This window comes from Perca flavescens, chromosome 14 (genome assembly GCF_004354835.1).
Source record: "Perca flavescens isolate YP-PL-M2 chromosome 14, PFLA_1.0, whole genome shotgun sequence".
Classification (NCBI taxonomy): domain Eukaryota; kingdom Metazoa; phylum Chordata; class Actinopteri; order Perciformes; family Percidae; genus Perca; species Perca flavescens.
The window spans coordinates 12,183,566-12,296,442 of NC_041344.1; the positions used below are offsets into that span (position 1 = coordinate 12,183,566).

Sequence of the window (112,877 nt, forward strand, 5' to 3'; positions counted from 1 at the left end):
AGCTTTAACTGTAAATGTTTTGGACAACAAAAATGAGCAACACAGGCGCAATATTTTCTTACACTGTTAATATTTTTCTCACTTAGCATTGAAATAATCATGCAACTAGATCTGTGTGCTTTTGGCTGTTATCCAAAACCATCAGGCAGGTACTGATCTGAATTGTACTACTGAGTCAGTGACGTACTTCTGTTATCATTTTTTTTAGTGCTTTTTTTCTTTTGTACAATATGTTTGTCTATGTAGTTTATTTTTGAAAACATGTTATGAGATGTTAAGAATTTATATGTGAGAGACTATTTTGATGATACTTTTATATTTACATGATGTAGCATATTAAAGATATTGTTTCTATACATCTAGTGTTTTGTGTCTTTCCATGCCCATATAAGATTTGAGAAGTGGAAAAATGCTGGGAGGGCAGAAAAGGTTAACACTTTATAATAAGGGTACATGAATTATCATGAATTCATGCATAACTTCATGCATAAAAAAGCATGAATTCACGTATGTAGTACTTCATGAACTATCAGTAATGTACAAGGATTAAAAGTCTCTCATGCATGACTTAGAGTGATGGTTCTGAGTAATTTCACCCTAGGCTGCACCTTGACCTCGAGCCAAAAAACCCCCCATAAGCTTTTTTTCCCTTGTTATAATGTTGGTCGAGTTAACGTTATCAGCTGGTTAGCTTAGTGCAGACGATAATGGATCCACGTTTGTATCTCGTAAATTACCCCACTAATAATGCCCGGAATGATACCAAACGTCTACAGTAGTACAAACTGTTTCTGTTCTATAAAACGAGGCATTAGAAAGGTTGTAACTACACCAGAAGTATATTTAAATAACACTTGCCTGATGGATACTCCTCTTGGCTGCTTCCGCGCTATCGTGCGAGATCCTGCACAGAGCACAACATCTATTGCTTTTAAACCGTAGCCGGGATATATACAACTGTGTGGCATCTTGTCCTATCACCTCAAGCTGCAGTAGCTGCTTCTGCTGTTCATTCGCTTCTTGGATCTTCTTCTCCAGTAGTCTTTTCCAGCAATAGATGTTGTGCTCTGTGAGTGATCTCGTACGATAGCGCGGAAGCAGCCAAGAGGGGTATCCATCAGGCAAGTGTTATTTAAATATACTTCTGGTGTAGTTACAAACTTTCTAATGCCTCGTTCAAGTACAGAAACTATTTGTACTACTGTAGACGTTTGTTATCATTCCGGGCATTATTAGTGGGGTAATTTACAAGATACAAATGTGGATCCATTAGCGCCTGCACTAAGCTAACATGCTGACAACGCTAACTCGACCAACGTTATAAGAAGGGAAAAAAGCTTATGGGGGGTTGTTTGGCTCGAGGTCAAGGTGCAAAGCAACCTAGGGTGAAATTACTCCGAACCATCACTTTAATGCAAGAACGTTAATTAATGCCTCAATTAAGGTATTTCAATCATGATTTCTGATTTATTAATAATGTTCATGTCTTCTCATTGGTAAACCTGTATCTAAAGTGACAGGCCAAAAAAAATAAATAAAAAAAAACATTACTTCTTCATTACTTCATTATGTGTGTGGCCCTTCAAATAAAGTGCTGACCCGGTCCTTCTTTAACATTGATAAATAGGATATGATATTGGTGGCATAAAATAAATGTATTAAGAATTGAAGGAGTGGGTTGGCAAAATGATAGTGAGGTCACTCAATTTACAGTATGCTGCAGATGCATTTTTATAGTTGCTTTATTCAAAACAATATAATAAGACATGAACATCATAAATAAATCAGAAATCATGATGATTGAAATACCTTAATTTATGCATTAACGTATTGTTCCTGCATTAAGTCATGCATGAGATACTATTAATCCTTGTACATTAATGATAGTTCATGAAGTAGTACTACATGAATGAATTCATTCTTTTCTTAATGCATTAAGTCATTCACGAACTTTCATGTACGCTTATTATGAAGTGTTACCCAGAAAGTTTTTAAAAAAAGTTCTAAGAATAAATTATTCTAAATTATTTCTGCGGCCCTTCGCTGCATGCCATTTCCCCCTCTTTCTCCCCTTTCATGTCTTCAGCTGTCCTATAAAAATAAAGGCCTAAAATGCCCCAAAAAATCCAAAAAGAAAATCATGTACTTTGTTAAGGTTAGGAGACCTTCGTTGTCATGGTTAAACACAATAAACAATTGTGGTTAAAGTTAAAAGGACAAGTTGCGAAAGATTTGTCTCTTCTTCATCGTCTTTTTATCCTTAAATCTGGTCATTTGATATGGAACCATTACTTTGTCATATCAAAGTAGCCAGAAATGCTGATGCATGATTACTGGGCTTGTGTATTGTGTATGTAGGCTGAAACACAATACATACATACACCCTTTTAACATCCTACCCCTCTCTTGCTGGTAATACATTCTAGGAAGTCCCACTCTGCATTCCCCTGATTGGTTTACTTCTCCGGCTCTAGTCTTTCCTAGAAAATACAGGAAATGAAACAAATCAGTCACCAATGAAACTCTGAAGAAAACACTGTTAGATCATGATTTTTATGTTACAAAATCTCTGAGTGTGACAACAGATAGTCCTGTTTTATAACAGCAGGTGTTAAGTTGTATCACCTGTTTCAATTCTTTAACACTTGTGTGTTTCAGTTTCAGGTTTGAGTTTTATTATAGAACATTCATTGGAAGAACTGCTCTGAGGTCAGAAATCTTATTTGATCAAAGTTACTGATTATTGCCTCTAGAACACCTTTTTCTCAGACATGTTGTTTGTAGATTTAAAACCTGAATCTTTTTTTTCAGCTTTTCTCAAAACTAAAACAGTGTGATGTATTTACGGGCACAGCAGGCATACCAAAACGAACATGAAACCTCAAAATAGGATTCAAACTTAATCATTGTCGTCCCATGGCAGTGAGACACACTTTCAATCTACAAAATAAGTAGCAAAGTTACTGTAAACATGGTTTGCTCTTTACAGTAATTCTCTCACAGTCTCCCTCTTTCTCTGTGTCTTAACCACTTTCTTTTTCTTTTTGCTGAGCGACTCCTCATTCTATTGTATTTCCTCTAGTGATCTCTGCTGCGGGGGAGAATCCCACAGCAAAGATCACAAACACCTACACACCACTGACCAGAATAAAGGCACCTCAGACCTTTAAAATGTGCAAAGGTGACAGGAAATCCTTTTCTTCTGGCAAGCTGCCAGCTGCACTACACGTTTACCCTATTTCGCAATAATGCAAAAGGAAAATACCTGTGTGCTGTTCTGATAAAGAGAAAAGGCAAACATGACATTGTAACTTTCAATAAAATGAATGTCCTTATCCCAGATAGATAACTAGTTGAGTCCCACTCAAACTGCACAACAGCCTGTTTATAGACGACATTCTTCGAAACATAAAGGGCCAAAGGTCTTTCACACTCACGTGATATTCAAACTCAGCCCTAAACCACAGAGCTCAGGCTGAGGTTGCGTCAGCTATTTGTTAATCTATCACAAGTGTGTGTAAAGTCTTTCCTATGTTCTTATTACTAGCTAGTTTTCAACTAACAACAAACATCTGTAACTCTGTCCAATCCAAAGATCAACTAGGTAAACAGGACTTGTAGCATCACAAGCTGAAACATAACTTCAAAAAAATTATTTTAGGAGGCCAAACAATATATTAAATTTAAAGCTATAGCGCATAGTTTCTATCGCCCCCATGAGGAATCCTAAGTAATGGCAACAAAACTGTCCCAAGTCTTCCGTGATCACGAGGAAAGTTCCTCCACACAGTTGTCAGTAGCCAAGGAGGACACGATTAAAAAAACATGATAGGTCATTATCTTCATTTTCTGCGTGGGAAAGTCACCGGGCAACACAATCTTCTGAACATAGCCAGACTGAGAAATACATTTGTGCAGCTGATGGTCTTAATTAGCTTTGTAACTCATTTGGCAATGGCTTGAATGTAACGGACGTTCATTAATATCAAAAAGTTACGCACTAAAGCTTTAACTGCTTACATTATACTTTGTAAACGAAGGTATGACTTATTTATACAGTATATAATATTTGCTGATCATATTCATGCAGATTAGAATGAGTGGGACATTTCTGGTTATGCTAAACCAACTGCCCTTATTCGGTCATTCAGCCTCATGTAATTTGAGGTACATTCTGTTATCTTTGTGAAATGTAATCTAAATCTCCTCAGTTACATCATTATTAAACATAATTTTAAACGTACAATATGTAACTTTCTGCCGCTAGGGGTCTCTCAACCAAAACAATGGATGGTAAAACTGGACTTTTGATGACGTTGGGAAGTTGCGTGGAATTATGGGAGTTTTTAGTGTTCGCTGCCGGTTAGAATGCATCAGTTCACGGACGAGTTTACCCATTCAAGTTTATTCACGTTACGTTTAGTAACGTTTATTCATGTTATTGTAATAAAATAGCTGCAGTTTCCCCAACATAATTAAATTTTTCTTGATTAGATTTTTATTTGTAGCTAACCAGTTAGCTAGTGAGCCAGCAAGCTAACAGTAGCCAGCAGCTAAAACACAAAATATTTCACAATATCAATGTCACCTTTTGGATGGTTTCAACACCGGGGCGGACGGGGTTTGTTGTAACGCTAGCTAGCTACTAAACGAGGCTGAGAGACGGGTGTGGGTGGGGATTGTCGGGGAAATCTCCGCGACAGTGAGCCATGACGTTCGATGCCTGTTGTGCAACAGCGGAACATCTCCCAGCTGCCCGGAATTATCTCCCCTTCACTTTTCAGTAATCTTAACTTTTTGTTTTGGTGCTTAACCCACCTTTTGTCGGGTTAATTTAGCTAACCGTAAAGACAGCTAAACGCGAAGGTGGGAGAAATTTGGCAGGGACGAGATTTTCGGCACATACACCGGTAGCGCTACGGACATGTAGCTACCACTATGGATGGCCGCTGTTGTGACTCGGTGCTGGGTCTGATATAGTCTGTTTCCCGACGTTTAACCCTTGTGTGGTCCTTCGGGTCCCAGTGACCCAAAGGACCACACACTGCCGTTAGCGTCGTAAGCACCAGGCACTGGAGATAAGTTCTGGCCGGGGGTTGCTGTAATGAAAGTAGCTGGCTGATAGCTGACTGGGGGCTAACGGTAACTAACTAGCTATATGTCCCAGGGGCTGTTGTCAGCTGTCATCCCAACTGAGTCTCTCTGCGCCGGGGGAGTGAGGCAGACAGACCGGGGTGTGCTAGCTGGCTAAATTAGCATTAGATTAATCGTCTATCTATACAGCTAACGTTATCGTTACTAGTGAAGTTATTCGTGGGTTAGCTCAGTCCTGTTAGCTGTGGTCGAAACAGTCATACTAAAAATAACTTTATTAGCATGTTGAACGATGTTGTAACCTCATAATGTTACCCACAAAGCATTAGCATTAACATTAGCACATTGTAGTAACGTTAAGCTGGTATCGATATTGAACTTTCAAAATAGATAAGGTCTCTGTTGTATTACTGTGATAAAAAGTGGGATGTAATTAATTACAAAATGATGCTGTATGGCAAAAAAAAAAAAAGCAGTATTACGGTTACAAGTATTTTTTTCTGTGACATTGTATGATTTACAATTACTCCTGAACGTATCATCTTGGTGCCAGTGTTCTGACGGAAGTTAGAGTAACTGGAGTACCAATGGTGCCTTTTATTCCTAAATTCTCGTTACACAAACGGCAAATCTCCTTTACCGACATGTTGCTTGCATGCTGAGCTAACAAGCTATGCTTTGCCTGCAGCAGCAGGGGCGGGCTTGTGGTTGTATTTTCATACGCTTCGTGGATCTGATTGGTTGATTTGGCCCGTCTATCACCAACATAGGTGATAAACAGATGGTTCATCCAATCAGCTAACCAGTATTTCCGCCCCTTCCCAAAAGTTCTCCAACGGAAAGTTCCCAGATGGATATGCCGAGCAAATGCAAAGCAATCCATCTGGCGGAGTCAGGTTATTAGCTTGCCATAAGGGTGGGTAAAAAAAACTAAAACACACTGGTGTTAGGTTGCAGCATGCCTCAGTATTGTGAATCATTTTCAAGTGAATGTGAAAACATGTTCTACATTATCTTTCCAAAAGTTCATGATGAGGTCACTGGAGAGAATGTAAATGTTTGCATGCACCAATATTGCCCATCTAGTGTATTCATCACATGAAGTTGTCTTGACTACAAATTACAGGGCACCAATTAATTGATGCTCGATTAAATGATCCTGTCTCAGATTGCATCATGCGCCTAATTATCTTGAGAAATCATCTTGAAATTCAATGGATCTGACTTCCAGTTTCTCTGGGGAAAATGTACACTTGGAGTCATTAGTAGATCCCTTACAGGAATCAGCATCAGCTTTACAGTACAATGCCATATCCAACTGGAGTAATTTACTTATAATATTCTGAGTGCCTTCCAGGCAAAGTACACTTCTACAGAAGCTCACAATGCAGATAAATGCCACTGGAATGCTTTCTTCATTGTGTCGTGCCAATCTGGCCACAACCCAATCTGTCATGCTTTCACATTTACTTCCAAGAAGCCATTACCACACCATGGAGAGTATTGCGCAACTTTAAAACTGAACCCTCAGCCCTGTATTTTGCTGTTAACATAATGGATACAGTGACATTAACGATACTGGTACGTTGCCTAATGTCCAACTTGCTTGAACTTTGCAACCGGAAGAGGAGTGCAGGAGGAGTTTTCAGTATCAGACTGAATTAATCCAAGTGCAATTCATAGAATCCGGACAGATCCGTGTGTCAATGTCTGAACACATTCATGGTCAGCGCCTACCCTGCCCAAAATTATCTGATCCTTTTCTTAGAAATAATGTTATAACTAAAGTGATTCAGTGGATGAGAGGGACAGAGAAGGGAGGACAGAAACTAAGGCAAATAAGGACATAGAGAGTAAAAAAATGAGGAAGCAGAGTTTATAACTCTTTTACTCTCAGGAAATTCTATGAAATATGTTAAACATATAATTTATTTTGTACAGCACTTTTTCTCTGGCAGAAGTTTTACTTCGCAAAGGAGTTGTTCCCATCTGCATTAGTCATTCATCTGCAAAATGACTGTGACAATCTGAGCAAAGAGCATAAAGGTGCAATATTTAATACTGTTTAAAATAGTTACTGCAGTACAAATTCAAAATACTGGAGAGAGTCGTCTCCCCCGCACCCTTCTCCCCAGACTCGAAGTTCATGGAGGTTGCCAGTCTGAGACCACAGCATCTATATTCTCGCTTTGCGAGACCCTCCTCCAAAGCGCACTGCAGGAGCATCCACAACAATGTTGCTAGACCCTTGTCTCACATAGCCAGACATAACTTCACAGCACACTTTTTCGGGTTAGAATTATGGTAGCAACTGCTAAAAACACAACAACCTCGCCGTCCTATCCACCCGATGGACAGACACACTTCCTAGGCTTAGAATTACGGGAGGAACCGCTAAAAATAACACTACCTTGCCGTCCTCTTCACCTGACTGAACACACTTTATTGGCTTAGAATTACGGCAACAATCGCTAAACCCGCTGCAAACTCACTGTCCTCTCTTATCGATTTACAGCCCCCCTCTCTTGGGTTAAAATAACTCACCTACACGTTGTAAACAGCCGTGGCCTGCTTGCCTGGTCCTCCAGTAACGTTAGCAGGGTTAGCATGGCGGCGTTAGCCAGGACCAGTTGGGATCACTTTATTGGCTGTGTCTCAATTTATTTTTGCGAGTAACTAACTTGGGTACTTATAATTCTATAGCTATATAATTCAGAGTACACAAATGTTGAAATGACATAAAATGCCCGTCCCTTGTAGCCGTGATAAATTAGCATGAAGCTAATGCTTACCTGTTCAGGAGGAAATTAGCCAACTCGGCATCCTTTTGGGCTCTAAGCTGTCTCCATCTTTCAAATACATCTCCAATATTTACCCGGGGTTTGTAACGTGTCTGGTCACGCAACTGTTAGAAATATGCCAGGTTTTTTAGGTCGGGTAGAATTTATTGGCGTTGATCCCGTTCATTTGTTTGCTGCTTTCATGGCTGTACTTACGTTACAGCTGTAGCGCACTGGGTTTACGTTTTTATAGGTTTATCTGGCAACCCGGTCTAGCTATCAAACTGGGCAGTTGATAACAACACACAGGCCAAAACACAAACAGAAATTCCATCACGGAACTGAAATTTCAAAAGGAGAAAATACTGGCATTAGCATTGTTGTCAGAAGATAGTATTTGGAAGATAGTATTTCAACTTAGCATGTTTCCTTAATATCTGATGACGCATTGGGGTTATTTTTGGATTTATTACAGTAAATATATTGGACCTTTAATTAACATATTGTACCTTTAAAAAGTAGTTGCATCATGCAGTACACCATACCTTTTTTGAACATAAATCGGATCCTTACAAACTGAGATTTCATCACACAATTATGTCATTTATTACTGTAATGTCTTTGATACGTTTTGAAATAGACAGTAAACATTATGTGTCATCTCTGTCAGCCACTTACAGTATCAGTAACGTCAGTAACTCTGTTCATGTATTTATGGTCTAGTTCTCAATCAATGGAAAAAAAAAAATTGTATCACAGGTTCATTTTGAAAAATACTTTCCAGTCTTACAACTCTGCCAGCCAAAAGTTTCACTCAAGAGATTTCTGCACATTTCCAGTTTTTTTTTTCCTTTTCTTCAATCACGCCCATCTATCCATTTCATATTTATTTGGTATAAGTGTTTTGAGCATGAGGTAGTGTTGAAAGCCCTGCATTGTGCTGTATGTCATAAGTATTTGTATTAAAAATAGATCTGAGCTAACTTTGGTTACTGCACTATATTCAGAAAACCATTTAAAAATGTAAGAAAAGAGTTAAGAATGTATAACATTTAAAAAGAGGAGGGAAGTTTAAACAAAAGTAAAAGGAATTATTTATATTTAAAGATAATTTTGTGGGCATTTAAGGCCTTTATTTTCAACAGACTTGAAATGGGAGGGAGAGGGGGAATGACATGCAGCAAAGGGCCACAGGTCGGAGGACAAACCGCAGCCAAATCTACACGGTTTTAATACACATCCATGATCTACACAAGGACATTCACCACCCTCTGCCCAGTTAAACCACTTAAACTTTCCAGTTTTAGAATAGCCTACTAATATTGCCCATCCTATTATATTATGACCAAAAGGATTGATTTACACACGTTTGATAGCCGCATTCCTCTCAAGGAAATCTGTTTATAATACAGTTATGTATACAGTCAAAAATTGTGTATCACAGATCAATAGATTATATGTAATATATCTGCCTTTTTTACACCATCAGGAGGTATTGTGAGCAAATGAAGTCTCGAGAAATGAACCCTTTTGCGAACCAATTTGCTGGAAAGCCTCAATGCTTCATGAGTCTTCATCTCGCCATCACTACGGTTTAGTTTCAGTTAGATTTATTAAGTTGCAGGTTTGAACAGCTAATTGTTTATTTCTTCATAGTCACCTTCTTTTTGTTCCTTTGTTTGGTCCACTGTGCAGAAATGTTTGGGGAAGGAGCCCATCCAAGAGCATAGTGTATTCTGTGTTTGTTTAATGCATTTGAAGGGGTAATTGAGGTTTTCTTTATTTGTGTAAAATGAGTGCAAACTGTGTCTAGCTTTGTCCAGATTTTGGTGAAGTTAGAAATGTTTCGTAGACTCACCGCTGGAAGAGAGTGGTGCAGTCCAGGGCTGATTGAGAACAAAAAGCACAAAAGCACAAGCATGCTTTGTCTCATTTCGTACAAGTAGATTTTGTTGTTTTGGCTCCAGTTTCTTTTGATATTTTCAATATTGATTGATATTGATTTCCATGAACTTCCACAATGACCTTCGAAGTCACTGGCTCTGGCTATGCTACATGACAAAAGTAAAATTTTATTAAATGGCAAATTTCCAATTAACACAGTATAGTCCCCTAGCAATACATCTAGTAAATAAGCAGGTGACACAGAAGCAGTGTGTTTGCCTGTAGCCAAGACTTCTTCCACAGTTGCCCTTTTACTTGGAAGAGACTCTTGTTGGAAAATCACCAAATATCCTACATAACAGCCCTGAGCACTCTCTATGTCCACACACACACACACACGTGTGTGTGCGTAAATGCGTGTCAAGGTTCACTTTCAGTTTTGTTATTGACAGCCAGTGATTGAGGTTAACAAGACAACAAACATGATTACAGTCTTTTCCTTCAGTGGTGCATGCCTTTATATGTATATCATCAGGGCTCATCCCTTCATCATTATTTCCAGTTTGACCTCAGTGTTTTATTTTCTGTTGCAGTTATTTATTTTTTCAGCAGAAAAGGCCATTTACAGTACATGGGTGTGAGGGGCAGTGAGTAATAGCACAGTGAGTAATAGCACAAGAGTTGTGACGCTGTAGAAATCAGCTAAATGGGTCTAAAGGTTTAAGATATAAAGATAATAAATGTTGGTTTATGTCACCATATTTAGTCAGTTCACTTTTGTAAACAGGCTATTAAACAATATTGATCAGTTCTCTTCTGTAAATGCTTGAGAGTAAAATGTTTTTAAAAATAACCCTAGTGCTGATAAACTAGGAGTTTTATTACAAACATTGTATTTAAAGAATGTGACACCTAGACTATGAGATCACTATTAAAACATATTATGCTTGGCTACTGTTAAAGTAAAACGATAACAGGCAACTTTAGTCTTTAGGTATTTTTTCCATTCAGGAATAGAGTGGATATGAACAAGGTTGTTTTACCAACAAGGCAAAGTGGACAACTTCCCCAAGGCTCAAAAATCCCAGCGTTCACTGTATTTCAATGATTCTTTGCTAAATGGATTCATTGTAATTTTGTTTTGGAATACTGGAACATGCACCACTAATGCTGATACAATAATGACATTAAAAGCAACAGTTTTAAATGTATTTATCCGTTCAGATTAGAAGATTGATACCACTCTTCAGATACCAGTGGTATCAATCTTCTCATCTATTTCTCCACCAGAGTGCAAAAAACTGCATTTCCCAAAATGTTCCACTTTTACTATAGGATGGGTTCTGCTTTATTACCTGATCTTGAGGTCTTCCGTCAAAATCTTTATCTACATAACTGGGCGCTGTGCAAAATAAAATAGGACTTTAGACGTTCCCATTCTGTGTCCCTGGAAGTTGCTGCAGGGGAATCCCAGCACAATGAGTGATATATGATTTCCCTTTAACTACCCTTCCCATAAAAATGAGATAATGTAAGAATGTGACTTCAGTCTCTTATCTCGCGTTACCTCATCATGATCAGCAGTGCAACCAATGTGGGCGGCTACTGTTACAGGGTAGCAATACAAGGCAACTTTAGTGTTTGATTATCAAAATTAAACCATTTAACAGTATGTGTATTTCATGACTTAAAAAAATGGATGAGAATATATTGATCTGGGAGTTAAAGAATTGAGTGTTTTAAGTATAAGGTGGCCTACTGCAAATGTCAGTAATAATTCGCTGAGAGGGAAAAAGCTCAGTTTTTAAATTGTATTATTTAATTGACCATTCATTGATTAATCAGTTCATAGTCATGTCCTTTTCAAACATGTAGCACACACTGGAACTGACTTTAATGACTTTGATTGGATTGAGAAAGCTAGTAGTGCCATCGTCAGGCAGAGTAAGCCACATGCATGCAAACGTGTGCACAGGCTGGACCATATTGCTTTCAGCAGATCTCTGATCAGGTTGCAAACTGCATAGAGACCACAAGATGTCGCCATACATCCACTGTGATTGCACACTTTGGCGGTATAATGAGGAGATATTTCCTAATTGTTGTCTATATAATATCTATTGTGTAAATTGTTTTGTGTAAATGCCCATCAATCAACCATATCTATCTGATTCCTCATTGTTATAGGCCTAATTATTATTATTATTATTATTATTATTAGGTACAAAAGATATACATTTTAAATAATTATCTGTGATCCTGAACTTTTCCAATTTGTGTCATAGCAAGTGCTACTAGTTATTATTGCCTATCATCAGACACACAGATTTATTAATATTATTGATAACATCTTCGAATATATTTTTAAACATGACTTAATACAATTTTGACAGGGGGATACACTGATGATGCCAGGGTCTCTTTTCCCTGGTGTGTTTAGTTCTCCAAGCTTTATCAAGATGGAGACAGACATTCCATATCTGTTCAAGTTCAAGTTCCACTTTATTTATCCTTAGAAAAGGAAATTTAGTGTGCAGCAGGATGTCTAAAACACATACACAGAAAACATTTAATTAAAAAAAAAGCACCACCAGATGCCAACAACATTGTAAACACAACAAAGGACACACATAAACACATCAATGGAGACACTCCTTCCCCCAAAAAACAATTACAGAATCCAATTGGACAGTACACAGGTAAATCTGTCATAATGAACATGGACAATTGATCATTCTGGAAAGTGGAAACTAGGGACATTATTCACATATTAGGCAGACTATCCATAAAAAAAACGTGCGCATAATTGCAAGCAACTTGGAGAAAATGAACTGCTTTCGAATCATTTTAATGGTTGTGTGTAGCAAGACTCACCGGAAAGCAGAATCACTGGGAGGCTGTGGGATGGGTGTTGCTCCTCGGGGGCGTGTCGTCGCCACACCTGAGCTCTGCATACTGCACAGAAAATGAGGCAACAGCAGCAGCTGTCATCTGTCAACAAGTGGTGTCCGTGTAGGTTGTTCCCACTCCGCGACTATTTTCATCAGTTTATGAACCGATCATCAGCGGGAACAAAGTTAGGACTCGTGTAAAGACCTGCCAGTCCCGCTCTGCCTCGCTGACATCGCGCCCAGTGGAGATGGCGAAGAGCTCATCCAAAAGATCTCTGAAAAGTTTGTTCTCAAGGGTCGATGACAAATTGGATGAATCGGTGGAAAAGGATGTGGACAAAAATAAGGGCGAGAAGAAGAGGTTTTCGTTCTTAAAGTTCAAGACAAAGCCGAAGAATGACACTGTCCCCGTGAAGCCGGAGTTGCTCAGGTATGCTTGCAGAATGTCTTGAACTATCAGTAGCCAGTGTTCATGCCTGTGCATGTGTCGTGTAGTAGCCTATATTGTCTTGTCATAGAGGAACAGCCACATGAAGCAGCTTATGGCGCTTTAAAGAGCCACAAAACTAAAGATATCCTAGGCTACAGTGTAATTACATCAGCTGCTCCAAACGTATTGCCCACTTTATATTCAACCTTTTGGCTGGACCTTGGTCAGCAGGGCCTATAGGGCCAGGACTATAACTTCAAAACTCTGTCCCTCTGTGCTCCGTCCCTGAGTGATGAAGTTAAACCATTGGGAATGAGTGTGATGACGTCAGTGTTAGGCAATTTTGCTTATGGAAGGTTCCTATTGGAGTGAAATGACCTGGAAGTAGTTAAGTAGCTGCCATGATAACTGTGCGTTCATGGACATCGGAAAAACCTTTTTCCGAGTGAAAACGTCACCATTCACGTAACGTCCTGTGGGAATCGGAGGTTGGAAACTCAGGCAGGATTTTGATACCCGAGTTCCCCAGTTGGTGACGCGTTGTTGACAACTGACGTTTGATGGAGGCGACTTTGGTTCACTGAACATATTTCAATGACAATAAACTGTTTAATGTGGACAAATGCCTCTGCCAAGAAATATACACATACATAATATGTTTCAAATTATTCATAAATAGGCCTATGTATAAAAAAACAACACATTATCCATGTCTTTTCCCGTTGGTTGTCCTGCGGGTAACACAAACAAACACCTGTCGATGTGCTGTTTGGATGCTTGTATAAGAAAACAGCAGAACATCTTCTGTTATTGTGGCCTCCATGTTTTCACACACCTGATACTCTAGGCTACGGCCAACCGTTGGTGGCAGTCATGCAAAAAGTTGTTATGCCAAATGGCAATATAACAGAAGAAGAAGTACACTCATCCCGACCATGTGAACGCTGCCAGTCGGAAAAACAACATAACCACGGGGCGGTCCCTGTTATTCCGAGGTGGCATGAACGCGCCATAAGAACCGTTAGAATTGTATAAGTAATTAGGAAAGGTGCTTCAATGCTTCCTTTATCTTCTCCTTTAGCATAGGATACACTGGACCATCCTCTACAAAAGGAGGAAAGGAGAAATTGCCATCCCACAAGTCGTTGCGGGAGCAAAATTGAATAAAGAGACGCATCACATTTGGCCATTCATATTCAGAATATTAAGTTACGCATAGTGCTGGCAGTAACCCAGTATGCACCGTGCGTACATTTAATTTTCTGTGAGACATTGCAACACATTTAATAATAATGATAATGTACTTTATGGCACTGTTTGAGTGGTTTAATAAACCGGTTAATGCGAGAACTTAACTCTCATCTCCTACACGTAAAATTACAGTGAGCATGCATACAGAACTGAATGAATGGATCGTTGAATCCAACGTTCCACAGTACACTGGACAATGGTTTAATTTTAGCCCAGAGCAACGTCCGAAACAAGTTCAGCCGTTCGCCCCTCATGACTTATTTCAATATATGTTTTGTTGAAGTCACTACAGATATGACTACATTATTTTGTCCATGTGTGAAAGTAGGAATATTACGTGAGAATGCGCGGCTCTGTTGTCCTCGTGTCAAACTTAAAAACGCATTTTTAAAAAGTTTCCATATCAGAAATTTGGATTCCATACAACCATTACTCTTCACAGGTAATATAAATGATAATTTCACTACTTTTATCGAATTTGGGTGTTTTATGTTATAGCATTTGAAAAACAATGAAAAAAGAACATTGAAAAAAAGTGACAAATGTTTTTTCATAAAGCCTAAAAAACATGGGAAAAAAATCGACAAAAATGTCAGAAAAAGGTGACAAAAAACCTCCGTTAAAAAAAAACAACAAAGGGTTGAAAACAAAGTTTTAATTTAAAATTTTGACCCAGAAAAAAAAAGTTGCATGGTTGATGGGACAACGACCATGGGCGGCTGTGGCTCAGTGGTAGAGCAGTTTCCTGCCAGTTGGCCCTGCAGTCCCATGTTGAAGTGTTCTTGGGCAGGACACTGGACCCCGAGTTGCCTCCGATGCTGCACATCGGGGTGTAAATGTGTGTGAATGATTATCTGATGAGCAGGTGGCACCTTGTACGGCAGCCTCGGCTACAGTGTATGAATGTGTGAATGGTTCCTGTACTATGTCAAAGCGCTTTGAGTAGTCGTTAAGACTAGAAAAGCACTATATAAGAACAGTCCATTTACATTTACAACACAAGGGTTAAATGATCCACCCATACCCACCCAAATAAGTTATTTTCACTCCCCCTCTACAGTCTCTGTAGACTATTGCTTTTTAAATGATGGGTGGGATTTCTTTAAAGATTTACTTGAATGACTAGAGAGGCTGCTTTTAGTAACTGTGTTGAGGGTAGATGCGGTGAGTAGCCTTGAGCAGGTATTAACACTCGGGTTGAGGCAAAGGTGATGTGAAAAATGATGGGTTTTTATTGTAAATGGCCCAATTAAGGCCCACAGGCAAAAAATAAATAAATAGAAAAAATTAACTAAATTAAGGAAAGTAACTACAAAGCACTTTCAAGAAAATAAATTTCACTTACAAGTCATAACGGGCAAACAATTATATAAAAGTGGACCTTAATTCAAGTCTCAGCACTGAGGATATACCACAGACTTATGTCTTACTTCCTCAGTGCGCATTTCAGCTCTCCCCCGAGCAAATACCATGGCCACTCTATATAGCCTGACGCCGGCCCCTCAAATTGGAACATACCAATATACACAACACGGGTGGCTCAGGTGAGCACCCAACAAGGCTTAATACAGCCTAAATACACATAGCTGAAAGTATAGACAGATACAGCATATAATGTATACAATGGCCATTACTATTAAGACAATATATAATACAAGACATCTTATTGGCTGTAAAATATAATACATAATACAGGTCAACTTCCTGTTACCCCGGAAGTCACAGATAATTCAAACAAAAGGACAGCAGCAAACTTTACATAACAAAGAGCACATGGTAAGCACAAACCATTCTACGCTCCATACCCCCACACTCAATAAACAAACATTAGTTAACAAAGACTTAAGTGTTGTGGTGGTTCTTGGAACAGGTGATGTTTGTGACAAACTGTACGGTTGTAAACAATAAATGATGTATAGCTACCGCTACCGTGACGGCAGCCATGTGCCCCGTCACAAACTGTAAATATTTCCAAGCATGCAGTAATGCCACTGCAGCTAATATCGTGAGACATTTAAACAACAAAACTAAAAACTGTAGTTATAAACTTGACAAAGAAAACATAACTTAACTTTTAGCTTCTGAAATAATAAATGGAGTTACGCTGCTGACTACTGTCCTCGTGCGTAAATGCGCACAGCAGTCAGCAGTGAACAGCTCTGCTGTGTTTACAGTTTAAAGAATATTGTCCTCATTAATGTTTTTCTTTCACCCACCTGCAATCATCTATCCCTTATAACATAGAATATGTACAGTAGATCCGTAGGCCTAACACATTCTGCTAATCTTGCATACATTTAACAATTTTCATACGATAATCGGTGTTCATGCGGATAAATAGACCTATGAGTGGGCAGGAGGATGAGCGTGAGCAACCAATAATAATACACCTTTATTTGCAGAACACCTATACAAGAGACAGCCTACAGCTCAGTGCTTTATAATAAGGAAATGACATGCAGCGAGTGCTTCACATGAACAGACATAATTAATGCAGAATAAGATGGGAAATAAAAGGGTGATGAAATAATATTTTCCACCGGGTTGTTTATAGCGAGAGATCCTGCATGAAACAACACGGTGAGAACGCATGGGGCAAAGTATCCAGATGAGCTTTCTGTAGTCTACCTTCGGAACAGTGTAGTTTGATCACGGCAGACCCACGTCAATAACCTCCACCGTCGCATAGTTACGTAGCTGACAGTAAAGGCAGTCGGATTCTCCTCGCACCGCGGTTATCTTTTCCTAATATGTGGAGACACGGACCTACGCCGTAGCTTGACGTGAACCTCTCGAAAAATAGAACTACACATCGCGGCGACACATGTCGCTCGCCTGTGGCTTGGTAGCGTTGCATTTCCCCCGACTCATTTCTTGGTTCTCCTTCTCCATAAACAACATGAAATCAAGGAGAGGGTTCACTTTTCCTGCTACAGATTTCCCACCGTGGTCAGAAAGCACAGGGGAGACACTTTGTTTCTCTCACTATGCCTCTATAGTCAATACTCGCTCCAAAGCTAAACGCCGTCACTCTCTCACTCTCTCTACCACACAATCCCCACACACACATGCCGGCCCTGCTAAGAGATCGACACACCCACCAACACACAAGTATAAACTTCAGGCCACTTACGTAGGCTACAGCGAAAGATCTGCGTGGAGCCTCCGCAGAACCATAAGTCACACTTTAGACCACAGCCTTGGTGTTTCCCCATTGGCCCTTTGCCCTTTCAACCTGTATTGGCTGAAATTACTTCCGCTATGCCCATCGATCAGTTGGCTAACTTCCTGAACACATGGTGGATGTTGTTGCTGCTGCCGCCAACAGTTTTAGTACGGGCAGAGTAGGCTACATGCAGATGAACGGCACACCACTTTGTGTGTGTGTGTGTGTGTGTGTGTGTGTGTGTGTGTGTGTGTGTGTGTGTGTGTGTGTGTGTGTGTGTGTGTGTGTGTGTGTGTGTGTGTGTGTGTGTGTGTGTGTGTGTGTGTGTGTGTGTGTGTGTGTGTGTGTGTGTGAGTCTCTCTGCCTGTTCCTCTCTGTCACGCTCTCTTCAGACACAAATTAATGTGTGAAACAAGGAAAAAAACATTCACAAACAGCAGTGGCACTCGGCTATTTCTGAATAAATATAGTGGATGTTCTTTGAACAGATGAACTACAAAAATAACAAAAAGTAGAAGGTCTACACATTATGAAGAAAAGAGAAGTCCTCTTTAAAATGTAATCATCTGAAGGTACCGCAATGAAATAATGCCAGTGTGACTGGTCACTTTCAGTTTCCAGTAGAAACCAAATGATGATGTTTGTAAAGCAGCAACATACTGAGTGAAGTTTAGAAAGAATGAAGAGTCAAGAGATTTATTTGTCGCAGTCGTTATCTGTCATTTATCCTGTTCTCTGTCCTCCTCCCTTTGCTGAGGTCCGATGAAGTCACTGACGTCACAGTTCGCTTTTAGCGTCATGGGCGGCACTAAGCTCCGCACGGAGCCACTGTAAAATAGTTGTGTCAAAACTCTGATTTGACAGCTAGCTGTCTCAATTTACCCTGCAGAGATCTGAGGAGCAGTCGACCATAGTCCTCATAAATCCACCGGAGTTCAAAATTCCAACACAAAGAAAGCGGAAACGGACATCGTCAAAAATACATGCATCTTGCGGAATTTCCTGCGGCACCGGAGCAATCCTGGAAGTGGAACGTCGAGGTTATAGACTAGTAACATTGTAACTCAAATCTTATCACACAGTAGGCTGTCGAAGAAATGTATCCAGCAATAAAGTATTTCATGAGGTCAATGCAGGGTTTCCCCCAGTGTATTGCAAGCCTGGTGGCCCACTGGGCCTAAGTTGCCCCCCACCAGGACTAAACCACTGGGAATTATTTTTTTTAATGTATTTTTAAGACGTTTTTAAACTACAGTTATAGTGGGGCGGCTTGTTTGTAAACCTAAACTTTTGTCATATTTCAAATCTCCTGTTATTTCAGCTGTGTCTTAATGTAGGGCCCTATGAAATCTGTCTTATAGCTTTTTTAAATAAATGAATTTGGCGATTCCGTCCGTGATTCTGTTAACACAGAAACTATTGGGCTCTACATTAATGCCGCCATCAGTCAGTAACACTTGACACCGGGCTAAACAACTTTTCTGGGGGAAACTCTGTAATGATAGCTGAAAAGTGTTATTTTCTGCATCATGCCAAATCCATTTCCTAAGATTATTGAGTTGATAGTGATTTAGATCAAGGAAATTTCTGTCCAGACATAACTGTTTAAAGGGGACTGTAAAATTCATAACATTCAGTCCATTCTTTCAGTCATTATGTAATTGTGCAAAAAAACAAATGAAATATGGAGACATTAAACTTCCTTAATGTCTCATATCAAAAGTCAAAACATATTGCAGCTATAGCCCTATTAGGCATGTATTTAGTCAAAGACAAGATGCATGATTATCTATTGTTTTTGTTTTATCATTTAAATCTCTATCACTTCGATCATGTTATTTTGAGTTGAACAATTAGTTAGAATTAATTGATAATTTGTCTCTAGCTCTGGCTCTAGCTTCTTCATGTGAATAGTGTGTGTTTTTTAGTCTTTTGTGATACTAAAACTGAATATCTGCCGTTGGGGAAAACAAGCCACTTAAATAGGTCGCTTTGGGCTTTGGGCAATTGTGTTGTGTCTTTTCACTATTTTAAAAAAATTGACTGATTAATTGATAATGAAAGTAATAATTTACAGCGCTAATCTTATAGAAAAGGAACTGTAAACAAAATAGTAAGACACATTCATGCTACCAGTTAGAAAACAGATTCAAGATCCAAGACCGGATCCCTCAAATTTAGTGTGTACTTTTATTCATGACTTTTAGGCATGTATGCAGAAGGCACGCTGTTTTAGCTGAGCAATAAAGCCATCATTGTAAACCGAGCTATAAACAACATCTGGTAGCCCGTGATGTGCTCATTTTTAAACAATACATGCTCCTTGACATGCTAGACAAACATTATGATAGTTTTTCCTAATTACTATCCAATATATTACCTATCTGCCAATATTAGCAGATAGGTAGGTCCACCAGTCAAGCTCAGGCATTAAACACAAGCATTACTATCCTTACATTCTCACAACACCAGACAGTAGGGTGTTGTGCAAAATGTCTGCAAGCAGTAGACCCTGCCTTTTCCCCACTTGTAGTTGGGCTATAGAAAGAACTTGGATGATGTTGGTGTAGTAGTCAAGTGCGACCTTACCCTTGAGAGACAAAGGTAGTTTAACAGTATCATACATGCACATAAAACGTTTTTAAAAGTCAGTTTTGAAGCGTTCAACACTGTCCACTTCACCGCTGTGGCCTGAAATGTTTACAGTGGAGACACAGCACTGAACCTGATACAATGTATAAGCAAAGGGGTGTCAAGACACACAGGTGAGGCAGTGGTTGAGCCACAAGTCGCATGACAGGGCAATGTAATCATGTTGTTCATGGTTGTAGATCAGACTGAAAGACAGCTTGTGTTTGCACAGGGCAAAAAAAGAAAAAGAAATGAAACTACAAGAACCGCCTTTGCACACATGAGCTGAACACAGGGATTACGCAAGGATCACAGTTTAACAGCAACAACAAGCTTTATGTTAATATACATTTGCAGGTCAGGAGTATAACACATTAAAACAGAATGGAAAGCCTCTCAACCACTGAATGATAATCCCAGTTAGAGTTAAATCCAGACATAGACTAAATCTGTTTTTGTTGTTAGTTAAGGATTCAGTTTTAATCCATGTCCTGGGTATTTATTTGGCAAATACTTGAGGATTTCAAGGTCTTAGAAATACATCTTCAAGTTTGTTTTGACTTCATAGCAATTCATACAGTTCAAGGGGATGTCAAAGTCATGTTGGATTTATTTGAAATGTCACCCTCCTTGCTGTAACTGACAGGAAACACTCAAGATGACAAACACACCCAGCATTTTGGTATCTGCTCAGGTTTGTCGTTGCAGCTGTGGTTAAAGAGATACTGTAGAGAAACCTGCCGCTCCACATGTCTACTGCATTGTTATACAACTACTAATCAATTGCCATACACATACACCATCATTGTGCCGAAGGATACATAGGCAAAATCTTAGTCATAGTTGAAATTTTTAATGATTGACTCAGCTGTGTTTTTAAATACCTGACATCCGGAACAATCAAGGTCAAAATGAGTCACTGTATAGGGGAACTTGTTATCTTTCTATAGGAACTGGGGTTAGTGAGTTTGCTGCACATCTCTCAGTAGATATAATTCATCCTTAAACATTTTTATTGAAGCAGAGTGAACTATTATCGTGATCTAGTATCGTCTGTGGATGTGAGTTGAAGTACATGGAAACAGATCTGTTCCTTAAAAGTATGACGTCTACCCTGTTTAAAAAAAAAAAAAAAAAAAAAAAGTATTGTTACATGAGCATGTTGAACGATATAGTGATGTAACAACACTACCGAATTCTGATAAATCAACTGAAGTCAACATCGGTTAGGACTGAAGACTACAACTTTGAAAATTTAAAACAATCTGGGCGTGTGGAGTTAGAAAGAACCAGATGGCTGTAACCCGCTCCTTATCTTTGCTTGTGGCTAGGCCTATAACAATTATTTAATAATTGTCTAATCTCAATCATTTTTATGTAATCGCCTTTTCTTTGTTGAATCGCAATTAATTACAAACATTAGCTAAAGTCCTAAGGTGTATGACGTGAAGGTGTTGATGGTAATTGTCAGTTTTATGTTCATTTAAGAAAAAAATACAATGTTTTATGATAAAAAAAAAGAGAGGGATGTTTACATCATGGGCTGTGTTTGTGTTATTACACCATCTGGGTCACACGACAGATGTAACCAAAAGATGTATCCTGGGATTCATTCATAACTTTAATTTGTTGAAAAAATAAATACATAAATAAATATATTTAAATTTGCCTTTTATCACAATTACTTCTGAAACAATTCATTGTATAGAAAAATGGAATGTAATGGAATTGTTACAGCTCTACTTGTGGCTAGCATCTTGAGGCTACATTAGCAGCAATGCACATAGGACAGTATCTGGTATCCAAGTCCATGTGTTGCAATACTACAGGACTCCTACAGGACTTGATTTATGTTTGTGCTTTAAACAGTTTATTTCTTTTTTTTTTATTAAAGCTGTCCTTAGTTGCCGTTTTGCTTTTCTTCACTATTGCCTGGCTTTTATTGACAGGTCAGGTTAATTAGCAGTAGAGGAATTCATAGAGCTGGATTCAGTGAAGTTAAAGATAGCTTTGTCAGTAAATGATGGGCTTCAAGTAGTACATTGGTGATACTGCTGTGGAGTTATCTATTGTCTATTGTGTTTTGTGAAATAGCGGTATTGACTCCAAATGACTCCATAGCCTAAAAAATGTCTGACTTGCATCATTACGTATCAGTTAGACAAAATATATAGATGATCCCTTTTTTTAAATGGAGGGATCACTTCTCTCTCTGCAAACTTTGTTGTAATTTATTGACATAATATTGAATTAAACTAATTATTTTGCATGGTGGTTCACTACAAATAATGACAGTGAAAGCATAATCTATATGTTTTTGTGTATCTATTTAAAGCAGAATTAGCAAATGACCGAGATCCAACATCAGCTAGTTGATGCTTAACAAGTGATAGCTGTGTGCTCTGAACAATTAAAATAGTTAAACAATAACTTTAATACATCCGGCAAGAATACATCAGGCAATAGCACTTGATGATAGTAGCACATGTAGGAATACAGCAGTAAGGCCCTCGACAGATGACCGCAACATAGATGCTGACATCCTTTAATTTATAATTTTTTATTTAACCTTTATTTATCCAAGTCGATTTAAGAACATATTCTCATTTGCAATGATGACCTGTCACATTCACACAGTCACATATTCATACCTGGAAGCTGCCAAGTACAACCACAGTCTGATCTGCTGGTCACGGAGCAGCTCCACTGGAGCGGTTGGGGTTAAGGGCCTTGCTCAAGGACACCTCAGTGGTGGTAATGAGGGAGGGATAAGCGCTACAATAACTTTAATACATCAGGCAATAATACAGCAGGCAATAGCACTTGATGATAGTAGCACATGTGGGAATACAGCAGTAAGGCTCTCGACAGATGACCGCAACATAGATGCATCCATCCATCCATCCATCCATCCATCTTCGTCCGCTTATCCGGTTACGGGTCGCGGGGGGAGCAGCTCCAGCAGGGGACCCCAAACTTCTCTTTCCCGAGCCACATTAACCAGCTCCGACTGGGCGTTCCCAGGCCAGGTTGGAGATATAATCCCTCCACATAGTCCTGGGTCGTCCCCGAGGCCTCCTCCCAGCTGGACGTGCCTGGAACACCTCCCTAGGGAGGCGCCCAGGGGGCATCCTTACCAGATGCCCGAACCACCTCAACTGGCTCCTTTCGACGCGAAGGAGCAGCGGCTCTACTCCGAGCTCCTCACGGATGACTGAGCTTCTCACCCTATCTCTAAGGGAGACGCCAGCCACCCTCCTGAGGAAACCCATTTCGGCCGCTTGTACCCTGGATCTTGTTCTTTTGGTCATGACCCAGCCTTCATGACCATAGGTGAGGGTAGGAACGAAAACTGACCGGTAGATCGAGAGCTTTGCCTTCTGGCTCAGCTCTCTTTTCGTCACAACGGTGCATTAAATTGAATGTAATACCGCACCCGCTGCTCCGATTCTCCGACCAATCTCCCGCTCCATTGTCCCCTCACTCGCGAACAAAACCCCAAGGTACTTGAACTTGAAGCACTCATTCCCTACCTGGAGTAGACACTCCATCGGTTTCCTGCTGAGAACCATGGCCGCAGATTTAAAGGTGCTGATCCTCATCCTAGCCACTTCACACTCGGCTGCGAACCGATCCAGTGAGTGCTGAAGGTCACAGGCCGATGATGCCATCAGGACCACGTCATCTGCAAAGAGCAGCGATGAGATCCCCATCCCACCGAACTGCAACCCCTCCCCACCCCGACTACGCCTCGATATCCTGTCCATAAATATTACAAAGAGGATTGGTGACAAAGCGCAGCCCTGGTGGAGGCCAACCCTCACCTGAAACGAGTCCAACTTACTGCTGAGAACCCGGACACAGCTCTCACTTTGGTCGTACAGAAATTGGATGACCCTGAGAAGAGACCCCCTTACCCCATACTTCCGCAGCACCTCCCACAGTATCTCCTGGGGGACCCGGTCATACGCCTTTTCCAGATCCACAAAACACATGTAGACCGGTTGGGCATACTCCCAGGCTCCCTCCAGGATCCTTGCGAGAGTGAAGAGCTGGTCCGTTGTTCCACGACCAGAACGGAATCCGCATTGTTCCTCTTCAACCTGAAGTTCGACTATCGGCCGAACCCTCCTTTCCGGCACCTTGGAGTAGACTTTACCAGGGAGGCTGAGAAGTGTGATCCCTGTAATTGGCACACACCCTCTGGTCCCCCTTTTTAAAAGGGGAACCACCACCCCAGTCTGCCACTCCTTTGGCACTGTCCCAGACTTCCACGCAATGTTGAAGAGGCGTGTCAACCAGGACAGCCCCTCCACACCCAGAGCCTTGAGCATTTCTGGACAGATCTCCTCAATCCCAGGGGCTTTGCCACTGTGGAGTTGTTTGACTACATGAGTGACTTCCACCTGGGAAATTGACAACGATCCCCCATCATCCTCCAGCTCTGCCTCTAACATAGAGGGCGTATTAGTCGGATTCAGGAGTTCCTCAAAGTGCTCCTTCCACCGCCCTATTACCTCCTCAGTTGAGGTCAACAGTGTCCCATCCTTACTGTACACAGCTTGGATGGTTCCCCGCTTCCCCCTCCTGAGGTGGCGAACAGTTTTCCAGAAGCACCTTGGTGCCGACCGAAAGTCCTTCTCCAAACTTCTCCCACACCCGCTGCTTTGCCTTTGTCACGGCAGAGGCTGCAGCCCTTCGGGCCCTTTGGTACCCCACAACTGCCTCCGGAGTCCTCTGGGATAACATATCCCGGAAAGACTCCTTCTTCAGTCGGATGGCTTCCCTGACCACCGGTGTCCACCACGGTGTTCGTGGGTTACCGCCCTTTGAGGCACCTCAGACCCTAAGACCACAGCTCCTCGCCGCAGCTTCAGCAATGGAAACTTTGAACATTGTCCACTCGGGTTCAATGCCCCCAGCCTCCACAGGGATGCAGACATCCTTTAATTAAGCTGCATTTAAAGCTTAATTAAAATGTAATTGCGTGGCTAAGCAGTCGTCACACACTTTTCCAAACAGACTGTAACTATAAACCGAGCAGGGTGACCTACACAGTTGTTTGTCATCTCCCTTAAGTCCGCATGCCTGAATGTACCAACATGCATAGCAATTCACACAAAGGTTAGCAAATACATTTTTGCTTTGATATTTCAGGTAGGGGTCATCCAACAGGATTTTAGAGGAAAGAGTCATGTATGTGTTTGCATGGAGTTAAATGTGAAGATGGATACCAGTCTTGTCTATACAGCAAGTACCATATTTTCAAACATGTTCAACTATTCCTGTAAGGTGACTGAGATGGTGCCTAAAACATGTGGCTTGGCTGTGGCAAGTGTCTGCCAGTTTGTAGATTAAGATGCAAATGTGAGTTTCACTGCTGTAGGCCTCACCTCACAATCAATCTTGTTCTTATGCAAACAGACATTCCCACATTTTACTGCACAGCCAGGGAAAGTAAAGAAAGCACTCTCATCTTTCAGTTACATCCTGTTGAACTTTATCCAAATCAAGATTCTTTTTTTCAGAATGGCAGGTGTTGGTGTTGCAAGTTCAGAGAACGAAAGGCGTTGCATGCTTCTTTGTGTTTACATGTAAACACACATCACCTAGGGACAAAGATATGACTTATGCTCTTATTTCTGGACAAAAAAATACAGTTTTTGTCAAGGGAGTCTGGTGTATATTTAACTGCTTCAGTTCCTTGTCAGAGAGGGCTGTCTGAAAGCAAGGTAAAGCGCTGAAAATATTTTAAATATAGTGTGCCGCCTGCAATCTACTGTACAATGACTATAGATAAGTTACAACCTCTTACAACCCCACTTATTCTAGTCAAGTGTGTTTGTCTTTTTTATTTTTTTCATGTATTTGTGTCCATGTGAGGCTCTCAAATTATATAACAGTGTAAACCCCCAACTGTTAAAGCTGCATTAGGCCTTTAAACATGGAAAAGTCAGAGCAGTTGTCACCTACAGTATATGCGTACAGGAAAAGATCACTCCTACCTGCACAACTAGGGCTGCTTGATTATGGGAAAAATCATTATCACAATTATTTTTGGTCAATATTGAAATTCGATTATTTAACAAGATTACTCATTGACTTTTGGAAAGATGTTGCATTTATTGAACCTAAAAAACTGTGAAATTTCCCATAATACTTTTTCCGTTGAACTTTTTGAATTCCCATTCAGAAAACAAGACAAAATAAGAGCTTACCTCAAAAATTTATTTTGCAAAATAATAATGTTTTTTCTCAAAGACATTGTTTTTGTGATCGTTAGGAGCCGAAATTGCAATTAAAAATTCGATCAATGGCGCAGCCCTATGCATAACAGCAAATGGTGTGCATGTTTGCTATGTGCACACTTGTGAGTATGTACGAGTTTTGAAGTCACAGACAGTGGTCTATTAAATTGTGGCGCTGCTGCTATTGTTTGCCTGTCATTTGACTTCCTGTTTCATCCAGTTGTGCAAAGGAAAACAGCTTTTGTGTATAAAGCAACCATTGTATCATTGTTTAAGGTGATGATAGCTCATGATTATTTATGGAGCCTCTCTGTTGACTTTAAAGCCCCTGCATCCTCACACTGACGCCGTATGTCCCAAGACATGAGTCGTAAAACAATTCTGATGACTGAACAAAGCCAAAAGCCTGTTGTTTTGCAACAAAGTGGACAAAAATGTAATTATCCAAATTAAAAGCTCTTATTTAGGCTTGTAGCTACCGATTTATTATTTTAGGTCATGTAGCTTCATAGCAAGTTTGTATGTTTAACGTTGTCCTAATGGCATAATAAGCCTTTGTTCTATGTAAAAGTCACACTTAACATGGAACGTGTTCTAAGAAAAATAAACTCACTCTCTGCTTAGCCGGTTCAATTCAACATTCCCTAAGTGATGATTCACTGCTTTATTTAGCTAAGCAGCATATTTCTTCTCTTTTTAAAATCACTGCTTATACTGCACAGGATGACTTATATGTATAGTTTTCCTCATGCACTACCTCATTGTTATAGTATACTGTACTGTATATTGCATATTAACTCATTCATTTATTATAAAAAGGTTGTCTTTATTAACATAACTTAAACATGTCAGATGTTTGACCAAACAGCCCTTCAAAGCTCACATTATTTACACATTTGTTTCTGCTGCAGGAAACATTCGAAAGTACAAATTAAGCTAATGTATTTTTCAGTTAGTAGAGACTGCACTAATTTCATGTTTTTAACAGTGTACCCCTCAGTGCTGCTGAGCCCAGTAACACTGCCGAGGATGGAGAGGCCTGTGCTGACAACATCGCTCCGGACGACAAGAGGTTTTCTCTCTATGGCACCGCACCAAGGTCAAAGGTCAGTCACGCAGTCAACTCAATATTTTGAGCTTTAGTCTGAATTTGCAAGTAAGCTTCGAGTATGCAAATGTGCTGCTGACATGAAGCAACACATCCCTTTGTGTCTGTGTGTCAAACTGTACTGGATGAATAGTGTGAAAGTAGGGTAAATACCTTGTGTGTCTTATTTACATTAACAAACTAAGTAATGAATGTTATTTTGGGTATTTTAAATTCAAAAACATTGGTTACAGTGTGTGTGTGTTTTAGACAGATATCACTTATAATGTTACACTAAGCTTTATAGGACCCCACCAGCATTGGTTGCAGAGCCTTCCCAACTAAACAAGATACACCCCTAAAAAAACAACAACATACTTTTAGAAAAAAATAAGTTACAAACCTCAGGAGAGGCAGTTTCAAGAGGGATCCGCCTTCCTCTGATGATTGGGAGTGCAGCCATATGTAAGAAAAGGCAATAATGAAGACTGGAAGAAGTTGTATGTTGTACAGTATTCGTGGTATGTAAATTCAGTTTAAGCATCGCATCATTAATAAAATATGGCCTTTAATTACACAGGAGCACTATGACCATAATTATAAGCAATGAAAATGTGTCAACTGTTGAGTCAAGCTTGGCAATCAAAAGCTGATGGCTGATTGCCAGACTGATAACCAGTTTTTAAGCTTACTGCTTTGCCCTTTCCTGAAAGTATTACCAATTTCCTCATTAGTTCTGAATGGGGAATGTCTTTTTTAGCATTACTGTGTATACCAGTAAAATATGTCTTTAGCACAAAATGTTCACATGATTTGACTAATCCAGACAGGGTTTTAAACTCTATACCCTTTCTGAAATGAAAGGGATAATTCGGATCTTTTGAAGTGGGGTTGTATGAGATGCTTTTTCATAGTCAGTGTATTACTGATTATGGATTAAGTACCTCATACAGCCCCACTTCAAAATATCCAAGACAAGATAAACATTTTACTCTGTTTAAAGCTATAGTGCGTAGTTACTGCCTCCCCCTTGAGGAATTCTAAGTAATGACAACAAAACTGTAGGTGCATCCACATGATACAAGCCTTCCGTGATCGCCCACCACCCCCACCCCTCCTCCACGCAGTTGCTAGTAGCCAAGAACACAGAAGAAAAAAACATGATGGTCTCTTCAGAAGAGGTAATTGCATAGCCAGACTGAGAAATACAGAGAGAGTTGTGTGGAGCTGATAGTCTTAATTAGCTTTGTATCAACTCATTTGGCAATGGTTTGAATGTCATGGACGTTCATTAATATAAAAAAAGTTAAGCACTAAAGCTTTAAAGTTTAAAAATAGTATTTTCGCTCTGGTTTCTTAAAAGGTTGAGACATGTGGACTAATGTGTTGAGCTTTAGTCTTATATTATCATCCATAAAATACATATTTTATATTTTAGTCGTGGGTTTATTCATATGTGTGTTTGGCTCTCAGATAGCAGAACAGGCCTATAGGTTTTCTCATGGCATTCTAAAGATTTTAAAACTTGTCTGAACGAGAATGTCCTGGGGGGAAAATTTTTAGTGAAAGTTAAGCATAATTGCCCGTTAGTGACAGGACCCCATTCCACCTTCAATTTGTAGAAGCTCCCTTAGGGTCTTGCTTACACAATCATGACTCCTTTACACATACACAAATAAAGAAAGAAAGAGACTGTACTTGCTTAAAATATTTTTATCTACAAAAGTGGGGCCCTGCAGAAAAAGTTTGGGAATCACTTATTTAACCCATCAATTATCCCAAGCACACACTCACAGATAACTGTAACTGAACTTTGAAAATAAGCACAAACTTTATCATATTACTTTATTCATCATTTGTTATTTAACCACACTTAGACTTAATAACCACTCCTATAATCTCAATTGGGTTACACCCTCAAAACATACACTTGGCTGCAGGTGACCAACAGACAGGACTTCACTCTAGAGGGTACCATACCTCAGAAAATAACACACACTGCACAGTATGTCTGTGCACACATTCTGTTCAAATTTCAAGTAATTTGTGATTATTTTTGTTATTATTATGTTGATTACATTTAATGTCCACAATGTTATGGTTTAATTCTATCTGCATTACTCTGGTCTTATTTCCCAGGTACGCCTGTGGTAAATATGACACAGAGTTAGACTGAGAAACAGGAGAAATACACCAAATACTTTTTATTTCCCTCCAGAAGAGGGCACCATTGCTTTGCTAAGCAGCAGTTGTGGTGAAGATCAATTTGGATCTGATTGCTTTGTAGCTTAGACCTGTAGGACATATGACGTGTGAAGAAAGTAATCCCACTTATCAGTAGAAAAGAGCATCCCATTGGCCTTAGTTGGTCAGATTTAACACTAACGAGGACTGTGTCCTAGTGTGTGTCCCAGGAGGGAGCTGAATATTATTTACATTGTGTATTTGTCACCAGTGATAACATGTCCACTCATCATCTTAACTAATACGTTATCATGTGGCCACCTAACAGCTGTGGTTTCTTTCTTGCCTACTTGACAACCTTAAAGTTAGCCAATACAGTATAACTTTTATCAAATGTCTGTAGCGGAGCGCTTCCCGGACTCAAAAAATTAGCTTGAGGTGCTCTTTGGAAGGGATAATCATAATGTAGAAACCAAAAAGGAAACTCCAAGGCACTCTCTTTTAGAAACATACAAAGCCTTTATTTATGGCTTAGTCATCATAAATCTTAAAGTACTCCGACGCGTTTCGGCATACAAGCCTTCGTCAGGGAGTCAATCCGATTGACTTAACTTAACTTTTGCTGAACAGCAAGCACTCTGACTACAACTGACAATTATGAGAAAATGGTTAATGCTAAAAAGTTGTATGATTTTTTTTTTTTCCCCTCTGTGAAACTGAAAGTGAGTGAGACTTGAAGGACTAATTTATGGACAAAAATGGCTCAAAGATGAGGATTTTTTTTGCTTATGGAATTCAATGCTTCATTCAATGCTTCATATTTCTTATTTCAAAAGTTCTTAACTTAAACTGGGATGAAAACCAGTTTTTAATAGCAGGACCTGTAGGTAGATACAGTAAGAATTATTGGATTCACAGTTATCAATAAAAAAAGAAATTAAATTTTAAACAAAAACAGTTAACATTTTTGTGTGTGGCATTTTTGTTGTTGTAATCTTTGGTTTAGTTTTAGTACTTATTTATGCACAGACACCTTAATGTACTAGACTTTAGATGTGTCTAACACCGCAGAGTTACCCTGTCCACCGCATACAGCCTCAGCTAACACTCCACTGTGATTGTTGTCTTTGCTTTTCATACTTTCCAAATTATCCATCACCGAAGGAAGAATTTGACAGGCACACCCAGTTAGAAAACTGGTGGCATGACAGACAGCCTTCTGTTCCATTCTTCTTTGTCATCGCGGCTCTACAAAACATTTGCACATAGTCACCAGAATAGCATCACTTCTATCTTTGCAATTAGTGTTTCCCTGCAGGAGCACATTTTTGTGTCTTTTTCAAACAGGACCACACCAATAACCAGATATGGTTAAACAATGTATTAATGAAAGATAATTGGTTTAGGAGGTGAAGTTGCTTGTTGATATCTGATTGGTGACTATGTTGTGGGGAAACTATGGTAGGGAATCTGCCGTTGTACCCGGGCACGACAGACCCCCTATGGAGAGGAGAAAGGGGAGCAAGAAATAAACGGGGTGGGAGGGGCGCAGAATGCGAGAGCGAATGAGAGAGAGGGTTACAATGACAAAATCTTGAATCTTGTTAGGTGGATATTTATAGGAATGCTGGAAAAGATGTGTTTGAGGTGTGGCCCTGCTCATGAAATTCCACTTGGTTAGGATGGCTGGGTCATACTAGGTGCTCTTTCAAGATACTTTTATACTTATCTCAATCATTTAAACAACACATTTTGGTAACAATAATGGCTCGGTCATGACTTGTACTTCAAAATCTATGTACCCAAACTAAGCAGCTGAAATTATTTGGTCATAAACTGAATCTCTCTGGCTGCAGATTATATTTGCTGTAAGTCTATTATATAATGTAAATGCAGGCTATATAACAGTATAATGGAGAAGAATACTCTCAAAGGCCCTCTAATTCACAGTATTTGAGCCAGCAACTGCAGTACCAGGTTAAGTAGATTGTGTTCTACTAGTCTTTCATTTTTTTCAGGGTGGAGCAGATTATGCTGCTTGGAATGAAGTTAGGGTGTCAGCTCTTTTCCTTGTTTGTCATAATGTGTTCGGTGGAATGATTTTTCATTGTTGTGACTCAAAGAGGCATAGTTGGGAGGTTAATTAACCCATGGCAAGGGTTTCACAGTGGTTAGGTATGTTTGGTATGTAGGGTATGTATTTTCAGTTTATTTTTTATTTAATAAAAGGTTAGAAAAGTTACACTCAATTATTAATCATAATATACAGTTGTTTAAGGCACTATATTTTACATGCTTTTGGTAACATTTTATGTTTATTTTCTTAAGATTTTTCTCTTGAAATTCAATGTCTTGCATTTCTTCCTCCCTCTCCCCCTGTTTCACTATCCATCTCTCCATCCTTCCCTCTTCCTCTCAGGGCAAAGAATTCAGCTTCTCAGAGTTGGACCTCCGTAAGCCAAAAAGGTTTACTACCTTCTCCTTTGGGCGTACAAAGAAGAAGAAGAATGATAAAGTCTCTAAGAGCGCTTTTGGCCTTCATAGACCTGACATTGAAAAACAAGAGGAGGTAAGCCCGTTCCCTGTGTTTTTCCTCAATTCTGTGACAAATACATTTTCCTCACTTTTTGTTAATTTTGCATCAACTGCCTACATTATATAGCTATATGATCATATTGTTTTGTCTGATTTATCAATATCCGTATCCGTTTTTGTATCATAATTATGTGTGTGTGTAATTTTCTATATTACCATCGCAGAGTTAACCATTTGTTCTTCTGAAAAATACACCTAGGACGCTCTTTTAATGAATAAATGTTCCAGTGACTTACATTCACCAGGTGGCCACAAACACAGCTCCAAATGAATAATAATGTTGCTCCGTAACTACTGGATGTATACATATGCAACTGTTTGCTAACAAGTACCCTAGTTAACTTAAAAGGTGATGATATGTCAATGTTTCCTTCACTAGTTCCCCTGCCCCAAAAAGCAGTTATTGCATGTCAAAGGTTTCTAGAAAGAATATCATTTTTGAATGTTCAGGGATTTATTTTTCTGAATGACATAATGCTTAGCTCTGTGGATTGTAATGATAAAACAAGAGGGATGCAAACTGGGGCTAACTTATCCACATCTACAAATGCAAAGTCTGTAAATGATCTTCTTCTAGACTCCTACGGACCTCAGTCAGATGGAGTTGGATGAGGCTAACACGAAGACAATGTTCAGCATGTCTCAACCAGAGCTCGATACTAGCAATACATTCGACATCTCTTCTCCTCCCCCTGTGGCCACAAACCAGTCAAAATCATCATATTTCACTCTCCCTAACAAATCGCAGTCATCTGTTGACTTAAACACCGAACTAAATGAGATGGAACCTCTGTCAAATGGTTCCAATGTTCTTGATGCATATCAGGAACCGCAGAAAGCACCGATTGCTACCATCCCTGAGCTGCAGCTGGATAATCCAGACTCATCAGAGGAGAAAGAGAACATTCCCGTGCATGATAACACCAATCCACCTGCCTCCACGTCTCGTACAGAAACCACCTCTGATGCCAATAACCAGACTGTGCCTAGCCTTCCAGCTAACCAGCCTCCAAACTTGCTTGACACCTCAGATAAAAAAGCAGCAGTTGTTGACTCTGTCTCCTTTAGCAACGGCCCGTGTGATAATAACATCCTCCAGCAGTCTCGCACGAAAACTGAAATCTCTCTTACTGAATCCACCAGAGTTACATTATCACATCATCAACCCGATGCCCCTGATGTAGATGACAGTACAACTCAAAATGGCAAACTCTCCCTGGCAAGCGTTGACTCCGAAAGTGCCGCCGCAATCGCAGAGTCAACCCCTGTTCCTCAGGCTGACGAACCAGCTCAACTCAACTCAAACTCCGCTTCTGTCCATCAAGAAGTCTCAATTTCTCGCACTGAGAGATCAATTCCCGAAAGTGCCACGAGTGTCAAGACAACCTTGGCTGTTAATGGGAAGAAGGGTGCTCGTTCTGTCAGTTCAGATGCAGTTTATGGAGAGTTGTATGAGTCACTTTTCCCGCAGAGTTTTACCTCAGAGGTATTGTCATCCCTCTCAAACCCGTCGCCTCAAATCCATACCGAGATTAGACATCCTAACACAAGATCAGAACCCGTCATGGTTAAAACCTTTAATGAATGTCACACAGAAACTAATGTTTACTCTCGCCTGTCAGCTTCACATGAGTTTGACTCTACTCCTTGCAGAATGGATGATGCTGTAGGGGATTATACGAACCTAAAAGCCACCTTTAGCGAGAGAAAGGTGATTTCTTCTCACGAGAGCTCCAGATTTACTTCTTACCAAACTGCTGTTGAGCCTCAAAGAGACCCATATATCTACCACAGATATCTACCTTCCTCTCTCAATTCAGGTTTTGAACCAGTTGACAGTGATAAAACTCCTCACTCAGACCTGGGCCGCTCCCTTTCAGAGGTGAAATCAGACAGTTTTAGCCTCATTCAAGACAGGTCAGCCCCTGTGGTTCAAAGCTCCTCCCCTCCTGTTTCAGACTATGCAACATCCCAAGGGGCAGACACTCAGGTTACGGACTCCAAACGGAGAGTAATTGTAGTCAAAGAGTTAGTCATGGACGAAGCGAGTGCCGATCCTGTCTGTCCTTCTCCCATACCTGAAAAAATGAGTGCAGCAAAGCATCTTGAGATAAGATTTGAAAAAAGAGAGACTTTTTCTGCTCCTTCCGGACAAAGGGACGGGTCTGATGGGCCTTTAAGTCCAGAATATCTGAGCTTAGGATCAGATGATGGCAGTGTCATGGAGATCTACTACAGTGCTGAAGAGGACAACACAGAGGAGAACGGGGATGAACCGATGTACACGGTGGATAAAAGGGAAGAACTTTCCATGGTAGACGGGGTGAAAGAGGCCGGGCTGCGTGAGTTTCCACAGCAGGGGGAGGTTGCAGAAAGAGGGATAAGAGATGAGGGAAAATTTCGGGTGGTAATTGTTAAGATGCGGAATGAAGGAGGCAAAATGGCCAATGAAGAAGAGAAAAAGGGTGTCAATAGCCGAATCGAAGTGGAGCAACAAGTAGGAGGTCAGAGGTCAGAGGCTCAAGTGCAGGAGATTGAAACGTCTCAGTTTCTCGTAGGCAATGATGCAAAGAGTCACGAGAAAGAAGTAGAGACCACAGTGTTGCCACAGGTGAAAGAAGAGGGGGAGGAAGAGAGAAAGGAGGAGATACCGGCCACACCGGTTCAGCAGGTGAACACGCTGATGGTATGCAACTTTGCTCAACCCTCCAGTGAGCTGCTTGGGAAGGGGGAGGAGTCAGAAGGGAACTGGACCAAGGATTTGGAAACAGAAGACCCCCTTAATGGAGGGAAGCGACTCCCAAGTCAGGGGATACAATATCTGTCTCACAAAGACATCATGATTTCTGAATACATGCATGCTGCTTCCAGTAACCCAAGAGAGGAAGACATAATCACACCCAGATTTAGAGAGACAGATGAGCAAGTTTCACTGACTGCAGAGGCAGCCAAAATAGGTGAAGTGAACAAATACAGCACAGAAACCTGCAGTAACACTACAGCTAGTGCAGTCACAGATACGTCTGCTGGAGTAGAGGTTGTCACAGGCACTTTGACGCACAGCGCTGAGCTGCAATCAGATACCACAGAGATTGAACACAATAGGGCTCCACAGCGTAGTGAGTGGGTGGATACAATTACTCCGATCACAGACAGAACCAAGACGGTGCAAGAACAGTTGACAGTCGAGCTGTCAGCCCCGAACGCAGACACACACCGTCCTGATCCCGAAGAGACACGATCAGAGAGACACGGGCATCCGGCAGAAGTGCAACCTGACCTGAATCAGGGGTAAGTGGAGAGTCTTATCTTCTTTGAAAAAAAGCTTGAGTCCAGGGCTGCAGGTGTTCTGGATTTAAAGCTCAACATAAACAATGTTTGTGAATGAACAAGTTAATTTAATAGTCCTTAACTTACAAATTGAAAGCTGTCATTTAGGAAATTACAGGTCTGTAGCTTCTGTCCTGGAATGTACAAGATGTAGCCCAAGGGGGACATTAGACACATAAGCAAGCGTTGATTTGTTGTTACTGTAAAGCAGTATACTTCTTTAGCCAAGATGATACACTTTAAATAATTAACCTTAACTTTCTTGCCTTACTGTTTGGCTATCTGATAAGGTCCTGAAATGTGTGCTGGCTGAACATTTCCTCTGGTATAATGGTGCGTTCTTTTTGTCTTGTAATCGCGACTAGTAGCTTGAGTGTGATGTCACATCCGTGTCGAAAAACGAATAACTACGGGTAGGCTACTGCTCTGCTTTCTGCTCAAGACTCGGCCATTGTTTTCATATAGCAACCAAGCGTCTCTAGCCAATTTCAGCTGCACAAGCTACAAAATAACTAATTAGGCGGTATTTAACTCCTAATAAGACTGTAGTGACATGCCTATAGGTAGCAGTGTACAGTGCTATGTGTACGACTTCTTCATTTGTTTACAACAAAGACAAAATTGTAGAAAACCGCAACGTTTACTACGTGTGATGCACAACGTAGCCATCTTTGAAAGTGAACTCGGGGTCCTCTGAGTTCAGACGACTTGACAAGTTGTATACGACCTCGGGGGCGTTCTTTTTGCAACTTCCGGTTCGTAACTCTGGAAAACGGCTCGTAGATCGACTTCGGTGGACAAAAAGAATGCACCATAAGTCAGCAGTGGATGAGCTGCCTTGTTTACCAACAGAGTAGGGGTGGGAATCACCCGAGGCCTCACTATCGACATCATCACGATACTTCTGTCACAATACGATATTATTGTGATTTTAAACATATTGCAATATTCTGCAATATATTGCTTTGTCAACATCTGTTTTATCTAAAAAGATACAATCTCACTTTGATTTTTTAAAAGATCAATACGTAGCGCTTATGTATCGATACAGTATTGCCACGGAAAATATCACAATACCATGCTGTATTTGCAATTGTACATACCTGTATATAAGTGATATAACCCAGGATCCCTGTGACATACCCTTAGCTCTGTAACCTAACTCAGATTAACTCATCCAAGGAGTGTGTGTTGTCCACGTGACTAGTCCAATAGTCGATTCTATTTTTTCAATCCTGAGCTATCAGTCCGTACAGTAAGGGTACAGTATTGATTTGTAGGTCAGTTCACAGTCTGGTACAATACACAATACAGTGTTCATGGTTCAATACACTGCATATTTTTTTATAACAAAACATGAAAGACAATGTGATGGAAAATGATTCTCTTAAAAGCATAAAAAGCAATAAATTAAATCCTTTAAATTAAAACAAAAGTCTGATTTTTACAAGCAGATCATCTCCAAACACTCAACATCTTTAACTTCAACTAAAGATTATTTTAATCATCGTTTACATTAGGGGTCTTCAACGTTTTTTATGGCAAGGACCCCTTAACTAAGAGAGACAGATAAGGGACCCCCTATTACATATATTGTATAAAATGAAGTTGCATATTAAACTGGGCCTACAATAATGTGTGGGTGGCCTAAAGCATTTTTACATACCTTTTTAGTATATAGAATACTAAGCTAATAAAATAATAATTGTTGGCATGATTTTATAAATCATAGTTTAATGTTGAGCATACATGTGGCATAGTGAATCTTTAGGATTACCTGTATCTGTGTATGGCTACTTTAGAGACCACCTTACCTAGAGGCCAGTAAGCCTATAATCAATGTGGTCGTTTCTTTTTGTTTTTTTTGTTTGTTTTTTTTACAAATAGGCCGATTTATGTTTGCTAATTATATGTTGGATTCATGTTAAGACATTCTAATTTTTTGTCAAAATGTTATAAAATTTTTTACTTTGGTCCTAAAGTAACTCTGAAGACCCCCTAGAGGTCCTGGACCCCTGTTGAAGATCTCTGGTTTACAGTAATAGAACAATTTTAGTGATTTCAAGTTATCTGAGGCTAAGGTGATGTCTCCAGGTTGTTTTGTCCGACCAACAATTAAACACTCAAAGATATTCAGTATACAATAATATAAAACGGAGAAAAGCAGCAAATCCTGAGATTTGAGAAGCTGTAACCAGCAAACATTTGCTTAATACATGATACATACATGATTAAATAAAATGTATTGCCAAAAAATGTATCTGCATGTCAACTTAACAATGAAATGATAATGTTTTTTGTTTTTTTTTAGCTCTTATCACAATATGGATAAATGCATCACTTCCATGTTTAACTTGATACACTACTCTATTGTTAGTGACATGAATTTAGGCCACCCACATCTGCTGGTCTTCATGAAGAAACAAACCAAGTTTTACAGCCACATTCCAAGCCTAAAATGGGTCAATGTTTGATACTGACTTTGGTAAGAGTATAACTTAAAAGTCTAATTTCCCATACACATATGGACAGTATGAATTAAGCAGTCCATATGAACAGCAAATGGAACAATTTTGGCAGTTGTTGCTTCCGCATGCTTACCAGCAATATGAACTGCCTCCATCTCCCCAGCCTCCTCCTGTACTAACATATTATGTTATTTATGTTATGTAACATAAATACAGAATGTTGGGGTCACTTGAAGAACTTCCATCTCAGGATCTGTGAAGGGGTTCAAGTTCATGCTTGCTATTTTAATTTTTCTGGGACTATCACAGGAGCAGAGACACACAACTCTCATTGTTCTCATTACTGCAATAAATGTTTACAACTTTATCTAAACATACTCATAAAATCACAATCCATTTTCGCTTCATAACATCTCCTGACACATGTAGCATTAGGTCTCATGCCAGAATGTTATCAACACATTTATATATATTATATAACACAATTATGTTTTGGCATTGTAACAAAGTTTTATTTGAAGATGGCCTTTGATGGAGCATTTTAATTCACAGGAATAAGTAAAAACAGTAAAGAAGTTTGAGGTTGTGACCATACAACATATTTGGGAAAGTTGCAGGACGAGCTGCAGTATTTGGGCGTGTGTTATTGTGCATAGTGATTGCTTCCTTGATGCTACTGGTTTGTTTGGTGTGTGTTGAAAGTGTCAACAGTTGCAGGCACATACCACAGCTTCCTTTATTGTGTCAGATGATGGAGAAGATAGATGTCTGAGAAAGATAAGATGTTCAGAGGAATTTGGGGGACACAATGACAGGTGCAGATCAACTGTTGCTACATTATGTAAACACATTAGGAACTTTTGCATTATTATTCTGCTTCACTCTACTCACAATATAAAGGAACTTGGTGACTTTGCATGCATCACTAGATGTACGTATACTGTATAAATAGCTACTTTCTACAATATTTGTACTGCTGTGTAACTAGTTGCACAGGTAATGGGGCATTTGGTGCTCAAATCACTTAAATATAGCTTGTTGGTGTCCATTTTAAATAGTATAATAAATATGACTGCTTATTTATTCCTATAAATATTATTATCCTATATTATCCTTAAGTATTCCAGTTTATGAGGGCCCATATTCTTTTGTACTTTTTTTACATCACAAGATGGCAGCAAAGACATGTATTTTACTTGCGTGGGAGGCTGAAAGCCAACACATAGAAATAGAAGACGGGGTAGGCTCATCAGATAGGGAAACTAAACATGTAAATCAGAATAGGTGAACCAAATGTAGGTAGTTACCTAAGCCATGTCTTCATATCCTTCTTTTTATTCATGCATTAAAAGGTTTCTTTTATATGCCAAAGAGTGTTCTGTTTTGGTAAAACTCAAAAGAACAAATTTTGTGGAACTATTTACTGGTTGAGTCAAGGTTAAAGACATTGGTTACGCTATAGCAAATATTGTAAGAATGAATTTAAAACAAAGAAGGGGATGTTTTAGTGCTGTAGGTGTGTGCTTCTGTATGATCATTTTCATAGATGTTTTTGTTCAATAACTTGCCAACAAACTCATACACTTGAAAAAAAACATAGTTTGTGGTGAACAGGCATGCTGATGCCAATTGACAGACGAGGCATTTGGCCAGCCCCACCCGTCTTACAGGGTTCTTCTGTAGTAGTGTCATGAGGCATAACACTGGGCATCCATACAAGATAGGCAGTGAAACTGATATTTCCATGTCCTAGCTTTAGAATTAGATCCAGTAATTTGCTTTCCTTGGTGTTTCTTTTCTTTCTTTACCCAAATCTTTTCTGCTAGGATAAGACCTGAAGCCGTTTGAGCCCCTTGTAGGTCTTTGGTCAAAACACTGCCACTGAGCTTTGTCATTTATTTTCCTTTCATGTGTGACAGACTGGCTGTCTAACAGCTTACTAGAAATACGAGTGGAATGACAAACTTGTGGAGGATTTCTATTGTTGCAAATCACCTGACAGAAGTCTACTTCTTCACACATGGCTTTGGCTGTTGCCTTGAGCCTGTCTGAGTCACTTTTGTAGAGGCTCAGCCTATGCATTTTATTTTTTATTTTTTACACCATTCAACACTTGTTTCTAATCAACAGAAATATTTCAATCTTTCATTTTGCATTGTCTCACTCCGGACTCTGTTTCAGTTACAGTTTTTTATTTATCATATGCACAACCATTACAGAGGAGTAGATGTTGGCAATGGAAATCTTAAGTATTAGGCTCCAACAATGCTAATTAAATATGTATAAAAAATAAATAAGTAAATACAAAATGAGAATCTAAACATAAAGTAGTGCAGATTAAATTAAAAGATAAAATATATAAACATTTTTTTAAAGTAATATAAATTAGATTGTAATTGCATATGAAGAAACTGGATATAAACAGGAATGTAGTAAATGTATACAGTATGCATAATGATAGGTATAAATAAACATGTATGTATGTATGTATGTATATGTGTGTGTGTGTGTATGTATGTATATATATATATATATATATATATATATATATATATATATATATATATATATATATATATATATATATATATATATATATATATATATATATATATATATATATATATATATATATATATGTATGTATATATATATATATATATATATATATATATATATATATATATATATATATATATATATATATATATATATATATATATATATATTATATTATATATATTCTTGTCCCGCTTACTTTTAATATATATATATATATATGTATGTATATGTATATATATGTGTTAAAGCTGCTCTAAGCGATGTTGCGAGACTAGCTCGCCCCCCCCCCCCCCCCCCCCCCCCCCACCCCGGTTTGTTATGTTTTTGTGGTCCAGGTTGGCCACTTTGTTTTTGTTGCCGTTTGTAGACCCTGGGCTGTCTACAGAGACAGTGTTTTTTTACAGTGTGTTCAGGGGACTAGCAGCTCGTGGATAGTGAGGAGATGTTTGCTGTATGTGACAAAAAATGTTGTAGCCTAAAAAACGCGTGACATCACTTAGAGTACCTTTTAACACAGTGGTCATTGATTGTGTAAACTACACTTGAACCCTTCTACTTGAGCTCAGTAAATCTCTGTTTGACAGCCAGCCCGATGGTAGAAATCCAAACAGATTCTGATTTTTTTTCAAAAGAGTAAAATATCCTAAGCATCCAGCTGGACCTTTTTGGTATGCACATGTTTGTCATTCTCTGACTGAGAAGGCTTGACAGGGGATATTTAAAACAAAAGGAATGCTTTTTTAACTATTGTTTGGCATGTTATGCTTGGTGTACAGTGTGTATGGTGACTACATTCCAACATATTCTTTCACCTATGGGGGAAATAAACAGAAGAGTATTTTTAGGATGTTAATTAGTATGGAAAGAAGAGTATTTGCTGTTAAGAAGAGTTAAACATTTACTAAGAAATGACATGGAGATGCAGATGTTGTTATCTGATATTCTCAGAGCTACATAACCGGGTGAGTCAGAGAGCTGAATTTATAAATAATCATAAATAACAGCATAAGACGTTTTCCTTTCACTTTTTTTTTTATGTGTAAGGCAACATCAGACTTGACTTAAACATTGCTTTCCTAACTTTGTAAAACAAAATGTAACAAATAAATACATAGATAATATACATTTATTGAATTTATTGTTAAAATAATAAATCGTGTACCAAGGGGAGTGATCCAAGTCCTGTTTTTCTTGTCCCGCTTACTTTTAATATTTCAGGTTTACAACTTGTATATTAAAAAATGTTGTTAGTAAAGCACAGTCTTTATAGTGTATCATAAAGTATGAGGTATTTATAATTAGATATTGTTAGAGGATAAATGCAGAGATTAAAGAGCATATACTGCGATATAAGTGCTATAGGCTGCAAAATTGCATATATTTACTTAATTGTGTCCCCCGCTCTTCTGACAACCAAACCTTTGTGGGTGATCGAAAAAATTGTGAATAAAGTGGTTTACAAGAATAGATAATATCTGCTAGTGTAATTTGTAGATTTTTATTTTAGATGAGAGATCAGCAATCAAGAGTAGCTGCCTTCTGGTGAAAAATATCTAATTAACCTTAGAAAAGGTAACTTCACTCCAGTTTGCAGTTTAGTGCTCATTTGTTATGTAGACCCAGTGTTGCCTTTTATGATACCAGTGAAAATGAACCACTCTGTTAATTTTATCACACCGTCTCTATTGACTCCGAATGATCTCTATGACCTTTAGCCTGGATCTGCAGAACCAACACCGGTACAGAGAGTGACTCATTCTATGTGGGCTGTGTGTGAAGACGAGTCTTTTCAGGGCCACTGATACTCTCATTTTTTCAATGCACAATCTCTTGGAAAAAAACCTTGACATTTTTCATGTAAAACAACCATTTACTTATTTTAATATGTATTAAATACTTTACCTCCAAAAAGCATTTTGATTAGATTTTAAAAAGAGAATAAAGAAAAACCTGTCTAGTTGTGACCTTTTTATAAGTTTTCTTTTTGTAAAGTAGCAGGTGATGCTGTTAAGCAATTATATTCTCATGACCTTTTTGAATAATCCACTCATGTGTGTCACCTGTTTAATGACAGTGAGTGTGATGTGTAATGTGCATTACAGTATTTGTGTAGTCTCACAACCTTTTCCCCTTTTACTGTTAGTCACCCACGCAGTCTGTGAGAACAATACAAAACCTTTTGCCACGAGTTTATAATCGTACCATTACCTGAAACTTTTTCTGTGATGCAGAGAGCAGAGTTCCAATGATGTGTTAAAGGCCAAATGATTCACTGATGGAGGATCAACTCATGATTACTGCTTGGCATATGACAACTTCTTGACATTCAATTCAATGCATTTATGTTCGGTAAACAATGCTGATGGTGATGATTACATTTTTATGATTGTTTTGTACATGCAAATATGCCCAGCGTAGATGGCTTTTCAAGAGTCCACAAATTAGGAGAAACCAGATCCTGATTTCAAGAATAGAGAACACTTCTCATAAACAGAACAATTGTCATAACGTACACACTTGTAAGGCGTTAATGTCTACATTAAAATTAATAGATTCCTTCTTGGCTTTTGTCCAGGCTTTCAAGAAAATGTTTGCATATGTAAAAACATACATATCTGTACAACAGACTGTTTCAAAAACACTAGCTACTACAATGCCCATAATTCAACTCTCATCATCAGTTTTTTCAGAATTTGGAAAGCTTCCTCCAGAACCACAGAAGCCATAATGCAACTGTTTTCACAGGTTTTTCATGGTGTTTACACTGTATATGTTTCATAATTAAGCCTCTATCTCACACACACACACACACACACACACACACACACACACACACACACACACACACACACACACACACACACACACACACACACACACACACAGCCATATTGCAGCTTGGTTTCTGGATGCTCTTATCTGATGTAACTTTGCTGTTAGTGCTTCCATTTTGACTAGCTTTCATTTAATTTCATGTTTATTTAACAGGGACAAGCACAGCATGCATTGATAATTGCACAACAATTACCCAATGTGCTGTATCACAGCATTCAATTATGGCCTATATTTCAATGCCCTTCACTAGAAGGGCCTTTAAAATAACAAAAAAAACTTGCTCGGCAAGTGTGTGTGAGACTTGAGCAGGAGAAGAAAACACAGAGTGCATTGCTAAAGAATTTGCTTAGCACAGTGCTGTAAATGTAGTGTTGACTATGTAACCCTGAATTGTGAGGTGACAGCATTTTGTTTATGTGCACACAATCCTCCCAGCACAAACTTTGTAGGTTTTATGTGTTTGTGCAGAGTAGAGTGAATCCAGCCGCAACTTTTTCTTCATTTATGTTGTATGTTCTTCACTTTGTTGTTTCAAACTCATCCAGTTTCTACAAGAAATTCAAATTCTTTCAACCATTATATGTCAAAATCTCAGATAAAAAATGAGTCAATCAGCTGTTGCAATTATGAGATCTTTGCAAACTGTATTTGATAGTCCAGATATTCAACGTTGCTTTTTATAATTTGCATTGTTGGCATTATATGACTACCACACCCTGAAAGCACTGCAGTACTTCAGACTCTCGCTCTGTTTATTCTGTTTTTGTCATCTTTGTCTGTTTTGTTGTATTCATCCAGGTCCCTGACAGAGTCAAGGACGCCCACAGCAGCTTCAGAAGTCTTTGCTTTAGAAAACCAGCCGCCTAAAGCCGTCAAAGAATCGGTTGACAAAATGAATTCAGGCTACAGCAGCCTGAGCACCAAACTGTCCATAAAGAACTTGTCTCCCCCTAAGGACGATGAATCCAAATATTGTTTCCATAAATTATCTCTGATCACTGAGGCCAATACAACTGAGGACAGCCAGGATACAGTAGACTTCAGCAAATCAAGCACAGTTGTCACTGAATCAAATGGATCAGATATCAGCTCAGATTTCAAATGGAGGAATAGATTTGAGGGCGTTTCTCAGTATAAACCATACAAAACGGAGGGCTCCTACTCCAGTACCTCCTCCTCCTCCTTTTCAGAGGAACACATTACCCTTGGCAACTGGCTGAGTGACAGGACCAAACGTTATCTGAGCTATGAGAACGAGCCAGCGGGAGCACCAAGTGATGAGTGGAGGAGGAGTTTGGTGGAGCAGGAGGAGCCAACTGCACCTGCAGGTGAAAGACAGGGGCAGAGAGAGGGAGAGGGAGAGTCAGAGAGGATAACGTTGAGCAGGGAAACACAGCTCCCGGTGTCCAGCTTCTCTTCGGCTCAACAAACCAGCCACAACGTCATCGACGGTGTCACAGAAGGAGACGACAGCGACTCAGATAGTTTTACTGGGGTGTTCAAGGCCACGCTCGTGGAGCTGGTCTCTGACCCTGCAGCTCCCCCCTGCACTCCCCCTGCCTCCCCCGACGCAGACTCCCCCAGCCAGTTCGACATGGATAACCTGGTGGATACCCTGAAGAGCATGGGACCTTCCCTAAGGCCAAGGAACATGGGCCTACGTGGGCCTCCTCCGGTCCTTGTTTCCTCCCTTCCACCTATTGTCGAGGATGCTCCCAGCACTGTCAGCCCTGTCAGCCATGACATCCCTGACAACCCTGCCTCCCTCACCAGTACCACAAAAATGATGAAAGCAACAGGCAACCCTCCCGAGTCCCAGACAGGATTGTATACTCTGCCTGCTGACCTGGGACTGAAGAGAAATTCCCAAAGAGACACTCGTTCACCGCTGGAAATGATGAAGCTTAACCAGCAGGTAGAGTACATTCAGATACAAGTCTTTGCTAAGTGAAAACCTTCATAGTATCTCCAAAATGCATTACAAATTAGGGTTACATTATTTTTCACAAAACAACCAAAAAAGTGTTATTTTTACCTTTTTTATTGCATGGAGTAGGAAAATCTATATGTAGGCTCAGGCCATAAATATATTATTTTATATTATTATTCTATTAAGTCAGTTTTTTCTGGTTGTTTAAGTTTTGATAGCTCTATAAATGTTCTGCCAAATTTGGTTTATTAGCTAAGTAACGGGACAGAGTGCGTTTTTAATGTGCATGTTTAATTTGCGCATGGAAAAAAAGAGGTGCAAATGCCGGAAATATAAAAAGAAAGTCAAAATGTTGAAAACTAATTTTATGCTTGGCTGAGGCGGAAAATTTAAAAAGAGAATTCAACAAGTGGCAATGGAAACATCTGTGTATATGTTCGTTTGTTTTTGTAACTTGGGTGAATCCTTTTACTTATTGCTTACTCACCTGCAGGACCAGCAGCAGCCTGGAACAAGAGGCCTGAACCTGCCCCTGAGAGCATCTGCTACCAACAGTTTAGTAATGAGAAAGTCACCTGACTCTTCTCCTGAGGAATTAAAATCCCCAGTGATGAATGGAAACGGACTACTTCCTACTTCTCGCCTGGAAAACAGTTTCATCTTTGGAAGCCACAGGTCAGCATCCATAGATCAGACTTTGGAAAATGGAAAGGCCCATCGCCCACTCTTCCACACCAGCTCGCTACCTGAAACAGGGCCTTTAAGCAATCGCATGAGTCTGGGGCCGAAGGAGCTTGGTGAACAGGGCACTGGAACAGAACCAGCAGGGTCCCGCTTTGAGCGCATCTCCTTCCTTTTGAACTCCTCATCCACCTCATCAGGCTCCTTGACCGGTGCTGAAGACCCCAACGCTCGTATGAGTCGGCCTCCACAGCCGGGCATTGGCTCGCCGCCCTCCAGCAACAGTCCTGTGCGCCTTCTCAGCCCCACCGGCTCAATTGACCCACAGAGGTTCACCACCACAGACTCACCCTTATCAATGTTTGGCCAGACACAGGGGATTGGGATGGGAACGGGTGTAGGTACTGGGGCAGTAGGCACTCACATCCTGCAGAGGAGCTTCAGTGGAGAGGGCAGCGTGGGGATCCAGCAGACTTCATTGTTCAACAGTATTAATGGAGGGTCCCAGTTCCAGAGCCAAGAACTTGAGTCTGAGAGGAATTTAGTATCGAAATACAGGGCCTTTCCTGATGCTTATGTAAGTATTACTAATATTGTTTATGTAGTCTGACGTATTATTATTGTTGCTTGAATGACATTTAAATATATAACTCATCAGGCAAGAAATGTCTCAACCAGATAATGTTACATGATTTGCACAAGTATGATGTTGCCAAGGAAAATGGGAATTTTCGAATTTATAGAACTAATATATATAAGAGCAGGCCTCAGTTCAGGGAAGAGATGTGCACACAGTGTATAAATAATGCATTATTTCTGCACGCCAAGGCAAAGGTAATTGGGAGAATGCAGTAAAAAAAAAGAGGCAGTTTTCTTGTTATTTCACACTTTGTTTAACAAAAGAGTAGTCCAACATTTGCACGTCAGTTTAAAGTTTTGTGAGGCTTGAAATGGTAGCTACATCTATGGTAACAACATAAGAAACAGAAGATCCTCTACACATAATTCTGCCTTTGTGCAATATCCGTGTTTACTTATTCTGTTGGCCTCACTGTCAGATCTATTCTCCTCGCTGTTGTAAAAAAAAGACAAATAACAGGTCAGGTTACAATAAGTAAGAGAGAAGACTTCATATGTGGTTTGTTGTGCGTACAAGAAAGCTTCCTCTTTATGAAGTCTGTGGGATCTCAATCCACCATTCAGGTACAGGCTCTCCATACGAAGCATCTCAAAAACACACAGAAACAGGGTGTGTATTCTGTGTTGCACTTGTTCTCACATGCACACATTCATATCAAGGGCTTAACTGATTAAGACATGTCTTAAAATTATTTCTATTGGCATGAGAGAACATCTTCTCACACATGCACTTACGGTCCTCCTTTACGAACAGTATTTTTTTTTTTCCAAAGTAAATGTGCATCACAATGCCACTTTAAGTTGTTCTTCCCGTTTCACACCTCAGCAAAGAAACCACAAAATGTCACGCTTATAAATGTCACACTTAACCATTATATATTCTGAGTGGAGGCAGTTGGGAAACAAAGAAACCACAGAACTGACCCCTGAGGGAAGATTGTGATGTAGTGACGAGGAGTAAAACCAGCCTTACATTGTACTTCTTTAATGATGCCGTTATCTGCAATATATCATTTGTTGATTGTTTTCCCCTCCATGCATAACACGTTAGTGGTGTTATTTGCATGCAAAGGATTGTCAGCTAGATTCTAGAGGTGTAACTACTCAGTAGTCTACAGCTGTCCTGTGTAGTTTTAGTACAAATGTTTGCACAGGATGTTTGTTCATGTTCAAACAATAATTCAGTAGTATGGCTCCAGCAGCTCCTTTTTCCAGGCCAAAGCATGCAGCCTGACCTCTCATATTACTGACTGAGCCATTTGGTCACACTTTTTCAGACGGGGAGTTGTCACTGTCCTCTGTCGTCGCACTTGTTTTACAAACACATAAAGTTGCGTACCTGTCCATGATTACTACTACAGAAGCAGTTGATTACAGGAAGCCACATTTGTGTGTGTGTGTGTGTGTGTGTGTGTGTGTGTGTGTGTGTGTGTGTGTGTGTGTGTGTGTGTGTGTGTGTGTGTGTGTGTGTGTGTGTGTGTGTGTGTGTGTGTGTGTGTGTGTGTGTGTCTGTGTGTGTGTCGTGTCTGTGTGTGTGTCTGTGTGTGTGTGTCTGTGTGTGAGTGAGAACAGGGATGTATTTTACAGCTTCATCCTCCTTTGCTCCTGTCATCTACCTCAGGGAGGGAGAGAATTTGGAACACATATTCATGACTTTAAGGGAATTTTAAACATACTGCAGGACTGACATCTTTTTTTTGTCAAAGCTTTAATAGGAATACATGCTGTAAGCTCCTCCATGCGTTAAACCATCAGAGACACTTTCTCAGCTGGTGGGCGTGAAGCCTATCAATCATTTAGTCCTTGCAGAAGACTTTTTGCTTCTCTCTGTCTCTACTGTGCTCCCCACCCATTCCAGCTACCTGTCTGTTCCTGCAGAGACACTGCCACACCTTGCCTTTTGTAGTCATCTTCCTATTTCTCTGCTGGTTTTCTTGACATTTGATGAAGTGGAGTTGACAGCGAGAGATTTGAAGGTTGCAGGGTGAGAGAGGATAGCAGATCTGTTCCCTTCTATGAGTTTATGAGTTAATCAGTTATACGTTGCACATGTTAATGCATTTTTTTTTAAAATATGACACATGCCTCCTTAGCATTATGTCAAGTTAGTTTGTTAGTAAATGCTTTATTGCTGACAGTTGAAGGTTTAAATTGATTAAGTCACAAAGGCATTTTCAAAAATGTGCTTAAGTCATTTATTCCTCTTATGTTACATAATTGATAGACACTGTTATTAGTATGTCAATAGTCATCTATTGTCATAACCTTTTTAAATTAAATTATTAATAAATATATTTAGTCTTTGGTTCAGTTTTTCGTGTTTTCTGAAAAACCTGAAAAAATTACTTGGGCCATTATTTTAGGAAGATAGATAGATAGATAGATAGATATAGATATAGATATAGAGAGTACCAGTCAATAGTGAATGGACACGCGCTTTCTCATTCACTTGAATGGGTAAGCGTGACCAAACGTGTGACTTGCTGAAACTGCACATTCCATCTGTGGTAACCGATTTTATGGGAGAGTAGATCGTGTGCCCAGGATGCTGGGAGGGAAGGGAGTGGAAAGGGAAAAGTGTCTGTTGGGGTTTGTTTCACTTGGGCATCAAGGCAGCAGTAAACACTTCACTCCCCATGAATGATGCAGTTGTTTGACCGTGTTTTGAGCTGTATAGGGAAGGCAAGTTAAGAATGGAGGTATATACAGAAAACATACACAGACTTATACCTGCAGCAAGTAAAGCATTTACAACGCTGGGCTGAATGATATATTTTTTTATATTAAAAAATCGCTGCTATTGCCTTAACAAGCTGTATCAAGTGAACATTTAAGTTAAATGTAATGACAAGTTTGAATGTCATGATTACATTTGAATATTATTATTTCAAATGCAAAGCACAGAAGCATTATTTTATCTGATTCTATTCATGTAGAGACACACAGTATTCATGTTTACACTATGTTTGGTACGAAACATGTTTTATAGACAAACAATACAGGCCTGGAGGTTAATTTATACTGTAGATCACAATTTAAATTGCACTTGCTATATTGGTCAGAAATATTGCGATGTTTTCCTCAAATCTTTCAGCTTGATCTTATTAGGGGTTCAGTCAGGTTGGCCTCTAGGCTGGGTATTGTTAAAGTGCCCATATTATGAAAAAATCACTTTTTCTGGGATTTGGGGTGTTCTTTTGTGTCTCTGGTGCTTCCACACGCATACAAACTTTGAAAAGAATCCATCCATGGTGTTTTGAGTGAGATAGGGTTTCTGAATGTGTCCTGCCTTCAGTCTCCTAGTGAGCTGGTCAAAATCGGCTCGGACTGTGACGTCACAGTCCGAAATGAGCTGGCTAACCACAACCGTTAGCTCGTAGCGTTAGCGTTAGCTAGCATGCTATGTCGTTCTCAATAGCAAAGCACTGCTACAACACACACAAGTTCACCATTATCTACAAAAGAACTACTTACATGTGCACCCTCATTTAGAAGTCTCCCAGCTAATCCTGCCTTGTTACTGACCAAAGTTGGAGAAACAGGCTTTCTTTTACTGTCTCTAGAGTTAGCTAGCTGATATGATCTACATCTGAGCTACTGAGCATGTGCGAGTGCAATCAAAGATAGTACAGAAGAAGAAGATGAAAAGAGGTCTCACTCTGTAGCTAAAACAGAAACCAGGTGAAAAGAGGATCTTCAACAGTGAGAGAGAGCTGTGCAGTACAACAAAAATATGTTTTTTTTTTTTTTAAATTAAACACCTATTCTGGTACAACCTTAAAATACAATTATGAGCCTGAAAATGAGCATAATATGGCCGCTTTAAAAAATATTTGATACCGGTACCAATACCATGACTTTGATACCGGCTTCTAAACAATTCTTTTTTTCGATACCAATTTTATAAAACAAAAAGAAATTACAACATTACACATTATGGCACAAATCTTTTATTTTTTAGCTCCTTCTACGTAAGCCCTGTCTCTGTGTGTAAAGTAGAGTAGAGCCTGCGTGTCTCTACAAAGTGTAATGTTAGATAGCCAATCACCAGCATTATTAGATCATGGTAGAAGCATGCTGCATGCTTATTGGCTCACTGACGATGATGAGATTTACTCCTTAGGCATTGAAATTGCGTATTGAATGACGAGGCATTTTACGAATCCTCGATACTTTAGAGGCAATTTGATCGGTGCCTAATACGTGTTGAATTCATTACCCAGCCGCATTGGCCTCTTGCAATGGTGCTCAGGTGAAATGAGAAATGCAGTCTTAATGTTTTACGCCGGCCCTGTCCTGTAAATTCCCGGTAAGGGAATCCTGTGAGACTCAACTGTCTGAGTCGGACCAGTTATGATATATCATTACTCCTCCATTGTCTCAGCTTTTGTCACTCACATGTTTAGATCATGTTTTTCTGCCCAAAAGCATCAACATACAGTCACATGTTACTATGACAGACCAGACAAATGGAAATGTTGACTTTGAGTCTTGGTTGATTATGCAATAGCAGCTTGTCTTATGACAACAAAAAAACAACACTTGACAGTATGAATACTCCAAGTACAAACATATGCACTTTTTTGGCCAATATGGCCATTTTACTCTTTGCTTTGGTAAAACACTTATTTCTCTCATCATGACATGCATCATACAAGTGGAGCCAATATATTTTTCTGTGAAAAAAGAGATGTACAGTACATCTATTAAGTGCTAAAGCTTCTTGACTCAAAATGCAGAACAATTGCAGGGAATTGACAAAAGCTTATTTTTTTATTTGGCTCTATGGTGGGATACTTGTTGTATGGTATGTCTGTGAACAATAATGAGTCACTCTTTTATTTACGAGGTCAGTGCTGAAAATGCACCATTCACCCCCTCAGCTTGCTTTCACTGAAAATGTAAAAGGCGTTCTGTTGCACTTTAGAAAAATCCAAATGCCGTTGTGTCCTATACGATTAGATAAATTTGGTATTTTTCTTAAGAATGTATGTCATAAAAAAAAATTCAATGCAAATTAGGGCAAGGTCTGACACTAATGAGGACCATTGAAATAAGAGCTTCTGTGGGAGGCCCTCTTTGCTTGGTAACACGATCCAGATCACCTGTTTCCTACAGAGCTTTGGGAGAGTAGAGGCCAAGTGATACCTGGGACCGAACACACAATTAATCTGGTCAGTCTATATGCCAATTGCATGGTGCTTCCACATTCCAAGTTGCACAAGCAAACCTCCTAAATTTCCAGCAGCATAGCAGCTGAAATTCGAAAGGTAGGGAAGTACACACCGTACATGAACACATAGGTGGAAAAGTAGGTTAATTCCAGTGGAATTTCCGAGCAAGTGAGCTCATACTGTTGTTATCAGTGGGTGTAGTACTAGAAAACATCAGGTTAAACAGGTACAGGGGAGGAATGTTTAGTATTCCAATCTTTTAAAGAGATGCTTGTTCTGTCATGGAGGATGTCCTCTCTTCTCACTTCACCTCCCTGACGCCCCCACAACCTCTTGAACAGGGTGTTTGGATTGTCTGGAATGTGTTAATGTTGTACAAGGTTGACACAGGTAATCTAAATGACTGCTAAAGTTAGTGAACTGAAGTCAGCTAAAATAAATGTAATAGGTGGCATTTAACTTTAAAATTGGTAATGGTGATCAATTGACTTCAAGTTCGACTTAGAAAACTTTAATGTCCCCGAGAGGCAATTTGTTGTACAGTACAGGCATATTAACACATAACCACAACACAAACATTGAACCAGACATCTACAGCACTATTTATCTAACAGTGCTGTAGATCAATAGAATACAATAAAAAGGAGTATGTTTCACTTCCCTAAAAGGCCTAATGTCATAAATAAATGAAACTACTGCACAGTACTTCACCTATATTCCTCCTCCAGTCATACCCCTCACCACGTCTTATTTAATTGGGTTATTGCCATGGGAATGAATGAGTTTTTGCTCCTTGGTTCTGACTTTAGGGTATCTACTGTATATCTACAACCAGAAAGGAGCAGCTTGAACTCCACTGAAATATTAATGAAACAACATAAACTAAAGAAAATGCATTAAATACTATTAGAAAGCTTGCTAAAATATGTTTTATATGTCCATAGCTCACTAAAGAGAAGGAGCATGGGAAGCTCAATCCTCGTCCTGGAAAGGTGAGTCCACACAACCTACACTCTTAAATACACCTCAACCATGTGCCGCTGAGATACATGTACAACGTCGCCTTCAAAGCTGACAGCTGCCACTGATTAACGTGGGACCAGGAATTAATGTCATCACTGTGAAGATTGTGTTTCTCTCAGTTTGCTTTAACACTGGCTAGTTAAACAATCACTTCTTTTTCTCGTGCTGAAAAATGGCATATGTAGACCACATTCATTTGGGCATCTGAAGAATAGAAAAGAGACAATAGAGAATAAAGTTTCCAAATACGAAGGTTTATGACTTAAAATACTCAAACATAGGTTAACAGAGATAGATAGAGATCTAGCTACACTGGTACAAGGCCATGGAATCAGGATTTTTTCCAATGAAAGTAGCAGACTGGTTAGTGGTTAAACTCTTTGTTCTTCAACAGATAACCAAAACATCTTTGGTATTTCAGCCTCTGATTGTTGCCGTTAAACTACACACCTATTCCAGGACACAACGTTATTAACTTTTAAATGTCAGGCCTGCTTCTGCATGCAGCTGCAGATTGTCCATTAACAATCCTGAATGCTAAAGGTGGAGCTGACATTTAGGATCAGGGTACATTGGTACTCTTCCATGCTCCAGGGCCATAGACCTGGATAAACAAAACACACCAGTACTGCAGAGAACAGGTTATGTAAGATGTTACTGACCTCAAATTCCTAAAGGAAGATGCATTTCTTTTCATATTTTATTATTTGTGCAAAATTTCACACCACAGGATGATTTCTTGTCTGCATCAATACTTTGTCATTACTGTATAATGTCTGGTCTGCCATTGTATGATTTCCACTGTCCCGAGTAAATGAAAATTTAAAAGCCATTCAAACCTGTGTTGCCAAAAGTCTGCGTTGCTGAAATAAGCGACGTACAGTAGTGAATCCCAATTATGATCTATTCTTACATCTGTCTACGTTTTCTCTAGATGTATATCTTTGACCAGCCAGGGATGTGTGGCCAGAGGATCGAGGTGCGCAGTGATGTCATCGATGCCACACCCTGGGAGCTTCAGGAGACCATCTCCATCAGGGTCATCAGAGGAGGGTGAGCGGCTACCCCAAATTGTTCCTTAACACATAAAATAGAAATAGAATAGCAAAATACCTAAACAAATATACAATAGGAATAGAAAAGAATAAGAGTAATAATAGTATTATGAACACTATAAACACCTCTTTTATATACAGATGAGTAAGAATATATATAGATATACAGATGAATATACAGTTGAATAAAACATGTCATATTGCACAGGTCACAGTAGGAGGTGACACAGAGTAATACATAAATAATTATACATATTGCAGAATATTGTGAAAGTGTTGGCACATTTTGCAGAACAGCTAGCAGTGCTACATTATGTTGCTGCTCAGGTTACCTACCATCTCATGTAGGGGGGAGAGGTGTTGCCAATGATTGACGCCAGCTTGGCTAACATCCTCCTCTATCCCATCTCCTCTATGGTATTCAGCGGGCAGCCCAGTACAGAGCTAGCCCTCTTAACCAGTTTGTTGAGTCATTTTCTATTCCTCTCTGTTTTCCTGGCTCCCTCTTCCACCGCAGCGCTGTGGAGATAGGTCTGGCAATGCGAGACTACAGGCTCCCTAGCAGTCTACTGCATAGAAAAATTACAGAACCAATGACATAGAAGGATTTTAACAGGATTATCCTGCCCACACCAAAGGGCCTCAGTCTCCTCAGCAGGTGAAGACAACTTTGGCCCCTTCTGTCCAGGACATCTGTGTTTTTGTGTACATCAACAGCACACTCAAATGTACATTTTGTAGTTCAGTATAGTATGCCGACTGTTTTGAGTATACTTTATTTTGTCACTTTGCCAGCTGCTTAGAATTAGTATGTATCATGGAATTGGTACACATATGCCCTACAACCAAAACTGAGGCCAAAAACAAATACCACTAGCTACATTACCATTAGCAATCACCATGCACCAGCTCAGACAAACAGGCTTAATTTTAAAAATGTTTTCCTGTTTGTCACTTTCAGCAGATTGTTTTTGCCTAGTATAACTTTTGTGAATTATAGCAGTAAACAAACATGAGTAAATGTGCGCTTTCCTCATGCCACCACCACATTCTTGGCACTCAATTAAACCTGAGACTTCCTGAGAAACCTACACATTGCAAAGGTAAATAGGATGACACCTCCGCACCGTGTTTTTCTTGAGTTGTGAGGTGTGTAACAAAATAAACCCCTCTCTTCAGAGGCACTGATGTGGCGTCAAAGCAAAACAGCTATTGATTTTCTGCGGAAATGCCAATGCCTTCAATAGTTAACACACCCAAACACAAGCTTAAACACACACTTGCCTCAGATGTGGAATGTTTTGTCAAACACAGCCAACAGTGTGAACCTGCAGTAACACTGACGGTACTGCTCTGAACTTTACTACTGCCAGCAGGTGAACGCTATCTTGGCTTCCTTCAAAGAAATAATTATACTGTCATTTCATGCATCACACACTGCACCACTGCCCAAACCACAGCTAATGCTATAATTAAAGAGTTTTAACCTTACAAAGGAGAATGTGTTTCTTCTCACTTAGTCTCCCTTTAAAGCTTTAAAGGTGCTGTAGGTAGGATTGTGAAGATCCAGGATTTAGCCAAAAAAGTTGGACATCAACAACTTCTCTTCTTGTTCCCTTTCCGCTAAAGCCCAAAACGGTCTATGGGTGGTTCCAGAAGAGCCAGATTTTTTTTTTTAAATGACCTGCTTCATGTAAAAACTCGAACATAGGGTCAGTTTCAGCAAATATAACAGAAAGTTAGTTTTATAACTCTTACCTACAGTTGTACCTTTAACTAATTCATTATAATCATCTTCTCTCCTCCACTGAAAGCCTTGATCTAGTAGCACAGCAGCAACTGTGAGAAAAAAAAACATCAAACAATGGCATCCCTAATTTGATACAAACACATGCCCAGCAGAACTGCAGCCCAGATCATACATTATAGGTTGTAACCTCGTGCCCTTTTTCCCCCCTAGATGGGTTCTATATGAGAAGCCTAACTTTAAAGGGGAGAAGATCGCTCTAGATGAGGGAGACATAGAGCTCACCTACCCCTTCAACCCTCCAGAGGAGCAGCTGCAGAACGGACAGAAAGAGGGTGAAGAGCAGAACGGAGAACAGAGTGGAGAAACAAGTGATGTGCAGACAGAGACCAAGCCAGCCAGGAGGTTCATCATTGGGTCTGTTCGAAGAGCTGTCAGGGTAAGGTTCACTCTGTTGTTTTTGCTTGTTGCCAAAATTGTTGTCACGCACCCTCCATTCAAATCTGATATGATCAGTTATGATAAAGTACAGTAGCAATCCCTTTTTTGTACACGTATGTATTATCACTTTACGTTGTTATCTGATGCAAAAAGGCTAAATAGACAGATATTTTGTACTGTGTAATGTGCTCTTTAACTCAGGAACACCATCTAGTGTCAGAGATAGGAGCGAGCACCTGTTGCTCTAACTTTTAAAAGTGTTTGAAGTGTCAAATATTTTAAGGAGTGATCATCTTCATTCATTCTGTATCCGCCTCAAAAATCTGGTCCTAGTTGTGCTTATATTTTTTAGTTGTCGAATATGATTCTGCTTATTATAGAACCTGTCAGTCAGTGTGGGGTTTAGTCTGTGTCGAGCTGTGTTTTGCTAGTAAGATGATCCTTTTGTTCACATTTGGATTATGATTTGGGTCTGTAACTCAGTATAGTTCCCACTGAGGCAACCACTGCATCATAATAATAATAATAATAATAATAATAATAAATCATCTTTTGTTATTTGTTGTGTTGCATTGAGCTGCTGTGACGAGTGAATTTCCCCATTGTGGGTCAATAAAGTCTATCTCATCTTATCTTATATTATCTTATATGTTTGTTCAGTCCCCTGAAGACTGAAGCATTACAACCTGTTATTTTCTGCATTGCGTGACATTAATGGATGCTCTCTGTCCTGCTTCAGGACTACAGCGTCCCAGAAATCAGTCTTTTCCCAGAGGAGAATGCTGAGGGGAAGAAGATCATCTTCAGAGATACGTCTGAGGATGCCAGGATTTTTGGCTTCCCCATCAGGGCTAACTCTATCATCATTAATGCTGGGCTGTGAGTTCTGAGTTATCAAAAAATTGTGTGATCGTATTGAAATTACATAATAATGTGGTTCAATAATTTGCCATTAGTGCTTCACTTAATCTCATTTGAAAATCAAATGAATGTTGCTTTTATTGTTTTCCATCTTTTCTCCTTCTCAGATGGCTCGTGTACACACATCCCTTCTTCCAGGGTGTACCACGTGTCCTGGAGGTAGGGGGGTACTCCAACCCTGCGGCCTGGGGAGTGGAACAGCCCTATGTGGGATCACTACATCCACTCAAAGTAGTAAGTGGCACTGTTATTAAGTATTTACAATTTCTGTTCTTTACTGATTCTGTATATTTCTGTATAAAGGCTTGTTTGTTTACAGTAAGTTAATTTATTTTTTTCATCACAGGGGGAACCAAGAGTGGAAAATATGACTGAACCACAGGTAAGAAACTACAAGTACTGTTAATAAATTGCTGCTAAATCAAAGTAATACTTGAGATTCTTGGAATTGCTTATTCGGCAGCAGTGATATAAATGACACCTACAGTATGATTACCGACACTGAAGAAGTTATCAGTGTGCCCTGATTGTAAAACACTCTCTGACTCAAGATGGTGATCTACGACAAGCCATACTTTACCGGGAAATCGAGGACCATAACCACAAACATGAGAGACTTCATGACCAGAACAGACCGGCAGCAGACGGCCTTTATGTACACAGTTGGCTCCCTAAAAGTGCTTGGAGGAATGTGAGTGCTGCTTTGCAATGCTTGTATTCACTGAACCTTGCAAAGACATCTTGGTGGTCATTAATGATTAAGTACTACTGCTGCACAATTCAGGTGAAGGGTAATACATGAGGGCTGAAAGCCAATATCAAATGGCTCCAAATAATCTGTCTGTTGCCGCAGCTGGGTGGGCTACGAGAAGGAGGGCTTCCGAGGCCACCAGTACCTGCTGGAGGAGGGAGAGTACCATGACTGGAGGGTGTGGGGAGGCTGTGATGCTGAGCTGCGCTCTGTCCGGGTGATACGAGCAGTAAGTTGCAAGGGATATTTCACAGCAGTTAGTTTTTGTTAATAAGTAGTAATTCAAATGTAACAAAAAGGTAACGGGTGGCCCTAACTGGATGCAAACTGCAGATTAAACATTAAAAGTCTGGTCAGATTATTTTAGTAAAGGTTGAATTTGAAACAGTGCAACCTTGACTAAGTCAACAATGATATTATTGTTGTAAGGGAAGGTTTTTGCTCATGAACAGGTGGAGGGTAATTGTATATTTCAGTCAGTCCTGCAGTTGATGAAACAATCTGTCATATTTTCCAGATTTTTGTAGTAACCGTATACGTTTTGCCTACATGCAAACCGTAACTCTAACTAACTCTAGCTGTATTGACCTAATGTTCTCTCATACATCATTCAAGTCTCAAATCTAAAAGGTGACTTTGCACTCTGATAAATGGCCATTATAGTCCTGACACTGAGTGCCACACGTTCCATGTTAACATGGTATGGTTTACAAACAATATATATAAGAGTAATGAAAAGACTAAGGCACCCAACAGGAATGACCTGCTACATAAATTACTTGAACGTCAAAAAGGATGATTGACCTGATTTGTGTGTAGATTTTGGCTCATGCAGTACTGTATGTATTAATACAATTATGTTAAACATACTGTACTGTACAGGGACAGTTTAAATTGGCAAGTACTGTTTGCTAGTTTTCACTATGCTTACATTCTGACATTTAAACAAAACATGTTGTCTTGTCTCTCAGATAATTGCCATTGTCAAAATATGACTGTTACCTGAAACAGAATATTATTTCAGCCCAGTCTGCTTTTTATCAACAAAGGGTTTAAGTGTAAATTAGGTGAGTTAACTAGCCTGGGTAAACCCTGACGAACTTCCGGCAAATTTGAGATTTGCTCAGCAAGTCAGTTACAACTGAGAAGGGTCTTGGTGTCAACCAGGCTATGAGTTAACCCAATTTCTTGCTCTTCTGCAGGACCTGGCAGACCCCTTGATGGTAATGTTTGAACAGCCAGAAGAAGACCGGGAAGGTGTGGAGGGGGAGAACACCTTCGAGGTGACGGAGGCCATTCCTGACGTTGAGCAGTTTGAGTACAAAACCTCCACGCGCTCCATCCATGTACTCAGTGGGGCGTAAGTTGATAGACTGTACAGTATATTTACTGTACTTCATCACCCAGTGAGGTGGGAATGTATTACAATAACTAGCTAATTGATCCTCTTCCTCCTTACAGATGGATAGTCTACTCCCATGTGGACTTCTCTGGTAACCAGTACATCTTAGAGAAAGGTTTCTATAATAATTGTGCTGACTGGGGTTCTCAGGACACGCGCATCTGCTCAGCGCAGCCCATCCTACTGGTGAGAACCGCTGGGAAGTCTTCAAAATATTGATTTGATCAGTGCTCTGATGTTGCTTACATTTCTGTTGTGTTGACTTTTAGGCTCCAAGTGACAGCTCAAGCATCAGGAATCAGGTATTTTGCTTGACTTTCTCAGTTATTTTATTTTTATTTTTTTAATGCATTTCAGTCTCGTAGCTAATATTTATTTGTATCTTCAATTGTATGTCACTCTTAGACAGGATATTTTGCTACTCAGTTCATGGAAAATACCACACATCAATGTTCAGCTCTTCAACACTTTTGGACTTTCCAGTTAAAGAGAAATATTTTCAAACAGATGCACACATCTGCCCACAGGGCTGCAGATGGAGTTTTTTTTTAATTTAAAAACAGATCATACAGCCGCAATCACTTTCCTTCAGTTATCCGTTTCTTTGCTCTGCCTGGTGTCTGTCACAGCACGCAGTGGTGCAAAGCTTTTTTTTTTTTTGGCACAAGCCGGTTCATGTGCTGCATCTGCACTTTGTTCCATGCAGGCAAAAACCCATTTTATTGGCCCAGAACATCCATGAAACTGATGCGCTTCAAAGCACAGGGGTAGATTTACCTAAGCCAAAGACACTCCAACATTCATCCTTTTTTATTTAAGTGTTGCAAATGAAATATATAATAGTAATACTGAGTTATCAGAGGATCAAAAGACTAGTCACCAATACCTGACCTACTGTATGACAGCTATGACCTACAGTATCTAAATAAGATACATAATTGGTTACACTTTACTTGAAGGTATCTACATAAGCGCAACATGACACTGTCATGAACACATGACACAGTCATGACACAGCCATGACACATGAACCCTAACCCTAACCATAATTTGTCATAACAAAAACCGAATGACACTTAATAAAAGAAGCGTTATGTCATAAACGTTTATGACTTGTTTATAATGTTTATGACATGTTTATGACAATGTCATGTAAAGTGTAACCAAATAATTCCTTCACAGGGGCAGAGCAACATTGCAGTAGAAGCATTTTGTATTCAGTGCTTAAAAGGCAAAAATAATTAGTAGAAGAATAAAAAGCTTTAGGCTAGAAATGTGTTAATCTGATCTCTCACTTTCCTTCCCCCCCCTCTATCTCTGCCTGTCAGCTAATACTGTACACTGAGCCAGATTTCCAGGGCGAGTGTAACATCTTCGATCGCAACCAGGAGGCCATGGCCGAAAAATTACTGACAAAGTCCTGTCGAGTGTCAGGGGGAAGGTGAGGAGTCAGTACCAAAGCATTAACAATGATCCAAGGAGAAAGGAAACAAGAGAGAGAAAGTCTGTGAAAAGAAAGTAAAGAATAATGTGTAGAAAGACTGCTAATGCAAGGGTGAACAACAAAATATGCATGATGGTGCAGTAGTAAATGTAGTTAATGAGATTGGGGAGAATTAAAAAGCTAATATATTATCAATAATTGATAATAATCATTAAAAACAATTCATTTCTGTGTTTCAGCTGGGTGCTCTACGAGAACGAACAGTACTCTGGGAACTTGTATGTCTTATCTGAAGGAGACTATCCCAATTTAACCAGCATGGGATGTCCACCGAACTGTGCCGTCCGTTCTGCCAAGGTCGTGCCAATGGTGAGAAAGCTTTCATATAAAAAAAGAATGCTCTGTATTCTTTTCTTCTGTTTTGCTCTGACCCTCCATCTCTCCCCATCTAGACATTCTCAGTTCCTTCCATCTCTCTGTTTGGCCTCGAATGTCTGGAGGGCAGAGAGATCACCACAGACACAGAGATCTTCAGCATGGTTGAAGAGGGCTTCAACAACCACATTCTGTCTGTCAGAGTCAACCGTGGCTGGTTTGTGTTTGTCTCTCTGCGTCTGCATGTGTTTGGGGAGACTGTTTGCTCATGTTCAGTTTGTGTGTTTGCACTGAAACATGTTAATGTTTGGACATTGTTGATAGATAATTGATAATCATCTGTTACAGTGGAAAATGAAACAATACCAAAAATTTGTGTTTTGGGTCCCTGTGTATGCCATGTTATAGTTAGGCACCACATTGTCTAATTTAGTCTGTCTTCCTTTGCAGTTGGGTGATATGTGAACACAGCAACTACAGGGGGCGGCAATTCCTACTGGAACCAATAGAAATCACCAACTGGCCGAAGTTTAGCTCAATACAGACTATTGGCTCAATGTTCCCAGTCAGACAGGTTTGTTAACAAATCATCTATGCAACCTATTTTTAACAACAGTCATAAAGTCATAAAGTACACATTTAAAAACATGCATTTCCTGACACAATGTGAAATGCAGTGTGTAGTGCATTAGTTGAAGAGTGCATTCTTCCTAGACTGATATTAGGTTTTAACATTAACAAAATGTATAGATAATTTTTTCCAACTTTTGAATAAAGAACAAATAAATAAGCCTAAACTACTATGATTTTGCTGGCAGCACTGGTCCAAAACCCTACCTTGACAAAATTAGTGGCTTGTTAACTTAACACAAGTCAATATCTAGAAGTAGAAAAACACAATTTAGACGCTAAATTAGAAGAATTGGATAATAAATGTAATGATTTGCTCATTCAACTAAGTGCTAGCTTTTGGTTGGCTTGTACTGTAGGCAGTTGCAAATGAGTGTTATTTCTCCACATACAGTTGTGTTCAAAATAATATTGTATATTGTATATCTATAATAGTGTGATTTAAATAAGTAAATAATGCTCAAAATCCATAATATCAATGCATTGGGAACACTGCACATTCAATTCTAAATCAAAACATGACCAAAATGTATTAAGTTTGTGTTATACCTTTACAGAAAGTGAAGAAAAAGGAATATTAGGCTGTTCAAAAAAATAGCAGTATTTGGATTTTTCTTTACAAACTCAAACATTTACTGTATGAACTGAAACATGTCTCAAGTGTTTGCTTTACTTTGAATCACTGCACTAATATTTAGTTGCATAACCATTATTACCTTTTTGAGAACTGCTTCACATCTGTGTTGCATGGAGTCAACCAACTTCTGGCACCTGTGAATAGGTATTCCAGCCCAGGACGATTGAACTGCATTCCACAATTCCTCTGCATTACTGGGTTTTGCCTCAGAAACAGAATTTTTGATGTCACCTATGGGACTGAGGTCTGGGGATTGGGCTGGCCACTCCATAACATCAATTTTGTTCATCTGGAACCAAGACTTTGCTCGCTTACTGGTGTGTTTTGGGTCACTGTCTTGTTGAAAGAGCCATTTCAAAGGCATTTCCTCTTCAGCATAAGGCAACATGACCCCTTCAAGTATTTTGATGTATTGAAACTGATCCATGATCCCTGGTATGCGATAAATAGGCAAAACAAAAGTCCTTTGGCAAATTTCAACCTATTAAGTACGTGTCTTTTTTTCAGCAATGGGACTTTGCGGGGCCTTCTAGCCTTGACGTTTTTTTCCCACGTTGTTCAGGCTTTAGATGCCATTTCAAGGCATTTGAAATAATTTTGGCTGAGCAGCCTATAGTGTTTTGCACTTCTTTATATGTTTTCCCCACTCCAATCAACTTTTTAATCAAAGTCTGCTGTCCCTCAGAGCAATGACTGGAACGACCCATTTTGCTGAGTATTTCAGTGTAAAATGCACTATAACCAGCATGCACAACATTTGCTTCCTTCCTTAAATATGGGCCATAATTGATGCCTGTGTCTTCACAGAGTCAATCACCTCACTAAGTGAACACAACACTGCTTTATTTTGAACATTCCCCTTTCAATTACAGATTCAATTACACAGAATGAGCAGCATACATGTCATGACTGCTGGGTCTGTTGGTTTTCTATGACTCTACAACACTTACTAGTAAATTATTTGCCATGTAGAAATATTACTTCTACCAAGAAAATTGATTTATGAGGTTAGTGATGTTGGACTGCTATTATTTTGAACACAACTGTAAGTGTGTGAAGGAGTAGCACTTAATTACCATCTCTAACAGCAAAATTGACAACATTGCTAGACAAGGCATGTTTCCCATAATACTCCCTCCTTAAAAGGGATGCAATACTTGTAAAGCCAAATTTAAAACCAATCTCATGTTATTTCTTTGATATTTAATAATGTAGGGTCAAAACAGCCCAAACTCTACTGATCTGACTCTCTAATGACAATACATACATTTTGCCTTCTGCAGAAGCGCCGCTATTTGCGCATCAAGAACAAAGAGAGGGGTCACTTCTTGTCCGTCCAGGGCGGCGTGGAGGAGATGAAATCAGGACGAGTGGTGGTGACACCAGAAGCAGAGCCCATGAGTGACATCTGGTTCTATCAGGACGGATTCATCAAAAGCAAGGTAATGCATGACTGAAATGTTAAAATAGTTGGCTGCATCTTGGAAATCTAAACCTGAACCTGTCATCTGACCTTGTTAACATTGAGTGTGGTGAGCATGGTCTAATCATGTACTGTATGTATGTATGTGTGCTGTAGTTGTCCCCGACCATGAGCCTTCAGGTGATGGGCAACATAGAGCCGGCAGCCAAGGTGGTTTTGTGGGCTGAGACCCGGCAGCCTACACAGACCTGGACAGCTCAGATGAGAGGCCTCATCACCAGCCTTACTTTCCCTGGCTGTGTCCTGGATGTCAAAGGTATGAGAAATGATTCAGTATAGCATTTATAAGACTGTGCTTCTGTAAATATGTTAAAAATGAAGTTGTAAGAGTAATTTAAGTTCCCTCTTCAAAATAATGGGAATTAAGCTAATGGATGGATGGATGGATGGATAGATACATAGATGGATATGTATGCATTTCCTCGGATAGTGCAAAGTAACTAGTAACTATAACTGTTTTTACTTTTTGTAGATGATCATTATAGCATAACATGATAACTTGAACTTTTTGTTAACATGATTATTTGCTTTTTCCTCAGGTGGTAAAACTTACGACAAGGACCATGTGGTGATTATGCCGGAGGATGAGCAGAGGCCAAGCCAACAGTGGGAGATAGAGCTGCTCTAACCTGCTATACAAAACTCATATTTCTCATGTTCTCTTCTGTTAAGCTTTCCTCAGCAGTGCTTGGAACCATATGTGTGTGTATGTATGTATGTATATATATATATATATATATATATATATATATATATATATATATATATATATATATATATATATATATATATATATATATATATATATATATATATATATATATATATATATATATATATATATATATATATATATATATATATATATATGTATATATATATATATATATATATATATATATATATATATATATATGTGTGTATATGTGTATATATATATATATGTATATATATATATATCTATATATATGTATATATATATCTATATATATATATGTATATGTATATATATATATATATATATATATATATATATATATATATATATATATATATATATATATATATATATATGTGTGTGTGTGTATATGTATATGTATATATATATATATATATATATATATATATATATATGTATGTATGTATGTATGTATGTATGTGTGTGTGTGTGTAAATTTTTTTTTTTTAATTCTTCCTAAATCCATGTAACTAGTATGAACATTGGGAAAATGAGAATGCAGTTGACTTTGACTTTTATCGGATGATATCACTTGTAAGCATTCAAACTAGAATCTCTATTTTGAATGATTACAGGCTCATGCAAATTCCTATCCTGACAAGCCAGACCCACATCAAATTACATTTGCTGCCGCTAGGGTGCGTCTAGATTTCTGGGCTAGCAAATTCCCTGACTATAGAAGAACCTGTAGTTGTTGCTTTAATATATTTGTTTTCATGTGGCTACCAGTGCTTCATACAGATGGTGGACAATTGAAGCCAAACAAATGCAGTGTGCAAGAAACGTATGCAATGCTTTTTTAAAGGTATTTTTTTAAATGTACTGCATACAATGTTTGTTTTGTGGGAAATGTTGCACATGTGTAAGCAGTATATCACATGCGCAGTGCAATGAAATGGGTTGTGTTTGTCTAGTTACCATGTTTCTTATTGTATTTTTGTTCAAATGAAAATATCTGAATCAGCTGTATGTTAATATTTGATACTAAAGATGTGATGTCAGATGTGATGCAAGAGGGAGTGGTTTTGAAATATGAAATACAAAATAAACATTTTAAAATAAAACAAAGCTGACTAATTGATTTCAAAAGAATAATGAATAACATTTTTGTAACACGATGTGTATATACGTCCTGTTACAAAAATACAGTTTCCACAGTTAAAAAAAACCCACTAAATCCACTGACGTGCAGTAACATGCCATAGACCAGTTTTTTTTTACTAACTACACAGGTCTCATATTTCATGTGCTCTTCAGGTTTAAAAATGTTTTATAAGAATAATAATCAAAGGGGTCACATCGATGTTCAGCTCTTTTTTTCTATCTTTTTATACAGCACTGATCAGCCATGATATTTTCTCTCAGAACTGATCAAGAAATGTTGTGTATATGTCTGAGGAGCAGTAGACTACTTGGTCTTTTCCTCCACTTTAATGGACCATTTTGTCCAGTTATTTCAATTGTTTTTACCCAGGCTTTCTTTCATTCATACCTCCCATTCCTGCATTCATCCATTCAAACTTCATCTATTCAGTTCCCTTCCCGTTTTGAACTCAGGTGTGTCAGAATTATTGATTTGTATTTCTGTAGGTAATGGCTTTCTGAAATCTGAAAGGAAACAGAGTACAAAATGGACAAAAACAACCACTAATGATACAGTACTCCGTTATTTCTGTGTATATGTCTCATATTGAGATATGCAGCATTTCAAATATTTCCAACCATTCATTAATTAATGACCAAAAGATGAAGCATACTAATAACTGAACTAATAACTGAATAATTAAGAAAATACTTATTCTAATAATTCAACTGTGTCATTAACTTACACTTTAATTCTTCTTTCAACTGCTTTTACCTCTCACCTGATACTTGAAAGTGATGTTTATTCTAAAAGGGGAACTACGCCCATTTTCAAGTTATTCCTATGGTCTAAGACAGTCCAGAAATATTAGTAAATATTAACAACTCTCTCCCAAATATAAAAACTATAGAGTGCTCAATCTCAAATTTGTAATGCCATCAAGTATAAAGTGTACTGCTCGATAGACAATCAATTGGGAAAGATGTTATAGATTACAATGAGAGCACCCGGGGGAATGTTCTGAGTATATGGGTACATATTCTGTTTCACAAATGACAACACTACAATAGAATAAAGCTTATTTAGTGTATAACAAATAAAACAACAATAATGCTCCTATTCATCGGAGCAGCTCCAGGCTTTATACTTGATGAGGTCACAAGTTTGAGAGTTTCTGGCTTTGAGCGAGAGTAGCTCATGTTCACAGATAATGAAAGAACTTTCCTAGGCCATGGAGATAACAAGTTCCTGTAGCCTTTTTGTTTGGTTTTTTAATTGTGTTTCTTTTGAAATGGATGTTGACGACAGCAAAACTTTGGTTATTTTAGCAAAAGAGCTTGCTGTTGATCAGCTGTGTTTGTAATAACAACATAGGTCTCATGTTTGTAGTAGACAGATCATTGGAGAGATTAAAACTATAGGAAGAATACATTTGTTCAGTGGTTTCATCATGCTCAGGTAGTTTTTTCTGTTAGAAATTATTTTATGAGCAAATGGTGTTTTTTTTCTGTGAGACCCAATAACTTATATGACTTGTAAGTTGGGCCTGTTGATTTTGGAAGTGAATGCGATATGTATATCTTTGTCATATACTCTCTCTTGACCCTCTGTTCTTCTCTAGACTGAGGGAATCGGGTGGCTAGTGTCTTGGAGTATCAGATTGTTATCACAATCAGCCACAAATGCCGGTACTAAAAAGCCCTTTTGTTATCTCTTGTCACACAATTTGGTTTTGGTTTTGGAGCCAGCGGACAATCAGGTTATACCTGAGCACACCGGTCTTACGAGGATCTTTTTTACCAGACTTTGCCCCTCACTTACTTACAGAGTTGGCTGGCTGAGAGCTGGATGTTGCATAGTGGGTTTGTTTATCAGACATCTGTGGCATCTTTGAGACAAGCTGTAAAATTACGAAGGACTAACTTGAACACTTTAACACTAAACAATTTTACAATAAAAGGGAATAGATTTTGCAGCCTTACCCAACAATAATTCCTAACATTTTTCATCCAAATCAGCCACAGAATCTACAGCGTATGATCATTCCACAACTAGGCCATCTGTAAACAAACCTGACTGTCTGGATTCCTCCACTGCAAAGAATGTCAGTATTTTACAAGTGGGTTGTTGTAGTAATTCTACAGACCAGTGGTGTTGACAAAGCTGTGATGGTACTTAGCACCGATTGGTCAGCTGTTTGATTGACAGTCAGGTGGGTGAACTGCAGCAGGTGTGGCACAGTAAGGGTGGGACTGAGATTCAGGGCTGATTAGAGGAAGTTGTAAAAAGCTCCACTACCACCACACATTCCTAGAGCTGCTACAGCATTTTGTTACAGGTAGGAAAAAGGGCATTCTTCAAAGATTTGTTTAAGTAAATGTACTTGTGTTATTCTACAATTGTGTTTTGGCATGTTGGCTGTCTTAGTCCCTTATAGATAACACTTACAGCAATATAACTTTTTTTGTTGAGATAAGGACGAGTCAGAGTACAGTGCCATCAAGTGATTCATTAAACAAAAATTCAAGGTTAACTTAAATGTTCTCTTTCCTACTATTCACAACACCACATTGAAGGTAATATTATTTGTATACTGTGTCCATGTGCTGTGTGTTATACATGTCATTAACTGTATGTTTCTGCATGTGTATGAACCATTCATTTCTTCCTCACATTATTTCTTGCAGTTGAAACAAAGCCATGGACCATGAGTACTTCAAATCGCATGTAAGTAGACTTGTTCTTGCCCTGTCTTCCCTCTGCCATTGCATTATGACTCTGTTTACTTATTTGTACATAATGTAATCTGCTGTCTTGTGTTCTCTGATTATCTGCGTTACGTCATGTACAAATGTCATAATGTATGTGGGGCTTTAGGCATGCTGGAATGCTGCGATGCGAACTCATCTTTCCAGTTAAAGTTTAATGTAAGAAAAAAAGACTAGTTATTATGAATTCATAAACTCAACTCCTAAATAATTTCATGTCTAAGTATTAGCTGGACACTACTGTATGTGTTTCCTGTCATAGAATAGTTCAGTACTTATGCTGGCAAACTAAACCTCAAACCCCACTAGTCAAAGCAGGAGTATAGAATATTTGACTTTCTTCAAACTGACATGTGTCTTTGATCTTCTTCGGATCCACGTTCATTTGCTTTCACCTCCATCACTCATCTTGCTTCTTATCTTGTTACACATTCCACTTGTTCCCTGTCACTCACTTGTCATATTTTTATATATTTATATATTCCTAATCCATATGCCCCAATCTTCCTTTCTTCCGTCTTTGCAGTATTTTTTGTTCTTGTTTGTCTACATTTTTGTTTCTCTCTGTTTTTGTTTCCCTATTTTTCATATAGGAGATGGGTTGGGGTACCCTTGGAACGGTGCGACCCTTCTCCAATTTTCATCCTGACCGGGATGTCGTGGAGATCCAGACAGCGCTGGAGAAGAAAGGTACTTCTGCAAGTACATTCAAACTAAAGCGGTGTTGTTGAACATCCATGTTGGATAATGATCAACACAATCCCACTTGTCTTTCGCCTCTTCACATTTCTCTCTCCATCGTTAAATATTGTATCATAACATTGTGTACCTCAGATGCAGTGACCCTGGTGAGAATCCTAACCAACCGGAACAACGCTCAGAGACAAGTGATCGCCAAGACCTTTCAAGAAATAACACAAAAGGTAAGAAAAAAAATGAGCAGACAGCACTTCTTACTGAATGTATCAATTTACAAGATGCAAAAGGGTCTAAACATATTTAGAAACTAAAACCTGATATTCAGAATAACATGTTCAAAGTTCAAAGCCACAGCAAGCCCCCCAATGTAAAATATTCCTAAAAGAATCCTAGAGAATGTAGAGTTGCAACGACAGTTCTGTATGTTGTAAATGTGTGTTTGCTCATCCTTAACTCCAAAGTGTTTGCTGTTCAAACATTATTTAAACTGGTTTTGAAGGTTTTGAACACACCCTTGTTTAGAGAGGGAGTAGTATGAGCAGTATAAGCTAAAATAGTGTCACAGTAGAGAATAGGATGCTGTAGTGTTGTACATAAACATTTACTATTTCTTAGCAGTAGTTCATTTGTATAGTTTGTATGGGTAGCTATATTTTGAAAAACAATATAATTTATTTCCCTTGTATTAGCAATATTTTCTTTAGCAGAAATATATGATAGTACCTGAATACTTTCACAGACACTTTGTGGTCAAACAGCCATGAATCTCTTTTTAATTGTGTAACCATATATCTCTGTGCGTAACAGAGTGTCTTTGGAAAGTTCAAAGAACAGAAACCAAAACTTATATTGTTATTCAAATTGATGATGTCATCAGATACACTCTTTTGAGCCAATAACATCTTATTGAATAGGAGAATAGTCTATTACATTTTAACAAGAATAAAATAGAAATAATAAAGCTAGGAGTGTCTTGGTAGCCAAATGGTTACAGCGCTTACCCCTCTGACTGAAAACAGGGGAGGTAGAACGGAAAACCTATATAGGTTTTGACGTATTTCAATATTATTCTACTTTATACCTACATTATAGCATTACATTTTGGATGCCAATATTGCCTAATGACTACATTGCTATATATATATATATATATATATATATATATATATATATATATATATATATATCAGTAAACCAGAGTTTTTTGTCTGATCTGGTACATTGAGAGTCAACAGAGAAAAGATATGAGAAAACATCAGTGTTTATTCTGACTTTGTGGCAGGACCTGTCAGCTGGTGTGAAAAAAGCTCTGGCTGGAGATCTGGAGATTCTACTGCTGGAGCTGCTGATGCCTCCTCTGGAGTATGAGGCTTATCGCCTGCAACAGGCCATGGTGGTGAGTGGATGTTTGTGTGTTTGTATATAGTACATATTCAGGGGGTCTTGTGGAGTGGGTGTTTTAGAGGGTGGTAGTGATTTCACTTTGAGAGAGAGAGAGAGAGATAGTATACATGTGTGTGTGCAGGGTATAGGCACAGATGAGGAAACACTACTGGAGATCCTGTGTACGCGATCCAGACAGCAGCTTCAAGAAATCAGTGCTGCATACAAACAATGTAAGTCACAGAATAATCTTTCCCCCAAATCCTTTAGTTGATTGCTGTGGACATTTAAACCTTTAATCCATAATTTTTTTGTGTCCTGATAATTGTCATATTGTTGTTTGTCTCCCTTTTTAGTGTATAAGACGGACCTGGAGAAGGAACTGAAAGGAGAAACCAGTGGAGACTTTACTAAGCTTGTTTTGGCTTTGTTGAATGTAATATAAATATTTTTTTTTACCATTACCATCACCATCACCTTTAACCTTAGAAGTAAAGAAATTGGCTTTAATACTGTTGGAGACAGTCAGTGAAGCATCAATAGTGGGCATTGATCCTCCACCTTTCATATTATTGAAGCAATTTATCTTAGATATGAAATAGCAGTGGGGCAACATCTCAGCACTGCAGGAATGTAGAAATAGGATTTCTGTGACAGGTTCTTCTGAAACACTAGACAATAACGCTTGTCATGATATGTGTGGGATGATTACATTTAGATATGACCTTACAATTAAAAAAAAAAAGTGTTTTCTCACTCCTCTCTCCCAACAGAAACAAGATGTTGCTGGTTGGGTCCAAAGAGATATTGAGGTATTATTTTCCATGATACTTTTATACACAAACATTGTGGTCTAGGTAGTTATAAAGGGCAGCTTTCAGTGTTATATTTTAATTTAATTTAATTTATACTTTTTATTTTATCACCAGTGGGGAAATTACAATACACACACATGCTCAGGTCCTATACATGCACAAATGGAGAGATATCAGAGTGAGTGGGCTGTGACTGCTGGACAGGTGCCCCGAGCGGTTGGTGAGGTCCGGTGCCTTGCTCAAGAGCACATTGGAAGTGCCCAGAAGGTGAACTGGCACCTCTCCAGCCACCAGTCCACACTCTGTTCTATTGTCCATATGGGGACTTGAATCAGCGACCCTCCGGTTCCCAACCCAACTCCCTACCAGCTGAAAGCAGAACAGAAAAATACTTTGCACATATAACGTGGGACTGGTGCATCTGAGGAGGAAGAGTAGGTCATTATGATAAAGCAGACATAATGTTCTAAATTTTGACAGTGCACTATTATGGTATAGCGGCTAGCAATATTCATTACACCCGTGGTAAACCTGGGAATAAGGGGCGTTCTTGCACAGGAAAATCTGTCTTCTAAAATGAATCTGCCATATCATCACTCATTCACTCCTGTGAATGTATGGTTCCTAAACTGGCATAATACACTTGCAGCCCTTGCATGGAGCGTAGTTGTTGCAAGCCAGACATGTGTGAGATTTCACCCCTTTCTGACTGTTTTGTTCTGTTTTTGTCCAGTCTCTCTCCGTGTCACTGAGTGGGAAAAAAGCTGATCCAGGACCGTGGATTGACATACTGACCTCTAGAGACTCAGACCATCTTAACAAAGGTAAGTTTTTCAAACATATAGCCTTGTAGTTCTTCCACATTTGTTTCTGTGTGTTTGAAATTCTTCACTGTTTTGAATATGAATATTTACATTTCCCTGACCTTGTATGGTTTTGACAGTGCTGATGGGACTGGAGCTGGAGAAAGGACAGATGGTGGCTCAGGCTCTGGAGAAAAATTTTACAGGAGACTTTCGACTGGGTTTGCAGGTTTTAGGTGAATATTGTTTGAGATGCTGTGTGAGTGTTGACTGACCATGGTGATTAGTCACTAATATTTCTTGATGTCTCTTGTCTATGACAGTACAGTGCATTCAGAGCCCTGACGTCTACCTCGCTAAGAGACTAACTACCACAAAAGTGAGATCCTTTCATCATCAATTGCCTCTTTTATTCTGATGACTTATTATTTAAATAGTTAAGATTATCAAACTATACTATGTGTCTGACTGATGTATAAGTATACAGACTCAATGACTCAGTTTTTAAAGTTTCTAACACACACACACACACACACACACACACACACACACACACACACACACACACACACACACACACACACCACTTAACTGTAATTTATGTAAATGGAACTTTTGTATTTATCTTGTTTATGATATCATTTTTAGGGTGAGGCTATTTGCACCCCTGGTACAATTAGCAGTGTATGCTATTCGTACCCTGGTGCAATTAGAAATGAATGCTATTCGTACCCCGCCGGTGCACACAGCAATGTGTTCTATTAATACCCCGTCTGGTACATATATCAATGTATGCTATTTGCACCCCTTTGCATTTACAGTACCTTGGCATATATTTACACACATTTATCCATACTGCTCATGTATTACACCTTTTGGGAATATTATCGCCCTGACATTCTCTTGCCTAAACCTAACCAACCCAACCAGAGCAGGCATATTCATGAGTCTTCCCCTACTACCCTGCAAAAAAAATTTTGCGTTCGCCCCTTATAACACAGAATGTTTAGGGAATGTTTAGGGAACGTTGGGGAACGTTAGTTTTTTGTTTTCTAAAGGTTAGTTCGAACTAAACCAAAAACTAATTTGCTGACCCTGATTTACGCAATTGCATGCAAAATTGCATCCAAAATGAAAATAATCACCTCACTGGGGAATCAAACTTCAGACTCCCAGACCAAAGAATGTTGTACAACTGTTTACCACTTGGTGTCTTCAAGCCACGGTTGCCAGGTAACCATACTGTATACAAAAAATAGGTAGGGGAGAGCCGGGACGATTGAAACGCGGGACGGATGCAACATTCCAGTTTTCTCCGAGTGCAATGATGACAGACAGACTTCCTTAGGTCAAAACATAGAGCATGTTAACCTCCTACTATCAGCCAAATATCTTCCTGTTATTTCCTTTTATTACGGAGTTACAGGCGATAAACAAGTGATCGAAAGTAAACTTCATTAGCGGTTAAATTTTTTCGATTATTAATGAGTGTTTTTCATTTAAAGGTTCGACTACGTGCTTATTCAGTAGACCATTTAGTGTTCTCCACAATCCCAGACTTTCATATTGCATGCTTGTTTACATGGAAAGCAAAACAGGTTATAATGGCATATGTCGATTTCGGGACGGTTGAAACAGCTGTTTCAACTGTCCCCGACCTGGGTGTAACTCCATGTATTTTAAAGGAACACGCCGACTTATTGGGAATTTAGCTTATTCACTGTAACCCCCAGAGTAAGACAAGTCAATACATACCCATCTCATCTCCGTGCGTGCTGTAACGCTGTCTGACGGTTCCAGCATTAGCTTAGCCTAGCACAGATCCTGCAGGTAACTGGTTCCAACTAGCCTACTGCTCCGAATTGTGACAAAAGTGACAAAATAACGCCAACATGTTCCTATTTATATGTTGTGATTTGTAGAGTCACAGCATGTACAAAAAACAACGTAACATGAGACACAGCCATCTTCTAACAGTAAACAAACCTGGAACTATATTAGGAACATGTTGGCGTTATTTTGTCACTTATTCGGAGCAGTAGGATTACTGGAACCATTCACCTGCATGTTCTGTGCTGGGCTGATGCCGCTGGAGCCGCCAGACAGCCTTACAGCACGCACAGAGATGAGAAGGGTATGTATCGACTTGTCTTACTCTGGGGGTTACGGTGAATAAGCTAAATTCCCAATAAGTCGGCGTGTTCCTTTAAGTAATTGCACAAATGTCTGTGTTTATACAATAATTTATGGAGGGGAGACATGGAAAAGCAGTTTTAGAAAGATGAAAATATATTTGGGCCCCCACCAGGTAGGGGGTCGAGTTTTCCCATGTTAACCTATGGAGACTGACGGGCTGTGGGCACTTATTTGGATGTGCAGTGACCTAACCCACGTAAAAACCTAGTGAAATGACATTTCCCACAATAGAAACATGATATAAATGGGAAAGCGTACTGTTCTAGCTATAAAAATGGCAGAATCACCCACAGTGCATGATATTTAAAAAAACGCTTCATACACGCTTCAAGGTGACGGCAAATATGGTTAACAGATATTCACCAAGATGTATAGCCCAGCAACAATCTATCTAATATAACACCTTTTGGGAGTACCATTCATGATATGTAGTAAAATATTGAAGTTGTGGGAAGTTTATATGGATTAAACTGTATGTTTCATCCGTCCCCCCATGCTGTTTCATGCGTCCCGACTAGGAGGGACGAATGAAACATTACGCATGCCCCACTTTTGCTGTAATAATTCCTGAACGGTTTTGTTCAAAGCTGAAAATGCAACTGTATTTGACAGATAACAAGTGTAGGTTGCTAGTGACAAAATATTAGCTTTCAGTGCGATACGATCGCTTTGTAAATTACGTTTAATTAAAAAGTATTTCAACTGTCCCGGCTCTCCCCTACTAACCTATGGTACTAACTAACAAACTAACGGTTATATGCTTTCACTGAAGACAGAAAGCGCAACTGTAGTATCCATTTTCCGCTAGAAATTCAATTGTTATAAACTTTAGAGACAAAACTTTTCTAATATGCCAGTTTCTGCGGTCATGGAAGATGAACGTCCGCCATGATTTCGGTGCACGCGAGCAACGTTCTTTTGTTGTTACGTCACAGGGTGTGAATAGCTATTCGTACCGGGGGTGCAAATAGACACTCCGTAAAGTATATATATATATATTAAGATACATAGTAAGAACTTTGTTATTTTTGCCTTGTATGCAACATGTGTTAATGTATGACTTATAGCCTACTTTATAGATACATTTTCCTTAACCTTTTTCCTAGCCCTAGACCATAGAAAAGCTAATTTCTGATGTAGGCCTACAGTCCCATTGAAGGCAAACATGTATGAAAACATAATAGTTCACACAGAAAACATTTCACTCTTTCAGACACCGATAATGCAGAGGATTATGGTGTCTCACTCTGAGGAAGATCTACTGTGTATCCGAGCTGCCTACCTCAAACTAACAGGCACTTCTCTCTACACTGCTCTACAGGTCGGTCCCACACATAATACTGTGCTAAATACAACACCTTGAAATAAGTGTATGTGTGCTGACATGATGATGTGTTTTTTCCAAATTAAATATGAAATTCAGAAGAGTTTTTTTTTTTTAAATGCAAATAATGTTTTTATTCTTTAAATGGAAAAGTAGTCATTTTTGATGTGAACATCTTTTACCAACAGAAACAGTTCAAAGGAGATCATCTACAGGCTCTGCTGGCCATCTGTCGGTCTGAAGATTAAACAAAAGCTACACATTTTGAGAAGTTACAGTTTTTATTAATTTAGTTGTTATTCTTTCCCCCGAATCAGTCTATGGTAATGCTAAAATAAACTTTATGTTTATTGCTACTTTTCATGTTTTATGAAATCTCATTTAAGTGTGCCTATACTTATTTTATTGACTTATGCAAATACATGAAATGGAACAAGACATTTTGTATTGGATATTTTATGACTGCAGTTTGGTTATTTGTTTTTATTACTTTATGTATCTGCCGAAATACTTCCAATTCATCCTGAGGGCTATTTCACAAAAACAAGATAAGGGATTAAGCCGGTATTTCCCAGTTATCCTGGCTCTATTATAGTCATAAATTATTATTAGCCTTGACTCGGTTTCACAAAAGCAGAGGCACCTAAGTTACCATGGAGATTTATTCTGTACACCTGGAGCCTTTTCTGTTCACTCAGCAGTGCTTTTATCTTATTGTTATCAACCTGCATTAAAATACAACAGGTGCATATTGCTGTTCAGTTAACTACTGTTATTATTGAAAGTTGTGACCATTATTTTTTATAATTATTCCTGTGACATTATTACTGTTATACTGCTGTATGAAGACTGCTGTTCATATTAACTGTTGCAGTTGTTGAGATAATTAGAAAAGGCTGATAAAGTTGCCAAATGTTTTTTAAATGAAGTCTGTTACTAAGGGCAATACATACAATTCTGTGCATGTGTGTTTCTATAGTGGACCAATGCACCTTAAATTATTTTAGTTGATAAAAAAAAAACTTTAACAATAAAGGATCATGTTTGTTCAGCTTCCATGTGCATTATATTTTGCATTCTGAGCACACAATTTGTGTTGTCCAGTAAACTGGGACTATAATTTGGGAGGATTGTACAATTTTAAGAACATATCCTAATACAATCCTCCCAAATTATAGACTTAGTTCACTGGACCAGTAACTATATAGTGTTGTAGGCTACTGTACATTCATGTGCAACAGGGAGAGGACACCCCAATGGGTTTTGACCTTATATTTAGCTGGGGGGAAATAACTGATGAATATACTATGTTACATTCATGTTTACAGTGTGCATGGAATTGATCACTTAATTATCTTTATAGTTTCTAGATTTTAGAGTCCAGTGGCTTTCTTTTTTTTGTCTCCATATATACGAGGGAGCAAAGCATATAATATGTAAAGAAGGAAACTCGTCCTCCGTAAAAAAATAAAATAAAAAACACTGTCAACTAAGTTAGTTTGATAACTAACAAAAGGGTCTGAAGACCAAAACAATTACAATTGAACAGAAATAGTCTGAGAAACTATTAAATTAAGAATAAAATAAATAGTCTATGAAACTTGCACGTTTCCTGACTATTAGAGACGGTCTGAAGACCGTTCCGGGTTTTGCAAGGTTTGCCGAAGAAAAGAACTAACCCTTGTGGTAACGACTGCATTGAAATTGACTGAAGCTTCTGTAACTATGGGGAATGAAACCTCTATGTGATCTGGACCCATTGTTGGTGAGATGGACCAGAGATATGGACCGAACTGCTTGAGATGTCTGACATATTGGTCATTTTTTCAATTAACCTATTTTATCTGCTTTTATATGTTTAACTGTTTTAACTGTTCTTTATTCGCGTATTTTATCTCTCAGTTCTTCAAATTCTTATACTACACTGTTAAATGTATTCTTGTCTTTTAAATAGTTTTTAATTGTTTTATAACTGCTCTTTCATGTTTTATGTAAAGCACTTTGAATTGCCCTGTTGCTGAAATGTGCTATACAAATAAAGCTGCCTTGCCTTGCCTTGCCTTATCTAAAAATATACATTTATGAACTACTGCTCTTGACTTAAAGCATTCAATGAGACACTGTTATTTGCAAAAACGAACAGTTGTACATTTTCATTAAAAGCGAGCAGTGGAAGTTAATATGACTTAGGTAATTTATATTTAAGCCGTGAGAGAGAGGGAGAGAAAGTGAAAGAGATATTTACATCATATTCTAGCATTGTAGAAAATTGATCTTCATGGTAAATTTCCTGACTAACATTATCTTCTGCTTATACTTTTAAGGCAAAGAGTACAACTGTTGATTTATGCAAATAATTTGTAGCCTAATCCTTGAATGGTATGATTATGACGGTTTCAATCAGAGCAGTGGTCAGTTAATGTATATGTTTAGGCTACTTACGCATTCAGGCGGTTTGCAATCGTTTGCCACGCTTTCTCTCGCTGTTTCATTACAGTGGCCGTGTTTCTTTTTTTTAATAAAAATAATGTGTTTCACGTTATCATACTTCCATAAGAAGCTGCTGCTCACTTTGTGTAAAGTATGTACAATAGCCTACGTATTCTCCATTTTAGCATCAGTTAATCTTTTATCAACATCGTGGTCTGTTAAAGAAAGCCGTGAACGCGCATCTGTCTGAATTACTTCATCCTGGCTCGACCTTAATCGCTCCTCCTCAGCCTGGCTTGGCCTTCGTGAAACGCACCAAGCCAGGCTGCACAGATTAGACTAGGTCAAGCCTCGCTTTATCAGTTATCCTGGATTTATAAATTCTGCTTTTGTGAAACAGCCCCCTGATGTTCTATACACATACATGTATGTATACAGACAGGATAACAATCACAGTTTCGTCTTACCTAACTATCTAACATAAAGCGCACACTTTTAAGACTAAACATTGAAATAGTGAGCTCTGAGTCAGCTCCAACACACACATATTAGTAGCCTCAATCATCACATTACTTTCTTAATAAAATATTCTTCCTGATGCCACATAGTGTTTGGTTCCATTTCATTACATGTGAATAGCAGTTTACCTACTGATTTAACAAATTCATTAGGATACACAGTTACAGGAATTTAAGAACAATCTGGACATTTTATTCATAATGTGCATACTGTAGATTTTACCTGATCTTCAGTCCCTTCTTTGGACCTGTGTTCAGTCTAACTCAACCTTCATTTACACTCATAAACATTGACACATTGAAAAATAAGAGTCATTTATTCCTTTAGGCGAGTTTTGCAGCTCAGCAGCAGAGCGTGTAGAGCAACAATGGCGCAACAGAAAACAGCAGAGAAGCTTTGACTTCTGAGCCTCCATTGGGTATGGTGGTAGTTTTGGTGGTTGACGTTGTCATTGTCGTCATTATTGGGGTGATTGGGGTCGTAGTGGTTGTCTGAGACATAGATGTAGTGGTGGCTAGCAAAGTGGTTTTAGTTGCTGGCGTTGGGGTGGTCATACCACTTGTAGTAATGTTTGGGGCGACAGTTGATGTGGTGGTTGGGGAAATGGTGGTAGTCGCTGGCGTTTTGGTGGTCACACCACTTGTAGCGATGCTTGGGGTGACAGTTGTAGTGGTTGTTGGGGCAACAGTTGACGTGGTGGTTAGGGAAATGGTGGTAGTCACTGGCGTTTTGGTGGTCACACCACTTGTAGCGATGCTTGGGGTGACAGTTGTAGTGGTTGACGGGGCAACAGTTGACGTGGTGGTTAGGGAAATGGTGGTAGTCGCTGGAGTTTTGGTGGTCACACCACTTGTAGCAATGCTTGGGGCGACAGTTGTAGTGGTTATTGGGGCAACAGTTGACGTGGTGGTTAGGGAAGTAGTGGTAGTTGCTGGCGTTTGGGTGGTCACACCACTTGTAGCGATGCTTGGGGCGACAGTTGTAGTGGTAGTTGGGGCAACAGTTGACGTGGTGGTTAGGGAAGTAGTGGTAGTTGCTGGCATTTGGGTGGTCACACCACTTGTAGCGATGCTTGGGGCGACAGTTGTAGTGGTAGTTGGGGCAACAGTTGACGTGGTGGTTAGGGAAGTAGTGGTAGTTGCTGGCCTTTGGGTGGTCATACCACTTGTGGTCGTTGTTTCATTGGTAGCAGCAGATGTAGTGTTCCCTTGAGCCTGAGCAGTAATAGAGTGTAAAAGTCATTTAAATCAGTGTTAGAAACAAAAATTATAGTGTGTACGCCAACAATATTTCTGTTTCCATGATTACCATCTATCAATGAACATGATTTACCCAAGTCATTGTGTTAAAGACTACTTGTTTTTTTACTGGTTTTCAATTATAGTGCTGTCCTGTCCAGGAAATTCCAGTGAATAAATAATAAATTAGCTCTGTTTTCCCATTGCAATGGATTAGAGCAGAGATCTTCAACAGGGGGTCCTCAGAGTTAGTGCAGAGGGGGCTGCCAAATTATGTTAAAAAAATATTTAATTTTTCTTTTTTTTATTAAAAGCTTACTATACTAGTACTTACTAGTGTATACTAGTACTAGTATATTAGGTATGGTAGCCACTATGGTAACCATACAGCCTTCCACATATATGTTGTGATGTATTAATAATATATTAATCCATTTATTTTCATCCATCCGACCTGGTTTAACATGCAACTTAATTTTATACAATAGATGTTCAGCAGTAGGGGATCCCTGCTCCTCCTGTCTCTCAGCTGGATTAGAGATTAATTTATGTCCTTTTGTTAACCTGTAATGTAGGGCTGCAACAAGGAATCGATAAAATCGATAAAATTCGATTACTAAAAAAGTTGGCAACGCATTTAATTATCGATTCGTTGTGTCGCGCAACTATTAGGCCACCTAGTCGCGGAGATAAAAAAAAAAAAATTGAGTTGAGCGCAAAGCGGAGCAGCGCGGAGCGAAAGAAAAGAAAAAAGAGCAGAGCGGGGGTAGAGGAAATATGGAGAGAGACCGGAGAGACCCGTAACGTTGTTCTGAAACACTAGGCGGAGGCAGAGAAATCAGTACGACCCAAGTCATCCAAGTTGTGGGAGCATTTCACACTAAATAAATCAAAAACGTGTTAATTGCAAGATAAGCAAAAGCGACACGGCATGGCATGGGCGCACCACGGTGATGAGTCAGCACCTAAAACGTAAACATGTTAGAGTCCTTGATGAGGAGGAACAAAGTTCAACAGCAGGGTAAAGTCACTACACTATCCTACTTCTGTTCCGTTCTGAAGGGAGGAACGTACCGTCCCTCCAGTAGCTCTTCTGGTGCTGGTGTGGTGTTTACACGTTATCCAGCTGACTAGCATGACAAGCTAGCGTTAGCTCGGTAATAACAGTAATAAAGCAGGGGTGGTATAGTTTGCAAGACTAAAGACACTGTTTTATTCACTCGCCTTTTTTGGCCCATTAATTTTTCAATCTGTAATGTATATATTATGTGCTTTGTCACATATCAGTTATTGTTGACAAATATAATAGTGTGTGGTGTATAAACGAACTTAACTTGCACTTACTACAATGATGGTAATAATTTAATGAATAAGTGTGTGTGTGTGTGTGTGTGTCTGTATGCATGTATTGAGTTGATGTAAATTAATGTTTTTTTTTTTATCCGATTCATCGATTAATCGAAAAAATAATCGACAGATTAATCGATTATTAAAATAATCGTTAGTTGCAGCCCTACAGTAATGTATTCCATCAGTACCATGTTTCTCTGAAAATCCTAATGATCAAACAATTTGTGGCAGTGACAATAAGCATTTCTCTATGACATACAGCAGTATAATACATATTTAATGGCTGTCAAGACCTATTAAATTACATGGAAAACCTATCTAACCTTTTCAGGACAATGAGACAAGTCACGGGCTGACTCAACCCCTCTGACTTTTCCAAAGTTTTTAAGGCACCTATTTATTTATATTTGTTGGTTAAATCTTGTTATGTGCAAAGTGCAAAGAAAAAACAATCTCTACAGGGATAGAAAAGTAGTTTGGCATATTTTCTTGAAGACAATTCAAAAGTGTATAGGTATTTACCATTGCCAGTGCCAGCAGAGCCAGTATGTAATATCCCAGAGCCAACATCTTCATGGTGGAGAGCCGAGAGGAGGCAGAGATGCACCAGAAATGTTACTGAAAATATCCTGTTGCACAGACAGCAGGTGGATGTGTTCTCCCACTATAACCTGGTCCACTTCTACTTTCTTCTTGGGAACTGACGTGAGACTTTTTGTTCTTGCTTTTATACAAAAATATCACCTTTCAGGAGGGGTAGGTGTGAAATTATGATGTACAATAAAACCTGGCACTGCATCCAGGAAGTTGTTTGGGGAGGTGTGTGTGTGTGTGTGTGTGTGTGTGTGTGTGTGTGTGTGTGTGTGTGTGTGTGTGTGTGGGGGTGTGGGTGTGGGTGTGTGTGTGTGTGTGAGACAAGCGTCTTCACAGTTTTTATGACACTGCTCAGTTCTAAGAAAGTATGAATTCTCATAATATATTAGCAATATCATTTGTTATCAACAAATGATCAAAAATACATTACAGTACAATACTATCATTGTAAACAACTGTAGAATTAAATAAAATGCAGTTTGGAGCAAATTGTCATCGCTCAAATGTGTGTAAGAGTGCTTTTCAGTGTTCATAGATTTTGTTCTTAGCTAAGAACAAATCCATGTTAAGAAAACATTAGTGAATGCCAGAATCTTCGTAAAAAAGTGCGTAAGAAGGGTTTAAGAACACATTTCTTTGTAAGAACGGTTGGTGAATGAGGCCCATTCTCTTTGTTTTTGGCGCTCACAATGATGGAAAATATTTTACTTCCTCCCTGTGATGACGTGCGATCATGACCAATAAAAATGACATTCCGATTAAGAATTAACAAATAGGTTACAATATTATTTCCTCATGTGTAACAGTTTGAGTCACAGGATAAAGGTCATTGTCAAGATTTTTTCCCAGAAAAAGTCCTTGAAACTAAGGGCCCTATCTTGCACCCGGCGCAGCGCAGCACAAGGCCTGACACAAGTGTCTTTGTTAGTTTAACCGACGTAGTTGTCAATTTCCTATCCAGCGCCCACGTCGTTTAAATAGCAAATCTACCAGGGTGGCATAGGGTGGCAAATGCCACGCTAAAAGAAAGTCTTGCCAACCCTGCTGCCACCCCAGTTGGCAGCAACGAATTAAAAGTTACGGCTAATTTGACAATTTACGAGTGCGAATTTCTAATGTCCGACTGCAGTCAGTAAAAACCTGTTTGCTTCCCCTCTCACACATCTGCCTTTCATCACCTGTGTCCTACCTTAAGGCCTGTCCTGTGATAATGCCCCTTACTTCTATCATACTTCTCTCTCCTATTAAGTGAGATCACATTGTACGGTCACCTCAAATGCAGGACACTGATTGCATGAGATTAAGTTTGTCTGTATGAGTTTGTAAATGGCAGCCTGTGTCCTTTTGTAATGTGTACATACTATTTCTCATCAAACTGTGATTAAATTCAGTATATATATATATATACACACACACACATACATATATACACACACACGTCTGCCATATGTTGCCACCCCTAAAAAATTCCTGCACCCCTCTCCCCACCCCATAAATATTTTTCTAGATCCGCCCCTGTGCACCTGCGCCCATCTTTGCGCCCATGGGCGTGCTGGTCTTAAAGGGAGGTGTGTTCAGGTGCATTCTTGGTGTATTGGTATCTTGAGGCAGCGGGAAGTGATCGCGCCATTGACCAACAATAACCTGGTCTAAAGTCAATAGCGCAGCATTTCATTGTTATTTTAACAGCAAATTAATAAAATGCACCTAGGCATGTGCACAGCATACAAGGTACAAATGCGCCTGGCTTTTAAAGGGAATGGGAGATGACACTCTGATTGGTTTATTGCATGTTACGTCCAAAACACCAAGTACAACCCTTTTGAACCATGCGCCCGGCGCACGGACCCTTTTTTCTGCTGTCAAATTAACAAAAGTGAATTTGGACACGCCCTAAATGCACCTGCGCCATGCGCTTCATGCCGTGCGCTTAGATCGTTAAAATAGGGGCCATAGTGTGATTTTTGGTCAAGAGACAATCTCCAAACTCTGCTGCTGTCTTTAATTTGCATTTAATGGCTTGCGCAATAACGTAAGGCTCTATCATGTGGACGCGCCGACAGTTTTGTTGTCATTACTTAGAATTCCTCATGGGGGCGACAGAAACTACGCACTATAGCTTTAACATTGCTTTAGGTGTCATTAAAGGTCCACATATCACCATGTTTTGAAGGTTAGTTTTTTTCTGTTGAATATGTTATTACTTTACCCTTTTATTAATTTATATACAGAATTATTTTACTCTTTTATTTTTTGCAACCAGGTGTCAGAGTCAACAGAAGAGATTATTTTCCTTTTATTTTAAATTTATTTTATTTTACTTTTTTCAGCTCGAGCCTCCACTGGGAGTTGTAGCACAAAAGCCTGAAAGACACTTTTGTGGAATAGTATGGAATGCTGTTTTATTCAATATCAAATAAATATATAAATAATTATTCATATATAAATGAATCAATTAGTTAAATAAATATATTAAAAGGTTTTACTTTTACTTATTTCATGGTACTTTTATTTCATAAGTCCATGTTTATTTATTTCAAGAGACTTTTATTTCATAAATCCACATTTATTTATTTCCGTGGACTTTTATTTCCTAATGCCACATTTATTGATTTCTCTCTCTATTCATTTCCTTATATGCAAATCAGGGGGTGTGGCTATCTCTCACATTCAGAACAGAGCCATGGGCAAAAAAAGGCTGGTGAAGTGAGAGTGCGGACATAATGGAAGACATTGGTGGGCTCCGAGATAGCATGCTATCATTAGCAGATCAAATTGATCAACATGGTTTATCAGCAGATACTATTTTGGCACATATTGAAGATTTTTTGGATATATGGGGCGGATAAGTGATACCATCTTTGTCACTGTACCTGCTTACTCACATCATTCATGCTTGTTTACCCTTTTATTCTGTTCTTCTGTCACAGACTTACTGTAATAGGCCATCATACGATACAGTGTATAATTAAAATCTGCTACTGTATGTGAACTAATATGGAAATTAGTCCAACAATATTTTATTTGTTATTACCTGAAAGTTTCCTTTTTAAGGCAAATATGAAAAGAGTTGTGATGTAGTAGTATTGGCTGTTGAAAAATATTTGGGTGGTGGCTATGTATTTGTATCAATTTATCCTTATAACACATAACAGAAGCTTGTGTGGAGCCTCCCTCTTGAATGAACTCTATCTCCCTGCCCCGACTCCTCAAATATAATTTTTACACAATACATCAACCGACTGTGTGTAGTGTACCACGGCAACAGAAACTTGATAGATCACAGATCAAGCACATCATATTTCTACATATTTTGGAAGCTTTGTTTTTAATTTCTATGCTTTCAAGAAATATGCACCATGAAAAAAAAATAACTTATTACAATTCAAAACACATAATCATATATAAATATAAATATGTTTTTATTTGTAATTTTTCTACATATATAACATACGGCAATAGTACTATTTTTTTCAATGTTTATCATTTTTTTGGACATACCAAGAAAAAATGTTTAGTATAAGCTATTTGATTAAATACAAATATATTCACGCAGGACAAATAATAAGCCTACAGTATGCACAAAGGGTAAATTTGATTTAGGATATGCTAAACTCAAATACAGAGTCAATAGGATTCATAGGCATCAGCTTCATCCTTCACAGAATCTGATTGAGAATCTGTCAAAGTTGTTATTGAATGTTAATTTACAGTCACTGTGACTCTCACTAATCGTTTCCTAATTTCATAAACAATTGATGTGTGACTGATGTATGTCCTCTATTACCAAAGTGCTTGAAGAACAAGTGATCCAAACAGCAGACTGACAGAGGTGAAGATGTGGCTCTGTCCGATCTTTGTAGTCATGTTCACTGTGGCCGTCATCGCTGTGGGTCTGGTCACCATCGTGGGGGTCAGGCTACTGATGGGGTTGGATCCTGTGGGGTTGGAGCCTGTGGGGTTGGAACGTGTAGAGTTGGAGCCTGTGGGGTTGGATCCTGTGGGGTTGGAGCCTGTGGGGATGGAGCCTGTTGGGTTGGACCATGTGGGGTTGGAGCGTGTGGGGTTGGATCCTGTGGGTTTGGATCCAGTGGGTATGGAACCAGTGGTATTGTTGTTGTCAGTGGTGGTATAAATGGATGGCCAGGTTGTATTGGCGGTGTTATTGTATGGCATCTCTGTGGTGTTACTACTTGATGGTGAAGTCTATGTGACGAAGGATAGAGGAGGAGACAAACAGAGATTTAAGACATATCATTGCATTGTACTTTAATGCCGGAGAACATAATACTGTCTTTAATATTGTGAAAAATACGCTATGAATGCATGTTCCAAATTTGCCATTGTTTTAAATGACAAAATTGCATTAATAATGAAAAATTCAAGGGCAGGATAATAAAAAGGTTTGACATGTCACTGTTATGAATAAGTCTTATGTGTTAGTGAATGAAAACTTCTTTCCCTCTACAGTCAGCCCCACCCCCCCCCACCACCACCCCTAGTCACTGCACTTTGCATAAACCTTCATCCTGGACAATACATCTGCCCATTGCACAAACTATATATTTTTTTGCATTCTGCACTCAACCCATTCACCTTTTTCTTTTGCTAAACAGCTATTTTGTAATTATTTGTTTCTGTTTCTCTATTTATTGTTAATTTCATTATCATGTTTAATATGTTTGTTTATGTATGCACCAATCACCAAGGCACATTTCATGTTAGTGTAACTTATTGTGGCAATAAACATCGGCGGAGCGGGAGGGTGGCTAATTGGGCTTAAGCCCCGAATGTTTTGTCAAAAGCCCCGAATCTTTTAGGTTTTTTAAAATAACTTCAACTTTGTTTCATTTCCTCTCTCAGTCTTTGTGACTGGAGCGGCAAAAAATGAAGCAAAAGCTCTGTTACCGTGCGTGGTGGCGGACGGTAATGCATCGCGCATCACGCAGCTTGTTTGCCAACTGCCAATAAAAACTAACGAAGAAGAATATAAATCTTCTTCTCCGTCGTTAACTTGTCATCAGGGGCTGGCGCTGGCGGGCTGTTGTATGTTTCATAGGTGTCGCGAGCTTACTGCCTAACCGGCTTATAGTACAGAACAGGAACACTAGTAACCATAGTAACAGACCTCACCGGCCGGAGAGTGATTCAGAAGCAGCGTCAGACGAACCATGGACAAGTGGTGCAGGTTTGTGAATCCGCTGTTGTAACCCTTGAGTTAAGTTAAGCAGGGCTCTCAAGTGTCACAAATTGAGCGTGACAGTCACTCCTTTCAGTCTTTTGTCACACACTCCCGCCACACATTGTATTTCTCAGTGGGAAAACTATTTATAATAAATTGAATATGCTGCAGCGCCCAAAATGTCTCTGGCGCGCCGCTCTCACTATGGAACCGGCAGGAATCAAGTACGTCTCCCCTGGAGTTGTTAGTCGAGCCTGCCACTTTTCAGCCAATCCAAAAAAAGAAAGGGGCTACACAATAGCTAATAAGATTTAACGCAACAAATAATGAAAAAAAGCAAAGAGCAGCGTACAGACACTTCCCTAAATATTCGCTCATTCAGAGAGTCTGTCAGACGGTCTGAGACCTACCGTATCAGCAGAGCAGTCACGTAATGCACAGCAGATTATGGTGCAGGTAGATTATTTTCTGAAATAATTTGACTATTATAACTTTATTTTTCTCAAAATATCACGACTCCTCCAAAACTCAGATAACACAGATATATTTTGAATGTGCACAAAGTTTTGGACATGAGCAGAAATCTTGCTCAAACAAATCTGAAATATTACAGTCCAGGGGTTTAATAATTCATTAAAATGAATTAATTTATCATTGACGTGAATAATTGTCATATGCACATTTAAGGAGGTTACTTCCTCAACAAAAGATGCAAAAGAAAAGGGAAGAGTAAATGATGCCTCTACATGTGTGCTGACTCAGATATAATATGAAATCTGATCTACAGGAGAATAAATAGATGAAAGCAATACAGAATGCCTGAGAGCCTTACTTCCATATATTCCATTATGTTTTTATATTTGGATTATAATCTATGTTTACCTTTTTTACATAAAGATTTCCAGCATCAATTTATTCAGAAAAAGGTATAAATAGGTGCATACAAATTCACCAGAATGCAGGAAATGAAGAGTTTAATGCTCAAAATCTTCTGGGGGAGGACCCCCATACCCCCCCACATCATAAGTCACCATGCGGAAATTGAATTGTCAGTGCCATGTGTCAAATCTTTTGTTGTGTAAATCTGAGCAATTATTAATAATAACAAAAACACTACTAATAATATTAATGAAACACTCCTATTCCTTTGCATCCTTATGCATTCTATTATCTCAAACAGCCTGAAAAATAGTGCATTTAGCTGACGTAATTGGGAAAAAAATCTCCACCGGGGGAGCGTGTCCCCGGACCCCACTAGGTTTGGGCTAAGCCCCGAATGTTTGTATCGTCTGGCTCCGCCCCTGGCAATAAACCCTTTTCTGATTCTGATTCTGATACAATCCAAAGTTTCTTCTTTTAGATTTAGGTTTTTACATCTCCCCGTCAAATGTACTCAACAGCCAGTGAAGAGATTTTACCTGTGCACAGATGAATCCCAGCAGCGCCAGGAAAAACAGCCCTAGGACAAGATACTTCATGTTGGATGAAAGATGATTTCCTCTTGAAGACAAAAAGACAGGTGGAGATATCTTGCAAAAGCCTCACTGTTTTAACAGCTATTTAATCTTTCTTTTCTTTCAATCAATTTAATTTGTCACATGAAATTGCATGAGGTACAATTCCAGTCTGGCCCAGTCATACACTTACGTATCCTTGCCGAGAGTTCTGTAAAAAGTGTTTTTTTTTCCAGAGGCTGGCCTTTTATAAGGCATTCAGATTTTTCACCTGATACCTGTTCCAGGAAGCCTTTCCTCAGTCTCCACCCCGGCTGTGAACCACAAATGCAAAACCTCACACTGAGACAATTGAAACAAATCCAGATATCAATGTCAGAGATACTGGCTCTGCTGTCTTTGTTCAGCAAAGTGCCTCCAACTATCTAACTGCAGCTATTTGTGATTCTTTTATGGCTGTGATTGTCTGCAGAATCTAGTGAGAAACTTACTGATTATTACTTAAAGATAAGTAATATCCTGACTAGCTTCACCTTCTTGAATGAAGTGTAATATAAAGCAGAGTTCCACATTTAAATTGCATAGTGAAATGGCCCTCTTTAAAGCAGCTTTGGGGATCTTTATCCAAGTGAAAATATTTGTTACTGAAGAATAAATCAATACTCAGCTGATATCAAAACTTGGTAGTTGGACATTGATTCATACACCTGTTGCTGCATTTACAGTAAGCCACCAGTAAGCAGAGTCATGAGAAAAAAAACTAAAACTCAAACAGCCAACCAAAATGCAAACGGGGTGGCAGTTGCGACTCTGCCATGTCCATCAGCATGTAGGATTAATCCAGTTCTTTTGACATTTTCCCCAAGAGGTTCCCACCATTTAAAAAAAATATATACATTTAGAGTACTATTAATTACATGTCATATCCTGTGTTTATTTTGCTATTTGGAATTAAGATATAGTTTTGAAATCTGAAGCATGGCATTATACATAATTCATTGAGATTGTGTGAAACAGTCTTGATCAAAAGCAGAAAAGAGCTCAGTGCAAACAAAGCACTTCATAGCATTAATATGACACATGTATGACAGTCACAGTGAGAGCCATTAAATAAGAACCAATTTTTCTCTTGAGGAAAGGTGAATTTTTTTTTTTTTTTTTTTTACACTTTCAGGCCAATGCACCACAGATCAGAACAGAGATCGCAGGCACCAGGAGTTGACTGCAGGACCCGGACAAAGAGGCAGACATCGCAGCTGAAGTTGTCGTGGCTCCAGAGGACTTTGTGGGCTGCTGTGATGGAGTGATGGTACTTGTGTTACGTGAGGAGGTGGAAGGTGCAGGAAGTTTTTCGGTTACATGAGTAGAGGAATGGCCGGGCAGGGGTGTGGTTGCTGCTGCAGGTTGGGTGGCAGTTGGTTTGGTTTTGTTGCTGGACACTGTTGCATTTGTGGATGTTATAGGGTTCTCCTGTAAAAAATAAAAAATAAAAACTCTTTGCATTGCACAACAGATGTGATAAATCAGAGCACAGAGTATTTGGAAAAAAGCGAAAAAGAAAAAGAGCTATCTTCAGGATAAATACCGCTCGAAGTAAGCGAGAAAACATGTACCTTTGGTAAACCAACCCTTTAAGAAACAAAAATGTAACCATATAAATGATAAAAACCCGAAAAAAGCAGACAAACAGATGATACTGCCAGACATAATGATATTTATTTATAACAGTAATAAGAAGATGCGATACTACTGTTACTGTTACTATTTCCTGCTTGCATTATACTGTCAGTCAATGCCATAAAGCCGCAGCACACTGTCTCTGTGACAAATCATTCATTGCTACACCATGTAAAGATCAAGCACCTGCTTCTCCAGTACACAGTAGTCCCTTATGTACTCCAATGAATACATGAGGCATGAAGACTTGAACCTTGGTCAGGCCAGGTAGGTGGCTAGAGGCCTGCAGCACATCTCTGCCCTCAACTAATTGCACAGGATATGTGTCTCTGTTGTTTTTCATCTCCCCTTTAGTCCAAACCTACGCTTTATTTTCCCTGATAGATCATCTAGTTTATCTGGAAACAGGAGCACTCCCGTGGCTGACACCAAAGCTCCCTGCAGCAAAAGAAGGAATGAGTGACCAAGTGCAGGTCTAATTTATTCTGTTTTAGAATTATAGCAGTGGAGGAGCTATAAAAAAAAAAATGTCCTGGTCATAATTACGGAGATGTGGAACAGTTATGACATGACATGGTTAATAAAATGCATTGACTAACCCTCATAAGATTTTAAATTTGATGTTTTTTTTTTAAAGTAGTTACATATAATGAGCCAGTTTGTAGTAGTGTATTAGTGTAGTAAGTATTCAATGATTTTCTTTTCTTGTTTAGGGTTTTTTTTAATGGTTAAAAATGAACTACAAACACAAAATCAACTGTTTCCAAGGTCAAGAATGAACTTTCAATGTTCACTATTAAGTCAACATTGATAAGAAGTCCTTAAAGTGCTAAAGGAAAAGCTCCAGAACAGCTTTGACCTTGTGGTGACAACTATTTCCAAGGTCAAGAATGAATACTTATTATTTTCATACTCATTTGATCATTTATTTAATTTCTCTTCTTTAAGTGTTACGTTTTGCAAGAGAGATCTTTTGTTCCAAGCAGAAGAAATGTCTTGTTGTACCAAAGAAGCATTTTCATTTGTTTCATTTACCTCCATTTGCGTTTGAGACGCATTTGAATGTTTCATTCACCTCAGACTAATTTGACTGTGGCAAGATACTTAGTAGGTAAGGTACACTTAGGCAAGAAAAACAAAAGGCAGCTGTTCTTTGTGTTCAAAATCCTGATAAATCCACTGTCCAAACAGTGTCCACTACTCAGAGAGGCAGAACTGTTTTTTTTACCAATATGCAAAGTGTCCCTTACCTCAGTGCAGCCCAGTAATATGAAGGTCCAACAGACACAGAGGACAAGCATTCTTGTATTCCCCATCTTGGTCTTCAGTTGTTCTTTACGGCTGTCCCAACCTTTCTGTCTGTCCCTTTATACCTGCCAGCTCTCCATAACACTGATGCTGATAACTCTTAGTCGTCAGAGAGAGAAAAACAAATATATACTGTGCTCTGGAGCATTTCCAACTCGACCTGCAGTATGAATGATAAGAGAGAGCAGAGAAACAAATTGTGATTTGTAGATTAGAATCATGGCATGAGGAAAAAAGGCCTGTGTGTATCAGTCTTTCACTGTATTTTGTTAAATGTAGATCATACTGAATGTCTTCTCCAAAGCCAGGGTTACATTTTGTTTTTTTACTTACACCAATACATTCCCAGTTCAGCCCTGGAGATTAAAGCACACTGATGAAATGATGCTGAGGGCATTTGTGTCTGGGATTTGGACACCAAGGGCTGTCCCACATCATACATTACTGCCATATTACAGGAAATATTATATTACTTGGTGTGCTGTGCACCTTTATTTTTCAGTAGTTATGTGTAACACAACCAGATTTTATTCCTGTAAAAATCCTTGAGACCCTAAGCGTGCGTGGTTTTTGGACAAAACACTGCTACTGAGAGACTTTAAACTACTACTTTAGAGAGACTTTAAACACCATTTCATGGCTTTTTGGATGTACCTGCCCTGATACACACTGCCAATAAACTCTTTTAAAAACATCACACTGCACAAAAGTTGAAAACGCAACAAAGCAAAAAGGGAATTAAGTTGAAACAATTGACTTCACCAATAACATTATGTTCAAATATGATGGGCTTAAAGTGTCTTTAATCAATATTCTATTGTATTTGGTTTACCAGCCTGTAACTTTTCTGTTTCTGTTCACTCCCACTGCTCTCATAGTGTAGTTTTTGAGCCAACGCAGGTAACTATTTTCAGTAAAAAAAAATAAAAAATAATAATAATAATAAAAAACTTTGTTCCTTGTCTTGCTCTGATAAACTTTTTACTGTCCACTACCTGCCCAGCACCAAACAACCAAGGGGCAAAGTTTGCAACTAACGTTAACAATAAGCTAAGCTGGTCAAACCACAATTTTAAGTTACAAGACCTAACTCATAATAACAATAGCAAGATGATTTAAGTTAACCTGACTTAGAACTAAAACACTGATAGAGTTGCTGCAACAATGAGCAATGGATGACGTATGAAAGAGTCAAATGCAAGCATGGAACCTTTTGAAATCTATAAACTGAAGAACCCATTCCAAATTCCTCATTTATGTGCTGCTGTTTATTGTCATCAGTGTGTTTCTGTGTCTGTCATGCCTTCCTGCAAACCAAATCTCCCTCAGGATACTGTAAAGGTTCTGCAGTGAGCACACATAACCATTATGAAAATAGCGAAGTACATAAACAAATGGAGGGAGACTTGAAACTGCTCAGATATACTCGATGAAGAGAAATAAGACAACATTGGAAAATGTGGGCGGTAACCACAGAAACCTGTCAGAGGGTTGCTCTGATAACACCACAATTCTTCTCTGCATACTTTGACATTTTTCCCAACCCAAATGAACATAGTTCTGATTCAAATTTGGGGAATAAAGCACGTTTGATTGCACCTTGCCTGTTGACTAGCAGCTGATATGTTGGAATAACTGAAGCAAGCAGAATGGAATGTGCCACTGTGATGTTTGGCTTTTGATATCCAGATTTTACAAAAATACTTGAGGCAAAAACTGGCGTCTTATCACTTTCTAAGAGGCAAAGCAATGATGTGACAGCCTCGTTGCACTTGTGCATGAAATAATGATATTCTTGTTTCTACTGTCACTCAATATTCACATTACAAAAAATGATCAATTTTGGAATAACATTGTATACCAGTGTTTCCAGTTTTAACTTTGCAGTGTTTTACTTTAGAAAGATGTAATTCATCTTCCCATAAAACTTTAGCTTATCTATTTTTAAGTTAACAGACAATCCCATTTTCTTGGGTTAGAGATGACAGAGGGAAGGCTGCGACAGAGAGGCTTCAAGGGAAAAGTAAAGTAAAAAGTTACACAATTCTCACAAGAACTCTGTATAGCTTAAGTTATTTCAAGATTAAGATGACTACATTTGTCCACAAATGCAACCCACAAATTCACATATGCGACTATGTGTAAGTTCAGTCAAGAAGACCATCTTGTGTTATTCACTCATTCTCATTCTCATTGCCCTCTCTCTCTCTCTCTCTCTCTCTCTCTCTCTCTCTCTCTCTCTCTCTCTCTCTCTCTCCCACTTCTCCTGCTTCCTCTTATCAGCTGGTTAGGGGCATTTACTCTTTTAGTTTAACCAACCCGATTTAGGCACAATCTCTATCAGCCAATCACATCTTTGCGGCCAATATTGAAATGTTCTCCTCTCTCTTTCATTCCCTTTTTATTTATGCCCATCACACCAGTGTCTACTCCATGGGGGCATCTTACCCTACTCACGGCTTCTGGACTTTCTATAAAATACAATGATGTCACAATGGGAATTTGATGACTAAACATTGTTCTAATAGCCAAAGACTTTTCAGATTTATCATGTTATTGTGCATATAAATAATATAATAAATAATGAATCTCCTGATTGAACTTGGAACACACTTTTTTCTGATCATCGTCACACAACCTCAAGGACAGAGAGAGAAGTAAGCTTGTCCGCGTCGTTCTGGTATGAGATCACAGCCAAGCCTTTATGGTGCTTTATCAGCTGTGTTATCACTAAGCTGCATATTTCCTGGTATCAGTCATTTGCCTCTTTCAGATAACACTATGGCCCTTATCATCAGTACTACTGCGTATTTAATTTGTAAAACTATAATGTTTTCTTTCCCACGTACCTATTTGTAGGATTAGCTAAGGATCAATTTTTGAAGGTCCATGTCTTGCTCTGATATCGAAGATGGTATTAACCCTTTTTTTGTTACATGTTTTGTATGATGAGAGTTACTGATTGCATTATATAATGTTCGGTAAATTCATTGAGTTCAGCTATAAAGATGAGAGAAGGGGTCTTGTAGATATTTCATTAGATGCTCAGACAATCATGTTTATATAAACTCAATATTGCACAAAATAAAATGGGAGATGGAAGGAGGGATAACTATATCCGAGGAAGAATGGACAACAATATGGAGGTATCAATGGGAGTGTACCAGCTCACAGAAATGGAGGGAATTTGGCTGGAAAAACCTGATTAGGTTTTTTATCATGCCCTGTCAGAAGTCTCACTATGACAATAACCCCCCTATCTGTTGGAGGAACTGTGGAAATCAAAGTGCAGACCATTACCATGTTTTCTGGGACTGTCCTGTCATAAAGGACTATTGGAGAGAGATACACAAGGCTCTACAAGATATCTTTAAGCGTGAAATACCCTTTGAGAGTAAAACTATGCTCTTTGGATACATACCTGGGGAGTGGTCAAAAAGAGATAAACATTTAATAAATATCTTGTTGGTAGCCTGTAAAAAGAGTATTACCAGGAAATAGTTATCACAGGAGAGCCCAACTTTAAATATATGAATGGACATTACAATGTACATTTACAAAATGGAGAAGATAACAGCGTTTGTTAATCATAAAATGGAGAAATTTGTTTCATACTGGGAAAACTGGGTCATATATGTCACGCCTCGTAGACCTGATTTTCTTTTTTTCACAGACCAGTGATTATGCTGTATGGAAAGGATCACTCCCCACCTATACATAGTTTTTGCTTGTTTGTTTGCCTGTTTGCCTGTTTTCTCTTTTTTATTTTTATTTTGTTGATTTCCCTTTTCATGTTTTCAGATAAGAAAAGCTATTTTGGCACTTGGAGCAGACAACAGATGTAAGATATGTGGTTATAAGATGTATGTGATGAATATGAATGCCCGACTCTGAATGTCAATAAAAAATAAAAAATAAAATAAAAAATAAACTCAATATTGCAAAACTTTAGAGTACATGGTTGCAACAATGAGCAATGGATGATGTGTGAAAGAGTCAAATAAAAGCATGAAACGTTTATAAAACTAATAAACTAAAGAACCCATTCCAAACTCCTCATTTAGGTGATGTTGTACATTGTCATCAGTGTGTTCTTGTGTCTTTAATGCCTCCCTGCAAACCAAATCTCCCTCAGGATACTAACAAGGTCCAGGTTGACATTCTGCCAAGAGCACACAACCATTATGAAAATACCAAAGTACACAAACAAAAGGACGGAGACAGAAAAAAACTTCCAACAGTTCAGAGTCAAAACAGGGTATAGATGACTTATTGCAGTGACACAGAGCAGGGAAAAGTAAAATAGCTATGCTTCCACCTTCACAATCAATTTTTGCAGGGTTGTATTTATTTTCTATTCTTTGCACACTGCTTAATTTGGTCCAACCTTGGAGGAATTTGAAAATACTTTGGACACATAGAAATAATGTATTTCAAAACTAAACTGTATTGTCTTTAATTTTAATCAGATACTGCTACCTATTTGGGGATTTCCCTTGCATTTGTTAAGGTCAACAAAGGGCCTTTTAAACAGCACCTTTTCAAAAAACAAAATGTACTTCCTTAAAACGTCTTCCATGAGGGCAACCTTTGATCTTATGTAAACCATTGATAAAGTCAGCCATTCCGGTTTAACAAATAAAGAAAGCAGGTTAACACGTACATGATTTGCCATTTACAAATCTCGTAGGGCTGGCCAGACTTCAAGGCAAAGTCTCACTCATATGACCTTCATATAATCCTGAATGGTCTATTTTTATTATTAGTATGGCCTATTAGGGCAGGCTAATTCATGTAATTTCTACATTTTATTATGAGAAACAGAATAAAGTGTATATGATAAAACTAAAAGGCAATAATATTTAGTTTAGAAATACATTATTTCTGTGTCCAAGAAAAAAAAGTGTATCTGCATAAATATTCAATTATTGCTGCTTACACATGCATCAGTAATATTAATCCAATAATCCAATATGTAATAATTAAACACTGCATGCTTCCAAGATGTCTGTGTGATGTTAATAATATACAGTCTATGGTTCTAACCATAGACATAATATATTATGTATATGGTTCTAACACTGTCTCCATCTAGTGGTGGGAAATGTGTCCTGTGACCGGAAGTGACGCAATGATTAAAAACGTGCAGCGCTTTCTGAAAGAAATAAGTGGAAAGGTCTCATTATGTTTATTTTAAATAATAAATAAGCTAACGTTATTTACGCAACTACCAGAGCAAGCCGGACATATCTGGACAGCATTTAACAGAGGGAAGTTAATTTAGGTAAGCGGTTTTCTACTTTAGCCGCTAGTTAGTTAGCTGGCTAGCGGCTAACTAGCTAGCTAGCCTCTGTACGAGTCTTTACATTAACATCAGGCTGTTCAGTCTAGCCTGTTTAGCCTCCAAGGTTAGCTTTTGTCAGTCAGTAAAAACGCTGTGTTTATTTAGTATCTCGTTTATTTAGTGCATCCAAGAATAGACGTTTTGACATGACGTTTTTACAGTTTATGTTAACGTTAGCAAATAGAGTAACGTTACAGCAACGTTACATCGTCAGGAATTTATGTAAAATGATCATTTGGAAACTTTGAGTTAGTATTATTTTAGCTACTATAGTTATTATTAACGTTAATATTATACCTGACCATTGCGCATATTATATACTGAACTTTTGCACACCCAGATATAGAATATTTTGCACACCTTGCTCTAAACCGTACGGCCTTAAAACAGTTATATTGTACATATTTTTCATAGTGTCTTTTACGTATGTGTTATTGTACAATTTCTATTCTATATTTATGTTCTGACTGTTGCTGTACTTTGCTCTATTGTTTGTTGTTTCTTCTGTTTTCACATGTTTATTGTGCACCAAACACACTAAGTTAAAGTCCATGCAAGTGAAAACTTAGTTTGGCATCTCATTCTGATTCTGATTTTAATGAACTAACAGTTAGCTAGCTAGCTTGTGATGTGACGTGTGTGAGTCGCCCCATTTGTGACATCAGCACAAGTCAATGAATACTGGGTTCATAACATCACTATCATCTCTTTCCCACATATTTGCCTAGCTAGTGATGGCAGCCTCGTTACCTCAGAAGCCAGGGATGGCAGGGATGCCCTCTCAGCAGCAGCCCCACCTGCCCCCCAGTGCTGCCTCTGCTGCAAGTCAGCAGCCCATGCCCGCTCAGGGGGGTCTGAGGGAGATCTCCCCTGTTTTCCTCTGTCGGATTGGACAGGAGACAGTCCAGGACATTGTCACTCGCACCATGGAGATCTTCCAGATCACACGAGCTACGCAGGTACTGGACACTGTTAGCTAGCTAAAGATAATGTTTTGAAATGGCAGGGAATGTCAACCCCCCTTTTCTATGTGAGATGCTGTTAGGCTTTAGTTTTGTTTATTTGAGGGTCCCCATTAGCTGTGCCCTTTTTATTTGCATTCTGTGTGAAACTACTCATGACAAAAAAAGAAAGAAAAGTTTGATAAAATATATTGACGTGCAAAATAATCGCACAAACAAAAAGTCCCTGGTGTGTAAAGGTATTTAAGCACAGCTAGTCTTCCTGGGTCCACATTTAAAACCAGTCCACTCATGGTGTGAAAGCCAAGTTTTGCTAGCATCAGCACATACATTTCCTTATTGTGTAGGATCTACTGTTATAGTGATAGACCACATGGCTTACATTTCAGAAAAAAAACAGATTTTTCTTTTGTGAAGCCTGAGTTTTTATTGACAAAGTGTCAGAGATGTGTGTATTAAAACAGGTTAGCCTGTCTTGCTGTTGTATTGGACTGAGACTAATCCTTATTTTCTATTAGTTTTATTACTTATTTTTATATAGTTTTTCACCTCCTATTAGGGCTGGGCGATAAAACGATAACGATATGTATCGCGATAGACACATAATCAATATCAATAGAAAATGCACTTTGCACTATTTTATGACACTTTATTAAGCATTTCTGACTTATTCTTTAATTTTGCACCTTAATGTTAAGAGATAATTGTTAAGTGTTCATTGTGATTTTAGACCTGTTTACATTTTAATTATTTGAGTGTTTTCCATGGTTGTGTTGACATTTCTGCTTTTATAACTGAGGGGATTATAATCAGAGCAGGGTTAAGTTTAAAATAAAAATGTTTAAATTTAATATATTTTTCTCCTGGTCCTTATTTTAAATAGGTCATAAAAAATATCAATAATTATCGATATCGACCGATATGAAAAACTTATATCGTGATACAGTTTTCAACCATATCGCCCAGCCCTACCTCCTATAGATAGGACCGAATATTAGAATTCTGTTCTTTACTGATATCATAGATCACAATTTTAGTTTAACTTGTACTATCTAGTCTTTACTGTCTCCTTCCTCTGGTGTCTGTCAGTTTGCATTTGTCCCATCTTCCTTTCTGGCGTATCTGCTTGTCAGCATCTAGCCTACTCATCCGTCTATCTCCTCCTGATGTGCGTCTTTAATTGTCTCTCACTGTTTCTCAGTGTATCACTCACCTCTTCCAGCTTGCCCTTGTCCATTAAACTTTAGAAGTTTTTTTTTTTTTTTTTCCCTTCACCGAAAACTCAGTAGCACAGCAGTAGAGTAAAGAAGCAGCATGGACTCAAAAATTGTGTTGTCATGCATTTTTACCCAGGCTTGACCAATCACCATCCACATGTTCTTATATCTAATACACTATAAAAAAAACAAAAAACAAGCAGAGTGGGACATTCTGACAGTATCAGCCTTTTACTAAACAGGACAAATGAAAGAACAACAATTAAAGTGTATACTGTCTTCATATTAATAACCAACTAGTTTTGATATCTGCAGATTACTGATGAGCGACGCTGTGTGTCTTTGATGTAGCTTCCTAATGGTGTGACCCAGAGCCAGGCGATGTACCAGGACCGCTTTGGGAAGCTCCAGGAACACCTACGGCAGCTCGCCCTGCTGTTCAGAAAGCTGCGGCTCCTGTACGAACGCTGTGTGGAGATGACCTCTGACCTGCAGGAGGGGCCATCGGAGGTGAGGAAGGAGCCCTCTGCTTAGATGATGTTCATGCAGTTTTTTCTTTCAAATATTCTGTGTTTTTTAAAGGAAATAAATTATGAATATTGCTTGAAAACATGAACACTGAAAATGAGCTTTACTCTTTCTGTCCTTTTGATTAGGGCGTGATTGAATGCATTTGCAGAATTCCCCGTGGATCCACACCTAGGTTCTTTCAGGATCAAAACCTAAGGCAGTCATAGACAGGAGGGGGAAGAAACTGATTTGTATGTGTTCTGTGTCCTCAGCTTCTGCCATATGTTGGAGAGGAGCTGGTTTCTGTCAAAGTGGAGCCCTGCAGTTCTGCTGTCAACCAGGAGAGAAAAGAGGTTCTAGAGGTGCATTCCTGTTTTTCTTTTTGTCACAACTATCACACATCATTTCTGCATTGAAGTAGTGAGTGAAGTAGTGACAGCTACGCCTTGCTAGGTTGTTGTCAGGTTGCAATACAATTAGTAGTTTTCCTGACCTGCAGTAACCCAAGCTCTAATTAATAAAATACATGCATACCTGCAAACTAGTTGCTTTTTGGCAAAAATCGCCGTTTTGAATGGGAAAATGTCATCCACATGAATCTTGTAGATCCAAAGAGTTTTTATTTTGGGGGGTGTCCGAGTCCTGATGCTAATACTGCACCGGTGCCTTAACGACTGTTAGCTACCGGACCGAATTGCAACGTGGATTTCGGTGCCACTGAAATGCCTGCGCTTCTCTCTGATGCCCCGAAAAAGGACGTTAGAGGCAACCTAAACATCGCCGCATGTCACGCTAGTTAACAATACACCTGGCAGCAGGTAACGTTAGTCTAGCTGCTAGACCAAGCAAAAATATCTAGCATAATCTAAAGATCATTTAAGTCCAACATTTCTGCAACTATTTAAATTGTGTCAATCTACTGTTATTTGGGTGACACAATATTACTTCATGGCAGTTCAAGTTTTTGTGCTATTTGCTCTTAGAAATGCAAGTGGGATTCCCATTAGGTTTAGAAAGAACACTGAGCAAGACAAGATATTTAGCTTTTGAAAGTCCCATGCAAATGCCTCTAGGTGGCAGTGCTGACCTTGCTGGTGTGGATGGAACACAGAAACCATGCAAAGTGTGCAGCTTAAGTAAAGTTAAAATCAGGGTTGTTTTTGTAAATGTTAGACATTATTCTAGCGGGATGAAGATTTCAGTTTGTTTCGGAAATTGCCACCAGGCAGCCAGTGGCAGAATAGTGGAAAGGTTTGCCTAAAGCTGGTAGGCTTGTTTGTTTTATTAACATAGTAGCAAAGCAGTTAAAACTTTTTTTTTTTCTTTTACCCTTAAAATCCTCCAGCAGGTATTATCGTAAATAAGCCTCAATTATTGATAATGACTATAGTGAGTAAACTAGGTTCTGTCCTGAATGCTTGTGATTGTAAGAATGGTAAATGCGGAAGCTATGGTTCATGTGCTTTAAGGTATTTTACTATGTCCTCCTGCTTCACCTGCAGAAGGTACGCCAGAAGAACCAGGAGATGAAGGTTCTGATGGATCAGATGAGGAACCTGCTGTGGGACGTCAACGCCATGCTGACGCTCAGGAAATGACAGTTCCACCAGATCCTCTCTTTTTATGAGATACATTCCTCCACAGACACATGGACTGCCTAATGGCAAAGACCAGGTGAAATAAGGGAATTTCTGTTGGATTTGGATTATGGGACCTTTCACTTTGTGTGTTTTTTGTGTTGACACTTCATCACTGAAACTCACAAGTCACAGAAGAGCTTCTGCTGTTAAATATGTATCATATTGAAGTTGTTGAGGGGGAAACTATTATTTAGATAGGGTCATACTTAATGAAAGCTTAAAAAAGGGTAACCTGATACACTCCAAGGAATCATTCTCTTTTTGTAAGTGGCAGCTGACAGCCTAGTTTATGTTTGCCAAGTGCTCTACAACTGTTATCTTGCCAATGTGTTTATTCAAATAAGTTTATGGATTCCTGTTTTCGTACTGTTTAAGACTGGAAACCTGTATTGCCTCAGCTAAAAACAAAAAAAAGGTGTATTGATAGTGTTTAGCCCCTGGGTGCTGACTCGACACCAGACAGACTTGTATTCATGACTGTGTTTACCACAGGAACATTTGCCCTTATTATGTATTATGTCAGTTGTAAAAACACTAGTTCAGAATTCAAATCAGCCCCTTGGCAGCTATGTATCTCAGGTGCTTTGTACATAGGTGTGTGTGTTTGTGCATGTGCTTAATGAGATTAGCTTCTTGAGTGCTAGACAGCACACCTGTTTACCCTGAGGGGGTTGAGAATTGCTTGCCTGTGAATTTATTTTTGTAAACTGTGGGACAAAAGGTTGGCCTACTGGGTCATTTCAGTTTTCTATAAAATAAACTTTTTTTTTTTAAACAAAATTTCTAAACATATACTTTTAAGTCTTGCTTCTAGATAATAGACCAGCTAAGACTTTGCAGTATGCGCGTCATTGTTTCAATTCCAACCCTGAGGGCCAATGTGGGAATGCATAATCTCCTTCACAATTGAGATTGTATATAAGTACATCAAGGCATATCCACCAGCACATAATGATGCATGTTCTGACCCGGACCTTTTGTATTCATTTGTCTTTACACACTAACCGCTCATCTGTGTAGCGCTCCTACACATCAAGGCATCAAAGACACAGTCACAAAAACACTAAGGACATGTGATTGAGCAGCACTTTTGATTGCTGTAATTGTATTTAGAATCATTTTACAGCCAATTCAATCTGCCCAAAGGGTTTCTCCATCAAATTGATTGCTACAAAGATAAAATCTCAGGATTTTAGCTGTGTAAGGCACGCTAATACATGCTACACACTGTACACAGCACAAGTTATTAGTGTACCTGATGAGAAAATGTGCTTATCTCAGTTTATCTGAGCTGTATATGTTTACACAAAATGAACTGGGCTCATGGTAATTTCTGAACTGTGGAAATATTAAGTAGTAGTATGCTTAGTTGAGAGTAAAATTGAAACAATTAGTCAATTTGCAAAAAAAAATGTGATAACCGAAAATTGTTAGATTCACTAGTTCCTGCTTCTCAAATGTGGCTCAGTCACCACTGCTGAAAATAAATCTCCTGGACTGCTTCGAATAGAGCGTGTGTGCCAAGTAAAGGGGAAAAGAAAACTACTGTAAGTGCAGCGTCATGCCAGAATTTGCATTTATAAATCATTTTTATTGGTTTTACAGTTAGCATTTTGATGAGAATTGATCTGTTTCCATGGCAACAGTCCCTGCAAGTAACGATGAGACACCATTTGGCAGATGGAGTGCATGGTGGCACCAATACCAGTCCCTTCTGGCATTAGTTTGAGCCATTTTCTTGTCATTGTCACAGCAATAGCACTGACATTTGAAGTGTTCACAGTGCTCCTTTTTTTTTTTTTACTGTCCAATAGAGATTGCCCTTTGTCAGTGGGAAGCCCAATCACAGGGACTCTTTCAAGGCCCCTAAATGTCCTCCTTTGTGTTCTTACCAGACTCACGGAGGTGGGAGAATCATTTGAAGCTCCTTTCAAACTTGTATAGGCCCTTTCCTCTATATTTATATGTATACAGTCCACCAGGGTCTGTCTCATGATTATACTTTGTCCATGTCACAAATGGACCACACTGGCACTTTGTCCACATCCCAGACAGTCCCATCTTGACTGTCCACAACTAAATGGTCTATTTATCTGTCAAAAAGGCCATTAGACCAGACCTTCATGCTTCCCAGCCTTTCTGTCCATTTTGTCCATCATTTTCATGCTCTCTCCAGGTCTTTGTACTTCTTGCGGAGGACAGACACTTGATCTTTGAAGAGCACAGGGTCAAGGCGAAACTGAGAGTGGACCAGAGGCATGTAGCCAAACCAGTTGGCGAAGGTGTTGACACACTCCTGCCGCTGGCTGAAGTGCTCCGGGTTGGCCCAGGGGACACTTTTTGTACCCTGAGAGGTAGACAAAGACACGGTCATTTATCTTCCAGCACTGATCTGCCATTGGAGTCAACAGCATCCACAGACTACAGCATTAAACACAAGTTTGAAAGACAAATGGCTACCTACCTGTGGACTGGGCAACTCTTTGTACTGCTTCCTTTGAGCCACTTTGATTGGTGGCAGGTGGGTTACAGCAGAGACCAGGAAGTTCATCAGGATGTCCTCACAGTTGGAGCTGCGATCCACCAGAGTCCGCAGAGACTGGGGCAGGTAGTGGGAGAACAGGTAGTGGTAGTACCTGTGGGGCAGGGAAAGTGTTATACAGGCATGTGTATAATGATATTAAAATATAAAAGAATGGATAGGACATTTGCAAGGATATTCTTAATGAGAGCAAACAGGTTGCAGACATTGGATCAGCCTTATTATCACTTCCAATAACTAACATGGAGATCAGTGGTTCAACTCGCACCACAAAAAGAAACGCAAAGCACATAAACATAAACTCATACAAATTCACATAGTCATACAAATTCAAAATAGAAATTTGAAGAAGCATGACGTCAAAGGCTTGCCGATGACCCAGGTTTCTCAAACAAAAAAAGACTGTGCTGGGTTCAAAAGTTAATTTATAATAATCTGTATCTTCCAGGATTTCTACCTCCTGACCATTGAGCAGGAGGTAGGAGGTTTTTTAAACTGCATGTAAACGCGTGTTGCCAGGGGTAGGGCGGTCCGAAATCAATACACATTATCATTTTTAAAATTTAAAAATGATTAACTTCAGGTTCATGGAGACATGATAAAAGTAGTATTTAAAAAAAATCTCTGGCCTCTATTACACATTGTTCTATTATTCATCTTGCAGGAATATTTTGCCACATGTCAACAGTGTGCAAAACCTGATGTTCTGTCTCACTATTATCAGTCTCTAATCACAATTTTAGCCTCTTAGACAAGAACAGCTAAGCATGTATCTGAAAATGTATTGTACAGAATAAAGAGATCTCTGCAATCTAATATATCATAGGTGGAGGGCAGACAGCAGCACCTGTTTGGTAACAGACATGGTAGAATCTACAGAAACGAGTAGATGGTGTGATGTATGGTGATGATATGTATCTGGGACAAGTTAACCATTTCACCACTATTGGGATTTGATATTTATAGTGCACAACAAACTCAACCCCTGTGATACAATGCATATGTTCTCCATAACTTCAGTTTTCAAGACTGGAGATTTTACTGAAGTGCTTTTCATTCAGCTGCTAATTATTTTAATAATTGCATGTGTCAGAGTTGGCACCTGTGGGTTTTCTCCGACAGAACAGAAGACATGCATGTGGTAATGTTGACTAATTGCCCGTAGGTGTGAGTAGGAGCGCCAATGGCTGCCTCTAACCCTGTGATAGTCTGGCGACCTGTCCAGTGTGTACCCTGCCTCTCGCCCAATGTCACCTGGGATCGGCTCCAGCCCCCCCAGCGACCCTGATTAGTATAAGCAGTTACAGATAATGGATGAAAAATGTGTTTTCATAGTAACTGATGACAAAAATGACCTTTTTCTCTCAAAATATGGCAAGGTTTCAACAGCTGTTATAGTGGCCTGCCTGTGGAGTAGTTACATTCATATTGTATAAGAGCTCACAGAGCAGCTAGTATGGCTGTAGACAGGTTGTAGTAGTCTTATTTATACTTGTTTTAATAATAATTAAAAACATTAAGAGGGAAAATATACAGTCTGTTGGTGTACCTGTGATAGAAGGCAGCTCCAGTCAGGACGATGGAGTAGTCGTTGGTCCATTTGGAGGTGTAGCCCCAGGCGTGCTTCAGGGGATCCCAGAAGTGGCTCCTGGGAGGGTAGCCCACGATCCGTTCAGGGAAGCTCCGCCACACCAAGAAGGCAAAGTTCACCTGCAAGTACACACATGGAACACTTATATATTGTTGCTACTTTTTCAGGAATATTGATTTTTATGTGTGTGTAGTTCTGCTGTGTTTATTACTAACACATGTACACGCACCTCACTGGTCAGCAGGACTGTATCCTCGTCCAGACTCAGCACTGCTTCTGTCTCTATGGCAACATGAGGTAGGAACCGACTAGTGGTCTGAGAGAGAAATACAATAGTAAATACCTGGTACTGTAGGCTATACAGTATGTTGTCTGGCCTGTGTTTAGAGAGATTATGAGAATGAGTGAGAGATGATGATGTTACAGTGAATCATGTTGAGTGAATCACTATAGATTTTTTGCCTTGGGAAAAAAAAAAAAAAAAAAAAAAAAAAAAAAGACAGCGAGGGAGACGGAGAAGAAATGTTGAGGATGAGTGACATTTATGAAACAGAACGCTACACGGATCGGTGGACATGTCAGATGTACATGTTTAGAAGAGAGACAGAGAAAAATAGACATCAAGGAGAAGGACCAGAGAAATGCAGTAACAGAGATAGAGACTGAAGGAAAGAAAGATACATAAACAGACCGAGCGACTGACAGTTTGTCATGCTGTCACTCAGGCGTCAGTGTGAGTGGCTTTGGCTCTCACCTTCCTCCTGCCGTCTGTCACAGTGAGGGGGACGGGCATGGGAGGCCATTTGCTCCGAATGGGTGGCGGCTTCTCGCTGTTCCAGAGAATGATGATCTGGAAGTGGCAGGTGAAAGGAATTTTACACAACACATACAGAGATAGATGCATTAGACTGATCAGAAATGGCTGCCGACATTGATGTTTGGTAAACGTATGCTTCCTTTTTCTTTTATTTGTGGCTACATTATATTTAATTCCGTACCTGCGAGCAGTATTTTGACTTGGAGACCACCTGAAGCAGCTTCATGATTGGCTGAGACTGGGAAACCAATGGGGAAACAGCATGGATGACAGCAGTGAACTCTTGACCTGGGCTGACTCCTGAAAAAGGTTATGAAAAAAATAATAGAAGGTTACCTGTTTGAATATTTATTAGGTGCTCTTTGGTACAAGAAACATATAATAGTGTATCTGTGTAAGTCCATCAAGGATCATCAGAAGAATTTAAAACAGCCATGTGTAGATTTTGAAAATTCACATTTATGGCACCCCATACAGGTGGTATCAAAAATGCATTGTGCTAGAGAGCAATAGACTGCATCAAATTTTGCCAGGATTGTCCCAATTTTAAAACAAAAATGCATGCTGTCAGAATTAGTTAAAAAATGTCATTAATGTACACTGAGTGGCTTTAAAACAATTTAAATAATAAACCTTATTTGTAACATTTGAGCATGATTGCAAAATTCTAACTATCACAGACAAAGACTTCAGTAAATTTTTTATTATGACTTGCTGGTTGAGTGTTGATTGCTGATCTCTACCTCCACAGCTCTGACATACTAGTCTCATCAACATCCCTGATGTGCAATCAGGATTTGCATGTTGTGCAGACTCATTTGAATTAAGAGTGTGTTTACCTAATCCCAGGTAGTAGAAAGGGAAATGTGCGAGGTGAGTGGAGTACTCTGGTAGGACCAGCAGACCTCCTGGTAGAGAGTTCCACATATACTTGTTCCTCGATATGTGAGAAAACACGCGGTCCTTAATGATCTGCGAAGGGAAAAAGGACAAAGTTGGATAAAGGTTGCAATGTGCGAAGCAGAGAGAACATGTTCATTTTGTGTTGTAAAGTGGCTGTTGTGCTCATCTAGTATAAGCCTGCACCAGATTCCTTCCGTCTAAGCCGGTGGATGAGAGTCTTGGAGCTTAATGTAAACTCTACTGCAATTCAAGACCTGACACACTTGTATTTGCATATTAAAGCAACCTTGAATGAAAAGCCATGTGTACTTCCCATTTTACACCAACGGGAGGTGTCCACACAGCAACACCAGCCCTCTGCCTCACTGACCTCAGGCTGACTGCACAGCTGTCTCCCATGGGGAGAGGTTCCCCCCTGCATGCTGTAAGTTTATAAGCAGCTTATCACCAACCTCCAGAACCTCTTCTTTATTATCTCTAGCATAAATCCCCAGCAGCAAATACACCAGGGGCTGCCAGACTTGCCTTTATAAACATCAGAGTCCAAAGCCTACCACTCACTGTGTGATTTCTTCAGATTTCAGAGGGGTTAAATCTGTTGTTTCCCCACATTTTCGTATGTGCTAAATTTGACACTGGCACGGTGTGCAAAAACTGCTCGTATTAGGAGGTTGTTATTTATTTTCATGTCTCGTCTAACCCTTGGGCTAACCTTCAAATGACATTCTCTTAGCTGCAGCAACTACCTTTGAAGTGCATTTCTTCACTGCTTCTCTTAAGACGGAAGGCTAAAACAAAAGATGGACAGGGAAATATATACGTATGAGCAAAACGGGATGCTAGATCTGTGAAGAGCAGGGAAAATAACCTAAGCAGCTGTGTGTTTCTGCTGTATATTGCAATGACTCTTTCAGAAGATGAACCTATAGCAGTGAAGGCACATATCTCACAGTCTGATAATAGCAAGCAGTGAGGCAGAAACTGGCAGGTTGAGACAGATATTTGCAACATAATGACATATTATTTCTATACATTAGGGGATTTCTCTGGGAGTTCAGGCACATCGGATGTGGACAGCTTTGAAATGTTCTCGAGACCTACAGTACAATCAGAGCTGAGATAGTGAAAGAGTTGAAATGTAGAGCATGGGCCAAGGTCCAACCCCATAATCATAATGATAGAAGGGTGGTTTGATTCAAATGTGAAAAGCCTTTCTGAAAGGACTGATGATAGCACACAGGCAGTGAACCGCAGAGATGTAGCAACTGTGGCTGTGTTCAAAAGAAAACGTGCTTACAGCAGTGGCTTCTTTTTGTAGATGTTTTCACTGGATGTTGCTGCACGTTCCTCAACTTCCCTGAATTGTATGGTAGCAGAAATGCTGAGTATTCAGAGTTATACAACATTTCAATTAGTTTCCTAGTCAATACTCAGCAGCCAAAAGCAACATTATCCAAAAGTATCTGTTGGAGATGGACAGAAGTCCTAGTGGGTCGAAGCTAAGATTTGGTATGATACTGTCAAAGTTGTACTGATATATTACTAGAGTTAAGGCAAGCATTTAAAACCATTAATGAGTTCAGTTTTGGTTAACTTTCACAGACCGTCTCAACAGTGCAATAGTGACATTGCAGCTATTTTGCAGTTGCTTTTTTTGGACTGCTCCGAGACAGGGGTGCTACAGGAGCAAGGCATTGCAAAGCCATCAAAGATCTGGCAGAATAATCAGAAAAAGATAGCTTCTTGTAGTGGTTGAGGAGGAAGCCGAAGAGTTGGGGGCCAGATATCACCTAGGGTATCAGCAGGGGGTGGCTGGGAGAAATCCCTCCGCCACCAGGAGATGTACTGGTGTAAAAGAGCGAAACGTCTGTGAATGGTGGCCCCAGCTGATGACCCGTTAAGGTCTGGTACAGGTGTTTGATCTGTCTCCCCCAGAAGGCTTCACTAGAGGTCTGTTCTCCAAGGCACCAAGGTGTTTGAAAATCAAAGATGTGTGCTCTAGAAATTTGAAGTGCACAATGGGTGTACCTCAAGGATCTGTGTTAGGCCCACTACTTTTTAGTCATAGAGTAGAGGTACAACTATATGCCGACGACACTGTTCTATACACACATGCTACATCATCTCAGCTACCAGCTGAGAAACTAGCCAGTGCCCTGGATGGAGTGGTCAAGTTGTTTGGTAGCTTTAAAGCTAATCTAAAAAAATCACTTAAAAATCTCCCAACAATGCACGCACACTGTTAGTTAATCACTCCTCACAACTTTTAGTCTTCTCTCCAGTGGGGCTGATGGTTTGATTTATTGGTTTATTTAGAAGTTGTGTGTGTGTGTGTGTGTGTGTGTGTGTGTGTGTGTGTGTGTGTGTGTGTGTGTGTGTGTGTGTGTGTGTGTGTGTGTGTGTGTGTGTGTGTGCATGCGTGCGTGCGTGTGTGTGTGCGTGCGTGCGTGTATGAATGGGGGGGTTGTGTTGTGTGCTGTGCATACCGCTGCACCCCTTGATCATGTGGTGCATGCGTGTGTACCTGTGATTCAAAATGTAATATACTGCTATTTGTTTCTTGTTTCTTACTTATTGTGCGATGTTTGATTTTTAAAATGTATTTGTATTTGTGCTTCCTGTGGGACTGCAGACGTAAATAAGCCTAAGGCTAACTCTATGGGAATGCATCAAATGGTTACATTTATGTTTTAATTGCACATTGTCCCCTAAAAATAAAATTGAAATTGAGGTGCGTCAGGCAGTAATGCCCTGCAGGTAGACCAGCAACCTGTATCTCAAACTGAATTTCCCCCTTTCCAATAAGTAATTTTTGATTGAAATAATGTACAATCCTAAGATAAAGAATGACCTGCTGGGGCGAGAAATGGCACAGCACAGAACAAAATACCGCCAGCATGTTGCCAGCTGTCTAGGATGTTAGAGGTTAGCTCATCAGATACAGTAGTTTACCAACTAGCCCTGCAAGTAGTCACTGCGTCACCGAGCTTCTAGAGCCACATAAAGCTTTCTGTGACAGGGCCTTTATTGCTGAGTGTGTGTTAAGGCTGACCTCCAGTGTGGTGAGGACTATCTTGTCCACAGAGGAAAAGTAGGCTTCCCACAGCATCTGGGTCCTCTGTCTGAGGGCTAGGACTCTCTCATTCCCTACTGCTCTCACTGTGGATGGCACCTGAAGACAAAAGATGAGAAGAGTAAAACATCCAGACAGGGAAAAAAACATTAAAAAAAGAAGAACAGAGAAGCGCTTAACTTTGTTTGTTGTTTTTAAAGCAAGTTCTGTCTCTTAAAATAGACTAGATAAAAGAAAAAGAAGGAAATAGCATTTAAGTGATCAAAACTGTGTAAACTGAATTGAGTGGTTGCTTAATTTGGCAACCTAAAAAAAAACCACATTTGACACAGAGCTGATTTGGGGTGTGTTGTTCGGATAATGAGACCTTAATTAGTAAAGACCACATTTGGGGGTTTCAAGGGAATCACCAAAATTGATTTAATCACTTAGAGAGTTAAGCTCAGCAGCTCAGTGCAAGTGGAAGAAAGCCATGCTGAACTGAGAAGTGGGAGCGGTTGACTCCTTTGAACCCTTTTGTCTTCACACAGCTAACACATTTTCTAATGAGCGCCAGTTAAAGAAGCAAAGAGGCCACTAAATCTCTTTTTCTCTCTTGTTCTTTTAAATTCTTGTCCTTGTTTTTTCAACCTTTCAGTTTCTCTTCACATACCTCCTTCCTCTACATTTTACTACATCACCTTTCTCCCCCTTTCTCTTTCTCCCCCTCCTTCCTACTTTCTCCCTTCTTTAGTACATCTGAAGGCCTCGTCCTCGCTTTGTCTGAAGTGTCTGCCCTCAATCAGCCTCTTCTGCAAAAACGTAACACTCCTTAACCTCAGATCACAGACCGTGTGAATATTTGTGTGCATATTATATAGTTTTGCAGGTGGGCAGAAATGCCACTGATGAGGTCAGTCACATTCTGCCCTAATTTGAAAATGTCTCTCCTGCTCTGAGCTCTCAGGGGCTTGTTCCTGATCATTAGCTGAATGCCAATTCATGTCCTCTATTGGTGGAAATCAATGCAGAGGAGACATGATGTATTTTGTCTGAGGGAGAGAGATAAAGGTTGTAATTGAGAGTGAACCGGCTTTGCTTGCTCATTGTGTTTGTTTGTGTGTCTGTGTGGGACGAGACACATACACACAGGATGAGAGAGTGAGCGCTTTTGAACTGAAGCTGGATTAAGGTCTCTATGGGTGTTTAATCTCAAATGGCCCTAACCTGTACCTGTTTGATACAGGTAATAGAGAGTCTCTGTTTCACTTTCGCTTCTGTTACTCAATGCAATCTCAGCATTTCTTTCTTTCATCGGTCTCTCTGAAAAAAAGTGAAGTGCTCTCCTGTGGTTTACTTTCCATAATCTTAAACAAATCGCCATCCACTACAGTAGTTGTAGTAGAAATTGAAATCGTTGGCATTTAAACAAAGTTAAATACTTTGGGAGCACACAGCCTTACATAGTGGATGTTTCCCAGTAACTACTGTATGTGTACATTTAACCCAAGATAAAGCTTCTATATGCTTAGCACTGATGTAAGGTGGACAATATTTATATTGATTCTGCGTAAAATAACTCAATAGAGATCATTATTATTATTATTATTCACTTTTTTCAACATACTATACCATGAAATTATCACTTTTTTGACATACAGTACTATACTATGACTTTGTTATAACATTTTCTGACATATATATATATATATATATATATATATATATATATATACATATATACAATGACTTTTTTGTCACTTTTCGACATACTATACAATTACCTTTTTTGACATTTTTGACATATATACTTTATATATATATATACTATGACTTTTTTATATACTATACTATGATTTTTTAAAACATTAAATACTGTGACTTTTTTCAACATACTATACTATGAGTTTATCACTTCTTTGACATATATACAGTATATATATACTATGACTTTTTTATATACTATACTATGATTTTTTTAAACATTAAATACTGTGACTTTTTTCAACATACTATACTATGACTTTTAATCACTTCTTTTCGACATACTATACTATGACTTTGTTATCAGTTTTTTTTATATACTATACCATGATTTTATCACTATACTCACTATACTATGACTATTCATGACATACTATACTACGAATTTTTTCAACATACAATACTATGACTTTTTTCAATATACTATACCATGACTTTTTTTTTTACATACTATACTAAGACTTTTTTCGACATACCATACTATGACTTTTGTCAACATACTACACTAGGACTTTTTGACATACTATACTATGACATTTGTATCACTTTTTTCGACATATTATGTACCTTGACTTTTTTTTTTTTACATACCATACTATGACTTTTTCGACATACTATGCTATTACTGTTATCAAGTTGATGCTTCCCTGTTTCATGATGTTTTTTTGACACACAATACTATAACTTTTTTATCACTTCTCTTGGAGATACTATACTATGACGTTTTTCGACATACTATACTATGACTTTTATCACTTTTTTCAACATCACATACTTTTACTTTTTAATGGTTTTTTTTGACTTACTATGCTGTTTTCAACATTGATTATTTTGTGGCATACTTAATTGTCACTGCAGAGTCTAGCGCAGATTCAATACCCAGTCCAGGCTGGCCCTTTTCATGAGGTTTTTTTCGACATACAATACTGTAATTTTTTCAACACATAATACTCTAACTTTGTCTTTTTTTGACATACTATCTTATCACTGTTTTCAACATAACCTCTTTAGTGGCACACTGGCTCAGTGGTTTGCACTGCTGCCAGCAAAAAACCAGCAAGTACCTTTTGCAGCGATGTGACCCAGTTTCGATACCCCGACAAGTCCTTTCATGATGTTTTTTTCAACATACTATGACTTTTTTTGATCATTTTTTTTGACAAACTATTCTATCACTTTTTTATCACTTTTTTCAACATACTA

The 112,877-nt window shown here is 39.0% G+C and overlaps 4 protein-coding genes and 1 long non-coding RNA gene across 11 annotated transcripts in view; 4 read left to right on the plus strand and 1 right to left on the minus strand.

Annotated features, from left to right (window-relative positions):
• The first annotated feature begins 12,649 nt into the window (after positions 1–12,649).
• crybg2 (crystallin beta-gamma domain containing 2) lies at positions 12,650–64,470 on the plus strand. The gene is made up of 24 exons (XM_028596645.1): positions 12,650–13,079; positions 27,364–27,481; positions 32,066–32,215; positions 32,819–35,532; positions 44,235–45,351; positions 45,860–46,624; positions 52,805–52,852; positions 53,818–53,936; positions 55,899–56,124; positions 56,866–57,005; positions 57,155–57,281; positions 57,394–57,429; positions 57,599–57,738; positions 57,901–58,027; positions 59,001–59,158; positions 59,260–59,386; positions 59,470–59,502; positions 60,529–60,641; positions 60,884–61,013; positions 61,097–61,236; positions 61,470–61,593; positions 63,570–63,728; positions 63,866–64,025; positions 64,309–64,470. The coding sequence occupies exons 1-24, from the start codon at positions 12,898–12,900 to the stop codon at positions 64,395–64,397; spliced, it is 7,242 nt and encodes a 2,413-aa protein (XP_028452446.1). The 5' UTR covers positions 12,650–12,897; the 3' UTR covers positions 64,398–64,470.
• Positions 64,471–67,873: 3,403 nt separating this feature from the next.
• anxa14 (annexin A14) lies at positions 67,874–75,828 on the plus strand. Its single transcript, XM_028598446.1, has 13 exons — positions 67,874–67,930; positions 68,280–68,319; positions 68,954–69,050; positions 69,195–69,283; positions 70,342–70,455; positions 70,585–70,675; positions 70,799–70,878; positions 71,216–71,254; positions 71,991–72,081; positions 72,201–72,296; positions 72,384–72,439; positions 75,470–75,577; positions 75,769–75,828. The coding sequence occupies exons 2-13, from the start codon at positions 68,293–68,295 to the stop codon at positions 75,826–75,828; spliced, it is 948 nt and encodes a 315-aa protein (XP_028454247.1). The 5' UTR covers positions 67,874–67,930; positions 68,280–68,292.
• Positions 75,829–86,769: 10,941 nt separating this feature from the next.
• Positions 86,770–90,556, plus strand: LOC114568686 (uncharacterized). The gene is made up of 3 exons (XR_003694309.1): positions 86,770–86,899; positions 88,294–88,412; positions 89,522–90,556. It is a non-coding gene; the product is annotated as an uncharacterized LOC114568686 (long non-coding RNA).
• Positions 90,557–96,437: 5,881 nt separating this feature from the next.
• zgc:114119 (Mediator of RNA polymerase II transcription subunit 30-like) lies at positions 96,438–101,780 on the plus strand. 3 transcript variants are annotated; one of them, XM_028596945.1, is made up of 5 exons: positions 96,438–96,616; positions 97,405–97,635; positions 99,207–99,365; positions 99,638–99,727; positions 100,871–101,780. In XM_028596945.1, the coding sequence occupies exons 2-5, from the start codon at positions 97,411–97,413 to the stop codon at positions 100,961–100,963; spliced, it is 567 nt and encodes a 188-aa protein (XP_028452746.1). In that variant the 5' UTR covers positions 96,438–96,616; positions 97,405–97,410; the 3' UTR covers positions 100,964–101,780. The 3 variants fall into 3 exon arrangements, with proteins under 3 accessions (XP_028452746.1, XP_028452745.1, XP_028452744.1); XM_028596944.1 differs by having other exon boundaries at positions 97,409–97,635; positions 100,868–101,779; XM_028596943.1 differs by having other exon boundaries at positions 100,868–101,778.
• Positions 101,781–102,590: 810 nt separating this feature from the next.
• ext1c (exostoses (multiple) 1c) overlaps positions 102,591–112,877 on the minus strand; it is an 86,246-nt gene continuing 75,959 nt past the window's right edge. For all 5 annotated transcript variants that reach the window (XM_028596934.1, XM_028596933.1, XM_028596935.1 and 2 more), the window contains 8 exons: positions 109,911–110,030; positions 106,795–106,927; positions 106,137–106,255; positions 105,893–105,988; positions 105,368–105,454; positions 105,097–105,257; positions 103,470–103,641; positions 102,591–103,352 (listed from right to left, as the gene is read on the minus strand). In XM_028596934.1, coding sequence (XP_028452735.1) covers positions 103,167–103,352; positions 103,470–103,641; positions 105,097–105,257; positions 105,368–105,454; positions 105,893–105,988; positions 106,137–106,255; positions 106,795–106,927; positions 109,911–110,030 — 1,074 coding nt within the window. In that variant the 3' untranslated portion in view covers positions 102,591–103,166. The remainder of the gene's footprint in view (positions 103,353–103,469; positions 103,642–105,096; positions 105,258–105,367; positions 105,455–105,892; positions 105,989–106,136; positions 106,256–106,794; positions 106,928–109,910; positions 110,031–112,877) is intronic.

Coding starts and splice junctions, on each gene's coding strand:
- anxa14 (XM_028598446.1), top strand. CDS start 68,293: ATGGACCATGAGTACTTCAAATCGCAT. Junction 70,456..70,584: donor GCCTGCAACAGGCCATGGTG/GTGAGTGGATGT, acceptor GTGTGTGTGCAG/GGTATAGGCACAGATGAGGA. Junction 72,297..72,383: donor ACTGGGTTTGCAGGTTTTAG/GTGAATATTGTT, acceptor TGTCTATGACAG/TACAGTGCATTCAGAGCCCT.
- zgc:114119 (XM_028596944.1), top strand. CDS start 97,411: ATGGCAGCCTCGTTACCTCAGAAGCCAGGGATGGCAGGGATGCCCTCT. Junction 97,636..99,206: donor AGATCACACGAGCTACGCAG/GTACTGGACACT, acceptor TCTTTGATGTAG/CTTCCTAATGGTGTGACCCA. Junction 99,366..99,637: donor TGCAGGAGGGGCCATCGGAG/GTGAGGAAGGAG, acceptor CTGTGTCCTCAG/CTTCTGCCATATGTTGGAGA.
- crybg2 (XM_028596645.1), top strand. CDS start 12,898: ATGGCGAAGAGCTCATCCAAAAGATCTCTGAAAAGTTTGTTCTCAAGG. Junction 53,937..55,898: donor ATCAGGGTCATCAGAGGAGG/GTGAGCGGCTAC, acceptor TTTCCCCCCTAG/ATGGGTTCTATATGAGAAGC. Junction 63,729..63,865: donor ACGGATTCATCAAAAGCAAG/GTAATGCATGAC, acceptor TGTGTGCTGTAG/TTGTCCCCGACCATGAGCCT.